Source organism: Lonchura striata, chromosome 2 (assembly GCF_050655825.1).
Source record: "Lonchura striata isolate lonStrDom1 chromosome 2, ASM5065582v1, whole genome shotgun sequence".
Taxonomy (NCBI): Eukaryota; Metazoa; Chordata; class Aves; order Passeriformes; family Estrildidae; genus Lonchura; species Lonchura striata.
The window spans coordinates 18,299,914-18,444,092 of NC_140704.1; the positions used below are offsets into that span (position 1 = coordinate 18,299,914).

Below are 144,179 nucleotides of genomic sequence, written 5' to 3' on the forward strand. Positions count from 1 at the left end.
TTGAGGAATTTGCTGGGGGGGAAAATGGTTTATATATTGTATATACTGCCCTCTAACCCCCCAGCTGAAGTAACAATGCACAGGAACAGTTCTGCAATTTCCCAGCTGATAAGACCTGATAAAGCGGGAGTTGAATCTCCAGAGAGACACTGGAAAATCTCAGTTACTCTAAAAAGCTGCACACAAACAACTCACAAAGTTGAACTGTAGGCCGTGTGAACCTAAAAAGGGTTAAAAGCCTTTTCTACAGAAAAAGGAAGAGGTTAGCCCTTAAAGACCATATAAGCTGCAAAACCTGGCAGTTGTGGCTTGTTAAACTGCTGGGAGGTGGAACTGGCAGCTGTGCTGCCGAAGTGGGGAAGTCGTAAAAGGGAAGCAGAGGGCCCCAGAGGGAGCAGGACAGTTGGGTTTTGCATTTCTCTGCCTTGGAGAATTGACTTTCTTCTAATGAAAATGGACACTGCTACTGCTGGGTGCTGATCATAGGGACACTTAGTTGGCTTGTTTATGGAGAGCCAAACAAGGTGAAAATCAGCTGTCCTGGCTTCCACTGTTTTTAGGATTGTGACTACAGGAGCTGCACCTGGCTGTACTAATTTCCCAAGCCTAGACTGAAGTGGGATGCTATTTTTTCACTCTTAAAAAAAACAACCAACCAAAAAAAAAAAAAAAAAAAAAAAAGGCATCACTTATGTTAGTTGCCTGATCTCAAATTTGAGCTGATAATCTCTTTGCAGGGCTTTGGTTTTGTACTATGCTTCCTGTTGAGGAACAAAAATAAACTGGTAGTGCTTAAAATGAAATGTCAGAATCCTTTTGGCTTAAAAAATTATTACATTTATCTTTGCAAATTAATTTTAACAATTTTGAATGTGAATTTTAAATTTTGTTCTATAGACCACTTGGAATCTTCTATAATGCTGTGAAATTCTGTGAATCCTGTAGCTCTTAATGGCACATCTGAAAAGTGCAGGCAATGCTTTCATGCATATGCATCCAGTAATCATTCCCCCATATAGATTGATTTGTTCTTCTGAATATGGAGCAATTAAGGAGTCTGCATTTTTATTTATCCTTTTCTGTTTTACAAATGAAGGAAAGTATTTCTCTTAAAAATATTTGGTCTGGTCTTTTTGTATTTAAAAAAAAAAAAGGTAATGGTTAATAATTTGACATCCTTGTAGATTTTGTGCTCTTGTAGCATATGAACTGATTTCAGACATTATTTATTTTCATCATGTCTTTAAGACATGTTCTTTTAAAAAAGTGGCAGCATTTCAGAACTACAGTGTAGATTTCAAGCAACCGAGCTTGGCTTGAAGTGACATGTGCCCAGACCAATTTATGGAGTAATGGAACAATTTATGAGTCTGCCTTAGCTGAAATTAGTTTCTATGGCAGTTGGCCCAGGGAAACTCTGTGAGCCTTCTGTTCTTTGCAGCTGCAGAAAATAATTGTAAAAGGGAATATTACCTTCCAGTAGCTAGGCAAAGCCTCACAAACTATGTGATATCCCTGTCCTTCAAACTGGAGACCCTACCTCACCAGCAGAGATGCTCTGGGTGACTAGTGGGAGAAAAAGCAAGTGATTCATATACTTTTTCATACTGAAATAAAATAACAAATGAGTCTTGTGTTTAAACAACTGTGATAAACAAAACTCTGTGGCAAGCACCAAAAAGAGCACACAGATTTTAGAAGCGAACTTGCTAAATCATGGTTAGTCCCAGGCCTTTCTTAAAACTGAAGGTGAGAGCTCATGCTCCTGTTTTAATTTATTCTAACTGTTGATGAAGTAAGTCAATGGCAGCCATTCATTAGCACAGTCTTGCTAGATTGTTTTCAATTCTTCTCTCTCCCTTGTCCACTAGCTTCCAGTTGGGAGTATCTTGCACCACAAAATGGGACAAAGCGGGAATTTTAGTACTAATGGCAGAACAAATGGAGCAGACTGGACAATGAAAAATAGTTTACCCCAAGCCTACTTTGTTATGTTTTACAAGCCTAGAAGCTCTTCCTTTTGGTCTCCATTGATGTTTCTACATGCACTCTGTTATATTAAAGATAGTAAACTACTTCATGAGAGGCAGAGTACATTCTGTGCTTGTGGAAAGATCCACTAATTCCACTGGTGGCATCACACCTCTTTAATAAGGTTTCCAAGCAATGTGAGTTTGCTCTGGTTGTGCTCTTTTATTCAGTCCTTGTGAAATGCAGAAGCTTTGCATTCAGTTATCAAGAAACGGGACATTCAAAGTCTCAAACACTTGTATATATTGAGGAGTGGATTTCTTTAAAGTTGAGTAGGAACTGCCAGTCAGGATTTTAAATGCACAGTAACCCAGAGAATTCATCTCCTCCTCCATTTTCCTAAGTGCTTTACATGAGAACTAGATCCTGACTAGATTTCTAAGATATAGCTATGGACTCACTGAAACTTCAAAAGAGGTTTTACTGTCACATCTTGGCCCTTCATTTTTTTCTTAGTGTCTGGACCATCATCACAACATTTATGTTAGTTTGTTCACCAGTGATGTGTGAAGTGAAACAAGCACTTTTGCCTGCAATGAAGAATGAATGCAGTTGTGGAGATACGTGATCCAAGAGATAGAATTATAGAGTCATTTAGGTTGAAAAATCCCTCTAAGAACTAGTCCATCTATTAACATAGCACTCCCAAGTCCATCACAAAACCAGGTTCCTAATGGAGATGTCTCTCCATGGGCATTACAGGCAACACAGTACCAGGTTTACTCTTAGCTCTGAAGTGTTTAAATACTGTTCCAGCAGGTCTTTCATCTCCCATTTCTGTATAGGTACCATGAATGCTGACTGCAACATATACTTATAATGTCATGCTGTAAAAAAATCTATTAATGGACTGAAATACAACTTCCATGTCATGACAGGCTGTATGAATAAAACTTACCTCACACCTGTACAAAACTGTCCCTAAGGCATAAGGGAACAAAGAAAAGACCTGGATTGTGTGCACACTCTCTCTGTAGAGAGACTGTCTCCAAGGCTTAGTTTACAATAAGGATTAGGGTACATTTAGAATTAGGGTCTGCATCTTCAGTTGGAATGGGTTTACAAAGGAGCTTCAGAGAAAAACAGCGCAGAGAGAATTTGGAAGGGAAAGTGTTTTGGTGTTGGCATTGGTGGGGTATCCTGGTCTAAGGCTCACCCTGTGGCCATGGTTAAGGCTGAGAAAGAGAAACCTATGGGGAAGGCTAGACAGTTGGAAGAGGCTAGAAAAGAGCTCTCAAAGTGAAAGGTGGGCTGCAAAGAGAAATTGGCTTCAAGAACTTCTTGTTCTGGGCAGTGGCTGAGGGTCATGTCTGAAGCTCAGCCTCTGAGATTAAAGTCAGGGTTAGGCTTGGGAGGGGGAGTCATTGAGCTTCTGCTGCAGTGGGACTGTGAAAGAATGGATAACTGGAAGAAGGAGAATTTTGTTCCCATAAGTTTTCTGTTTGACCTAGCCCAAGGTAAATTGTAGCCCAGGATTCAGCCTTAGGCTGGGTTTATTGATATGACTGGGTTGACCTTGGCTGGATATCAGTGCCCATCAAGTTACGCTATTACTCCCCTCCTGAACTGGACAGGGGGAGCCTCCTACCCAGGTTCAGCTTCACTGCCAATTTTATCTATCTTTTCCCCCAGTGGAGGAATGGGTGCCTGTGATCAGGTCATTACACACTGTCTTTACTGCTCCATTCTCCTTCTTCCTCCCTTGCTCCAGTGTGAGGTCCCTCCTACAGGAGACAGTTCTCCATGAACTTCTCCAACATGAGTCCTTCCCAAAGGCTGTAGTTCACAAACTGCTCTAGCATGGGCCATTTCCACAGGATGCAAGCCCTTCAGGAGCCGACTGCTCCAGCGTGGGTTGGCATCTTCTCACAGAGGCCACCCCTATAGCTCCCTGCACAACCAAAACCTTGCCTTGCAAATCCAGCAGAGGCTAGGGTTAAAATTAGGGTTAAAAGAAAGAGAGCCCAGAGTTGCACTGAGAGTTGAGTTAGAAAGGAGGTGGGCTGCAAAGAGAACTTGGCTGGGAGACTGTTTTGGCTTGGGAATTAAAAGAGGGGGTGACAGCATTTAATTATGTTTACATCAGGATTAGAGTTAAGGATGGGAGAAAGAGCCTAGAATTCCAGCAGAAGGAGAGTTAGAGAAGGGCTTTTAAGGGGAAGTCTAAGTTAAAGGAACTTGGCAGGGCTGCCTGGTCTGAGGCCCAGCCTACTCTTAAGGTTATTTTTGACAAGAGAGTGTAGTACCGCAGCCTTAAAACACCTGGGATGCAAGAAGAACTTTGTTGCAAGAACTTTTTGATATGACTGGTGCTCTGCAGTCCTGGTCTGAAGTCCATCATACAGCTTGTGTGAGGGTTAGGGCTGGTGCTAGGAGCCAAAGAGACCCTAGAGCTGCAGATGAAGGGAAGCTTGAGAGCAGCTGATAGTGAAAAGGTTGGGCCACAGGGATAACTTGCCTGCCAAAACTTGGTGGTGGAAGCAATGGCTGAGGGGCCTGGTCCAAGGCTCAACATAACTTCTAGGTGTAGGGTGAGGTTTGAGGTTATGTTTGACAGAAGGAAAGAGACAACAGCTGCAGCTGGCTCAGGGCTAGAAAGTGACTGTCCCAGGGAAGTGTAGGCTGCCAGAAGAACTTGGCAGCAAGAACTTCCTGGTGTGGGCACTAGCACCATATCCAAAGCCCAGCATATGGTTTGTTTGAGGCTTAACGTTAGAGCTATGAGACACAGAGGACCTGGAGTTGCAGCTGGAATGGAGGTACAAAGCAGATCTTAAAAACAAAAAAGGTGTGGTGTTGGAAAGGATGGATAAATATAATTATTCATAAATAATACAGCCAGGATGAGAACAGTCCTCCCAGCTAGCCGGACAATGCCCCTGCCTACGGATGGGTCCAGGGGTCAAGTGGACTGTTCCATCTCAGCCCCTAAAATGTATGGTTCACCTCGCATCTGTAATCCTCCCCTAAAACATCAAGTGCCTGTAACCCCATTGGCCCGAGCCTTGTTCCAGCCCACCTTGAAGCCCCCTAATAAGGGGTCTCCGAGGGGCCAGACCCTCTCTTGGAACTTCCCCTCCTCTTGGAACTTCCCCTCTCCTACAGCATCCTTTTGTCTCTCCCCTCCCCCATCCTCTCAAGCCTCGCCACGTGCTGGTCTGGCAGCTCGAGGCAGGACCTTTCTGCATCCCCAATAAACCTTGTAACCCAAGAGCAGCCTTCAGAGATGTCTCATCCTCATTCACCTAAACCGTCCTGGAGCTCAGCGCTCTCTACAGTGTGGGGTAGAGCAAATGTGGCAGAGAGAATATTTTATTGAGGGCACTGGTTGGGGGACCTGGTCTAAAGATCTGTGTTAGTGTTAAGGTGGGCATTTGGACAGAGAGAGCCTAGAGCTGCAGATGGAGGGAGCTTAAAAAGGGAACATGTCAAAGGAAAGAGTAGAACATGAGAAGAACGTGGCTGTGACAATCTTTTGGTGCGGGCAATGGCTGGGGACCCTGCATTGTGACTCAGCATAAAATGACATTTTCCCTCAGGTCATTGCTAGAACTGGGGGAGAGAGAGCCCTGGAGCTCCAGCAGATGGTGAGTTAAAAGAGGTTTGAAAGGGAGGTCTAGGCTGCAAGAAATGGACTGTGAAATTTTTTACTGTGGGCATTGGCAGGAGGGCCTCAGCCTCTGTTCTGTTTTAAGGGACAGGATTACAACTGAGGGAAAGACATCCCAAGAGAAGAGTAGACTGCAAATGTAATCAAGTTTTGTCTCTTCAAGTGACTTCTGAGTTCAGCTGCATCTGTCTCATGGATTCAGTGGAAAACCTGTGCCCACAGTGGTTCCTACAGGAAAGGCAAGTACAGGCAACCATCTTTGTTTGTGGCACTTAAAACTGAAGAGGATAAATCTTTGCCTCAGACTTTGTAATGTAAATAGCCCAGGCCCTTGAATTTTTAAAATTTTGCTGTAATTGTTATTGTCAACATCCTCTGTTCTTCTGATAAAACCACCTTCTTTAGTGAGAACTCATATTTGCAGAGAAGAGCTCCTTAGAATCTATGCCAATATGACAAGAAAGTCTTCTGGAAAAAAGAGCAACTTCCTTCTTCAACCTTCCCTATAAAAAATCTACTAAAATTTTAATTATTTATAAACCAAAATGCTTAACTATAGGGATTTGCTCTGGAAAGATGAAGAAAGACACATGTGTGGCAGATGTTAGTCATGTTGATGTGCGTAGCATTGCACAGTGCTCAGATGTCGTGTTCTAAGTGTAATGTAAGGGATAAAATGGGTACTGAACTCTTCCAAAAGTCTGACTTCAAATCTATATTTAGGCATCTAAGTGACCTGCTTTTATTCAAAGGTGCTGACGACTCAGTTGCTTCCATTGACTGCAGCAGAACATAAGGGATTTTTTTGTTGTTGAATCCATTTTCAAGAACAAAAATTACAGTTGAGTATCTCTGTAACTCCTAAGTAACTCTGCTGGGGGAAAAAAAAAAAAAAACAAAACAAAAAATGAGCAGAAAATTAAATACATCTCTGTTTTATCATACTCTCCATAATATGAAGACAAGGGACCATATAATAAATCCCAGTAACTGCTTCAATGCAGGAGGGAGATTAAACATTACTGCTTTAGATTCCAGCATGATAGATAACTTTGCTGTTGAGATCACAATGGCAAAAGAGAAATGGGGACGTGCAACACATTTTTAAATTTATGTAAGCTTGTGTTGGGGTCCCAGACTCAGGTATTGATCTTAGTTGCCCTGAACAGCCACACTGGGAACACATTCTGCCCAGGACCTCCACTTAAGCTCAGGGAGGGCACAGTTTAGGTCTCTGCCTGAGCTATGTTGTAGGTATACCTGTCTCCAGCTCTGTGTTTTGGTTATACCTTGGGCCTCTCTCGTAGGCAGCTTGCCTGCACCTCTGTTTCTGGCCCTGGATAGAACCTGTGCCTACGTTGTGCCTTCCTGGATGGACATGGTTCATCACCTCAGCTTCTCTGGGACTGCTGATGTGATGTATGCTCTTGCCAGCACCCTGCCCACCAAGTGTGGGCCCTGTGCATCCATGCCTTGTCACTGAGAGCACTGGTTGCAGTGGGATGACCCTCACTTGTGGTTTGTCCACCTCATGGAGCTGCCCTGCTCTTGCTTCTCCCTAAGGATCTGGTCACCTTGCTGAAGCATCAGATGATGAACAAAGCAAGATCTACAGCAGGCAGGTCAGTTTGTGTTATTCAGAAGCTGATGTATGACTTACTGTAAAGGCTCAGGAGATGTATGCTCTGTGTTACCCGTGGGTACTGGCCCCGAGCAGTGACAACAGATGTCATTGAGTTCCTCATCATACAGTGGAGCAAAACTTACGCGGTGTTCGATATTTCTGAGCTGGGCAGATGTGCCTTTACAGGATGTCACCTGTCACTGACCACATCCTCTGTGGCCATGGAGACGATCAAGAAACATTCTGCTGGGGGTGTAACAGCACAGCGAGGTCACAGCGGTGCAATAGTCTTGCAGGGGACCGAGCTTTCTGTATTTGCGGCACGTCGGCTGCAGGAACCGCTCTGCTCAGGGAGCCGAGCTGGGGCGGGAGCAGCAGGCACAGCCCTGCCGCAGAGATCCCTCTCATTCCTACAGATCGCTGGCAGAGGGAACTGGAATCACACAAGCTGTACGAAGTTACGGCGTGAGCCACCAGCTCGCTAAAGAGCAGGGCGATGGGAGGCTCGGTTCCTCAGAGGACTGGCGACGGCGTGAGGGCCAGAGGCCAGCGGCCGACAGCCCCTTTCCCGCGGGGCGGGGCGGGGCCCGCGCCCAGCTCCGCAGGCCCCGCTCCCTGAGGGGAGGGCGGCGCGGCGGCCCCCCCGCCTCGCTGCCCGCGGCCGCGCAGGCGCCGCGCGCGGGGAGCATGCGCAGCGGGGCGGCAGAGCCGGCGCTCCGCGGTTCCCGCGGGGGCGGGGCGGGCGCGCGGTGCGTGGCGGGCGGGCGGCGGCCGCTCCCCGCGGGGGGGGCGGGGCGGGGCCGCCGCGCCGAGCGGGGCCATTTCAGCCGCCAGGCCGGGATGCGCCCGGCGTCCCGCGGCTGCCCGCCCGCCGCCCGCTCGCCCGCGGGGCTGCGGCGCTGATCGCTCCTGCCCGCCCGCCGCTCTACCCCACGCCAGCCCCTTCCACCTCCGCCGCCGGCAGCGCCATGGCGGCCCCCAGCAGCATCGTGCCCGTCATGGCGAGTAAAACCAAGACCAAGAAAAAGCACTTCGTGGCGCAAAAAGTGAAGTTGTTCCGGGCTAGCGATCCGCTGCTCAGCGTCCTCATGTGGGGGGTCAACCACTCGGTAAGCGCCGCCGTTCGACCCACACGAGCCCGCCCGCCGCGCTGGGGCATCGCACCCGGGGGCTGCGGGGGCGCGGGCGGGACTGGGGCAGGCACGTGCCGCCGGGAGCCCCCGCCGGCTGCCGCCCCTCGCCCGGCGGGGCCGGGAGCGCCTTACCCCGGGAGCGTGGGGTGTGCGGCGCGGAGCGGCTGCAGCGCCCTGCCCGGGCGCGGACGATGCGCGGGGGCCGTGCGGGGCGCCTGCGGTAGCCCGTGTCCGCCCTTTGGCCCCGCGGTTCCGCTCGGCGGCAGCGGGCGGGAGGTGCCCGGGAGGGGACGGTGCTGCGAGCGGAGCCCGAGTAGCTCCGCTCCTGCCGCCGGCACCGCGCGGGCGTCGCATGGATGTGCTGCAGTTGGGAAAAATCCCGGTTATCAGTGGGAACTGGCCAAGTTCGTCCCGCGTCCGTGCTGTTCGCTTCGGCAAGTGTCCGCTGCCAGTGTGCGCGGGGGAGGGGAGGAGGAAGGGCTTGGTGTGGTAAGGCGGCAGAACTGCACCATTTGCGAAGTGCTCCATCACCCTGCGGGGACGGGCGGCCCGGGCTCCGGGAGAGCTCCCGGCCGGGCGCTGGTCTGCGTTAAAATTAGGAGTCTGGTAAAGGTGTCACATGGTTTGGGCATTACGGGGTTCAGGTCGCAGCTTTGCATCTTTAAATAGCCGCCATGGCAGGTTAAAAGTGTAGAGCCCAAAGATCGTCAGAAATCGGGTATCAGGGCAGTTGAGCAAAGAGCGTGTTCCCTTCTGCTGGCGGAGCGCAGCCTGTACGCCTGTGTCGGGTTTGCATGGGTTACGTCTGCTGCTGAGTAACGAGCCTGTAAGAATGTCAGTGTGCAATTTGAGATCAGACTACAAATTTTGAAACGGTCTCATGAAACCGACAGAGCAGCCTGTAGTATTTGCTCACTATTCCTTTTGTTTCCTACACATCCATAGCCCATGAATTTTTTACCTCTGTGGATGTTTCAGTAGTTTTTGCCCAAAGTCTGTGCATCAAGCCTGGGCTCTGTTAGACTGTGTTAAACAGCACAGTGCCTGAAGTAAGGATCATGGGGAAATGCTTTGGCTGTATGTACCAGACAGAGGAGAAGCTTCAGTGAAGTTGAACAGTCTGTTTAAGGTAGCACTGTGGGTCGGTAGGTAATGGTGACAAAGGATTTCAAGTTTTCAGTAGGTCAGTTGTGAGCAGTGACATCTATGTCATGAACTGATAAGACAGTAGTTATTTATCTACAAAGCAGAAATATCTTTAATTGTGGAAGTGCATGATATTCTGATTTGCCTGATTTGGGCTTAAATACCCACATTTCTTTTGCTCCTTTTGTAGTAGCCAGTGTTATAGAAAATTCTCAAACAGGCCTCTTTAATGAAAGAAAGCAAGCGAGTAATTACAGGGTGAGAGAGTTGTACTGAATGGCAGCGTGTGCTAGCTGTTCACTGTCTTCCTGAGGAGAGGGGGAGAAGATCACTGATGAAAGCAGAGATCTTCCTGTTGCAACAGCTCGTTGCTATGTGAGTTCACAGTGGAAATACCACTACTTTTAGAGGAAAGACCTCTTCACTACAGTAATAACCAAGTATATAGTGACAAATGCAACACCATATGTGATTCTCACCATCCTGCAGTCATGTGCTGTAGTGTGCTTAGCTGTTCTCAATAGAAAATGTAATAAAGTATGTTGGTTCATGCACAGAAGATGCGAAATTGTGAACTGAAGTCCTCTCTTTGGAGAGGTTCAAAAAAAAAAAACAACACCAGCAACACAACAGGCTCAGAGAAAAGAGGCTTTGCATTCACATGAAGGTGATGGTTGTAGGTGTGAATATCTGTTGTGTTCTGCAGATGGCATTCCATTTCCTTAGCCCACTGCAAAATGTAGTCATGAGTAATGCTTGGAGGCCCTGTGGAAGTGAAATCCCACTGAATGAGAGAGCATGGAAAAAAAAATTTAATTTGATGTGTCCAAATTAAACATCTCTTCCTGGCCAAGAATGCATCATTGAAGTGTTGCAGGCTTCTCTGTTAGATGCTTTTCCTGTCATTTTGTAATGCTTCATGTGGCAATGTCCACCAAATGAAAATAAGTGTGCAAGCATGGTTTAACTCTGTTATCACAAATAAGAGTTTCTCATGGGAGAAATACAAACTATGTGTATTAATTAAGAACAGGAGTTAGGAATCCTTAGGTTTCTTAGCAGAATAAACAGAAATCCATAAGCAAAAGCTAGACTAAGAACAGAGCATAGATTATAGTTCATGATGGGAGTCATTAAACTTAGAACACAGTAATTATCTGGAAAATTATATTTAAGACTGTCTGTAGTGCCTGTCAGTTAATGAGAGAATAGAAATATGAGTCTTACTAACTGTTTCTTGGGGAATAATATATATATATATATTGAAACAGTGAAGCTGAGATGCAGTTCCTATGTTTCTGACATTGCTGCATGTTTTGGAAGGAAACACTTGGTGAAGATAAAGGAAAAAGATTATTTTTCTGCAGGTGTATTCATTTTTTTAGTCTTAGGACTATACTTGATTGTTGAATATGGGAGGATTTTCAGAGTTTGAAATTGAATGTGAAAAAATTAAGAAAAAAACCTCAACAAACTGTTGTTTTAACTCTCCTGTCCTAGAAGGAAACATGACTCTAAAGGGAAAACCTAAACATTGGTGTCACAAAGCTGAGGGCTGACAGCAGAGGTGTGAGTTCTTAATGGGGGGGGAAATTTGCAGAGGCATGCCTGTTACCCAAGGTTCTTATCAATTACCCACACATTACAATGGTAAGCAACTTGCTGTTACTGTTTAGATAGAAGTAGAGGGGATACCTAATGCAAAGTCCTGTTTGGTAGTACAGTCAAATTCAGTAAACTTCAAAGGGCATGTGAGAGGAAAACATGAAACATTATCCAATGTCTTACGAAGCAATAAAAAATGTGTTCACATTCACAGCTGTAAATTCATTTATCAGTGTTCTGACACATTGCTGTAGAATGAAGCTTGCTGCTGAGTGAAAGGGAAAGCAACTGTGTCCCATTTTGTAGATCTGATTATAATACTGATGACTTGTAGCAGCAAAGACTAATTGTCAGTGCTTGGATCTTGCAGGCATCTGCATCATTAACAGTTGATTTTTATCTTTGTCTTTTACCCCAGTGTCAAAGATAATCTGGCTGTGCTACTGAAATAAATATTTAAACTCAGTGGTTAGTATGACTTAAAGGTATATTTTTAGCTAGCACCATAATTGTATTTAATTTACAAGTGATGTAAATAACATTCTTATACTGTCACTGCTGCTGGATTTCCAATAACTGTAGGAAGTAGGAGAGGAAAGGAGGGTGGCATATAACTTGTTTTCTGTGCCTAGAAATGAAAGCCACAGATTCTGTGTATTCTGCATCCTATAATCATCCCAGGCACATTGATGGTGAATGTGCTCTCACTAGAATTGGTTGCGTGCTTCCGTTAGGAGCTTGTTAGGAAAGCTGGGAATTTGTAGGCTTAGGTCCTTCAAAACATCATCCTAAAAGATGGCAGAAACTAATACAAGTGGGGTTTTTTGTAACTAATTTTGAGGTAAAGAACAGACTGCTGGAGAGCTTGCCTACTGTGTCAACCATTAAATGTATTTAGGAGATGAGCATGAATGCCTAATGAGTTCAGCATACTGTATAAGTTTAAAAAAACCCAACCAAAACCAAACAGCCCCCCCCCCCCGCCCCAGCCCCTGGAATCTGTAATCACCATCTGTTTCTTGGATGATTACAAGCTGATCCAAAAATTTAACAGTGCCCGACTTCTCAATGGCACTTGCTGCCTAATAAGCAAGTGTGGAGAAACAAGAATACATGGATAAAATTACTTCCCCCCCAGCACTTTGTGGAGTACATCAGAAGGAGTGTACTTTCTGTGGCTAAAGAATTCAACACACTCCAATGAACTCCATGACCTTCTTCAACTGCTCACATGAGGCACTGTGAGCTTGCTGCTACTGTTGCACTGTTCCTTGTATTCTTGCTTTATTTTTAACAGAAGTGGAGCAACACCAGGAAGGAATAATTGTAAAAAGAGCTGTGGGACTCTATCAGTGTACCTCTTGTGTTCTTTCACCTTAGAGTTAGAAACTGGGAGGAGGACAAAAAGCATGACAAGTAAATGCATCTTTCTCCCCCTCTCATGCAGTAAGATATATTTGATCACATTGAGTGCTTCTGTATCTGTAGAAAGATATAAATGTGTGTTCTAGTCAGTTTTAAGTTTGGGGGTTTTCATTGGTCTTTCTTGTTACAAACTTTCATCCAAATACATAAGTAGCTCACCTATTAACACCTGTCCTTATGTTTTACCTTTCCACTGGAGAGCTTGTTAGGTAAAGTGGAACCTCTTAGTTGTGGCATAAATAATTTTTCTTAGACCTGACTTACCTAGCATCTCTCCTAGGAACTTTCTGTCCTGACACATGGTAGGTACATGTAGGAAAATGACACTGAAAAGGTGTTACTGAATTTTTCTGTAGGAAGATGAAACCTAAATAATTGAAAACTAAGTGATGCAATCTGGAATACAAATTCCATGTTTATGATTAGCTTTCATTAAAGAAAGGGTGAGATTGGTTGACCAAAACAAGCCCACAGCACTTAGTACTAGTGGTGTGCCTTCAAAAGTTACAGGAATTGGTAACTTCTGTGTCCGTATTTTTAATATAGTCTCAAATGACAATGTGACTGGTGACTGAGGATATGGAACCATAATCAAGACTCATGCCACTGGCTGTCAGTACAACAGGTTGGTTGGGAACTGTCTTGGAGTGGGGAGAGCTACTCATCACTCATCAGGTGTGTTCTTACTATTTGTGTTTAATGCAAAACATCACTGCTGCAGCTATGTTATAAGTGACTTTTCAAAACTAAGGCAAAGTAAAAACTAAAGGTATTAAGCTTTTCAATCATGAGCTTGGAAAAAAAGAAATCTTTCGAACTGTTTCATGAAGGTGGTGTTATACTATGGAAGAAGGCTCTTTCTAAGAAGCCGGAAGAAACAATGTATTAAAAAGCATTGATTATATCAGAGCAGATAATTAAGCAATTAAAACTATTTTAAAATAGTCAGTTGGGCACTCAGCGCAGATGTTTCCATATAGAAGGAAGCAGAACAGGAAGAGCTATTTATTGAAAACTTGTTTCTTTTTTGAGTGTCAAGCTCTGTGTACTGCAGAAATTAATTTGATACTGCTTTTGCAACTGAGTGTGAGGACTAATAAAAATAAATTGTAAGTATTATGGTTAGGTTAAGGGTAGTAAACATGCCTGCATGAAATACAAATGGGAGTGATATCTCATGTCCTTCTGTAAACTATTGAAAGGGACACATATAGGGATGAGAGGGGAAGAGCTCTGACAGCAGTTTCAAAACTACTTTCTGTAGTTTCTTCCAATCTACAGTATAAGGTGCTGCAAAGGCTAGGGTCATTTTCTTTTCCTGTGGATTTTTGAAATTTAATTTCATTAACCCCAGCAGAAAGGGCTGGACAATGTTCCATGAAGCAAATAGGCAGTATGAATTGGTTTTGTTGGCTCAACTTAGCTATCTTATTGGAGTATCCTGCACCAGATGCCTTAAGAGTCTCTAGGGTATTATTTTTTAATTCCTTGCTCATTGAAGCAGACACTTGCCTGGTAGATGTTTGTTTTCCTCCTGTAGTTTCAGGGTGGCAAACTTTGTTTACAATAACTGACTCACCCCATTATTCAGTTCCTGTTCTACAGTCCTGTTTTCTGTTCTTCCTTGAAAACATCTTGTGCCTTAGGGATCTGTACATTAGCTATACATTGTGCAACCTCATGACAACTTTAGAGTAAGGTGAAACTACCGATTATTTACAGGTCTTCAGTGTAATCTCACCAAAACTAAGCATTTGGGAGCTATAGTCATTTTGGCTTATGGATATCTTGACATGAGAGGTTAGTCATCTTGGTTGCTAGCTATGAGGTTTTAAATATCCATACCCCAGTATGAATTCATTATTTTATATTTACTTCAAGGCATATTTCCATGTGTTTCCATTTCTTTTACTTGGTACTTACAATGTAATATCTAACACAAGTTCCGATTTCCCTTCCGCGTTTTCAGTATTGGTAACTCATGTATTTGCACTTAGCAAAATACAGTGTACTGTTGAAGTAGTCTAAGAAATGGCTGCCTTGCTATGGATGGTAATGAATGACAAACCTTGTTAGTTTTCATAGTCTGCATCCTGGTGCATGGTGAAATGAGTTAGCTTTGAGTTGTTGAGATAGTTACTTCTTGCATGTGGTTTGCTATGTGATCATCTGTCTTACAATCTTCCTGTTGAGCCTCTTAAGTTTTGTGTTGAGAGATTGCTTAATAAGGGTGTTGTGAAAATTGTTTGAAGTAGCTGAATGCTGTAGTGGTGGATCTCAAACTGAAAAGAAAATGTTAGCTTTATCTTCAAAGGATGGGGTTGAATAGTTTGCAGTAGAAGTACGTAATGGCCATACACCTCTTAGAGTACTTTATTTTCATCAGGCTTGGTGAACAGCTACCTTGTGTACTGAGGCAAGGTAATTAGTCTAATCCAGCTTTCATGTGCATTGTAAGTTCCCAAGGCAATCCTAATATTCTTAACACAACTGTGAGTATATGCATGATCCTTTTAGATTGTAAGACAAAACTGAAAAAAATCACATTCTCTTATGTGCCATTATTAGAAAGCCTGTGGAGCAACTTGGTGAGATTGAGACTTAAAGAACTACCTTTCCTGCTTGAGCTAACTGGTTTAGTCTCACTTTTCCTCATCTCCCTCCTGATGTCTTAGTCATATGCTGTCTCACAGCTCAGCTATACCTATGCTTGCATTTTATCAATCTCTGCCATTTGAGTCTTCCTGGTTAACAAGTATCTGGTGGTTTTCCTTATTAGCTATTGCTCAGCTCCAAAGTAATAATCTAGCAAAAATAATACATTTTGAGGAGTTTTTTAGATGGACCATAATTCATTGAAGTTCATGGTCCAGCTATGCAAACAGCGCTGCCAGCAAAAAGAATGTGGAGTTGATGCAAAAACAGAAGAGATGGAGGAAAATAACTTCCTTGTAAGGAAGTGCCAGTTTAAGCTAGTGTAAGGTAAGACAAAATACAACCTCCATAATACTGAAACCTGCTAAAACTGGGGCTGCTGGACTGGTTTCCATTTTCTCTTATACTGGTCTGATCCTATGGCAAGTTCATTTGGGGAGACACACTAACAGAAAAACAAATGCAGAAAAGTGAATGGGGTAGGAGTTGTATACCACAAAAGGCCATATTCATAAGTGTCAGTACCAGCTTACAAGAGGAATTGCAAACACTGCAGGGAGCATAAAAGGAAGAGTCTGATGTATGTATACTTAGAGGTGAGTTTTCATAGTAGCTTAAGGACAGTTGGAGGGAATAAGCTCTTTGACCACTGGTCTTCTATCTATAAGCTCAGTTTCATGTATAGTAACTTCAAGTTAAACTGTTGTCCACAGTAAAAAAAGACAGAGTAGAGAACTCTTACTGGATTCTGCACTTGTAATGAGGAGACCTTTCTTAACTATTTTGGTCTCTTGAAATAGTAGTGTATTTTGAAAAAGACAAAACTGTCTATATGGCACCCATTGGTTTCTGGTAATCTCTACAGTCTTGGTTTTTAGAACATAGTAAACCCTCTAATTTCATAACTTGCATATCCAGACACTGAATGTCTTCAGAAAAGTGGAAATGGTTTCCTGGGGGCTGGAGTTCTTGAGGTTGCTTTTAGAGGTAACTGCCAATATCTGGAAGAACTTCTAAGCAATAATAATTCTTGAGAATCCCACCTTTAAATAGTCTCCTGCAGCCTATCAGATATGTGACTGTAGCAGTCACTGACTTTTTTGTTTGGGGGAAGGGGTCTTTTGGGGTTTTATTGGAGAAGGAGGAAAATACTCAACTTGGTTAGCCAAAGACCAGTTTAAAGAGAGTGGCTTTATTAATAGTTTAACTGTACTGAACAGACATTGAGAAATATCTGATTAGCTTGTGGTGCCAAGCCTCAACAATCATGTTGCTTAGTGTTTTCTAGACCCTTTCTAGATCATGTGAGTAACAAAAGCATTTTTAGTACAGCAGATCAGTGTTGCTGGCTGTGCTTTTTATTTGTTCAATATGCTTTTCTCTCTCAGAAATGTAAGTTTTCTGTAGTTAATGTTTATTGGTGTTGTGGTGTGATGTGACCCTTGTGGGTTGGGTTCTGGGTGACTATAACAAAACTTTCTAGAGGAGCTAAAAGAGAAATAGTTGTTAAAGTTTGTGGTTGTTGGGGCCCTTTACAATGTGCAAATCTCATGTATTATGGTTTCCTGGAGCTGAGCAAAAGTTGGAAGATTGACATAACAAAAGCAAGGTTGCTAATCTCTCGCTTTGGTCTTCCTGACTTTTTGTATTTTGAGCTGAGCATAAAGCTAATTTTGGGAGAACAAGTTGCAAAATAACAAAAATTGAGAAAACATTAGAGTTGAGGAATGGAGTATCTATTTTTACTTCTGGAAGAGGAAGGACTTACTAACACATGCTGTCTCAGCTGGCTATTCAAAAGAACTGGTTTTCTCTCTGGGAAAGACAGCAATCTCGGACAAGCTGACTTTACTGGAAAGCGCATTCCAAGGCTCCTCAGTCACTGCAAACTTGCAGGTAGAGGGCTCAGAAATTACTCACTTAAACTGAAATGCAGTGTCGGATGCTTGACACCAGCTTCCTCTGCAGTGCCTTGGGGTTGATGCAAATTAGGGTGTCCCTGCTGCTCTCAATGACTGTTCCCCCTGCCCTTAGTAGCAGAGGGGAATTGAAAATAAATTGTCTTGTTTAATAATTCTTTCAGGTCTTAAGCAGAATTGTAAGATTAATGTGCTTTCAGTCTGACTCATGATTTGCTTTGCAGTGTGTGGTATGTTAACCAGCCTTCTCCTGTGATGACACAGTGGACAGGACTAAACAAGAAAAGCTTTCTGGATATTCCTCAAGCTTACAGAAGACAAGTGGTAAAAGTCATTTACAGAAACAAAACTGTAGTGCTTGTTAAAAAACCTGTGTACCTGTTTGCAGGCAAAAAGCACTGCATCCACTGATTTTGGAGCCTCTTGCCCATTCTGTTCCTGATATAGCAGCTTTTCCAGCCGTTATTTTGGGCTTCAGCTGATTCAACAATGCTGCTTTCTCTTTCTACCTATAGCTGCAGGCAGTTGTGGCTGGTTATTTCATTTGAGTGAGCAATGTCCTTCAGGCTGTGTTGGCTCAGGGATGTTAATAGGGTTCAGATGTCTGTGAGCTCACAGAATCCTCCACCCCCCTCTTGCTCCTCTGCTTGTTCTGTTGCAGTACATCAAAGCAAAACAGTATTGAAATATTGAGTATCTTGACTATTGCTAGTGCAGTATGCCTTTTTCTTGGTGTGAGTGTGGTGGATTTCTCTTCTCCACAATCTCTCCCACCTGTTGAGGTTTTTTCCACATGTTACAACAGTTACCTGGTGTTGGTATTGGTGCTTTTAATTCACTTTACTCTTCAGACTTTACATTTGTACTTGATGAATCTATCAGAAGTATATTGCAAGTTGCTCCTTGGAAGATGCCATTCCATAGAATACTTTTAATATTCCTGTCTTGTTGAGGACATCTCCCAAATTTTCATATTTAAGTCAAGTTTTTCATTTTCCAGTGAATGACTTGCTGAGGCTCCTGGCTGAACGTGACTTGCTTCACAATAAAAGATTAAGCACCTAAGAAGTTACTGGAAGAGCCTGGAAATGGTGGTTGCTCCTGTATGATGTACTGGTCACTTGAAAGATGAAAACTTATTGGGTTCTGATGGGTCTCTTTTACAATGAGCTGCTTCTTGCTCACTACTCTGGACCAATGTGCCTGAGGTCTTCACCCCATTATAAATGCCCTTCAAAATGTCGACTCTTTCCTGAAAAGCCTGTTTCTAACTGTTTTAGAGGAGAATGTGTGTAATGATTGGTCATTTGGGAGGGTGGCTTTCTATTGCTGAAGTTGCTAAGCCATCCTTGTAGTATTTGGCATTTAAAAATACTTGTTTTATCTATGTGCCTGAAGACTTACTAGGGTCATGAAAAGATTCTTGTTTGATTTTTGTCACAAGATAGAATACTGTTCTTGTGGCAACACAATGCTGAAAAGTTCAGAAATGAGAAACAGATGAGGGATATAGAAATATGTCTAGCTGGCAGACAGTAACTCAGTCACTGAAGTTGCTGTTGCTATGTGCATATGATTATCTCAATAGCAAGGCTAAAATTCACTTTAAAACTGCATTCATGGCTTAAGAGTTATCTATTTTTTTATTTACAAGGTGAATTTGATTTAAACCGTCATATTTTCATGTGTGTAACTTTATATAGTTGAGTTGACCAAGATGCCAGCTGGAACCAATGGCATAGACATCCTTGTATTCAGGTGGTGGAAAGTAACACCCGAAGTAATTGGCTTGCTTTAATTTGTGTTGCCATGGGACCCCTTTTGAATTGAAGACATCATCCAGGGGATCTGTGTCACATATAAGCACATAATAGATTTCAGGACTGCTTGTTTCTCAGTCAGACTTGTATTCTGACCAATAGAGGCTTTTTGATAAGCAAAACTGAAAGGAACTTGGATCATCTGTGTCTTGCTGATAGTCTTGAAATATATATAGCCTATTCCTCAAAAAAAAGTAACAAAAAAGTGGGGAGGTCTGAAATGTTCTGTATGCATTTGAACTGCTGATGAAAGGCTTTGAAAAGAGGTAATTTGGGACACCTTGATTTCTGACATGGGAAGCACTGTATTGAAATAATAAAAAATGTAGGCCTTCATTAAAGGAAGAACATAGATTTGGTTGTGTGGAGTTATCAAGATCAAATTGTATAGCTTGTAAAGATAAGTAGTTTGACTGCAAAGGTTTCCTTAATTTTTTTCACCTGCTATTGCAAACAAATAGTGATCTAAGCTGGCATGGATCATTTGGATGACGAAATTTAATACTGTGGCTCCAAGTAGGTGGAAGAAGCAACTGAGAGCCAAGATAGTAAAGCATGATCCTTGAGCTACATTTTCTTTACTACTTACTTACCTTTGCTTCACTAGCTGGCAAGCCCGAGCTCAGGATTGGTTTGTCGGTTTCACGCTTGCTGTGTTTTTTCCCTTACTTGAACGTAGGTTTTTCATAGGAGTTGCTGTGTAACCTTCCATGCTAGGCAGCTCTGCTGAGGGATACAAAGACTCATCTTTCTGGATACTATGGAGTGTATGTGGAGCCTTGCTCCATGCTTTTGATGCATCCTGCTTTTCCATACCATGCAATATGTAGTAATAGTAGTTGTCTAGGTAGTAGTGTTTTTCTCTCTCCTCAAGTGGCAAATACTCCTTGAGTATGTCAACTACTTAAAATGTAATTCTATTGGCTGTAACCATGTAGGGTACTTAGTTTGTGGAACTATCTCTGTTGTTGAAGTTTGTTTTGTCCAGGAATGCTAAACTTTGTTACAGCATAGTTGTTGATATAGTTATGCCATACAGTAATCTCTACAATTTGTGCTAGACTTCTTGACCACTCTTTAAAAAACATGCAGTTTTGTGAGTTTTTGGATATATCTAATATCTCAGAGCTTGAGGCAGGGTGTGCAAAAGGGACCAGACAAACCAGGAATGAAAATGTGCAGCTTTTGGATTCTTTGAACATAAAATAAACAGTGTGCAGTGAGTCATAGCACTGCTGCTACATAACTGAGGGGAGCTTGCAAGTTTTAAATTTTTTTTTAATGGACTGTCCAAAGGACTCGTATTGTTGAATTTTACTGTATCTTCCAGACAGATAAGCTGATTTCCTGCCTAATTAATTATTGCTTTCTGAAGTGTTTCCTAAAGCTTTGAGATCCTGTGCATTTACATGTATTTGCATAAGTAATGCACAAAGTGCTCAGGAGAATCTGGCTGGGGTTTCTGGTGTAGTTGGCAGCACTCACTGTTGCACAAGGTACCTGTTTCACAGCTCCCCAGGGAGCAGACAGCTTTGCAGCCTCCTTGGGAGGGCTATGGTAAATGGAACAGTGATAGAAGTGCAGACAAACAAATCCAGCCTGCAGCTCTGCCTTTGGGCCAGTCAAACTGGTGCAGGTTGTGGACACTGAAATCTGCTCTTAAAGCATCCAGAGTGACTGCTCAGAGAAAGGTACCCATGCTGTGGATGTCTAAAGTTTTGGAATGCTAATTGCAACCAAAAATTAGAATGAAATAAAAAATTGTGCACAATTACTTCAAAGCCAAATTAAATTAACCACTAATGAAAACTCCACAACATTGTTAGTCATCTTCAATTATCCAGGCCATGACTGCAGAATTGTTGCATGATTCTACAGTAACTATAAAATATATCCTGTGTTGGTATAAACATCTTCTACCTATGTGACACTTTCCTTGTCACTTATCTCCAGCAGAAACTGAAGACATTTAATCGTGTTAGTTCTCCATGATGATTTACTAATGAACTATTTAAATTATTTATTGGCTTCCTCCCTGCCCCCTTCCCAGGTGTACTTAAGGTCAGGAAGTATGAAATAACATGACACCAGTAATACTGCAGTGTAATACCTTCACTCCTGAAGATTTCCAAACATCTAAAAGCTGGCATTGTACCTTCACTCTCCACATGTAGAAGAGATGGGGTGTTTTGCAGACTAGAGGGGAATTTTGTTTGGGAATTTACATGGCTTTCAGTTGTCTTTCTCTGACTTCTGGCTAAGTTGTTACATAAAAGCATGGCTTCATTGTGAGTGTGGGCTTCCCTAAAACCTGTCCTTTCCATGGGTGAGCTCAGCTCAGCAGTGTGTGTCTGGTCAGTCGGATCAGCTGCTTGCCTGCTGAAAACTAACACTGTGTTGAGGGCAGGCAGGGGAGAGCAGAAAGGACAGGAATGGGATGCAAGCACTGCTGGGAACAGTGGGCAGGAGAGCACACTGGGAGTTGAGCTGTGTGATGCCTTGCTGCAGAGATAAGGCTAAGCCCTGATCTATGCCAGCTGTGAACTGCCATAGTTCACACAGTTCCTTTTGGAACTCTATTAGTTTCTCTCCCTGCAGGGAGGGTAGTGATTTTGAAACTTGGAAGGTTGTAATGGTGATCTTCGAGAGGAGGAGCAATAGATGGAAAAGTAAAATCTGTCAACTACTACTTGAAGTTACTGCTTTTACCAACAGTCTTACCCTAATAAGCCTCCTTATTCTTGAGCCTGTTGTCCTCAAACAACAGATACCAAGTCTATTACCACTTAATCAATGTTGTGCCTTCTGTGTTGAGAAAAGAAGCAGGAAAATCTGACAACTCCAATATTGCCAGTTTCAATATCAGTCTTTTAGGGGAAAATGTTTTTAGTTGTAAATCCAAATGGTAGGCAACTAAAATGCAAAGGAGATGAAAGTATAGTCTCTGGTATGTGATTTTGTAAAAATCCCTTTGGAATACAGATAGTCCATATCTATGGTAGCTTTTGGTATCTTGGAAGTGCTTCTGCTTGTCCCAGTGGGAGACACTGATACCAGTTTAGTCTATAGCTGAACCTAAAAATGAATATGTTGGACTTAGACCATCATAAAGACAGCATTCTGTCATTAATGTTGTGGGTTTTGGAGGAAGTGATAAGGAAACCTGAACAAACTGTTCTCCTGCCTCTTTGCCAAGAAAGGGGAAAGTTATTCTACTTCTTTCAGTTCTCTGAGACTCCTTCTTGGCATTATATGAGACTACTGAAAATCTTCAGAGAAATTATACCCATTTTCCATGCCTAGAGTCTCTTCCCTGCTATTTTTGAATGTACATCACTTATACCTCCATCACTGTGCCTCCTTCCAGTTGTGTCTCTAGCAAATCTTTCCCCTGAGGGACAATTTATGCTTACTCTGAATAACAATTTGCCAAATAGATAAAGCTGTATTTGCTTGCTTGCATCTATATGTCTTTAGGGACTCTGACTATATGCTCCTAGTAGGAGTCTTGGAAGGGATAACTTGTGGTTCATTTTCAGGTGTTGCTTCACTTTTATTTCCTTTCAGCAACAGTTGTTGTTGGTTTGGTCCCATTTTTTTTTTTCCCACTGTTTCCATATTGTACCTTTGGCCAAAGTGTTTTATAGAGAGGAGAAAATATTTTTAGGAAATGGAGTACTTTGATTCTGGTGGGATCTGACAATTACTGCTGTCACTGGAAAAGGGACAGGCAGAGCTGCCTGGTGGGATGCAGGAGCAATGAGTCTGTCCCCTTGTGATAGGAGCAAACTATTGGCTTTGGTGTTCTGCATCCCAGTTTTAACTTCACACATTGGGGGCACTTGTCGACTCCCACAGCAGTGCCACTCTGTAGGTGCCTTGGGTATAATATCTACATGGGCAAAAAAGTAAGAGAACTCTAATTGAGATTACATATGTTTTTGTGCAGCCACTGTGCACTGCCATATGTTTTACATGATACATCTGATAGTTAACTGGCTTACTAAAAAAGACCTTCAGCATCTATTGTTGGTCCAACATACTGTTTTAATTTGCCTTTATTCAGAGACTGACGGCTCCTCTCTGCTGCTTCAATAAGACATGCTTCAGATTCAAGTGGTTTCTCTCCTGAGTGACCTATTTGTATTTTCTCATGTGGTCTTTCTATTAGGCTGTGTCCCAGCAGTATGAATTGCAGCAGAGCAGCAGTGCTACCTGCTGCTTAAGGTACAGTGGCTTAAGGTACAGTGATAATTAGCTCTAATCAAGCCCTTCTCAGCTGTCTGTGGCTTCAATAAAAGGAGGCTGAGTTCCTACTGCTTAGTTTATGCTGGCTCTAGTATTTGTCTGATGATCCAGTAAATCAATTGAGCTCGCTAAAAGATCAGAGACTAATCTGGAAAAAAAATCTGTGTTTTGGGCTTTTATTTTGTTCTCATTTTTACTGGGTTCATAGGCTGAATCAACTTGCTTTCTGGTTGAAGGAGTTGTTGGTAGAGAGAGGAGAAGGAGGCAGGACTATTCCCTGTTGCCAAGTGGCAAATCATGTAATCCAGCTTAGCTGGAAAGCAAAAGGCTGGAAAAACCACAGCCTGAGCTGGTCTTGCTGCTGGCTACTGTCTGGCTAGGTCACCAGCTGAGCTCAACAAAAGACATGTTGAATGCCAGGGAGTGGGAGCTGGATCTGGCTGACAAGCTGGGCCACTCTACTGTGGGGCTACGTTGGAGAAGGCGATGAGCAGAGTGCTGCATTTTATTGTACAGTAGTCTTCTGAATTTGAAAGTTATTCTGGCAATGACTATTTTCCCTTTCTTATGCTGTTAGGTCTCCGTACATCAGACCTGATACCTGACAGTACTTAGATATTTGCACTGATGTGCTTTCAAAAGCAGCTTCTAGTCTGTGTGAGTTGTAATGTACATACTTTGTGCAAATATTCTAGCTCTTCCTTTAATGATGGCAGATCTTGGTGTAGGCTTGAGGAATTCAGATTTAACTCCACATACGACATGTGCATCAGATACTTCTAGAGTATTCTGGACCTGCAACTGAACAAATATTGTGCTTTGTGGAGAGTTTTCTGCTTATCTTTCTATCACTTTCTGTAAGAGTTTTTAGTCATCACTACCTGCCTTGTATTTTTTATTTCTTTTCATAACCTGGATGTTCTGGTATCTTACCTAAGTAAAATACTGTATCATATGAAGGTCATGAAAGAGAATTGTGACTGCATGGCAGATGTTCTTGGGATATATATTCACCTGATTTCTTGGACTGTGGCCAAACTGACCTCTCATTTTGATATTAAAGACTTTCAGGTATTGTTATTAGTTTTAAGACTTCCTCCTCTCAGTATTCTCTGCACAGCACTATTGTAAGAGCTGTGTATTAGTGCCTGCCATGACTAATGAGCAGTAGACTTGAATGAAGCTTTGGGGACAAGAATTTTGATGCTTGTCTGTAACATACTTGCATATAGCTCTGGTAAATGCTTAAAAGCTTTCATTTTTTGTCTCAATAGATTAAATTTAATACTTGAATTCAAATCTTAGATGCTACTTACAGTTTGTTGATGTTTGATGTCTCTAGTGCATTTTCTACAATTCATTTACGAAATGTACCAAACAGAGATGCAATTTAGGTGGCATTAAGTATGTCTGACTGTGTACATCTGTAGCATGCAAGTATACTGGTGGTGATGTAGCCAGCTACTTTTTATATGTGCCACAAAAGAAAATTGTAAATACTGCACCAAGAGTGGAGAATGGCATATTCGAGTAAATCCTTGTAATTTCAGGGGACTTAAAACACAATCAGTGGTCTTGGCTGATGGCCAAGGGCACAAGAGGCTGCTGGAACTCTTCCAGCTGTTAATGGAGTGTGGGTTCTGATTAAATTTACTGTGGCCACTGAGTCTTGGTCTGCTTGTCTCTGTATGTGTTAATGTACGCTTTTCTAACAATTAATATTTAAAATCTGTTTTAATACTCAAAAGCAGTTTTACCATGACATAGATATCTCCTTTATGTTAAGCACAATGAAGGCTGAAACACCAGGAGCCTGAGAGAAGCCCTATCATAAAAACTATCTGTTGTAAAAGCCTTGAAATATTTGTGCTGGCAGCCTTGCAGCCTCCCAAGGAACACTGCTGCATTAGTTATGTGAAATCCATTCTATAGTTGACATAATTAACTGATTACAAAAAATAAAATCTAATATAGTAGAATTGTGGTATGGTCAATGGGGTCTTTGACAAGACTTCAGGGTGGTAGTTTGGACATGAGCCTGCTGGATTGGCTGCTTTTCCATTTTACTATAGCTGAAAATGTTGCAAAGAAATGGACTCGTATGGCAATCTCTTGTACTTCCAGATATGACAGTGAAAGGAAGAATATATTAAAGTAAGATGGCTTTAGGATGAGGTTATTCTTTTAATTTGGAAGAAATTGGAAGTTTCTTAAACTTCAGACCCTAAAGAGGAAATTCATAAGAATTGCCAGGCTCATGCCAAAGGCAAGTTCAGTTCTGCAAGAGCACTCCTGTTAAAAGGCTACAAATGCTTTTTACATCAATACCACCAATAGTTTGAGACAAGGGGAAAGTAGATTATTACAGCATTTGTGCGAGTGCTGGCATGATCCTACAGAGTAGGTGGCTATATATTGGATGAGTTCAGCTCTCTACATAGAAGTGTGTTAGAATTTTTTTTTACCTTAGGAACTTTTTGGGTCAAGGCATCAATCTAATTGAAGTCAGCAGTAAAAGGTGAACTAATACTTTTCATGGAAAATATCTTAATGCAAGAACATAACTGCATTAGTCTACAAAAAAATGAATGGCTATGCCTCAATAAAATTATTAAAATAATTGTTGATGAGAAACCTTCAAGTAAGACTATCTGTAAGAGAATTGTGAATTTTTACAGATACAGTAATTCCCATGTGAATTACTTGAGAAACTTTTTAGGTTCTTGATTAGGTGATTTTTTTTCTTCCCAATTAACATATCATACTACTGTTATGTAACTGCAGTGATGTCAGATAGGCTTTAGTATATTTAAAATGCCTTTACCTTCAGTTTTGTTAAATTCTGTAATATTTGCAATGTTTTAGGGTGCCGTTACATGTGATATATTATAGAGGCCTATGAATTCTAAATAACTACTTTCTGGTAATGAAAAAAAATCTGATTTCTGGCTGCATTTGTTCTGTTCTTACTTTTGTTACTTATGCTGGTTAGCTTGTTGGAAGTCAACAGATGAAAGTCTATGTAGCAAGGCTTCAAAGCTCCTGCTAAACTTCCCAGAATTTGATGAAACTCCAGCAATACTTAATTGTGTTACATCTTTAAGCAAGACTCTTTTGTCTTCACTATACATTTTTTTCATGCTGAGGAGGTGAACCAAGACTCTGTAGTGAGGGGAGGCATTATATGCAGGGTAGCACCTTGGTTCTTACAAAAATGGGGATGGTTATTGTGTAGAGGAGCTATAAAAAATATTTTGAGACTAAGGCTAAATCTAAGGGAGGTGAAACTAGGGAGCTATGTTCTGTGCCTCACTGAAAAAATGTAGCCGAGTTGACTTGTTAGTTGCTATGATGTGGTGAGCATTAGATACACCTATTTCAGTGTGTTCAAAGCAGGTGTTCTGCTCTGAAGAAATACTCAATATTGGGAAGTGAAATGTGACTCTCAGTTGGATGTTAAATATGCCAAGTACTAAAATGTTGCTTTAAACACTGTGGTTTTAGAGAAAGATGGGAGAAATAATAATCCACATCTTGTCTTGTGAATAGATCAGGGTCCTGCCTTTGCAGTCTCGAGCTATAAGGTAAACTGTCCTGAAATGTATTAGTCTCATTCTGAACACCATCATTCTGGAAACTGATGAGAACTGATTCTATAGCTAATGCAAATTTAATGTTGTGGTGTAAATTATAGCTCTTCATAACTCTTTTCTATAAGAAGTGATGCACAGTCTACAGTCTGTGGGTGGGAAAATGAACAAAATTAAGTTGGAATGATATTGTTCAGTCTTGGTAGATCTTACAGACTTTTAACTGTTGTTCTTCAGCACAAATTTTGTTTTATAATTTGAATGTAATGTTATAGCTGCATATGAATTACTTATGTGGAAACTGGATTTATTCCAGTGCTAATATCTTGGAATAAGAGAATAAATAGGTGAACAAATAAAGTTCAGCTACCACTCTGTGTTGTAAACAAAATAAAAAAAAAGTGACAGAGATTTAGGAGAGCCATAAATCTAACTTTATAAAATACATGCTTCTTTGGATTTGGGTTTTTTTTTGTATTGTCCTTCCTGCCCTGGTTTGGTTTTGGTTTTTTAAGGGTGTTGGAGCCAAACTTGAGTCAATGGAAGTCTTTTGTAACATACACACCACATGTGATGTGGCCCAGCTGTTTTTATTACACACTTTTCAGCACACTGCACATTTCAAAGAAATGGTAGGTGAGAACAAACTAATTTGCATTTTTTAAGGAAGATTTTTTGTCTTTTGTACACCATCAAATATATATGTATCAGTCTATCTCGTTCAAAGAGATTGTATAAAAATAGGATAAAAAGCCTTCTTAAAAAGAAAGTAACCAGACGGCTCTTAAAATCTAGACCTCTGAAGGTTACCTAGGGCACAGTGAAGCAGGTGTAGGTATAACATGGAGATGGTCTGTGAAACAGAGTGCCAGCATGTGCCATCTAGCAGAATTGCAAGAGAGCAGAAGAAACTTGGGTAGCATGGAGGCAACTGCCTTCAAAACAAATAAACAAGAACAGAAGGAATGCTCAAATGTGTTAAAATCATGAGTCTAGTAATCTAATGTAGAAATGCACTGGGAAGTTTGTGGTTAACCAAAGGCATCAAAACTGATAATGATACTTTCTTCTTACAGATCGAAGGGTTCCACTGCCTGTAGGAATTGAGGATGAGTATGTAAATGAAGCATATGTAGTAGATACAGCTTTTGCAGGGAAATAAATTACTTGTGTCTTTGCTCAATGGTGAGGAAACAAAGTTTCAGTTTTGGAACTTTTCTTTGTGAGGGATTTCTCAGCTGGTGGGTCTAACATGGTGGAGGCAGGAGAAAAGTTTGTTGATGTAGCTGATAACATTATCAGCAGTGAAGTACAAGGACAGGGTGGTATTCACTCAGGTTCCAAATACTCAGATGAAATAGCTGAATGCTGATGTGTAAATTCTTGTATAAATCTATGGTGAAGCCAGTGCTATAGAGAATGGCAGGTGGGGTGCCAAAACTTAGGTAAGGGAGATTGTAGCACTTGTAAGGCTCTGATGCAAATGTCTGACACAGTTCAGTTAATAGTGTTATTTATGCAGCTGTCCACTACTTCTGTCCTTGTAGTCTCTGCCTTTTCTCTTAGTCAGTGTGCCTTTTGTAAGGAAACCTGTATTCTAATTTTATGGAGGCTGATGGAGGGTCATTAACCATGTAGATTAAAATGATTTAGGTGTCTCTAGTTTCTAAGTGAGTTTTGAGAGGGTCCCTCACTAGCTTTAAAGGGAGTTAATAGGCCGTAGCATAAGAAGGGATGGTCTTTGTGCTGATAAGTAATTCCTTAATTTGTAAAGAAAATAATGTGCAAGTAAATATTAGGCTGTATCAGTTGAGACTTTGCTGAATTACCTAAAAGCCCTGGTGACCAGTGGGGAAGAAAGCTTGTTGCTGATATCAAATTAATTGGGATAGTAAGGGTGAAGTACAGTTGAAAAGAACTACTGAAAAAGTAATATGACTAAATTTCTAGAGTCAGGAGAACAGGTAGCTGCATTGATGAGAACAGCCCCAGTTTTACATATCATGGTGGATACTAAACTGGCTGTAACTGTGCAGGAGCAAGGTCTTAGTACTGTTGTTATGTAGTAGGTGTTAAACAAGCAATTGTCAGTTACCAGAAGACAAATAAAAAGTAAAGTAGAAAAGGTTGCTGTGTTACTGTGTAAATCCAGTTTGTAAATCAGCATTTTGAATACTTTGTGCTGACTCCTCCTGCTAAAAGATACAGTAGAGTTTAAAGTTCAGTTCAGGGCATGAAGGATGATGAAAAATGCAGAACAGCTTTGGTGGAGATACTTGACTAAGCATCAGGAGTTGTCTGGAAGGAGATCTCAGGTCTCAGAAGTTCTGAGTTAAAGTGAGGACTGGGCAGGAAGTGATTTCTGTCTTTTTCCACAAAAGATGTAGAAGTCTGGTTCAAAAGCACCAAGTGGTTCTTCATGCAACAAATTTGAGACTTTAGAAGGTAAAAACTAACAATCCTTATTTGATCTTTGAGCACAAGTTGTTGTGATGTACTATAGACTTTCTGCCTGTGTTGGAAGAGAAGGACTGAATTTTAAACTATCAAGGTCATAGACATCTGTCAATGACAAGCTTTTGTTGCTCCTCCAGTTAAAAAAACAATGCATATTTTATGTTCATTCTTAAACATATTGTAGCACAGTAGAAACTTAACTGGATTCTAATGATTTTACTGTAGTGAATTTGAAACCAATTGAAAATAATTCTGCCTTTGTTTTTAATGTTTCTTTTGCTTACTGTAAAGCCTTTCTTAGCTAATTAGTTGAAGTTTGTGTTTTGTATTGTTATTAAAATCCAAAGAAAAATACTGTTGAGATGTGTTGCTTGTACAAGTTTACATGGGAATGCTCTTCTTATCAAGCTTAATGTTTTCTTCCTCAGTTTAAGCTGTGGGAGTTCAATGAATTTTGTTAGACACTAAATAAAAAGCTCATCACTGGGATCAAGCTAGCTGATAATCAAGACCTGTGTTTAGTCTTTGCTTCACCATCTACTCTTGGTGCTTTCAGTTGCACATCTGAATAATTGAACAGATGACCCTTCTAAAGGGACAGATGGAGGGAAAGCTCTGTTGAAGAGTTTATTACAAGAAGTAAATCTTGCCCTTGTCCTCAACATAACATGTCAGCTAAAATTAAAGATTGCTTCATTAAAGATTGCTTTCTTTATTTAAATCATGTAGCTGGCAGCTTGGTTAATTAGCTTTTTTAAACACAGGATTTTTAGAGTTGATGAGTTTCAGAACGTCACCTCCCTGCTGCATCATCCAGGAGCAGCAGTGCCTGCTTCCATGACCACTGGCTTCCTTTGGCATATATGTATTTGTGCTGTGTTAGTTTCACCACCTACCATTTTTTTACACGTAACTAAAATCTGGTTTTGCATGGAGTGATATCATTGTTTACTTTGTGTTGAGATATAAGAATAAGCTGTAACTTTAATTTTTTGTACAACTTTCAGGAGATGAATAAAATACAAAATTATGAGAAGTGACCTTTTATCAAAGTCTGAGGTTGCCGCTTGTTCTGTTTGAGTCTTAATGAAAAAATGTAATGATGAATTGAAATAAAGGAACTAGAATGAGTGGTCAGAGGTGAAAACTATGGAATCTCTTTACAGTGTCTAACAAGAACAGTAGAATTGCTTTGATGCTTTTACTTTGGCTTTAACAGGATCTGAGCAGTTACTAACATGGCTTTATGACAAAACATCAAAGCATTAAAGGAAATCAATTAATGACTACTTACCTACTTCTCTATGTGATGTGTAGTTAAAGGCTTTCTGTACAGTGTCCTCTCGTTAATGTGAAAAGGCTTTTTTATTATTCAGATTAATATTTTAATAAAATAAGGCTTTCATATGACAACTTGAAATTTAAATGCCTTGGATTCGTTATGTTCTGGTGGACTTGTAGTTTCTGGGTAGTTTGTGATCAGATTCATTTGCCCACTTATAAAGCAGATCTCATGTGCTCTGTAAGATTATAATTTAAATTGTTTAGACTGACCTACAGGAAAAGATTACTTGAAAAAGCTAGTAATTAATATAGCTGAAAGTTAGACCTAATTTGATATAAAATTTCTTAAATCTTGTTGATATGACTATATGCTGTATCAGTTATAAATAAGCTTCCATGTATTCTCAGTAGCCTGTCAATCTAATTCTTGTGCCTGAGAGAGGATAAAAATGTACCTAAGTTTTTCTCTATGTGATAGCTTCTCTGGTTTTTTATGTGTTTCTCAGTTATTATTTTATTTGGAATTTGAACAGTTGAATCTGCAAGCTCCTCAGCATCCGGCTTCAGGCATGTGGACAACATTGGTTCTGTTCCTTGATGAAGCAGCATCACAATATGTTATTGAAACATGCAAAACTGTTCTATTTCATGGTCCTGAAAAAATATTGTCTATATTGTTGACTTATAATCTGTAGTTTGATTTAAAGGGTATTTAGAGTATATGTTTTAGAGTCATTTGAGATATTTAGTGTTTTAAAAGGATGAAACTCTGATGACCCATGTCTTGAATCTTAATGCATATTCCAAGGCAGTTCTGGTTGTACACCTTTGCCTCACACAGGTCTGATGTGTTATGCTGCTAGCTGATAATGTTTCTACTCTTTGATGTAAATTGCTGTAAGGCTTCAAAGTATATAAAAGAACTTGGACTACAGTTCTAACTCCTATAGTTTACTTATATGCTGATGCATCTTGTTAGAGCCAGTAACATGAAGTCTTTATAAGTGTTCCCACACATAGAAGGTTGTTTTATTTTCTGTTTGTCTCTATCTCTTGTGTCTATGCGGAAAGAAAGAACAAGAAAGTAGTCATCTTTAAAAATAGATGTCTGGTCTCAAATTCTAGCAATACCTTTAGAAGGTGCTACGCTCTTAAAAATCTGGAAGGTTACCAATATCTGGTGGAAGTGATACCAGCTCCATTTTTCGGGTTAGGGACTCCTATCTTGTCAAACTTGGTCCAGTCATTACTATTATCCCTGAAAAGTGTATTGAACTCCTATGTTTGACTTAATTCTGCATTGAAGGAAGAACATTCTAGTGCAGGTTTACTTATCATAATCAAAAAAAGGGAGTAATTTGTGTGCAAGGTCTCATCTGATGCCTTCTCTAGAAGGAAGAAGGAACATGAGCTTAATTTTATTTAGCAGTGCTGGATTGAGTAGAATACATTCACTGAGTGGTGGCTAAAGCACATGGGAGAAGATACTGCAAGACTGATTCCCCAGCAGAACTGACCTCAATAAGGAGCAAGTATTTTTGTACTAAGGAAAAATATTGAGCTTAAAAGTGTAAATGTGTTTTAGTTTAAGGAAAAACAAGGCTATTCTTGCATTCTTCAGGATTCCATGTATGTCTTCAGCTATTTGTTACTGATAACTGTGTGCAGTGGGAATCTGGAGAGATACACCTGTTTCAAACTGTTGGGTGTTTAAAACATCTGTTGTAGTGAATGAGAGAGGTCAAATTACTCCTACGTTTAATTACATCAACAAATTTTTAGAAAAAAACTTCAAAACTAAGTTCCTCATACTAAAGCAAGTTATGTTCCTGTCTTTTGTGTCCCTGACACAAGTACAAAGACATGTGCAATTAGAAGGTTTAAGCCTTATGTTATGTCTGCAAATACTCTCAAATTTTTGATAAGTATCAAAATTGAGATTTTGTTGAATTAAAATTTCCCTATAACATTTTATAGCCTGAATTCATCAGTAATAGCTGTCAGTGCCCCCCAGAATGAAAAATAACTCTGCTTTGTCTGGAGGGGGAAAGCAAACAATAGAAACATCCAAAATAAAAGGAAATTTAAGAGATTTATAATATCTTGAAACTTCCTTAAAGTGCACAGAGTCAGAACCAGGTGAGCTGAGGTGCTGATGTAAAGAAGAACCTCTTCACTCCAAGGGTGGGCTCTGCCCTCCATGCCACAGACCTGTCAGCAGTGTGCCCATTCCATTTTCCAGATGAATGGTTTCTTTCAGTTTTTAGAGAGTGCATTAAATACATTTATAAACATCTAGGTTCCGGTGTTCATAATGTAGGGATTTTAAACATATGTCATGAGAAAATGCATTAAAAGGTCTCATCTAATCCATCCAGCAGAATGGTTGGGAAGCTCTTTTAAAGGAGACAAGCAACAAACCACCCACTGCTGCCTTTCCCCTGCCTTTCATTTCTTCCTCCCTCTTTTTACAAAAAAACCCAACTGCCCCCAATGCCATATTTCTAAAGGGAGATTTGGAGAAATCTGACTGATACCAGATGAAGCTGGAGAGGGGGTGAGATGTGACTCTTTTTTTCTTGCCAATATCCTTTCTTCTAAAATTACAACGCAGTATTGTTGTTTTGAGGGTCAGAATTAATCTGTTATATCCAGCTGATTATTGAATGCACCAGGCTAAGATAGGCAGAAGCTCAGGCTTTTTCCTGGTGGAGAGACTGAATTGTAAAAGATAAAGGAGGCTGTTTGAAAATGAAAAGACTGGTTTTTAAATAAGTGCTCCTTTAAAACTTAGAAGGAGATGGTCCCAGGGTGTAAATTCAGGTCATGTCTCCACTACCTACTAAGCAGTATCAACTGGTTAGCTCTGTCTGGAAAATGTGTAATGGGAAAAAATTACAAAAATTAAAATGCTTTCAGTGATTGTTTTTAGCCTCAAACTTCTGTAGGTTATATACGTGGGCTTCTTTCTGCAAACATGTGGACTAAACATTTTAACTTTACTCTTGTATAGAAACAGCCTGCAGTGATCCTGGAAACTGGAACTTTCTGATAACCTTTTATAAATTAGCAGAAGTTATTAACTTCAAATCAATGTTGCACCTTAATATTCAGTAGTAATAGATTTTTCTATGTAACTGGAGCAAGTAAGGATTTTATTTATAGTATATGAAGCTATTGTGGTTTTTTTCTTTAGATCTTTGGAGTAGTAGACACTTTTTTCTTGAAGGAAAAGAAAATACTGTCTTACTTTTTGAAGACAGTAACCCTTTTAAGCTCTTGTAACTATACCATTTTAGATACCTATCAAGAGATGAATTCACAAAACAGATGGAAGGGGTAAGTGCTCCTGGCAAAACAACAGTGGAATTAACTGCAGCAAACAATGGTTTTTGGTTTGCCCAGGATTTGCTGTGGGTATGTTTTGGGAGAAGGTGTATATTCAATTGATTGCCAGCTCTCCCAGGTCTTCTTACTAGCAATGGTCACCATCAACTTTAAAGTGTAGCAGTAGAGTCTGAGCTTTTAATATTAATGTTCTTTAACATGTAAATAATCTCATAAAATAATTTTGGAGTAGGAGAATGAAGACTGTGTGTAAAAGCATAAATATGGCTTATTTTCTCTAATGAATTTACAGTCTAATATGACACGCATTGACCATTACTGGAGATAAATACAGTAAGAACTGAAATTACAGAAAAATAGTGACTCCTCTGAGAAGGTGTACCATGGCTTCCTCATGGGACAACCCATGGTTTGACTGAAGCACAGTAAAAAAGCACTGTTATAAAATCAGATATCTAAGGCTTTATCTAGTTTCCAGTTAAATCAATAAGACTAACTGATCCTAATGGAGTTCTGTTTCTCACTCTGTCCATTTGCTGATGGCTTTGGGGACACAAGGGACTTGATTCTCCTCCCAACTCAATGTAAAAATTATTTCTGGCACTCCCTTCTCGTCCCAGATCTGACTCTGCTGCCAAATGGACTATCAGCAGCTTTGTCTGGACACAGTTTGGATGAAAAGCTAAGTGTGGTTTGGAGAATGTGTGTTGGCTTTAATTAAAGCAGAGAGGTGAAGGTACATCCCCTGTGGCTCCAGTCTCCCTTGGGAAGGTGGCCTTTCCTCCTCAAGCCTAGTACTCACCAGATCTCTCCACCTAGGCATGGGAATTTGTCCTAGTACTTCAGGAGGTGAAAGGTACAATTGAAGAATAACAATAATAGAAGAGCTTTTGTCTCGGGTTTTAAAAATAACCTTACAAGGAGGTGCCAATGCATCATCTTAATGCCTTTGCACCAATAAGTTACTCAGGCAAGCAGTCATCTCTTACACAATATGGTCAAAACTGCATTTTAAATAGGGTTTTTTGTGTTTAATCGGATCAATAGGCAATGATGTCAATCTTTTTGTAAAAGTGAAAGTGCCAGTAGTGCTACAGTAATTGAAATTTTAAAGTATTGTATGCTTTTTTCAAATTTTAAAGATCAGAATGCTAAACTGGAGTAAAAGCTCATGCACACCAAGCACCTTGATTCAAACTTCAGACTGCTAAAATTAGCTTTGTCTGGTAGAGGTCTATTTGTAGGTGTTGGAAGGGTTTATTTATTTTGACATTTTAAATTACCAAGCCAAATAAGTTTAGATTTTTTCCTTGCTCCATGTGTGAATAAAACTGAAGTATAACAGAGTGAAATATGCTGCCTCCAAAGTCTTCAAAGTGACTAGGTTGGGTAGAAAAGCACAGATAACCTGTAAAAAGCAGCTTTGCTAAAGCCACTAGTCAAGACTGTTCAGGCAGTTATAATGAGCTGGTTTCCATTTTAAAGCTATTTTTCAGTAAGCTGTGAAATTCTGAATTAAAAAGCTACTTTATGATAAACAATCATCAACTGCTATTTTCCAATACTCTGAAAAGCCAAGGAACTCTTTAGTTTCTGTGTTCCACAACTTTACATGTGTGCTTGCATATACCTGACTATTCAGTAAAACATAAAAAATAGAATTAATACGTGGAAAGTATATGTAGTTACTGGTAAATGAAAATAGTAGTTAAAGCTCAAGTATTCAGATTACTATGTATTATATAAATCAAGGGGTTTTTTACATGGGTGATTCATCCCTTCATGTTATACCCATTCTGTTTCATGCAACAGTAGTCTTCTGTTGTGAAACAGGCTCTTCCTTTGACCTCTTACTGTTTTATTACTGAACAACAAGCTTCAAGTCTACACGTGGTTAGTTGTGACATCCCAACCATGTTTTTCAGCTTCAGATAGTGCTAATATACTATTGGGCATTTACGTGCAGAATCAAAAGGAGAAAGAACAAGATGTGTTGTGTTTTGTGTCTTTTCTGAGCAAAACTAGACCAGAGAAAAGCCTGAAGATATCTTAGAGACTTAATCCTTTTGGCATGAACTCTGTGATCAGTTGAAAAAATTGTGGAATTGAAGCTTTGTAAAAGAGATGTTAAGATTGATCCAAATGCAGTATGAGTAGAAATGTGCATAGTAAGGGTCTTAGAAAACTGCAGAAAAAAGGGTTAATAATATGTTGATAACCAAGGTCATCATTCCTAGCTGTAAAATGTGAGGAATGTGCTGTTTTTGTTAAGACCAAAAGGATAAAAAGAAGGCCTTGAGAATGCTGCATCCTAGCACCAGGAAAACAGTTATGAAGGAGCATCATGCCCCATGTGCTCCCCATTCCTCTTAACTGGGAAGAAAAACCTGATAATGGACAGACAACCTGACCTAATGCTCACTGAGATTGAAGTTTGTGATTTTGAAATAAAGGCTACCCAATATTAATCAGTGACTCTTGAAGAATACAGGAAAAAAAAAGACCTAAAATTCATTTTTTTTGTCACCAGTTGGGAACCCCAAAAATTTCAAGACCAGTTGTTTTCCTTCTGTCAAAATTTGTGGTGGAAACAACATCTTGGTACTTTGGATTATGTGGGAGTGAGAGCAAGTGAAAACTGGAAGTGTGAAGGTGTAAAATCAACTCGCTGTTTTTTCCTTTTATTTTATCCTTCCTGTAGTCCTGTACAGGGCTGCATGGTGCAAATAATTCTCCTGCAATAGCTTTCTAGAAGATAAATATTTAACTTGCTGCTATTTTACTTTACTATTTTTGACCTCTGAAGATGTCGGGGAACTTGAAGTTTGTTGAAAATGGGTTAAAAGATCCCTGGACTTTGAAAAGCAATACAGTATCAGGTATCTTGACTTACAATCCAGCTTTCTGCAAAGAGGTAGGCAGATATACAGGAGGTTAGCTAAGAACTCTGTAGCCTTTATTATACAGAAAAAGGAAATAATCTTAAATTGGGATTCCTTGTCATGTTGATAGTATTTACCACAGGGAAGTGCTCTGCCATCCCTATCTAGGAATGGATTGTCCTAGTGCTCTTGGTGAATCTTCAGCATTTGTCTTGACAGTACATCTGATGAAAAACTGGGGCTAAGACTGAGGTTAAGAGCACCTAAGTTGCCTGCGTATGTTGGCTCTAAAAGATTTCTGGAGAACAATTTGCCATAAAACATTGGGGGGCTCTATGAGCTCTTGAAGTGGTGTCCTTCTGCCCTCATAGTTATGGCATTGCATGAAAGCAGTGAGGAATGCCAAGGGGCATAATAGAGATATGCCAGATGTACTGGCATGTGAAACTACCACATTAAACTGTGAACTAATTAAAGTGGATACAGGAACTTGCAAAACCTCCAACTCCAGAGGAAAAAAAAAAATGCTCTGATTTGCAGAGGAGAGGAGGTGGTTCTTGACAGACACTGAGCAAACACTGTCACTGTGGGTCAGCATTTATAAGACACTCCATGGCCAAATGTAAGGACAGGGGGAAAGGAAAGCTGCACCTCATTCTAGGAAACAGCCATTTTTTTCTTGCAGAAAGCAAAGGCTTAATAGTACTTATTATTTCTATGAAGCCAAAGATATTCATATTACTATGTAAGTGTATGAATAACTATACGTATGTAGTATACTTATAGTATAATACTATATATTATTATATAATTATATACTTATAATTATATTATATTATATATGCTTATATAATACTTATATTATTCTATAATAATTATACTTATATAGTATAATTAGTATATACTTATATAGTATAATTATTAGCTATGCTCATAAACCATATGAGCATAGCTAATTATTCATGGTTGAACATAGATAATTCTTACTTGTTTATCACCACCATGATCAAGTAATGAGAAGAATAAGGTAATCCAAAATTCTCTAACAAGACCATCAGCCATTGTTCTCCACAACCCAGTGAAAGTTTTACTTTTCTTCATGTTAATAATGCATTTTTATTAAAAAGTCTGAAAGACCACAGGGCTGGTTTATCAACCTGCATCAGGCTCAAACTGCTCCCTCAGTTCAAGGAGAATTCCCACTCTTGCAGTGGTTACCAGTTGGAGGTGTATGGACTGCAGGTAAATCAGCGTTTGTGCTTGTGCTGCAGGACCACTGCAACTCAGGTCCTTGTGCTGCTGCTCAAGCCAGAGTTTAGCCACTTAATCTCAGGGAAGGATCTGGTACAAACTGCTTAGTCTGGAGTGGGTCTGCTATCTTCACTTGCCATCAGTTGTACATCTCTAATCCACAAGCATTAGAACCTGAAAAGGTATTTCTGAATAGAAAGCATAATCTCTTACTTTCTCAGCCAAGTTTTACTGCAACTTCTTGTCTGTGCAGGATAGTTCTTATGATGGCTTCTGACTCCAAACTGACAAGACTGGATTGCAGGGGTGGGGGTGTTCTCTCTCTGTTGAAGAAGCCAGACTGTATCATGATTCTATTTAGGATTATAATCACTTTACACTGGAATTTACCATTTTGGACTGGAGGATTACAGTTCTGTCAGGCTGCTGTTAAGACATTTCAATCTAATTTTGTTACTGACTGTTCATAATTCATGCCTTTGAGCTATTAAAAGGAATTTGATCTTGACATTTTTCTTACTATTTCAATTAAAATTGCTGGACTTTTAAATGCATCATAAATAGCAACTGTAACAACTTTATCATGCTTATATTTTTGAATGTTTTTTACAAGTGACAAATGTTTAGAAATCATCTTTTTGTGACAGGAAAATTAGAAGAAATACAGCTTACAGACCAATACTTAAATATTTTTATGCATAAATTAGTCTAGATCTTTCAGTTGTCTCTATGTTGACTAAGAAAAGAGCAAAAACTGGCCATGCCTGGCGGTGTTTGTGCAGCCTCAGAGCACTTTGTGGCAATTAATGACACCATGTTCCTCCTGAGATGGGAATGGCTAGTACTGATCCTCCTACAATGAAAAAACATCCTTGTATAAAGAGGCAATTGATGATTTCATGAAAGAAATAAAACTGACAGTTTCTATTGAAGTCTCATTTAAAACCCTAAGTATTGAGGCCTGAGAGGAAACAATAGTGAGCCAGCTGTAGCATAACCTTTACTCAGTATGTTATTTGGTTTTTAGAATATAGGGCTGTGTTCACAAGTTTCTGTGGAAACATAAAAACATAGGGAATATGAAATTGAGAGTTTAATTACTTGTAGAGATTTGAATTCTAATGGAAATGGAATGGAATATCAGTTACTGCATGCTCAGAGAATTGGATACTTCAGGGTAACATGTTTCTGAAGTAAATAGCAGGGGCTCCTGCAGTAAGAGTTGACGCAGGTGTGACAATGTGTAGGGGATTTCAGTGGAAGATTCCAGGTTTGTGCTGTAGGGAATCTCACTCCCTCCTTGCTCCTTCAGACATCTCCAGAAAGAAAAGAATGAGCTGTTACCAGCCAAGAAACTTGCTGCTGAGGTTTTCCTTAATCAAATAGTCTTTACTCATATGATGTACCCTAGTGAGCAGGTCAGTTTACTGTCTTAGTAATGGGTTGCATTTATGCTCTCTAACCTAAATATCTGTTATAATTTAAAAATGGAATAAAGGGAATGTTAATTGTTCTAATATCTGGCTGTGACTACTTATGATTTGGGCAAATGATAAGGTGTTCTTAATTGGCTTTTTAAGCATCTTGGAGATAAAGGTGGTTAGTGAGTGCCTAAGAAAAACTTGCTGCCTAGCTCTCTTGGTATTAGAAACAGCACTCAGTTTCCACTTCTACTGTTTCCTTAGGGTTTAAAGACATTATTTAACTAAGTGGTATGTCTCAGAAATTGTTTTTTTGTCCTGATTTCTCCTTACTTATGAAGTTTTATCAGTGAAGTGTTTAATAGTTTTTGTGTGAAATCGGGAGAAGAAAAAATCAGTATGTTAATATTTTTTTGAAGTTTTGCTGACAAAAAAATAATGCATGTTGAAAAAGGGTGTAAATGACAAAGGATATGGTTCTCCTTTCCAGCAGTAGATGTTTTAGGAGTGAATTTGCTTTCTGGAGAAAAACTTCATTCAGTAGTGGTTGTCTCTGTTTCAGCAGGAGGTGTTCATTGTTTGCGATTTGATTACACCTTCCTCACATTATGATACAGCTGAGATAGCATGGTGTTTATAATTCACTGCAGCTAGACCTCAGGAGTCTCAAGCCTCTTGGTTTCTTGTTGCTATGGCTACTCTTCCATACACTTGTATCACAGTCTGTGAAAGTTGGTTTCTTCATATGATACAAGTAACTAGTAAAGAGATTTCCATAGTTATTTGGTTGCAGAACATGAGTGAAGATTCCAAGGACAAAAGGTGGAATACTGGAGCGTGTGAATGCTGCTGTAGGCTGTTACTGAGCTGTAAACTTTCAAAGAAAAATAGACAAGGCTTCTGTAGCATTCTACGTTATTCCATGGAAGTGTTTGGAGCATGTGATGGATTGATCAAGGACCAGAGCAAACAAAATAGACCTCTGTTTTTATGGGCTGAAGGATGTATCAAAAATAACAAATTCAGTAGTATCAATGAAAAAATCATACACAAGCACCGTCTTACTATGAAATATAAAGTCACTCCTGTTGCGGTATTTTTCTTCTTTAAATTACATGCACCCTTGTCAAAGAAGCATCTACAGCTGATCTGACAACAACTGGTTAGCAATTAAATGGACCCTTTGATTTCTGCCATGCTGTCAGCTGATGATGGTTGGCTTGAAACAGAACAGAGATTCTTGTGGTACTGTGTGATCTCTACAGCTCAGGATTGTGCAGAAGGGAAGAAAAATGCTCCTTTTCATTCTGGCATTGTACAGTAGCTGATCAGAGTGGCATAGTCTGCTTCTCTTAGCCCACACTCATCTCTGATGCTTTAAAAAAAAGTCACTGCATCTTTAAGGGAACTTCTGGATACTGTCACTGTCCTTGTCATTATTCACTTTCTTCTTGTACCAAGGCAATCTGTAAGAGATTGGCAAGGCAGGTGGCTGTGGTCCTGACTGTTCCAAAACAGTCCCAGCAGCTTGCAGTGCTCGGTGGTGTGGGAGTTCATCTCCCAAAACTGCCCTCATCCACAGCCTCACAGGAGCTGCACAGGCCAGGCATTTTCTTTGTCCTCGCTACTGTAGGAGGAAAAGGGATCTGGTCTGTAGTCAGCCTAGTGGTTTGGAAAATGGCGTTTTCACCTCGGAACTAAAACCAGATCGGTCAGACCAATGGCCCATACCTGGAGCAGCAGCTGCTGCCCTGAGGTGTTGTGCTCGCTGGGAACTCGACCAAAGAGGTGGGACTGGGGGGAGCTCTGCAAAGCCTGGGGTACCAAACTGCAGTGGTGATGGGGCTTCAGGAAGGAATAAAGGAATTTCCTCCCTGTAGAAGAAATTATTCATGTAATGAACAGTCAGCTTCTTATATTTGGTGTGTCTAATTTCATTACCAAACAGAAAGTGTGTGAGGGAGTTATAGGTTTCTATTATATTTAACACTTATTTGGTAAGACAGGACAAAAACCAGATCTACAGTGTTTTTTATATTGCCTGCTCAAAATTTCATCAACTGCACTTCAAAATCAATGTATTAAAATCTATATGATAGAGATTTCTAAATGTTTGTTTTCCTATTTATCAGGCACTGGGTTGAAAGTGTGCACTGAGTAAAATATAGCCAGACTACAGACCTGCCCTACTTCTCTAATCCTAACCTCTGCAAGGACAGAGGAAGAAGAGTTTGTGGTGTGACTTTACTATTCCTATTTCAGATATATCTTTGTTACTTTGAAGTCTTTGGGATAATTAGCAATGCTTGGCACTTGTTCCTTTTTAAGGAAAAGTCCTTAAATCTTTAGTTCGATCAGAGTACGTGTTTTGCTGCAGCACCCTGTAGTTCTCAAAAAGCACAGCAGGGATGCATGAAAGTCAGGAGTTGGCAGAGTGTGTGCCAGTGTGCTCCAGTAGACTTGCAGAGGTGAGCTTCTTACCTTCTTCTCTAGCAATTCTGGGGAAAAAAATGCTGGTCTTGAATTCATGCTAGCTTATTCATTGATCTTCAGGTAATGTAATGTGATTTGTGTACATAAGAAACTCCTGTTGAAAAGTCAAAACAGGACTGAATTGAGGCAAATAGTCCACTCTAAGGTTCTAACATCTGTACTGAAAAATATTTATCATGAGAGCAAAATTGTTGTGTAGCTTCAAGTTCTTGAGTTGGAGGGAGTGTTACTGTTTATTTAATGTGCTAAAATAATGAAATAACAATAGTTAAAGGCAGACTCAACCCTTCTATTTCTGTCGTAGTTCTTTTTTGCTTTGAGGTTTAGCCATCAGTGTAAATAGCATTCAAGACCTCTCCTTGCTTGGTTAGGGATTTTAATGCTGTTACAGATACTCAAGGTGGTCTTTCTTGGACTAATTTGTTGCTAGTGCATGAGCAGCACAGAGTGCTGTGCTTCCCAGAAGTGCAAACTTTATAGCTTCAGGGATGGGTTTTGTGCCCTGGGTAAGGCTCTGAGTGGGCAAGGTTTCACTCTTGTGCAGTTGGGGCTTATTTAAATATATACCTGTGTGAGTTCCTATTGCCCCTGTGTACACCTAGGTAAAATTTCAGATCTGATGAGGTTGAAATTACTTACATGTGCATTCTCAGCTTTACCACTTGCTTCCTTAAGTGTTGCTGGAGGAAATTTGAAAAACTTGCCTTTCCAAAGGAAACTTTTTCCAAATCTTGAAGATGTGCTTTGGATTGATCTATTGGATCTGAGTCACCTGTGGGGCTTTCAATGCATGTTTATACTGTCAAGCTGGGGCATGGTATTTTTAAACTAATTTTTAAATTTCCAGAAAGATGAGTGCTGTAATCAAATACATAATTTCTCATGAGAATCCCTGATTTAATTGGCTTTTTTCAGGGAAGTAGTGGTAGCTTTCTACTAGGGAGTGCAGTTTCACGCTGTTTGGTGTTAAAGCTCCAAACAGGCAGTGAGACATAACTGTTTAACAAAATGTGATTTTTCTTAATACTAATAATTTATTATGGCTGTATGTATGTAGTACAATGGGAGTTACTACATGAGTTAATATCAACCAATAAGTATGGTGGTTCATAAGGATTTTTGTTGTTCAAGTAAGCAGAAATTATCTAAAGAGGTAAAGCAAAAATTGAATGAACTGCAAGCACTGAATACCCCTGTTTAAGCAGGCTGTAGGTTACTATGAACAGTATTTTTTATTGTGGGCTTGAATGGTTTTTTGTAGTTTTTTTTTTTAACCCTGGGGAAAAGCATCTCTTGGCTTGGTTAACTGAAGATACCTTGGAATACTCAGATGCTAGAACCTACTGCTACTTAACAATATAGGATAATATGAGAATTAGTTTTATTAATTCAGTCTTTGAATGCCTGGAAAGCTCAGGAGACTTCTGGAGCTTCAGAATATATACTATGTCATTTGCTTATTTATATCTGTGGTCCAGCAATTTAGACTGCCACAGTCATGCCCCATTGATCTCCTGGCAATGTCCCCTTCAGTCTGAGGCAAGACACGAGTTGTTTAGATCCAGCTGATAACCTGACACAAATGAATAGAAAGCCTTGATATGGACTGAAGGACTGCCATGGGGTCATACTGGGCACTGCTCAGGATGAAATACTGTACAACAGTAAAGTATTTTGCTTAATTTGCTTCTTGCTGTCGTGCTGTGTCACCCCATCCCAGTGTCTCTTGCTGGCTGTGGCAGTGACGTGGTGCAGTGATGAGCCATCTCAGCCAGTTAACCGCTAAAGGGAAGAGGAGGAATCACAGTAGCTGTTCCTGTGGCTCAGCAAAGGGGATAGGCACAAGGGTGGGATGCACTAGGTCATCAGGCTCTTTGTAGCTCCCCACCAAAAAACTGCTTTGACATTAGGATTCATATGAAAAGTGGTTTTCAGGAAAAAAGAAAATACCATTTTGAGGGCTTTTTGCCATTTCTTCTTACTGAGGCTTTACAATTTTTGTTCAGCTTATAGAAATGTGGTTAAATTTTAATTCAGGAAGCAGCTGATTTAGCTCTTCCTTGCAATAACAAGATCTGGGTCAGAAAAGACTGGAACAAGAATATCAGTGATGAACTTGCAGTGCTTTACATACAATGCAGAATTTCCATTTTACCTATATTACTGTTCTGTCTTTTGTTTCCCTTCCAAATCACTCTGTATGAAAGGCCAGGTAGCCTTCTGTTGGTTTGTTTATTTTGGAAACATGCACAACTACAAAGATAGTTGGGCAGGTGATGTGCCCAGAACAACTTGTAGTTCCAAAAATAGCTGGTTTAGGTTGAGCGTCATGCTGATACCTTGGGAGTTGCCTGGATTCTCTTTTTTTTTTTTTTTTTTTTTGTTTCTTCCTTCCTGCTACTGAGTTTCTCTCTCCTTCATTTAGTTTCCTTCTACACAGCTCTTGGCTCTTCTTCCTCTTACCCACTGATACTGACAGAATATTTCCATTAAGCTACTGTAGTTCCAATTCTGCAGCCTAGCCCTCATTCTCTTGCATATGGGGAAGAGAGACACTTGAGTGTGTGATTCACCTTTTTATTTCAGTGGTTTTATGAGGCTGCTCCACAGACATCATTGTAGATGTTTTTGATCTGCAACCTTTGGGATAGAAAGTCAAGCAGCAGCTTATAACATGTCTGTGTACGGTGTCAGGAGACACCAGCTTGCTACACTGGCTGAGACATGGCTGTGCTTATGTCAAAGTCAGAAACACTGAAGGTCTCTTTAGCACTGCTTATCTGTCTAAACACTTAAGATTCCTGTCAAAGGCACTTCAAGTGTCTTGTCTTTAAGGTAGCTGTCCTACCTTGGATGTTCCATACAGTATCAATTTGTCTTGAAACTGATTATTGCCATCAGCATCTATTCTGTTGTGCAGACAATGGTGGCTTTTTTTTCCCTCTTCTAGATAAAAGTGTTTTGTTCTTTCTGTTCTTTCTTTCCTGCTATGAAACTAGTTTAATCTGTTATGGGCTCTTTTGATTACTGATGATTCAGCAGAAAACGAAGAGATTATTTTGGAAGAGACCCTGACATACGTTTATGAAAGACACCATTGAGATGAGTCCCTGCTCCTGACTGCTGAAAGTGCTTGCAAGGAATCTTTCTTGTGACTGTAAACTTCTACACACTTTTACTAATAACTGCTTGACTTGATTATGTCTGCAGCTACAGATTTCACACCTGGTCTAAGGCTTCTTGTAGAGCACACTTTGAGGGAGGGAGAGAAGGAAATGACGATGTTTGTATTTAAATGCTGCTTTGCCCAAAGGCAGAGATCTTCACTGGAGCTGTAACGCTGGGAGGTGAATGGCTACTGTGAGCAGAGCATTCTCCTGGGCTTGTTCTGGTCCTCCCAAAAAACAAATCCATCCTATAATGAGTTAATTATTTACATTGCATGTAGAAACTGGATTTATGACTTTCATTGTTGTTGCAGTCTTTCTGATAAGGCAGATTACTGCTTCTGGAGGTTGAGTGAGTTTTGATTTTTCTAGAAAAAGAAAAAGTAGATATTTTTAGCACAAGCTTTCCAAGTTGCTGTACATCACCACATTGCTAAATGGGTCCTCACCAATGTGGCAGAAGGTTTTTCCCTCTGTGCACTCGGGATAAAGGTGTGTTGCTTTTTGATCTAAGAGTTGATCTAAGGCCTGTCATCTCTCTTCTAAAGCATAGTTAAGCACCTCCAGTTCATTAACCATTTCTCAATGCTTTGTTTTAATTTGGGCAATGAACTGAGAAGAGCATAGTTTGTCCTTGAATTGCAGCACTCTTGCTTTTTAGTAACTTAGATTTCATAACTAAAAATCTCACAAAATCAAAGATGATGTAATTATAGATTAAATAGTGTACCCAGGATTTTATTTGTAAGGTGTTTAGGAGTCTTTCACAGTTGAAAGTATGGGCAAGCTAGTGCATGAAATAGGAAGATTCCACATGGACATTACATATGGTAATGGTTATATACTAATCAAAAATTAGACTCACTCTGCATGAGGTGGGAAGTCTGGCCTGGTTAAGAGTTCAGAAATGAGTAAATAATTTTTGGTGGTATAAGTGTGTTTGCTAGTTGCTCTTTCTAGTCAAGGATTATTTTAACTAATGACTTCCCCCCCCCCCCTTTTCCTACCTGTACTTTTATTAAAAAACAGTTTATAATATGTAGCTAATTGCAAAATACAACTTTAAAACATCAGAAAAATATTCAGGAAACATAATATACTTATTTAAAAAGAGAACAGATCTCAAGCTAGTTACAGTGTAAATGATGGATAATTCAGACTTGGAGCCAGGAAAATATTTTCTGTCAATAACACTGCATATTTCATGTGGAAATGTGTTGACAAGACACATGCTTATTTATAAGTCTCATCAAATCAAGTTTAGGAAACCAAAACTAAGGCTTTGTATTTTTTTTCTTCCTTCCTTCTCCCTCCTTAGCCTGTGGTTAGCATTAGTGATAGTTCAGAGCACTTGCAGAGGTCTGGCTCTTGCAAAAAGAGCAGCTGCTCACGGGCCTTCTGCTTGTTCTGTGCCTCGTTTGGGTTTCTTTCTCCTAGCACCTTTGCACGTCCCCCTGGCTGTTTGCTTGTGTGTATTTATATTCTCTGCAAGGTAAAATGTATTTTGCATGAGAATCAACAGTCTTTATCCTTGGTCTTCAAAAGTTGTTCATACTACATAATAGTTCCCAGTAAGTAGGTGCTTTGCAAATATTTGAATAGCAGAGCAGCAAAGGAATGATGAATGAAATCAATCCTCCATGCCCCTATAGTAGCAGATGTCTAGAGCTAAACTAGTCACCCTCAACTCCACTGGGAATTAAAGCACCTCTTTCCTGCACTAGGGTCATTATATCTTAGTTCCTGTTTTAAATACTTGACCATGGCAAGATTGTTCTGGACCAAGTTTGTTGTTGACTTGGTTGCTATCATGATATGGCCCAGCTGCACTTACCAACTTGTGCTTCAACTCCTGTTGTTTCCATTGTCAGTTGAATTCTGTTTAATTAGTAGTTGCAGAATTAATTACTTACAGATTAAATGAGTGCACTGAATCTTTAAGCAACCTACAGTTAAATCCTTCAATCAATGTAATTTATATCTGGGGAAGACCAAAGTTTGTTGAAGGAGGATAGAGGAAGGAAAGTGAAGCAAGTGAGAAATTATGTAGGTGTTTGCTGTATTTCGTGTACAGGAGTTGTTAAAAGATGATTTTGGTTGGATGGGATGAAGCAGAGAGGAGGTTAAGAGGCTGTTAGCAACTTGGTATGAACTCTTGAGGTGCTCTTGGTCACTGTATAGCTGTGATTTATATTCGTGGATGGGAAGTGTCTCATAGCAACTGAAAAAGCAACCAATCTGACAGGTAAGTAGATGCTAGTGAAGTGTCTTGGGGGGTGGTTTGGGAGCAGAATATTTATTTATTTGGGTTTTTTTTTAGTAAAAGCACACAACTAAACTCCTTTGGAAGTGCCTACACTGTAGCTAGTAAAGGCCAGATTTGCTTTTGGCTTTACTGCTTGCCCGAAGGCATAAAGGTAAGCAGAGCACTTAAGCATACTGTTAAAAAGCACTTTGTGGCCAAATTCAGCCTCTTATTCAAATACATTAGTAGCAGAAGGAAAGAAGGCAATCTGTAATTCTTATTAAGGTAAAAAGCAAGTTGCATAAACTTCTTTGTTGAAACAATTTATTAAATGTTTTGAATATTATTTTCCTCTTTATTGCACCAAATGCTTTCCCTATACTTTTAAACTGTTAACAATGAATGGCTCTTTTAAGAATAAATTGCAGTTATATTTTCCCCTAGGTTCTATAAAGCAACACATTTGCAGTAATTTGTGACCTCAGGAACATCTTTCCTTTAAACAGCCTCTTCTCAAAAAATCTACTACAAGAAAAAATACTAAAATGACTAATTGTATAAAGGTGGGATACATGCTATTAAAGAGCCACATAAGCATTTCAATAATTTTACTACAAATGTATTTCTTATCTCTGATTGGAGCCTTAAGTCCTCTGCATGTTTTGCTTCCTCCAGAGCACTTGTTAAAACAGAGCTGAAATATCTGATGTGAGATGGTGTCAGGAGCTGGAAGAGAGATTATTACAGTGACACTGGTTTTAAAAATTGTTCCTGTTTTTTTCAAAAACAAAGAAAATGTGTAGCTGGTGACAGTTTGTGAGTTAGCACTTCTGAAAGGGAAATAGGACAATAGTTGTTTTCATATCACATTCTCTCCAGCATTTGCTTTATCAGGAGATTCTTTAAATAGCAAAATTCATGCTTTCTGAAGTTAGTTGTTCCTGTTTTATGTCACTGACCTTTCTTACTTTTAGGCTGTAAGAGCTGTATATTTTACAGGAAACATGGCTTGTATAGTACCAATAGCAATAGTAAATTCATCATTTAATGCCAATTTATGTCCATTGTGGATTTCTATTTTGACTGTAATTTAGAGACATTTCAGCAACAATTAATGTGACCTCAGTTTGAAAGCTCTGACTTAGACCTTATCTGCAGAGATTAATTTTTCATGTTCAAATCTCAATAGAAACAATTGTCTAGCTAATTCTTGGGAGCACAGACCTTCCAAAATTGAACAGAAGTCAGTGGGAGCTGTTTCTGTTGTGCTCTCCTGAAAACCAGGTGAGAAGTACTCTAAAGTGGGTGCCCAAAAATCTGTGTAGTGCTGGGTGCAAAAGACCCAGGTGCACCAGCCATCCTTTCAAAGGGAATTGGTTTCTCACAAGCATAGTTGATAGTCAAGAACTGTTTTGTGTTTTCGATTTGTTTGTGAAACTGCACTCCTTCCAAAACAGTTTGTACTGATGTCTCCAGCTCAGTGAGATGAAGTAAGCTATGCTGGCAGAGGTGCAATTTTTTTTGCTGGCATAAATTAGGCCTACTTTGTGGTTTACTAGTGACACTGTCAAGTGCAGAGCTAGTTATAACTGCATTGCAACCTGAATAAAACTAATTTCCAGATAGTAAACCAAAATGAAATGTAAAAATACCGTATTCTGTATGTATGTTTTATGTGTGCTAACACTTCAAAAGAATTAACTCAAATGCCTTCCTGGTTTGGTACTAGTCCTTAATTCCAATTTACTGTCGAGTAAATGGGGCTCTTGTGGGATTCATCTGAGTTAGTTGTATTCTCTTTGACGTGTTTTATTTCATTAAGACAACACTGAGAAACAAAACCTCTGATTCTTCAGAGAGAGGTAATTACCTTGATTGTTTGTGAATACGTATACATTAATTCCTCTAGAGCCCTTTTGCACTGCAGGTAGTTCTCAGGAGCCCTTGTGTTGGAGGAAATGGAGGAGCTTTTCTCTTAGGCTGTGGGCAGACATACATAAATACTTGTGCTTGCTTTTAGATCTTTCAGTCCTGGGTTGGGTAAGCATAACCACTGCTGTGGTTAGAGAGATCACAGTACGACAGCATCTGTTTATCCATCATTCAGTATTTGAAAAGATTAGTACAAGGCTATTCTTAGCACTGGCAGATAGATGGTATGTTATTTTAGAATGTGTATTTATTTAGTGTTTTCTTTAATGGTATCTGTGTTAGTATTTGAGGTCACTTGAACTAGCCAGGGCTGTATGAGCCATTTTTATCCCATTGAATTTACACATTGTGGTCCAAAACATTTTTTTTACCTCTTTTTTTAATTTTTTTTTTTTCTGGTGTTTTTTTTTTCCCTCTGGATTATGACCCTATAAAAACAACATATTCCTTGCATTGTGCCAAGTGCAGCTCTGAAAATCTGCTTTACTTGATTTGTCTTGCTAGACAGTAGAGGTGGGAGGGAGACAATACAGGGAGCCTGAAGACAGGAAGATGTCCTTACAGTGCTGGCAGCCTTCCTGTATTTGAAGCCTGCAAAGATGTCTTCAGTCTAAGGGAAACAGAGATGAGAATTGGAAAGATTGGCTTCCTACCCAAAAGTTCAGCAGAACGTTTTGGCTTCACTGCTGTTTGAATTCAAGTTTTCGAGTTTGTGATATAAAGTTTGACTGATGAAGCTTTTAACATAACTGCTTCTGTGAGCCTAGACAGAGGTAGTGTGTGTTGCTATTTGTTGCTTCAAATTTTAAAAAGAAAAATTTAACATGAAATTTGTAGAACTTCATAATCATTAGAGTTAATGGGTTTTTCTCTGTTATCTGGCTGTCAAAAAAAGGATATATTTGTCTTGTTTGACAAATACACAAAGTTTTTTATAAGGCTTCTTTTATATTGAGACAGTAAATTTACCTGGGAAAGATGTAGATATTGAAAACTTGCCATACAGACTTGAATTAAAGAAGAACAATATTTTAAGATAAAAAGAAACCTAATGTTTTTCTTCTAAATGATGCATATTTTTTCAGTCTTGTTGATGCTTAGGCGTGGCAGTTCTTGGCCAAGAATTGAGGATTATTCTATTTTCTTGATGACTGCTTAGCAATTGTACATTTTCTTGCTGTGAGTAAATGAAATTGTTTACTTGGGCGTTAGAGAAATCCATTCAGGTTCTAAAAGGTAGCATGAGAGAAAGCATGTCAAACAAGGGTCTGCTTTAGTGACTCTGAGACAGCAGACTAGTGAATTCTAAAGCAGAAGTTCAAATGAGGCTTAAATTGATAAGCAACTAATTAGTATTGATATGTAACTGATTTTAATTCTGTTTTGTGTTTGTATTTAATGAAGTCAGTACTAAGTAGGAAGGTCCACTGCATGCCAGTCTCCTCTGAAGATTGTTGACAGTGGGCTGGCAGACAAGAGTCTGTTCTTTGAGAGATCCTTTTTTAAATCCTCTTTGTCAAGCTCCATCTGATAAATTGCAAAGCAATGCACTAAACCAGCATTCTTTTTCCTAAGTTAAATAAAACAGCCTTAAATATCCTGGATACACAAACTGGAAAATAAGTTAATCAAACCAAGTTTTATACTTGATATTGTAGTATTTTTTTTTCAACAAAGGAAGTATTATCTGAAGACTATAATCAGTTCAACTCACAAACATGCTTTAAGATTTCAAAACTAGATCTCATCTTCCAGAACAATTTTTAATTAGGGGACCAGAAAAGGAAAACAAGGGGGTTTTTGGGTTTTTTTAGCCCCAATTGGTTTTTCAACTCTGAAAGATGTATCTGTTCAACTTTGTTAGCAGAAGTGAAGAAAATACTGTCTGCACCTGAAAAACAAGTTTGTTACCCAAAGTTAGTTTTGCAGTTCAGCAAACTCAGTGTTTTTTAAGTACTTAGACATTGGCAGCAAAATCAAATGTCAGAATAGGTTTGTGTGCAGGAGGTTCAGTCATTAGGTTCATTTTTCATTTTGTCATATGTCTTAAAATGTTTTGAAGTTAAAATTTCATTTACCTTTTAAAGTACATTTTTGGATGAATTTTTCTTCACTGTGTAATAATCACGTCTCAGACTGCAAGCAGTGCTCCCAGCTTGAGGGGCTTTAGCTCATAGTCCAAACACTTTAGCCTTAGGAATTGCAGAAGGAAACATTTCTCTGCTGCTTCCACTTCCCTGCAGCCTTGCAGTGAGCAGATTTGGCAAGTCATTCAAATGAACAAAAATCTTTTGGGCAGGTTTAGTTTTGGTTCTAGCTCTGTTTTGTCACACAGCTGACCACACACCCAGGCATGTCAGAAGGGGGAAAATTTTGGTGCAAAAGCAGAAAAAAATGGGGCAGATCTGAAGTGTTACTTTTGCGGTGATGGTGGCAACACTGACTTGTTTGAAGGGTATGCCTTTGTATGTTTTTCTGAGAACACCTGTGGCTCACTGAGCCTGTTTTCTTCTCAAAAGCTTTCTTGTAACTAGACAGAGGTGATACTTCTAGATTTCCTGTAAAGTGCCCCAGTATTAACTGCTCATTTCAGTCAAATTTGTACAAAATTGTAAGTGTTTCCATATATAATGGTGGGACATCAAATACCTGAAATAAAAGCATGAGTTTACAAGCTTGAAGTGGACACTTTTAATCCGTCCTGGGTTTTGTATGTTACCTGGTGGATTAAAAGTGACAAGCAGGATCCTTAACTTGCTGCATGGGAACTTCCCTCTGACTCTTCATGGCTTGGAGGGCCAACACATCACACCTGACCCTGAAGCCCTTCACTTTGCTGCTGCTGTAGGAATCAGTGTCTGTGTTGTCATTAGTGCAGATTACTGTTATGTCTCATTTTACTGTGTATTTTGCAAAGTATAGCAGCTTGCGGTCTCAGTTTTCTTGAGAAAAATGGCAGTGGCTCTTACTGTGAGTTTCTCTTTTAAAAAAAAAAACTTTTTTTTTCAGATCTTTAAATGAAAACTAAGGGCAGTATTTCCTTTCCTAACACTGTTTTTCAGAAAATATTTCTTAGACTGAAAATGGGAAAATGAGTATGTTTGCACAGAGGAACGTGGAGGGCATGGGGGTGCACATTCCAGATTGCCTGTGCTGGTGCAGTGATGCAAAGCAGCTGTGAGTCAAGTTAACTGGCCCTTGTGCTGTGCAGGCAGCCTGCCCCTGCATCTGGTCCCAAAAATATTGTTTGCTTTGATACCCTGTGGCTTCAACTCTTCAAAAATGCAATGTTGTACTCACTGTGGTTGCATAATTTGGAACTCTTAATTTTGTTGCTTTTTTTATTATTATTTGCATTGGGGAATTTGCTGTGTTCAGATTAGCATTAATGGTTGAAAATAAATGTTGGCAGATCAGGGCTTTTTTATTATTTGTGTGTATATGTAAAATATGTGTGTATATTAAATTCTTGCTTAAGGGATAAATTAAATCATTAAATGTTTTTAATTTGGATTTTCACATATGGAAATAATCAAAAAGCTAGATTTTCTTTCTCATACTGTTCATTAGCAATACATAACCTAAGTCAAATGTTAGTGATGAGAGAGTTTCTGTGGGGTGGTTCTGCTCTCTGAGTTGTGGAAATGTGATTCCTGGGTTCAGGAGAGGAAATGAGTGGCAGCTGATCAAATACTGTCACCAACCACCTCATCATGGGAAATGATTTTTGACTGGATTTGGAGCAGTTTTACCATGGCTAGCATAATAGAAACTGCTGCGGAAAACTTTGTGGCATTACAGTTTGGTTCTGTCTTTAGGGTTGAAGCGATGTTTTGTTGTTTTTGTGCTTACTGAATGACAAAGTTTTGTAATTTCTGTTTGATCTCCCTTCAGAGGCACTGTGGCATTGGTGCATGTTCAGATTAACAGCACTAAAACCACTGGGGTTGCTTTTTATTTATGGGCTATAAAAAGTAGAAAGCGGATTTATGTCTTTGCCTATTGAACGTGTCCTATTGTCCTCCTAAGCTTATGGAAATCCTCTGATAGCAAAATTCTGACCTGTAAACAGAGGAAAAAGGTTGCACAATTATATTATGTTGCTTTAAAAAATTATATTTTATTTCATATCAAGGGATAAAGAAGATGCTTACCTTGAGTTGTATAATTATCTCAACTCCCAATTTAACTGAACTAGGAGGGTGACAGGACTTGGGAGACTATGAGCCCCTGGTGGCTCTGCTACACTGGCCCCTCACACCCCTCTTCTTCTGCAGGGCTGGGAAGGCTTTCTGGAGTTTTGAAATAATGTGCAGCAATTTAAATACTTGGTCTTCAGCAAAATGACCATTACAGTTGTTATATCTGGGCAGTTAATATCTCATAAGTAATGATAACTAATTAATGACATTTTGTATGTAATATTACTGCCAAAATAAATTTAGATTCTGTAAGGAAAAAGGATATCCCGAGCAGTAGCAAAACCCAGCTCATTATAGCCACACCTGGATACTGGTCTTTCCCAAACACTGGAAGAGCAGCAAGTAAACTCATTGCTTCAGTAGCCAGAAGCTGCAGAGTCTATATCCAAACAAGTGTGTATTCTAATGTCTGTGAGAAGGAGAGATTAATGCAGATTTAGAAACTATATACATGAGAAGTCAGTGACCACCGTGGTGGACAGCAGAGTGCTAAAACAATCTCTAAACAATCCCAGATGTCTGTTCTGAGCTTGCTATTCAGCTTGGGCTGTCTTTGGGTTTCCTTGGGACTTTAAGGCCTTTAATGTCTTCTTCCAGACGTCATGGTGTCTTGACCAGCAAGAGCTTCTGCTTTTCCTCTGAGAGCATTTTCATAAATGAATCCTATACAGTGGCTTTGTGCAGCAAAACTGCCTGGGTGGCATCCTATTATGGAGTGATTGAGATAACTTAAAAAATCATTGGCAAGGGTATCAGCAAAAGCCAGATTTAATATTAAGTGATGACAGCATGACAAAAGTTCATTGTCAAGATTCACTCTACTAGTTACAGGACAGTTAAGGGACAGCAAGGAAAAACAAGCAACAGCAAAACCAAATAAAATCCAGGTAATCAAAACAGAAATGAACTGTGCACTGTCTAGGGATGTATGTGTTAAGGGCAGTGAGGGCGAGATAAAAAGGAACATGGCCTAAAACATCATTTAACAGCACTCAGACTTAACAATACTTATACCTTTTACCTTAAACTAAATAATTTAATGAAGGAAAAACACTTAATTTATACCTATCTTAACTTATACCTTAAACTTAATTTATGACTTAACCATGACAATTTAACAGAGGAATAACACTGCATTTAGCATTTAACCTAACTTTATAACTTTGAAGCTATGCTTAGCAACTCAGCAAAAGAACAGCACTGAGCAGTATTTAAGTAAGGTTAAATCATGTGTCACAAGCTTACTTACAGGCCTACCTCACTTCAATATTCAAGGTATTTAAACATCTAAGAAAGCAGCATTCCTCTCAGGTTTGCTGTAGCATATGCAATGTGCATGTACACTGACATGAAGAGTCAGTGCAGGCAAGGCATCTGTGAGAGATTCCCCTTGGAAGTCAGTGAGAGACTGAATGCCCTGCATCTCCTGTTGGGTGAAGGGTTGAGCCTGGAGGAATGGAGGCACGAGTCCAGGACTCATTGTTCAGCGACCCTCCAAGTTTGGCAAACCTTGAGGGTTTTCTGGCTCTGAGAGGCCCCAGACAGAGGGAGGTCACTGGTCAGAGCCCACTGCAGCCTAGAAGAGCTCAAAGGACTCATTTTGGACCACTGTTTATAGGGTTGCAAGAGGGTGGGCTTTAGTCACAAGTGTTTTATCCTGGCCACTGTTTGGGTCAGCACTTTCTTTGAAAGTGTAAGAACAGGAACTATATGCCATTCAGGCAAGAAAAAATTTCCAAGGCTATTCATAAGGGAAACAGGAGCTTGTTAGCTATTCCTGGGAGCAGATAGTCTTTCTGATAAGCTTAAGAGGAGCTTGAGCCCAGGTGCTGTTTTCAAGGCTGAGACCTAATGAGCATTTCTCAGATTGCAGTGCAGCCTGAAAAGGGTATGGAGGGGAATGCACCTCCACAAATCCTGATACCTGGAAAGTGGATAACCCTCACAGGTGACTGCAGACCTGTTAGCCCAACCTCAGGCATTACACTACTTTGAAATAAAAGACTGTATGGTAAATGCAAAAGGAATGCAGTGCAATAGCCGAGATGAATGGAGGGGTTTCTCTAAACCAAGGAAATGCAATTCTTACCCATTGGACCTCTAGGACAATATTTTGTATGGTGCTTACATGTAAAGTTATTACTTCTCCTGAAGGATAGGAGATTTAGGTTGAGGCTAAAAAAGGTTCATTTGGCTGCAGGCTAAGATGTGCTGGCAGAGCAAGTTCTGTCCCTTGTGCTCTCCAGTTTGTTCTGTTGGTCCATGTTACCGAGTGCAACTGCTGCACTGCCGTACAGAGCACAGAAATACGGGTGGTGTGACCTTTGTGTACTTCAGTATCACTCTTGGTCAGTTAATTAACTTGTAAAATTAGATTTATATAATGCAAATGCTCTAGCCTTCACCTAATGCATAGTCAGAAATGGCCAGAAGGAATAATATTTTAATGTCGTCTCTTCACAAGTCAACAGTTTTCTAAATAACATATTTGTGAGATTGGAATATATGACAGCACACTAAACTCCCTTAACTGGTCTTCTTCAGTACTGTTGCTACTACTACTAATAATGTGAAATGCATTATCTTCATTATACCAGCATAAAAATAGGCAAAAAATTGGCTGTTCTACATTTGTTATAACTTGTGAAAAATAATGAGGCCCATCTGATGCCTTAAATTGTTGCTTCATGGCATTTGTTCTGCATACTTCCCAGGTTGTTTTTCTTAGGCAGGATGCTCTTAAAGCCTTTTTCTTCATTAAACAGCCAAGTGTTATAGGTGAAATGGTTCCTTAGGTTTCTTTTCCCATTATACTTTGCCTTTCTGTGCTGAAGAGAATTTTTTTCTATTGATTTTCATTTTTCAGTGATAGCGTTTAGGTAAGGCTACAGCATTTCCTTGTTTCTTCAACTTTTATGTTTAATTTGGAATATTATGTTTAATGAACTGATTTTTCCTATTCAGAAATATTATGCATGAAAAATGTAATTTTAAAAGCTGTTATGAGATGACCATTATTTAATAGACTCATTTAGGTTTGTTTGCTGGTTGGTTGGCAAGTTTGTTTTTTCTCCAAACCTTAGTAACATGATCCATGAAATATAAGTGTAATTTTATTTCATTGTGATCAGAATTGTTGAATTCTTCTAGAATCCACAATAAATAGATAATTTAGAGACTTAGCAGAACATCTGTCTGTGAGGTGTACATTTTACTTTGTATATAGAATTGAACTTGTCTTCTTAAAACCTTTCCCTATATCATAATAAATGCCTGGTGCCTCCTAATGTCTTCCTTTTTTCAGTCATTCTTTTATGAAGCTTTTAGGACAAAGCCAAGTGAACAAAGTGTTTATCTGTTGCCAGATAAGCGTTTTGTTTTTTAATTAGAAAAATACAGACCAGATGGCTATCAGACCTTGTGACAAGTGTGTGTATTTTGAATCACTATTCCAAACAATAACTGAGGATGCTCATTGATATGAAAGATTGTCGAAGTGCATCAACCTCCCAGCACAAATTAAAGTTTCAAGAGGACAACTTTATTTTTGCTCAAAAAAGAGAGTGGTTTTTTATCAGATTTGTGGCAAATAGCTTGCAAATTGTTGTCTGAGCTGTGTCCCTTGTCTTGTTGTCTTCTTAACAACTGCATTTGCAAACAAGGATGAGCTCATGTCTAATGTGTGCCTCACAACTCATCCAAATACGAAGAGCTTATAGTCCTTTACAATTTTCTTTTGGAGTGAAATAGGACTTTATTTTTGTGTGCCCTTTGCTACTAGAAGTGTTTAGCTTGTCAAAAATCTCCAGTAATTTTTCTATTATTCTATTTCCCATTTCATTCATGGGTATTAATGTATTTGTACATATTATGGCATTTGACCTAGCTTTTAGGAGAATAAGGGATTATCATGACAAACATTATATCTGATTTGCTTAATTTATTTTTGGCCTTTGATTATTTGGCACGTTATGAAGTGGTAATTTTTGCACTCATTGAAATGTGTAAGGAGATTCATGGGAACTTTAGCCAAATATGTAGAAATGTGACTTAATGCTTGTCTGACAGTATACAGCAGTTGTTCTGGGTATTCTAAACTGTGCAAATGTCCAAGAGACTTGAAAGACTTAAAAGCTTGCAACCAAAATAGTTGGGAAGGAAATGCAATTTAAGTGCTTTTGTTATAGGTTCTTTAAACCCTGTCACTCCAAACTCTGAACAGGAGTGATAACCAAGCTATAAAACCCTTTGTCTAGAGTTTTGGACCCTGATACTCCATATTTGCAAATGAACATGAATGCTTTTTGGAAACCATTTCTTTGCTGTTTTAGGACAGTGTTTGGGACAATATCCTGTCCAGAGCTTTCTTGAGTATGTCACAATATCCTGTTTTCCACATGGATACGTGTACTGGACCTTCCCTGCCCAAACAGATCCTTTTCCTGTGGAAAACAGCAGCCAAGAAGTCTCATGAAAATATCTGGGGTCTGCTGTGAAATTTATTTCAGTTTGTTAATTCAATTCAAAGGCAGACCATAAGACTTCACAAAGGTCTTGCTACTCTTTTTGATAAAATGTGATAGCTGTTATTGAGGTGTTAGTTTCTTAGTATTGCTAAATATGATGTATATTTAATACTCCTGCAGTATTAAACATATTCTGTGGCTAATACTTTAGACAAAATATACGTTGAGGCAGTTTGGAATGCTCTTGGTTCAGTTTGGCCTACTTTTCTAGTATTTAATTACTGAATTTTATTGAAAGCCAGGAATCTAATGGTAGGCATCACCTAAACTGTAAAAAACACAAAGCTGCTCTGGTAATTACTGGTAGATGTTTTGAGACATGTAAAATTTAGATTCTTTTATGTAGCTGCCTATTACCTGGTAGGAAGGTGGTTTATGTTTGTTTGATTTTGAGGTTTTTTAACATTTTAGTTTAGTTTGTTTTTCTGTTCATATACCTTAAATTGCAAAGGTTGTAAAGATTCAGAAAAAGTGAAATGCTTTGCCCTCTGTTTTTCTTAGTCATATAATTGCATTAATTTCTGGACTTGATTCTGAATCGGTAACTGGAAATTCCTTATATAGAAGTTTTCTATACCCTTTCAAGTCTAACAAATTGCAGAATTAAAAAAAAAATGCCTGGATAGGTTTTACCTTGCAGGGTAGCAGGGGGAGGTAGGGGAAAGAGATGAATTTTTGTGTGATTGAAATGATGAAAACCTAATTTAAAACATATTAAGAAGTATTTTGCTGAACTGATTTATTTCTCTGCAGCAGAACTTAACTTAACCTTTTATTTCTCTTGCAAGAATGGGTTTGAGTGTAATTTGAACTGTCAAATGACATTTATCAAATGATGGTTTTGCCCTGCAACAGGCAAATGTCTTCCACAAAATTGATTAGCTGCTGACCTCATCCACCCTTTTCAGACCCTTCAAGGTAGATTTCAAAGAGTTGTAAAATAATCACTTCACTTTCAGTTTATACTTCAGCACAAGGCGTTTACTGTCCTGGTAGCAATGCCACAGTGTGTTCCACATCTGGGAAGGAGAGGATGTAAATGCCTGCCTATAGCTTTGCCTGTCACCACTTGGCCTAGTTCTTTAACCTAAACCTCTACTCCTTACAAAATAGGAACAGCTTTGGAGAGGGCTTTTTACAGGACAATAGAATGAATAAGAAGAAACTTCATCTTGTAGGTGCCTGCTCTAGTGATCAGGAAAATGTTCTGTTTGGTAAGACTTGCAGGGTGTTCAATAGTATCAAGCAGGTGCTGGAAGAATGAGAAATAATAGTCCCCTAAATGTGAAATTTTATACTCCAAAGAGTTTCCTCTGTTGTGTTCTTGTTCTGCAACCCCATTTTGTAAGACCAATCCACAAAAAAAGCCTGTAGGCTTGCTTTCATAAGCATTAACCTACCAGTAAATGAATTAACTGTGCCATTGAGGAAGTCTGTGGCCTCTTCAAAATGGTGGCTTTGTGTCTGAACCAAAAATATGGTTTGATATTTCTGTGCAAGTTTCTTTGCCAAAGTAGAAGCTGTGATGCAGAAAGTAAAACCCTGAACATAAAAATCTCAGAACTGCTGGTGGTGTTAAAAGTTCAATTCTATTTTTATATCCAAATAATTTCTTTCTTCCGAAGTCTCTCTACCACTCCCACTTCTTCCAAAATCAGTGTTTAAAAATACATAAATTTGTGAAAAATGCACTTGACTTTTTCCTAGAGTAACAAACCAGTTGTAGCTTGTTTGTCTCAACAGATCAGACTGTTGTGAATTAGCTTTCAGTACAGAAAGAGAGCTGGGAGATAAACAGCTGAAAAGAAGTAGCACTTCTACAACTCCTGCCACATCCAGCATCAGGAGCAGCAGGGATTTTCCTGTGTGAGAAACTGCCAAGATCAGTAACTGCAATTGAGATGTTTTATCAGGCTGTTTCATGTGAAAGCACCTCATCCCTGCATAGTTTCAGCAAGTCTGGCAGGCTGATATGTTAAAATAAAAGGAAACTGTGTCTATGCTGTATGCTAAACATGCAACATTCAATAAAAAAAAAATTGGAGCATGAAGGACTTAAAAAGGAAGAGAATTTCAAAAGAAACTAGGCATTTCTAAGTAGTCTGAGTGTGATTTGTGGTCTTCTTGGGATTAAATTTTGGATATTGTGCATGGCTTTATCAGGTTTTTTATGGTTTGGTTTTTTTTTTTGGTTGGTTGATTGCTTGATTTGGGATTTTAAATGAGTAATACCAGCTGTAATATGTTACGCAGGTTTCTTGCTGTAGTATTGTAACAATAAGCATCAGCTTGTATCTATTGGAAAACAGGATTATTGTTCTGACTCTTCTAGCTAAACATGCAATACATGCTGTAAATTGCCTTTATTATATGCAGTTTAAATATCTCATTGTCTACTTTGCATACAAGCAATTTATTGCTGCTTATGTTCTGACAGAATGAAAACTAATGCTTAATTATGCATTGCCCTAGTAATGTGGTGTTTAGGGTGAATGTATCTGAATTAAATAAGGGCCATTAATAATGCCTAACAATTTATGATATAGTCGTTGCTTGATTTCAAATTGTATAAATTAGAGAAGCTTATTTGAAATGTCACCAGTATAAGATGGCTTTGTGGGAACACCTCTCTGTGTGCTAATTTCAAAATCATTACCAGCTGAGTCTTACTATTTATTCAATGTCCAGTAGGCTTTTATTATTCCCTTATTTGCAGTTTAATTACAACCTCTGTTATCCTGACAGTGTGAATTCAATGCTAAACCTGCAGGAGCAAAATGAGTTGCAATCAGTCGTTTTTTGCTTGAAAACTTCTTTTTCCTTTGGCCTTCTCTCATCTCCCATGGCCAAGCCACCACTCTGAGCCACAATTTTTTGTATGCGCATTTGAAGGGGCAATGCCAGTTTAAAGCTTTTAACATTCTTCTATCCTAAAGCTTGTAAGTTGTCAGGAGATGTTTCCAAGTCTCATAACCACCTGTGTTTATACTAATATCACAAAAGATACTGAATTAATGACTTAAAGGGGGGTTTCTGGGTCACTTGTTAATATCATGTGTGCATGAATTTACAAATGTTGTTAATACACATGAGGTATTTATACATAATATACATGGCTACTATGCAACTAAAATTTTAGTCATTCATATTTAAAGCAATACATTCTCTAAGGCTATTTTATTGGATTTGAATTCATCAAAGATACAGCAAGCATTGTCCATTTCAAAAAAAGACAAACTGCACCAAATTTTGCATTGGCAACAATAATTCAAGGCAATTAAAGGATATAGGTTGCAGGACTAAAAGAATCTTCCTTTTCAATATGACTCATATGCATTTATTATAGAGATACTGTACACGTGGTTTCTCTGAAGTAATTGCAATTAAATGAATGTTTGATCCTGAATACTCAGTCCTCTGACCAGTGAGCTCTCTTTGCCTCATTTATGCTTTGCAATTATCTCTTGTTTATCTCAATTTCTTGGGAAATTTTTTCTTGATTATGATTCTGTTGCACTCAAAAGCACTCCTTAGAGGAAAACGGGTATTTCTTATGTAAGTATTACAGCTATTGTAACAGTTTCTATTGTAATTTGGAATACTGAACTTTTTTCCTCACATGCACATCTCATTTGCTATTGCTAGAGGAGCTAACTGTATTTAATTGGTAACATGAAGAGATGGACATAATACTGGTCAAAGGTATCACATGCATCTTAACACATTTTCTGTTGTACTTAACTTTCAAACACAGAAAAAGAAGCAAAATATTCGAGACAAGTTGGAAGACTCAAAATGTTTTCTTTGCATTTCATATTTAGTGTCTTTCAGATGTGACCATTGCTTCACACAGTGATGAAGTAGAGAATTGATCCCTCTGACCTTTCCCTTTTCTTTTAGCTTTTCAAGAGCTGTTTGGGGGGGTTGTTTTGGATATTGTTTCTTCTCCCTCCCCCCCCACAATGTGGTTCCGGTTTCCACCAAGATCTAATGACACTGGGTTTCCATCCTCTCTTGTGCACATTTTCCAGTCTGGCCTCATCAAATCTATCCAAAAATGTCCTATTGCAGAGACAACCAGTCCTTATACTTGAAAGGTTTCAAATAATTAATGGTCTGTGCTGCTGGGATATGCTGTTACTCAGCTGGTGTGCTTTACCAGAGGTCACTTCTACTGCGTGTTCATCACCTGCTTTTTTATTTTCCTACTCTACTGGAGAGAAATTCCCAAAAATATTAGAGAAATTACTTTTACTTACCTTAGATTTGGATGAATCTTAAAAAAAAGCAACCAACCAAAAAACCCCAAACCAAAACAAAAAGCACCCTGAAAAATTCATCCCTCCATAAAAAAACAAAACCATCAAACCTGCTGACTGAGGAATGGGGAGAGTGTACATTCATATCTTGTAGGGAACTTAGGAGAAGTATTTTGAAATTTTTTTTTCTTAAAATCAAAGAATCCCCAAAGTATGCATATACAAAGGCTTTTTCATTCATCTGTATAGGTGATGCTTGTAAGGCCTACAGGCACAAATAAAACTATGGCATTACATAGCATGAATTTAAATATCCACAGCATGAAAGCTAATCTATAGATGTATGCAGAGAAACTTCATATCAGCAAATTAAGAAAAGCAAGTACACATAACAATTTGATCAATGCAGTTTTGATAATTTAAAATGCAATTTTGCAAGCAAACTTTGTTGTAGATAGTTGAAGATGTTTGAATTCAGCATTTATTGCAGTATTTAGCAGAAGGTGTTCTTGGGATCGTTTTTGTCTGTAGTGTATATGCACGTACATCTCTGCTATTTTTCGTTCAAGTGTGAAATTTGTTGTGTGATCTGGCAATCTGAAAGAGATGGTAATTCTGTAAAACAAATTCGGAATTTCATATCTCTGCGTAATATATCTACGTGTCCCTAGTTTTATTTGTACAGCAGCTAGACTGGTTCTGCACACTCATGAGCTGCCTTGTGACTTTAGGGGGAGATTGATGTACAGAGGTATCAACTTCAGTAAAGAGCACGTATGTTTGATGTAGTGATTTTTCAATCAGCGTTTTGTTATTTTATGTTGTATTTAATGAGGTGTCATCATGATTTATTAGGCTTGTACAGCTGTGTTTTCAAAAATGTATTGCAATTTCTTCTGTCTCTCCCTTTGGTGAGTGTTAAGACGAGTTTTCACTTTGAGCTCATCCCCAACATCTTTTTCTTTCCTTTCTCTGCTCTGCTTCTGTCAAGAACTTTTCAGGCCTTTCCAAAGAAGTATTCTTTGCACTTTTCATGTGGGCTGCAAGATCTGAATGACAAAAATGAGACATAGCAGGGAACATTACTGGGGCTTTAAAGTATTGAAAGGTAAGGAGACTGCCTGACCTTCCTGACAGAAGGAAGGTTTCTTTCTTCTGCTTAAGAACTAGAGGAGAGCTAGAGGAGTCTTCACTCTTCTGTTTTGCTCAACTTCAGCTCTTCTAAGGTCATGCTTGCAGGGAGTGCATTTTTTTTCTCCAGTATTTTTAAACTATAGCTGTTGCAGTGAAGGTTTCTCCAAAAGCCTCTCTTGAGCAGGGTAGCATTTACAAGCAATTAACATCTTCCTAGTTGGAAAACACTGGTGGATAAGTAGTGCTAGGGAGCAGAGGAGCCACACCTGTGTTGATACATCATCCCCAGTGTACATTCCCATTTTTATGAAGTGGGGCTTCCCTCTAAACCCTGTAGAAAACTGCTGAGAAAAAAATATGCTCTGTATGAGCAAAAAGACTTAGCTGAGCAAATTGAGATGCATGACCAGGGTGTAGAGTGCCATAAAAACATGGATAAAACATGAGAATGTCATGAGTATTTGGTGACTGTTGTTGTAATGGGTATCTCATTTCTGGTTTGGAAGGGTCCATTGCAAGCTTAACAATTCTGTCTTGTATTTATCATGTTCTAGTTAAACTTAAGTCAAGTAAGGGTAGATTTATACATGAAATACTAAAAACATGCCTACAAACCAGAGCATAGAAAAGTTGTCCACATTTTATAATAAAGATGTGGTCACAAGTAAAGTAAGTGGAAAAATCCTAATCTGGAGAATACTGACAATGTTAATTTTAAAGCTAGAAAGAGTATGTGGTCCACATAAATGTAAGAAAATAAGGAAAACCTTAGGACTTACATGCACCTCTATTTCTAAGCAAAAATGTGTCTGTTTAAATGGTTTGTCCAATTTTAACAATAAAAGAAATGGCTGAATACTGCAACTTAGAAAATCTCATCTGAGTTTTGCACTACTGTAAGAAACAAACTTCTGCTTATTGAACTGAAAATATGTATGTTCATATGCATGCAAAATGTCAGTTTTCTACCAAAAGTTCAAGACACAGGCATATAAGATTTCTTCATAAGCTGCAGGGGTAAATAGTCATTGGAAATAAAGAAGTTGAATTATCTTTGGAAAGCCTAGCTTAACTGACAAAACAAGAAAAATTAGTTGGTATAGGAGAGTATTTTGCTGGCATTGTCATTGACCTTCCATAAAAAGTACACTCCAGGTGTGCTTTAAAACACTTTTTTATTTCTGAAACAAGTCTAAATATAGAATGCTGTTTCTTCTCTTCCAAAGCGTCACTCTTGAGATTGCATTTCATCTGGAAAGAATAACACACACTGCTTTTACATTCTTCTATTACCTGTTTTCACTCCTGGGATATATACACAGGAAATAGTAGACTTTCAGAATTAAGACGTCTATGTAGCATCTTTGCAAAGACATCAGCAACTAAATATATTCTGTTTTCTCTAGATCAATGAACTGAGCCATGTTCAAATCCCTGTTATGTTGATGCCAGATGATTTCAAAGCCTACTCAAAGATAAAGGTGGATAATCACCTTTTCAACAAGTAAGTACAAGTAACAGTTTTGTGTAGAAGTGGATAGTGGTAGTGGTATTTTTTATGAAGTACTGTGAACTCTGTTATTTTTCAGTGCATGGAACTGAAGTTTTGATGATTAAGTTAATCCTGAGATAAACATAACCGTCTGTGCTGTTCTAAAAAGCAACAGCAAAGGCTGCTGGGTAGAACTTTTTCCACCATATGGTTTGTTATTACCTTATGAGTATATTAGATTCTGAAGGTGATCCTTTCTTGGTGTGATTATTTGTAAGCATTTATTTGTGCATTTCTAAAAATATAACTTAATGTGCTCTTTATTAACTGTAGTATTTGAATAAGAATGAGAATCTAAAACCTGTATCAAATGTGACTAATGTTCAGCTTTTTATTTTCCATAATGCAAAATCATACCCATCATATAAAAGCTTCAAAAGCATTATGGTAATTTAATGTAATATCTATTGTCTCTTAAAAATAAAATGTCTCATGAGCAGTATGTACAGATATATTAATATTGGTTTGTGTATAACCTGAATTTATTCAAGAATATATGTAGAAAAGAAAAATTCTGCTACTTTGAGTCTTCAGCTCTGTGACAAAGGTAAAAATAACTTTTCTGTTGTATAAGTCTAAAATGAACACTAGGATATTAAAACTAGTTCTGTATTGAACAAGTCAAATTTTCTTAAAGCTTTATCACTTAGTACTTTTTGATGTCACAGATGGTATAGTAATACTTGTATAATCCAATCTAAGATTTCACCTTTGAAGTAAGTTTTGAGCAGTGGGAAAGCATTCTTTTCTTTTTTTGAGTCCATGTTTCAGAATTGTCAAAATACAGTTTGTGTTCATTTTGTCATTGTTGTAGTTCCTTAGCTACAACATAATGATGTTATAGTAAGCTAATAAACATTCATTAAATGTTGTGAAGAAAAACAAGATAACCCAATCTCAGTGAAAAAAAAAAGCAGTAGAAGAGAAATGGTAAGAGGATTGTTACCCGAGCTTTCTATGAACAGCTTTGAGGCAAAATTCTCAAGTTGCTTATTATATATGCATGATAATGAAGTTCAATTGGTTTTATCTTCTTTCAGAGAAAACATGCCAAGTCATTTCAAATTTAAAGAATATTGTCCAATGGTTTTCCGCAATCTGAGAGAGAGATTTGGAATTGATGATCAAGACTTTCAGGTAAGCTCACTTTGAAAAAGCTGAGAGTGGCAAAACGCACATTTCTGTTTAACCTTTCAGCCTGCCCCAGTTTCCTTCTGGCTCCTGCCCTTCTGCCATCTTTAGTCCTCTGTGTTCCTCATTAGAGTGCCTCTATATAAGCCACATTTATTGAAGCTGCAGGGTAGTACCTCTTGCAATAAGGAAAAATAATGTTTGGACACTTATGGAAAGAAATTCTCTATTCAGCTGAGTCGCTTAGATAACAGTTGCATCAGAGTTCTTTCTATGAAATGTGGCTTCTGAAATGACTGCAGCCTTTTTTTTTTTTCTTTCCTCATGCTTTTTTTGGTTACAAGAGAGTGACCTATGGCCTGCCAGCTTCATCCTGCTTCATCATGTCTCATTTTCCTGTTCTTAAGAGGATCTGGAAACAAATTGCTTGTGTAAAGTAGATACAACAAACCAAGAAATTGCTCCAGATTTGGCAGGGCTGTTCCATGCAGTCAGAGTTTCTTTCTGCCTTTGCAAAATAAGGTCCCTGAACTCTGCTTCAACCTGATTTGCCAATTCTGAGAATTCCCTTTTCCATTAAGAGTTCCCAATACACAGCATTTCAGTCACAGGGATAATTCCTTCTGCAGTCATGCTACAAGATGTCCTGTCCAAAAGAATGCTTGCTATGTAACCCATTAAGGCTTCCTCTCATACTTTTTTGCTTTTTTAAACTTATTTTGATGTGAACTGGAGTTATGTCGCTAAAATATATTAAGAGAAATTTTAAGAAATTATTTTAAATAGCTAAACAATGATGCAAAATGCATTTGTACAATAACACGCTCATTCTTGCCAATGGAGCAAGCGGAATGTTGCAGCCAAAGTCTATATCTGAGTCTTTCAACAATCCTTTTTACCAATTTGACCTTTTCAGGATCAAACAACATATTAGAAACAGGGGTGTAGACAGAGATTAGGTTATGAATCTCAGTATACAGCCACTGTAACCTTGCTAAGACACTTTGCCAGTCAGTAGAGAAGAGGATTGTTGGTTGTTTTGGAGCTGTCATGATTGTGTTCCATGATGTTTCATTAACCTATTTATGAAGAACTGTTTAAAAGGAAATGCACTGAGATAATCAAATTGCATTCCTGGTTCAGTTCTGCTGTTGGACCAAGGAGGATCCTATTGCTTGAGAAACTACTTGATCCCTTTATATGAAGATTTCATTTTTGTTGATAAAGAAGGAAGACGTATGATTGCTTTTAAAATTGTGATGCCAATTCATGCTTGCTATCTTTAGAACATGGGCTTTTGATATTACTAGACAGTGGAAGGTAGAGTTCAGTAAATGTTAGATGACTTAAGATGCTATAGTGAGTTATAACTGGCAAACTTAGCATAATAAAAAATGCTGCATTCCACAGCGCTGTGAAATGTTTCCATCTGCACTGCTGTTCTGCAAGAGAAATTCCTGTTGTAACTATGTTATACTACTGTTTGATTTATTCATTATAACAATGATAAAATGGCATTAAGTAACTGTCACTGGATAAACTGTCTGTATTTTCATATTAAAACCAAAAATACTACTTTGTAGCTATGTGTTTGATAATGTAGCAAATCAACAATCCAAAATAAGAACATGTAACTGTATCCTGGGTTTTGATACAACAAAATTGTGAAGTACAAAAAGAATATCATGTTTTTTAGTATTTAAAGCATATTTAGTGAAAATCAGAAAATGGTTAATAGTAATTTTAACCTAAGGGAAGACAATGTCTGCCTTCATTATTGCTTTTTTCCTCTGCCCAAGCAATTTATCACTCTGAATTCTTATTCTACTGGAATAATCTGAATAAAAAGGAAATAAATTAAATGCTCAAAGTATGAATGTATTTTGAATTCACTTTCAAAATTAAATTATTTTTACTACACATAAAATTTGTCTCCTCACATGTTAGTTAAGAATTATACCTATTAAAAGTAGAAGTTGTTTTCATTTTAATGTTGCAGTCTGTGATTTAAAAAGGGAATCTAATAAATATACCTTTTTTTCAGATAAAGGTTATCTTCAACTATGTTATTCCAATTATTATTGGTTAAAATGATTGTCTTATACTCAGAATCAAACCTGAAATTGAAAAATTATTTGCAGTGTAGAAATAAGGGAAAGCTTATGGAAGAAATATCAAGTTACTTTCTCTGATGGTCTTTCTTATATATTTTCAGGAAGGGAGTCCTAGTCAACTGTGAACAATGTCATTCCCATTATTGAGCCAGAAAGGATTAGTTTAGATAAATAAACCAATTACCTTGTTCATTAGTCAGACACATCAGTCACAGTCTCAAAGAACATTAATTTTAAATGCCTTTGTTTTCAGAATGTTCTGCTGATATCCTTGATGAGTTGTTCCAGAGGGCAAATAGTCTTTCCTTATGAGTAAGCACTAAAAAAAACAAAACCTACTTCATGAAAAAAATTGGTAGCATATGCTCTGAATAGTGGGCTATACTAATTTTAATCCTTTACATTGTGTTTCTAATTTTGTAGTTATTTTGTGGACTGCTTAACAAATAGACTTAGTTCACATGTGAAATAACGAATATGTGGAACTGGTCTTGCAGAGGTTTCCTTATGTCTCTGAAGAGAGATTTAAATTTCACAAAGTACACAGCTTTTTCCTACAAGTAACCTTGACTTAGGAGTCAGAGGAATACCTTAAATTGTATATTGTTCATGCCTTACAGGAAGCCATTTCTAGTAATGGCAGTTAGAGTTCCTGGAATGAACTCCCTTCCTTCACATGACACAAACCAACTCCCTTTTTAGAGATGTTTTTGGTAATCTGTCCTGCATCTGTCTATATTTTGTAGCTAGTTGGGCATCTCCAAGAAACATTTAGTACTGAACTGGGATTGAAGCTTTGTGGAGATACATGTGCAGTTGCTAATACAGTACGGACTTTTTTGGGCTTCATGCTTTATAATGGATAGCAGTGTAGAAAATACAGTATGAAGTTAGTGAAACCTTGAGGTTCATTCAAAGTTTGCCTATACAAACTTGTTATGATAAATTAAGTCTTTAATCTAGGTTAAGAAACTTTGTTCTTGTATTAAAAAAATTCTAAACCAGTTACTGCATTACATTAAAAACTGATCTGGATGTTTTTTCTTAAAGGGGGAACACAACTGATGATCAGTCAGTATGAATCGAAATTGCATTTGAATTATGGAAAAACTTTAAAACCATTTTAACCACTTAAAAAGACTATAAATTATCAAAGGGAAAGAGACTATTGTTTTGCTTTGTTCTGTTGGATGTTACAAGTATGTATGGATCGCTGATTGAAGATTACTTTGTAAAGTGTCAAAGTAATTCCAAAAGACAGAACATTAAGTAATGACAGACATTGCCTTGATAGGGTAAATTATGTATTTTTGTTAGTATTTTCTTGTTTAATTGAAAAAGAATTCTTCTAATATTCATGGGTGACTACTTGAGAGCATTAACTGTTTCTAGTAGAAAATAAAAAAAATTAATAGAAAACAGATATTGTAAAGTCCCTCACTAAGCTAATTGTAATTTCTGCATTCCCACTCAATTGTAGACAGTGTAAAGGTTTTTCTATAGAAAGATTTCTTCTCTCTCTACAAACCCCCCCATCCCATTCCCCCTCTACCCAATTAATGGGATAGCTGTTTTTCTTCAGGGTTGCTTCTCAAGCATACTTTATCTTAGAAGATCCAAGAGTGGAGTTCTGTTAGAAGAATTAGAGGGTTAGCTTCTTGTAAACTGAAAAATTATGAGAGATTAACAGGCAGGCAGCTCAGCTAACAACCCCCAACAATCTGTAGAAAAATAGGATCTACTACTGTTACAAATACTTCTGCTGCTGTTGCTCTGGGAAGGGAAACTTTATTTACTGTGCTCCAACACATCTGTTCTTGCTTAAAGTTATTGCCGAATCCTACATCTGGATTCTGCTAAGCAAAAGAGGATGACTGGGTTCTTGCCCAGTAAAGTACAATTGCTCATACCAGAGGGCACCAATGTCCCAGTGTACATTATGAGCCTTCTACTGAGGATGAGGGAGAGCACAACTGACTTCCTTTCAAATTATAGTACTTGGTGTAGTAGGAGACAGGCTCAGATCTGACTTTTCATGTCTGCAGGAGCAGTTTGTAGAGATTCTCTGTACAGGACAAATAATTCATAAAGAACTTTTAGCAGATGGTTCTGTAAGTTCTTTTTAATGTACCTATACTTGATGTTTTTCTAAGCACTTTTCCATATAAAAACTTGAAATCTAACTGAGAATTCCTGCTTTTAAGCAATTTCCCTAATTACAAACCATATGAACTTGTATCTTTGACTTCTGATAAAGCTGTTAAGGAGACTTCAATGTCTCACAGAGCTTTCTATGCAGAAGGATTTGTAGTCTAGACTCATAACAAGGCATCAGGAAAACAATGCAAATTCTAGGCTTGTTTTTTAGATGTCAGCCTTCAATATAATTTTCTTTTAAGGTATCTAAACTTCAGATCACCAAAATTCTTATCAATCTCTAAATATTGTTGTTCATTTTACATGACTTATACAGCCCCAAGACATCATCTTAACAACTTAAAAAGTACTTTGCAATCCAACATTTCTTCAGATAACAAGTAGTAATAAGAGCTCTCAGCTGGTGCTTCTGCACTAAAATTTATACTTTCATTTTTTGGCCCTTGGTTTGGAAAAGAATGAGCCACCTTCAGTATCAAACTACAGACAGCAAGGTCAGCAACAGCTATGTTAGAAGTTGGAGCTTATTCCTAAAACACTCTCTTCAATTAGTTCTTGCTTTGATGGTTTTTAATGAATTATCTTGTAAAGAAAATACCAGTGCAAGTCAATTTATTTAACATGGTAAGTCTGTCAGTGCTTGAAAAGTTCCTGGGCTTGTCTGTCAGGTAAGATTCCTATAGCAGAGTGTACAGTTTGTAGATTCCAAGTGGACATTGACACCAAGACATTCAGAACTGCTGACATCTTGTTTGACATGAGTATAGACAGTGGTTTTAGTAAAGTGTTGAACCAGCTGTAGTAACAAAACCTGTGCTGTTTGTAGTCTTTCCAGCACATAAAAAGTGAAGTTTTCAGTCTAAATCTAATCCTCTAAGATTTAGTGCCTTAAGTGTAAGCCCAAATAATATTTTTGTGATGGTGAGAATTAATCTTAGTACATATGGCAACAGAAATTCTGACTTGTGGTTTCTCTGTTTTCCCTAGAAAACATTTAATTTGCCTTGCATTTTGCTGTTGCTTGCCTAAAAGGAGTATTATTAACAACTGGGCATTCAAAATGGAAAATAGTAATTTAGCATGTGCTAGCAACATCAAAAGAACAAACTGATAAGTACTCCCGAGTTCTTAGAGATATTCAAAGGAAGGCATTAAGCCAAGCTTTGCAGGGCTAAAGGGGAAAGGCTCCCAGAAAAAGAGCCCTAGCTCTTTCCAAAGCAAGTGCATGCTGTAAACTGACAGCTCTATGGTCTCAATAGGACAGCTTGATTTAGGAAAGACCTCATGTTTTATTCGTAAACTTTTATTCAACGAAGTCAAGGAACCCATAACCTTTCTCCTGGAAGGATAGCTCAACGTAAAAAATAAGTTGTTTGTGTTCCTCTGTCAAAGTTTTTTCCGGCAGTCCCTGCGCGGCCCCGGGCGGTGTCAGGCCCGGCTGGGCTGGCGAGCGGCGCCTCAGGAGCATCGTCTGCCCCAAGGGTGCCAGAGCTGCTCGGGTAACTCCGCACGCCGAGAGGAGGGGAAGGGATGGGAGAGGACACCTGTATGCCAGCCCAAAGAGGCCTTCATTTCCCCAGGTGGGGCAGGAAAGGGGCCCTCTGGGTGGTGCAGTGACAAATGCCAAAGAAATCAAAGATTACAGCAGCTTGAATAGGGGGTGGGCGGACAGGGGTGCAAACCTGTCTGCCCAATGGGGATAAACCAGAGAGGGACACAACAACCTCTGATAATGTAGCAGGGGTGGGCACAAGGTCAGGGGACAAAGAGAAAAGCTAAACTGGAGTGATTGATACAGAACTTTCTGGAAGAAACTGGAGGTGGTTACAGGATTAACAGCAAAAGGGTATAAAAAACACGGATTGATGGAACCAAATTAGGAGAAAACAGGGATAGGTGAGAAGACAGACATATAATTGGGGAGCCAAGGGTGGGAACTTTTGGGGTAAATAGCTTGGATCAAACCAGCTGTGAGGGGACAAATGGGGGAGCATAAGGCTAAGTAACATTGATAGAACCAACTGACTAAATCAGCCCATACCACAACAGTTTTTCACATCTTTCTCCATAGTAATCACTCCCTGATTACAATTTCTTTATAAATGTTTATAGGTGTTTGGAGTGTGTGCATCCACATTTTAGCAAGATCATAGAAGTACCTGTATTTCTGATGGGTGCAGCACAGGACCAGTGGTGGCCTGTTTTCATCTTTTGGGGTCCCATAGCATTCACCATAGGCCTTTTGAGAGCCATGCTTATGAGCTGACAAGAAATCATCATGCAGATTTGTCCATATATCTGGCAAATGCAGGGGAGGTTATACCCTCTGAATGTGCTTGTAGCATGTTGCTGGTAGGTCAGGTATGCTTTTCTCCATGTCAGACTCCTTATAGACCTTCCAGTGTCAGAGATCAGTGGTGCCTGCTTCTGCAACAGGGTTTCCAGATAATGGAACCTACTTAATGGCAAGAACATTATCACCATGCAAAATAGACCCAAAAGTCATCCCTACCTGTCCCTCTATAACCACCCAGACATCTCTGGATTTGGTGCTTCTGCTTTTATAAAAAAACCCAGTGCTTTGCCTTTCTTTCCTCTACAAGTCACTGATAAAACGTTGTCCTGAAAATCATCTCAGGACTTGGGCTACTTGTTTCAAATTACAGCAAATAACCTTGGAGCATCTATGTCAGTTGTATGACACATTCTCTCTGATGTCCTTCTTAATCAGTAATCCTGGTCTAATTTCCTTATCCATGATTTCTGAAGTCTTGAAAAAAAAGGTTGGGGGAAGCTTCAGGTTTGTCTTGTTGGGAAGCTGTGCAAGGGCCAGAGAGCAGCACTGCACTTCTACTGCAGATGAACAGCCAGAATAGTGTGTACATCATTCTCCAACAGCCATGAGCCACTGTCAGGCTTCTCCACTGACCTGTGATTTCAGTCATCGCAGAGCATCATCTGTGCACTTGCTTTTGCCTATTTGTTCATGCAAAGCTTGCCCAGAGGCACTCTTACATAGTCTGGGATGTGATCTGATTTGTCTTTAGGGTACGTTGAGCTTGTAAAGCTCATTTTAGTTTTCCACAGCTTTTGGATGAGATCACAGCACCAGAAACCGTTGTTTGCCTTTGTCCAGACATCATGAAATAGGGAAGATTTAAATCAATGAGAAGCTGTTAAGCCAGTCACTTTGAAAGATTACTGTTTTCTAAAGCTCTCCATGCTTTACCACCAGAATTTTCCTATTGCCCTTTTTCTTTTTCTTAGGAAAAGGTCTGACTCAGTGGCAATTTTTATTAGGATCCCTTTTTAAATTAGTTACACAGAGTATTTGTATTACATCCAACACATAGTTCATGTGTTCAAAGTTTCTAAAATACAATCTTGTCTGCTAAAGTAGCAGTTAGAAAACAATGACATTTACATTAGGCGTGCAAGAGATTAGAATGAGCTAATTAAATTGACCTTTAAATCTCTCCACCCTCTTGGAGACTGGGGCTAATCCTTGGCTTCCCACTGTGGAGATAAAAATTCATGCTGTGAACATTTTAAGCAAAGTGGGCAGAGAAGAAGAGCCTCACCAGCAGTTTGTCTTTGAAGAGGGGAGCAGTGCTTTGCCAGTTATAAATATAGCTTGCAGTTATGATGTGAGATGGGGGACAAGTTCTTCCTGTACTTCAGTGGCTTTGCTCCATGTGTTTTCTTCACAAAAATAGTTTCAATTAGATAAAATAGCTCCAAACAAGCTTAAATTGTTACTCTTAGAAATAGTCAAAGCCTCTCTGGAAATTGCCTTTTTTTTTTTTTTAATATCTACTATTGGTATAACTAATGTAAGTCATATAATTATTGTTATTTAATTACAGTAGTTTGCTATTTTTATTGACCAATGTGTAAGGTAACAATTGACTTCCACAGGATAAAGCATTAGATAGTGTTTTAGCTGGCTTCTAAGGATGCTTGAGAATGCTTCTTACAAACTATTTGCTATGATATTTTGTGTCTTAGATTTTTAAAATGCTAATTATTGCAGAGCTTTATAATAAAAAACCCAAAAATTATATAAATAATGGGTAATTAAATAACAGTCAAAATTAAATTGTCAACAAACAATTGACATTTCATGTAGTAAAATCTTGCAGAGGATGCAAAATCTGTTCAAATGTTGAAGCAGAATAAAGTCAAAGATTTTGTACAAAACCCATTTTGATGACCTGGCATTCTAAGCCTGTCCAGATATGGTGAGATGAATACTTATATGATTAAAAAAGGAGTGCAGAACTACAGAGATGAGGGCTTTGTTCAGGGAGGTGGTAGCTCTTAAAATGAACAAGAGGTCAAAGAGGACAAGAATTTTGCACTAGGGGGACTTCAGACTAGGAGTAACTGCACCCTAGGGTGTTTAAATTAGAAGGCATAAAAAGAAGTTCTGGAAGAGTTCTAACTTCTTTTTGACATCTGTTTGTTTTATACCTGAAGCTAATACTATATATAGTTTTGATGCTAGTAGTCTTTAAAAAAGGAAGTTGAAATTTGGATGTAGGAACAAATAGCGAAAAAATGTCAAAGGAATTTAAGGACATAGAGAATGTCATTTGGTTGGGAGTGACAGAGTCTGACCTGCTGCATTTGCAAATATTAGAGTTAAGAAGTAAGTAGTACATGAGTAAATTTGCAGAAAAAGGTACTTCAGAAAAAAAAAAAATACAAATGACCAAAGAAGGAAGTAGTTAAAATTCAAAATTAAACTCACCTTTCCAGCAACACAAATGGCTAAATACTAGAAAAACTGTTGTGGCAGATCTTGGCCTTTTGAAGATAGAAGTCAGGACTGCCTTTCTGGAAGTCAGGACTGCCTTTCTGGAACTTACCTAATCCAAAAGTAGAGATAGGAAGTGCTGGATGAAATGAAATAGCTTCTGATGGAGGCAGTTTGGTTGGATTCTAGTTTATGAAATTTTGTGGAAATCTCCAGAAGAAGCTCCTGTGAATGTCAAAGAACTGTGGATCAGGTCCTAAAAGCATCTATGGAAAAATACCTTTTTCCTTACCTGATACATATTTGTTGTAGGAAATAAAACTCTGTGCAGATTTCTGAGAGTTTGGGAAAGAGGAGAGCGTGTGGGTCCATAGTGAAATTAGACAACTTTTCAGGTAATTTGCTAAAGAATATGCTGTTCTTGGGTGAAATTATGATTTAGGTCTGCTGATTAACTTTTTCTCAAGAATTCTCTGGGAAGTTAAGTACTAGTAATGGTGTGGCTTTTGGTAATTTATCTGTAAAGCTTTTTTTTTTTTTTTTTTTTACTTTATTATTTTATTAGAAATTAATTCTGTGTATGGGACAAATTCTTTGTGATTTGTAGCTTCTCAGCACCGAAGATGAAATTAATATTTCTAGTTGCCTGCCTGCTAGTTAGTGCAGTATGGGTGATTTTTTTTTTAATATTCATTTATGTAAGAGCGCTTAAGCTTCCAGACAGTGACTTGTCAGAGGGGAACTACTTGGGAAAGAGGAGAGTATATGGAGAAATAAATTCATCTAGTATCTGTGAGCTTGGCATGTTAAATGTGTCTTCAGTTATATAAGTAATTACACAAGTAATTTAGTGTAGTCTTGGAGTGACCTCATGAAAGTATTCACACTTTAAAAGTACAAAACCTTTTCTTTCTCCTGAGACCAAAAAACCAGCAGGCACAAGATTAAAACTTCACAAATGAGAAGTGAATGGGGAATTGGCAGAACATGCACACTTGGAGCAGGAGACTTGCAGTGAGTTGCTAAGTGAAGCTGTTAAGTGGAACAGGGTATGTGTGGCTGACAGATGCTTTAATTGTGCCAGAGATCCAAGGCACACCGTGGAAGAGTTGGAGAAGGCTGGGAAAATCTGAAGGGTACAGGGCAGTCTGACCCTTACTTCTTTGAATTTTGAGCTCACTAATGCTATTGTATAAGCAGCTGATTTTTATTAACTTAAAAGAGGTTAATGCCTCCAACGTTGTACAGCTAGAGACATGCTATGCTGGCTCCTGGCACAGTAAGGAGGGAGCTGTGTCATAGCAGTAAGTGATGGTAAAAAGGTTGTTACAGCATCCAACCTGTGTCTCTTGGAGGGTAAGAGCTGGGCATTTTTTGTCTCCATCTGAAGGATATCCTCCCTGTTCTGGCTTTGTGGCTCATAGATCTGTCTGTGCTAAGTGAGGAGTGGTTCATTTCCCCTCTGTTCATATTCCACTTAGACTTCCCCTAATTAAGAAGCAGAGCCAGAGGGAATTCAATCTGGTATTTGCCATGATCTCTCTCTCTGTGTCTCTCCTTTCCCCCTCCCTAAACCCCGTTTATATTTTCCTTTTGGAAAAGGGAGATGCTTAGGTTTAATCATTTATTTCCTCCCTAGTCCACTAGAGGTGCCTCACTTAAGATGGAGATATTTCTGCCGAGGACCCCAGTGGGTCTTTCTTAACTGAGTTTCCTGCTGGATTCAAGCAGAGGAAAAGGCCTACAACTGCTCTCTTTAGACAGGTTCAATCAGCTTTGCTTCCAAAGAATTTGTGCACAGATGTCTACAGTGCAACTTATCTTTCTTACTTTTCGTACAAGTCATCACTGAAATTTATCTGTGTGTTCTGGCAAAAGCTGTCTGGATCCTAGAAGCTACCATTTATATCTCAAAACTGGATTCAACAGTAAGAGAAGAATCTATACAATGTGACCAATAGCTGTCTGAACAACAGGTCAATACAGCTCAAATAAATGTGTCTTTTTAGTCTGTCTAATGAGCATGACTGCATAACTTTCTTATTATTGTCTGCCTTAAGATTAAAGTTCTTAAAAAGTTGACTTAAAAACTTGCACAAGATAACCCCAGAATAAGTTAAACTTGTTAACTTATCAGGATATATCTAAAGTCTAAGTCAAAAGTGAAAACTGATACCACATGTGGTGTTTCTGATATTGCTTACTAGTTACAGGTCTTCTAATGTCTGTGCTTCAAAGTGGCTTAAGTGCAGACCTTCTTGGCCATTTAGTGTCTTAACTTACAAAAGAAACATTTTCTAATGAAGAATGTCTTCAATTCCAAGACATGTACTATTAACTTAGTTAATATTAGTTAGTGTTTGTATTGTTTTAATGTTTGTAGTGTTAATATTAGTATTTGGCTCAGTGAGATGCCTGAACAGTCTGAGTCCAACAGGTAAGCTAGCTTCACCTACATCAAAAGGGAGAAATTTTAGTGGATTTAAAAAGCCATATAGATTCCTCTTTGATGACTCTAAAATCTCCTAGTTTGATCCTTTCAGTGAAGTTGTTTCTTGATCTTGCTTGATAATGATGATTTGCGAGTGAAGCCAATCCTTATCTCTCTACTTAAAGATTTGTTGTTATCATCACCAGGCAACAGTAGATGTGTTTTACTGAAGACTGATTTCTATCTATAAACAAGTATAACTAGTATAGTTGAGAGACAGGGTATTTTGCAAGGTACCTGGAAGGTTTACTTTAGAAGGAATTTGAATTTTTCTCTATTCACAGAAGGGAGAATTAACCATTGCAAATAAAATCTACTGACAAAACTCAACTATGTATTAACACAAGAAAGTGGCAATTTCTAGTAATGTGCACAATATGATATTATTAGATTTATTTTTTTGCTTTTTAAACCACACTTATTTAACAAACTTGGGCAAGTATCAAAAGAAAATACAGAAAATAGTAATATTAAATGTTCCATGTGCTTTTACAGTTCAAAGTGACTACATTGGGTATCTGAAAAGTGCATTGTATTGAGAGAGCTATTGCAAGAGTGGAGAGTTAGTAAAAATAAAGTCACAAAGACTTTAATTAAAGGTTTAAGTAGAGATTGTTTTTTATTTAAACATGTTTAATGTTTAAACATTTGCTCTTAATTTATTAGTAGAGGAAAAGTATTGTAGAGAGGGAACTTGTGTTATCTATGCATGTATGGAAAGATGCTGCTTAGCATAGAGTTGGTTGGTTTATTCTGACAAATTAATATGCATGTGGTAAAATGATAGCTATGTGCATTCTTAATTAATCTTGATATAGAATAACTACTAATAAAATAACCATCTACTAAAAATAAATCCATCGCTATTTGTAACCCATTAAAACATTAAGAAAAAGTGCAGCTAAATAATTATCCAGAGATATATTTTCTTGTTAGCGACATTTTTGGTATGATATTTGTATTTGCAAACAGATTTTTATTATAGTTAGCAATCAGGCAGAATAAATTTTAATTAGGGGAAGAAAAAGCTACTGCTGGAAAAACAGGGATCTGTTTAGATGAAGGCAACCTCAGGCCATTTCCTCTTGTCCTTTTGCTTACTACCTGGGAGTACTGCCTGGGAGAAGAGACCGTCTCCCACCTGGCTGCAACCTTCTTTCAGGCAGTTGCAGAGAGTGATAAGGTCGCCCTTGAGCCTTCTTTTCTCCAGGCTAAGCATCCCCAGCTCCCTCAGCTGGCTCCTCATCAGACTTGTGCTCCAGACCCTTCCCCAGCTCCATTTCCCTTCTCTGCACTCTCTCCAGCACCTCAATGTCCTTCCTGAATTGAGGGGCCCAGAACTGAACCCAGGATTTAAGGTGTGGCCTCAGCAGTCCTGAGTAGAGGGTTATGGTCACTGCCCTGGTGCTGCTGGCCACACTGTTGCTGGTCCAGGCCAGGATGCCATTGGCCTCTTGGCCACCTGGGCACTCTCTGGCTCATGTTCAGCTGCTGCTGACCAGCACCCCCGGGACCTTTTCCTCCAGGCATCTTTGGTGCCACTCTGCCCCAGCCTGTAGCTGGAGGGGCTGTTGTGACCCAGGGGCAGGAGCAGGCCCAGGCACTTGGCCTTGCTGAAGCTCAGAGCTCTGGGTCTCCCCATCCCTGCAGCCTGTCCAGATCCCCCTGCAGAGCCTTCAGCAGCTCAACACTCCCACCCAGCCCGGTGTGTCTGCAGACTGACTGAGGGTGCCCTGGATCCCCTCACGTGGGTCACTGAGAAAGATTAAACAGAGCTGGTGGCAGCCCTGAGCCCTGGGGAGCTCTGCTGGATGTGATTCCATTCACCAACACCCTCTGGGCCCGGCCATGCCAACAGTTTCCTACGCATCCAACAGAGCACCCGGGTCAGCCATGGGCAGCCAGTTCCTGCAGGAGATGCTGTGGGAAACGGTGCCAGAGGCTTTCCTGGGGTCCAGGTAGGGACATCCACAGCCTTTCACCCATCCACTAAATGGATCATCTTATCATAGAAAGGAGATCAGGTCAGTCAAGCAGGACCTGTACATGCCGTGTGATGGCACTCAAGAGGATCTACTCCATGACCTTCCTTGGCACCAAGGGCAGACTGACAGACCGTACAGATCCTGGATCTTCCTTCTGGGTCTGACAGACCCTGGATCTTCCTTCTGGGTGCCATCTTATAGATGGGCATCGCATTTTCTAGTGTCCAGTCAACTAGCATCTCTATTATACCAAGTACAACCCAGGCTTGTATTTCACTCAAATATGAAAATCTTTCCAGAAAGGATATTAAAATTTCAAGAGTACTTGAAACTTTGAGTTCATGTACTTCACATTTTCCTTCTCGTGCTTCAGATGTTCAGTAGCCAACTAGCCAATACCCTCTTTTGCAGCTTTTTATAGCTAAACAACTTAAATCTCCTGCCAGGTTAATTGCTTTCAAGGTTTATATTATATGGATTACAGTCTGAAGACCAGAGTTCTGTGGGAAAAATACATTCAGAATACTGTGGTTACTGCTTTATTGCAACAGTTAACCTCAGAATAATGTACCCTTTTCTGCTGGGAACAATAACACGTAATTACTTAGTAGCCTTTATTATTGCTGAATTATAGCTGAATAACTTATCAGTAGTTTAATTCATTACATACACTAATGGATACCCATGCATTCACTTATTTTTTAAATTAAAAATAATTATTACATTACATCATATTTTCAATTTGTGATGAAGGCAACTGAATTTGTACTTATTTTTTTATTTTATCTTCTATTATCAGCTCTTCATCTGAACTTTTAAATATAGGCCTGGAAACAAAACCAATTTCTGACTGTAGAACACAAAGGGTTTCTACCGCTACCTCCACAATTCAATTTGAAAATTAATGGAGTACTGGTATCAAGTGTAGCATTAAGAAAATGTAATCCGTTTATAATACTTGTTTCCTTAAATAGACCTCGGCACATTAAAACTTTACAGTGATGGAGTGGTGGGAAATCAATTTCAACAGTAAAAATCCGAAAAGAGACAGAGAAAACTGTTGTAATACTTGAAGTCTCTACTATCTTCAATACTGTATGAGGTGATGGTGTATCAGGACTTATATTTGTTAAAATTGACTGTCCAAAAGCCAGTGTAGAGAAGAAACTGCAGTATCTCCAGCAGTGTCCCTAAAGCTCTCTTCTGATTAGTCTAGAAAAAATGTTGATTTATAAACCTTAAAGAAGCACCCACATCCTTTCATTCATTACTGAGTAGAGAGGATAATAGAGAAAGATGTCACTTTTTATCATAGACATCAGTAATTATTCTGGTTCATTGTGCAAGCCTAGAAATATATAGAAAGAAGTGCAAAAGATTTATTTCTCCTACATGTCATAATTAAGGTTTTCATTCTAATAAGCCCTTGTAGAGCTGTGTGCTTTTAGGTGATTTACTGTTATTTCTGCTACTCCTGAGTATTTCTGTTGAACTAAGTAACCTTGTGGGAAAATGGTTTTATTTTATGTTAAATTGATTTCAGAAAGCACCCCACAGTTGGGATAAATTAAACAATGCCTGAAGGCCTATTGAAATCAATGGATCTCCAAAATACAGAGACATAATTGTATGTGTTCAAGTGTCTTCTTAAACTGGGGGCTATAGTTACCCTAATTTCTTGGTTGAGGTTATTACTTCTTAATAAATTACTGACCGTCTGTCGCAGGGGTTGAATCTGCATGTCCAGCTCCTGCTGAAGTCCATAGAGCGTGTAAACAGATTTACCAATGGTTAAAACCTCTAAGTAAAACATAGGTCCTGTAAAAATAAGATTGTGTGGGTTTGGTATCTGAATGTGGTAGGTGAAGTGTATTGGTAATTACTCTCTCAGAGCATCATTGTTCTTCTACTGCAAATCTGTTTTGTGACCTAGTTCATGGTGCCTTACCACACCACACAAACATTCATTCTGTAACTGTTGGAGCTGAACTTTTGCTGTTTAAGAATCTACAATCTTTGTATATATATATATACAATTTTATTTAAATTATCTTTGAAAGTAAAATGGCTTTTTACCTAGCAGGAAGAGCATAATGCTATATGAATGTGGAAAGAAGGGAGAGATATTTCAATTTAACAAGAGCTGTTTCTGCAGCAATGTACAATGAGGAAGGATAGCAGGTGCTGGGGTTTTCTGCTAGGAGTAGGGACATACCAGATGATTGCTGCAAGTTTGTTTCATAAACACAGAAGTGTTCCAGCAGTCTAACATTAACTTGTTTAACCTTTTCAGAGTATGTCGGTACTTACGGAAATTCACAAGGGGTCCAAAACATCATTGTTTTCTTATGGCTGTGTTGCTGCTATTACTGCTTTTTTTGTTGTTGTTTAGTGCAATTCAAGTATATAACAATTGGCATAAATTCTTACTGGTAAAGAAGGACGTTTCCAGGCAAAAAAGTTGTTATACTTAGTCTGTTTTTTTCTTGGTTTTGTTTTTATAAGTGCAAAGAAATCTAACCTAATACCACTTAATCTCTGAAAAAAGCAGAAGGCTTCTCTTGCTTCTGTTGAAGCACCAGTAATTTTAAACTTCACTCTAAAAATAGTCCTTAATCTCTATTCTAAATGCTCTACAGTCATTAATTTTCTCCTCTTAAGACAGTATGGAGGTAGGCTTATTCTACGAAAGGAGGTATTGTACAATATTATTTGCTTAACTCTAGCTATGAAATCACTGGAGTAGCTCTGGTACTAGAACTCAAATATAACTGTGATCTTAGTTATGTACCAGATCACACTGTCTCAAGAGCTATGCTATGTTTAAGTGAAACTATAACTATGATGAATTGTTTCTTTATAATTATTGTGGTGTAATGCAGTGTTCCTTCTGGATTTTTAATTACTCTGTGTTTTCTTCCTCAAAGCTGATAATGTATGTGTACCAATGTCCAGTAAATTCTCATTCAACATTGAGGATGTGTTTTGAACCATTGATTAGCAATACCTTCCTCCTCAAACATGCTTTTCTTCCCAATATTTTTGAAGTGTTTTCTTATTATAATGTAGTCTGTGAATACGTGCTTTTCAGAATTCAGCTTGGTGCAGATATATTGAAAAATATTTTTCAATAAGTGTAAATTGTTTATATGTGCTCTAAATAAGTGACATACTTTTGTCTGACTTGATGCTTTTTGATCAATTGACAGAATTCATTGACAAGAAGTGCACCCCTTGCCAATGATTCCCAAGCACGCAGTGGTGCCCGCTTTCATACGTCTTACGACAAAAGATATATCATCAAAACTATAACAAGTGAAGATGTAGCAGAAATGCACAACATACTGAAGAAGTACCATCAGGTAATAAATGAACTCTGCCAAGCTGTGGGAGGTCTTCTGAGATATCAGAATGCCTATCTTTTTTAGAGGCTTAAAAGTTTTAATAATTATGGAAAAAGAGTCACTTCAAGCTTTTTCCCTTTTGCATCACCAATTTACTGTATGTCTGTAATTCACAAGGATGGACTTATCTAAATATCTACACTAGCGTTTCATAAAAAAGACTTGCCTACATGATAGAGGTAACTTGGAGGCTATGAGGTCCTTTGTCTTTCTAAAAAGGTGGCCTTTCTTTTGGCTAGTGGACTCCCAGGCTTGAAGATATTTTATTATGGACTTGCTTGAAGAAGTCTGTGTACATGTGTATGAATGCTGCAGGTGACTTTCTCTTTCTAGTCTGGTTTGTGAATGTTCTGTGTTTCAGAACAGATTTCAAAGATTTTAAGTTGTATTATATAAGAAATTAAGAATGGATATGATTAATGTAAAAATCCTACTATTAAAAAAATGTGTTCTGATAATGTGAATTTTCATACACAACTCTAAAGTTAAAAGTGAACAGCAGATCAGCCTTGATAGCTGCCATACTGTGCTGGTGCATAGTTTGTGTGGCTGGCACAGAGGGGAGCAGAACCTGGGAATTACAAAAAGCTTTAACAAAATCAGTGCTAATTTTCTTAGCCCCACATCTGTTTGAATACGTTCTAAAGCTACAGAAGTCAGAAAAGCCTCTAAAAATCACCTAAAATATGCTGCGCAATAGGAAGGGGTTTTTGTCCCTCTTTCAACTTTCCTTCTCCTTTCTGTGGATTGGAATTCCATGTAAAGACTTAAGGACATTTAGGGTTGGGCTTTTTTATTGTTTAGGTCGTTTATTTGTTGTTGTGCAATGTTCTTGTTTGTAGTAGTTGTTTTTTTTTAATACATTAATTTTTATCTAATTGTATTTTGGGGGTTATTTCTATGTGAGTTTTCTAACTTAGAAGTTTAGTTTTGATCTGAAAGTGTTTGATCTGTGAAGCTGTACAGCAGAATTAATGTTTCAGTCTGTTTCATATTTGGCATTAGAAGCGAGTATTAATGATACAGATTTTGAGACTTAATTCAGCTGAAAAATCATTTTGCTTTTCAAAACAGTAATTTTCAAGAGTATCAATGAAGACAGTGCTAACATTAATGAATTTAATAATTTGGAATCTTTTTCATTAATGCTTTCCAACATCAGGCTTCATATTAGGCTAGGTTACAAGGAATAATGATCTGAAATTTATCTCTACCAGGGACCTAATTTCACTTTATGCTGGTAAATCTTTCGTATAAAATAGCTCTCAAAGATGCATCCAAGAGATTCATAAAGATAGAACTTGTATTTCTTTTCGTCTCAGAAGTTGAAAGCACTGTACAAAACTAAGTACAGAAGCATTCAAGTACAAAGACAGTTTAATAATTGGATTTTTTTTATTTAAGTAAATTCATTTCAGTATCTTCAGCAATGTGCTGAACAAGATCTAAATTAAATCCACTAGCTCTAATGACAGCTGACACCGTGTCCTCTGTGCTGCTGCCAGAAGTTGAATGCTTGGGATCACTCAATACAGCAGTTTGTCCTCCCATTTCTCTATATGTTTTTCAGGCATGCAAAGCTTATCTTCACTTGCTTTTCAAAGTCTAGCAAACCCATTGTCCTGGTGGAAAGGTATTAATTATTCCCTTGACCAAGTTGTCCCACACAAATTGGCCTTTGCCAAATTGTCCTACACAGTTTGGCCTTCTGCTAGCAAACAGTGCAGTGCCAGATACTATCCACTGGCACTTGAGCTCACTGTGGTTTTGATTTGGGCCAGCTTATTGTCTCCCTAATAATTCTGGGCAAGAATAAAGGTGTTAATTAAGATATTCCTACTTAGGAGTTTGAATATAAGCATCCTGTTTTTTTAAAGGGGAGGTTAATAACTTGGATGTGAGTTATTCTATTCCGGCTGGATCTGATGCCTAAGGACACTCCAAGGCCTGTCTATTTCACTGGTGTGGATACAACTTTATGGTTCTGTAGAATGGCACCCTTGCAGTAACTTAAGATTTTTCAGATGCTGTCCTGGTACTCTTGCAGAAATTTTTGTCAATAAGACAAGTTCTCATTACTTCTGTTTTATTTTGGCATACTCTCTTCTGCCGACAGAGGAATTGTCAAGCTCCCTCTGTTGATTTTCATCTTTTAGTGTCCAGTAGCTTTCTTACTTGTTAATAATTGTACACTAGAGTGCTAAATATGGGATTTTTAGGGAGAAATCTGCTTGTTAGCTCTTCTCCAGTTTCAGTTCTCTGATTGTCAGCAGCACTCACCACATACGTTAAAATTCCTGGCCGAGCTGTGTTTCACAGCCGAGTGTGATTTGGAGTGGTTGGATGTTCCAGTGGCACGCCCCTGCAGCATACCCTGTGCCAGTCTGCCCTGAGAGCAGAGCTGTATTTGAAGGGTTCAGCCTTCTGAGAAGGGGAGTGTGTACACCCAATTGCATAGTACAGGGATCATCCTGGAAAGGACAGCCTTTTTCAGGTGCATGAAGTGTTGGGAGGTGATTTGTGTGAATTTTAGGATTCTTCTCTCTTTTTCCCCCAAAGGAGCTTAAGTTAGATCATCTGTCCATTAAAAACTGTGTCTTGTTAACCATTATCTTGCACCCTCTTGCAAATGCCCAAGAAAGCAGTAAATATCTTACATTACTTCTCACTTAAGTATGAGTGAAATTCATGCCATTTATGACAGACAATTTCTTTCAGGTTTTGTTTTTTCTCCTCTACAAATTCATTCCATGTTCCTTTCCTAGTTTGAAACTTTGAATGAGTTTCATTTAAACCATAATATTTACTCACCTGTTCCCTTATTAATGCTAATAGCACAAGGCTGATAGAATCTAGACCTTGAAAGCACCTCTGCTCTTGCTTAGGGACCAAACAAGCCTTATCAAATATTTTCCAAGACTGCTTGAACTCCTTAATAATAAATACCAGAGGAGACATCTATCTTGAAATAAAGAATGACAGAGAGGGAACCATCACAAGGCAGAAGTATGAGATTTCTTTTGTCCTTCATTTACCAAAACAGTTTTGATCTCGGCATTTGCAAAAAACCTGTTGTTTCCTTGCACCTTTTTGAACTACAGAGCTACCAATGAGGCATCTGGGAGTTTGTGTGGTAGGTAATGTAGCAACAGCAGCTTTTCCCATGAACGTCCAAAATCTGATTCCAAATATTACGGTTTTTTCTGGGAAGTCACCAAAGGGTTAGATACAGACATGTACACTGCCATTGGCAAGTAGAAATGAAAGTTATTTTGTCAGCTGGACATCACGGACACATATAGTTCACAAGCCCATGCAGTTCCATTAGTCCTTCCTCTCTCCATCTGTCTGAAGGTGTAATAACCTGTCTGTTCTTTGGAGCTCAGAGGAACTGAGGTTGTAATTACACAGTCTGTATATGTAGGAGTTTACAAAAGGAGCGGGAAAAGTTCATAGCCTGTAGACACTTGTAAGTTTAAAAATCCCAAATCTAGATTGATGTTTTTTAAATCATCAAAGATCTTATCAAAGATAAATTTGAAGCCCAGGGCTATATGCTAGAAATGTGTAAATAACTGAAAGTGAACTGGGCTTGAAGGAGTGTTAGGAAAAGTTTTAGAAACAACATATATGTGTATATATAGTGATTCCAACCTAAAATTATTGAATTGTAAATAATCTTTACAATTGTAAATTATACTTGCTATTCAAAATCATGAATTTTAAAAATAATGAGTTTCTAAAATCATTTCCCCTATGATGCCTCTTTTTTAAGTGACAGTCAGGCCCACAACCTCACACAGATGGTGAACACTTCAGTCTAAATACTGACACGTTCTGTCAACTCATCAGATTAGTCTGACACTTTTAGTATTGAGTAGAAACACTAGAGATAATTATTTTCTTTTCCAAAGTTAAAAGAAAAAAAAAAAAACTGAGCAAAACAAACCATTAAGCAAACAGAAGCAATTATACTTTTCATCATGTTTAAAGCAGCAAAGCGTCCTGTGTTTTATGCTGAGACTATTAAAGACCATCCTGCATGGATCAGCCTTCTATCTAGATTTGAAAGCCAAAATGGCCTAGAGCTAGGTTTTGAACTGTTAGGGTAAATACAAATATATGGCATGCTAGGTTCTTATGCTGTGACTAGCCATTCTAGCCAGTTTCCAACTACAGTATTGGTTTTTGGTACGTAATTTGAAATACTGCTTTTTTTCACATTCCTTGATAATTTGCAGTCAATTTGGACTGCTTGTGTTATTGGTATGTTGTCAGTTATGACTAGAACTCTTCTCACCACTCTTCAGTGTTGTTCAGCTGAATGTTTATCATTTACTTATCAAATGCAGTAGAACCATTGGTATGCTCAAATGCGTCAGACTTTCAATATTGGGAAAACTGCTGCTATAGGGGCTCATAGATGTAGTTGGACCATTTAAAATTGTGCAAGTTAATTAAGCATGTTTATATTAAATAGTATTTGAGAATAAAATAAAATATTAATTGGAAATACCTCCAAAATTAGTGCAATTGTGTTTTAAACCTAGCCTCCTCACCCCAAGAACATGGACCAGAAAAATGGATTTAAAACCTACTGCTACCTTTGGCATTGTTAAGGAAGAGTTCAGCATAATCATCTGTGATAAGTGTGTTGTCAGAATTTCAGCCTGTGTTTAAGGAATGGGTAATACCCTGCTTCCTCCTTAAGGAAAACTTTCTATTTCATCATATATTCAAGTTTTCATATATTTTTTAAATATATATTGTCCTGTGCAAAAAGTTTATGAATTTATACAAAAATATAAAATATGTATTGTAGAAATTACTGTATTTGTAGCTATTTTCCAAAGTACAAATGTTATTTTCAAGGGCAGAAATCAGTAACAGTTGAATAAAATTCTGAAAGCAGATTTTGTAGTATCTGAAATGTCAGAATCAAGACATTCTGCCCTTTCCAGTGACATTAACTTGCTTTAAATCTTAAATTGTTGTAAAAGAGGAGTCCTTTGTTCTTTGAGAACAGATGATGGGCAGGTTAGAAATTTTTAAAAATAAAGCCATTTTAATGTCTCTAGTAAACCAACACCTTTTAAACACTGTCTTTTTCATTAAAATTACTTCAGAAAGGATGACTTCTCATTGCTGACGCCCAAATTACTTCAGTAAAGAGAAGCCATCTCAAAGCAGGTGAACAGGAAAGAATTGTTAGCATACAAACCTTCCAGCATAAAGCTACTAAAAGGGCCTGAGTGCAGGTCCCTTTTAGGTTTTCTATAGGCAGCTGTCCCTCCTGAAGGCACAGTTCTCTTCCCTGCACAGGTAATTGTATGCAGAACTGACACCTATTGCACTGCCTGTTTGTCTCCCTGGCAACCAGCAGAAATAGAGGAGAGTGGTAAAGGAGAGGGGGATTGCCCATTTACCAGACACAGCAAACAGTGGAGTGATGGGGAAGTGAATGGGAAGAAAAGAAAGAATAGAATTAGCAAAAAAGGAAAAATTACAGACATAATAAAAGACAAAAGAAAAGCAGAAAAATACTACCTTAGCTGCTGGAGGGGAGAAAAATGTGAAAGGATCAGGAAAGCAAATTAAAAGGAGGAAAATGTAGGCAATAAAGTGAAAATGGGAGAAATTGCACCAGTGACAGATTTCAGGGCTACACAGGAATCAAGCAACAGCAGCAGATTGTTGTGTGGAATGTAGGAGAAAAAATCATAAATAGATAAATATTGAACTACAGAAACATTATAGTAGACTACAAACAATTTTGTCAAAGAATTGATGAAAACATAGACTGGAGAATAGCCCAGAAAATAAAGTGGGGACTAGGTGCCCAGGCATTTGCACTGGCATGGATGGGCTTGTTAAGCTGGTGAGTTGCTGAAGCAGAGCTGCATTAAAGTTTGTATCATCCTCCCTCCATCTCAGTACTTGGCCAGGTGATCAGTGGCTTCCTCCCAACCCCCATCTCTGCTTTTGCTACGTGAGTTTCATTCATATGTATCGCAAAAAAAGAAAAAGGTAAAAAGGCAGAGCAAGGCAGTATAATGTAATGTTATTTAAACATAAACATGAATGAAGAAGGATGTAATGGTGTCCCTGACTCTGTATGCCCTCAGATAGTAAGAGGTGAAGATTTCTGGGAGGTTTGCAAAGAAATGCAGTTGAAAAAAGTCTTTCAGCAGTTTCATGTGAGAATCCCGAGGCAGCACAGAACACAGCTTCTGCTCTATGCTAAGATAACTGACTTGTAAAGCAGCTTTGATCTGAAAAAACAGGAGAGGCAGAAAAGGGAGACATGAGATGTATGTGTTCTCATGCAAACAGTCTGTGTTTCACCTGCATCCAACAGGCCCACTCTTCCTATAGAAGAGGTGAGCCGAAAAATGGGAAACTCACTAGGGTGGTTGTCAGATGGAATTGCAGAGGGCTGATATGCAAAGGGACCACAAAGACTAGAATTGCAACAAAAAAATAAACACATTGAAAGTCTTGAAAGACATTTCATAGGTAAATACACAAAATGGCAGAATGTTCGTGGCTGAACTGGTTTTGTTGAGGCCTGGGTTTCACCAGGCAGGTGTTTTTGATTGGTTTTTATATATATAAGTTACTGATGTTGTGCACAGCATTTTTCAGGAGAGATCAATCCACACAGTGGGTCAGCTGTAGCAATATGAGGTATGATGTTCCTGGTAACAGATCTGCAGCCTAGATTATCACATGTGGTGCTAACATTGAGATTACACTGCACTTAGAAGTAAAAATAAGCTGTTTGAAGAAAACAGCTTTATATGTGCCTTGAAAATCTAACTTTCTGGTGTATGCTTTAATTTGGCTAATTAATCCTTGCAACATATCACATAAGTACCCAATGCATAATATTCTGTGAAATTATTATGGTACAGGAAAATGGCAATAAATGGAATATTTATAACTCTGAACAAGTTCTCAGTCTTTTTTGGTGGGAGTGATTCCACACGTCAGTGCTTGTACACAAAATACAAATGCTTGTACACAAAATTGGTGAAGGGTATTTCTTACTGCAGACAAAAGGATATAAAAAAATAAGTTGAGCACAAAAATTACTATCAATGTCTTGTCCTGCACAATGTCCTGTGTAACTTGCTATTCAGTTTCTTTAGTGGAAGTATCCTGGTGAATGTCACTTGTCACATAATTCTGCTTGAATTATCAAATGCTTGTCTTAATGATTATACCAAAATTTGTGAAAATAATATATAAAGGGGTAACAGAGAATGAGCATGTTGTGTATTTCTGAATTAATGTTTGCCAAATAGGGCTGTGAGAAATAGGAATGCTGACTTTTCACATAGAACGAAGATAGATATAATTCAGGATTTAATCTGCACTGATGTCAAATCATTCCACAGATGTTCTCCAAGTGGAGAAGGAGAAATGGTAGAAACAGAAATTTTATTCTGTATTCTTCCAGAAAGAGCCAAGAGTAGTATAACTTCTTTGCCAATAAGTGGTATGCATTATGTTACCTTTTTATGTATCTGATACCTTAATAGCATTGCCATAGGGAAGCAAGAAGCTAATTAGATCATAAGGTTTTATTCTTACTAAGGAGTCTTGAAGCTGTATTTATGCAAAAATTAATGAGAATATAGGCTCATAAAGAATTTCTTACTAATTTTCAACTTGAAGCATGGGGTTCAAGAGAGCTCAGAAATTTCCTGATTTGAAATGTGCTGCACAGCTGATAAAAGGTGTCAATGTGCTGATATTACTTTACTGTGTTAATAATAATACTGTCCTCGTGCTGTGCACAAACATGAAAATCATCTGAATTAACAAAAAAAAAGATGGGGTGTTTATTACAACACTCATTTTAAAAATATTTTGTTGCTGCATATAAAGACTTGTAAATGTATTAGCTGAGTATTGCAGTTTTATTTAGCAAGTCTGCTTAGTAGAATTGTTTTAATGTTCTTTTTAGAAAAAAATTAAAGGAGTGAAGGTCTTTTTCTTTCACTGAAATTTAGCAGTCCTGTTAAGCATGTACTGGCTTATTTTCTAGGCTCACTTTTTTTCCAGCTGTGAGTGGGAAACTTCAGGAAATCATTCCTAAAAAGCACCTTGAGGTGACTAAATTGCTACTTCCTTTATATCAAGATGGACAAATTGAAAATCTGCCAACCACAGTCACCAGTGCAAGTCCTGCTGGACTCCCACCCAAACAGATGACACGTTTTGCCTCCTCTCTGATGCAGATATGGGGGATTGATAGTTTCAAAGGTAGGAAGTTCTAGACCAACCTTGTAGATGCTGAAAGCAAGTGGCATTCCTCCCTCTTTCCTTTGTCTCCCCATCAGGATAAGAAATACTGTCATAGGAAACACTGAAATAATTTCAGAGGCTTTTCTTTCAATTGCAGTAGCATGAGTGTCCACAGTCAGCAGCAAATGGGAAACAACTGTGCAGTACCTGGTCTGCTTTGAGAGAGTCTCTTACAAGTCTGGGAGAGCACAGCCATGTCCCTTTTTATCAAGAGGACCAATACTAGCAGAGCTTCTCATGTCTTGTGTTGCATGCTGGTAACACTGCCCTTTCAGAAGTCTTTGTTTGCACACTAAGGTAATGAAACAACAGTGCTAGCAAATGGCAAACCCAAATCTACAAACAAGACTGAAGTAACTCTCACTAGTGGCCTTTTTGTCCTCGTTGCATAGTACAGAGCAGTTTGCAAGGGGGTTGTATACTGCTGACCAAGTAATTAATTTTATGATGTTACAGTGGGTATGGTGCTCATGCTCTGGTAATGGCATTGCCATTTTACAGATGGGTACGCTTGGGACAGAAAAGTTAAAATTGGAGTGTTAGCAGCAGCTGGGGTTGAAGAGATAGTTTAAGTGTCAGTGGCAGTCACAGCTGAGAGGAAGGGCAGGGCTTTACTAGTCTGGTACTCAAGATGCCTAGCTGGCATTCCTTTACATGGCACAAACTTTCTGTATGATTTCAGGTAGAGGTTCTGACTCTCAGATGCCCATATGGAAAATTTGAACAATAGTATTTATTTTCATTCAAATTCTGCAGTTAAAAGCCATAAAATTAGGAATGGCTGGGTCTGTTAAAGACTTGAGGAGCTAGAAATTCTGTGACACTAAATTCTCATTGGAAGCTAGATTCATTTTCAGCTTGTAGAACATAATCATCTTAAAGTAGAAGTCAGTTAATGAATGTTTCTACAGGAACAACCCTTCTTACTTTCTCTAAAGCTTTAAAAAAGTATTTACCTTTAGAATATATGCCGAGTACTTAACGTTTCTAAAAAAATAGTCAATGTATTTTTGCTACTATGGATTAATACTTTTATGATTGGATCTTTAACGGAAATGGTGGTCAAAATAGGTTGTGTATCCTGTAATGTGTTATGACTATTTTGTGATGTTGTTAACAGCCCTATGACTCTGAAAATCCTCCAAACTGAGAACTTCAACTTAAAACTTCTGTTTTTTAAATACAGAAATCCTCTCAGGTGCATACTGATCGATTGTTGTGCACTGCTCACGACTGACCTTGCTTTTGTGGCCTTTTACTGCCAAACTTCTATTTGTGTTTTGAGGCATACAATCATACTCCTTTCCTAAGATTCTGATTTGTATTCACTAAGTCTCTGCAGCACCTTAAGCTAATTTGCCTATTAATAAGCAGTTGGAACTTAAAAGTGCTTTGCTGTGAAGTGGTAAAACTACATGCAGACTTTGTTCTACGCTTGAGGGCTTGAACCTCCAGTACAGCTCCAGGGCAGAAAGCAGAATTACTGCTCAAAATGTGCCAACAAGATTTAACAGGGCTCATGAGTCAGTCAAAATTGGGTTCAATTGACAGTCAACAATTTCTGTATTTGTTGTTAATTTCCTTTGTTTCTTGTGAATAGGATTGTTTTCAGGAGTCTTAAGTCAGTTTTTATTTTGCCAATTAAAAGGTCTGTCTGTGATATGTGCAGATTCCAGTATAAAGTTAGTGACAAGAATTCTTTTTAATCTGCTCTGCTAATTTTAAGCAGAGGAGCCCAAAATTGCAAAATCTCCAGGGTTTGAAGAGCTTTGTTTTACAGTATTTGTTACCAAAGACTATCTGCCTTTGTTAAACAAACTAAATGGCTTACTCAGTTAACTTTAAATTCTTCTAAAATCTGTGTTTCTAATAACTGGGTCACTTCAGCACAAAAGAACAGCAGCTTCAGTATGCAATTAATGTTTAAGAGCTGACTGTTAGTTAGATTCCATGTTTTCTTTTTGGGCCTTGGGTTTTTACGTTTTCTCCAAGTTCCTGTTTGAGACTTGGTACTAACAGAAAGAAGAGACATGGCTTTCTGGTTTGCATCATTGTAGCTTAACTTTTCCTTGGTTCCACAAAATATATAAGTGAATGTTTCTGAGTAGGATTAATGTAGTACGGGCAGTTTTATTCTGGGAGTAAAAATTCATCCTTCAATAGTTCTCATCATCAATGTGTGTCTGCTTTTTCTTCTTCCTCCAGTAGTCTTTCTAATAGAACAATAACTTGTAAGGCAAGTGATTAGGAAAAAAAAGGTTGCAGGTGGCAAATGTTTTCAAGGTTAATAACCCATTTGTAATGGAACATGGTGACCTTAAGGAAATATAAGAATTCATAAATAAAAAAATACAGGGAATTTGCACTTCATTGCTCAGCTCTGTTGACCCCCGAAATGCAACTACCACATAGGAACTAACAGAAAGTTGGTGATAATAAATAATATGGTGACAACACCATAAAAGTTCATCATCATAAACAAATAGTGAGAATCGGGAAACATACAATTTAAATATAGTCAGGGACAACACAGTACGGATTATAGCAGTGTGATGTTCAAAAATATACTTGGGTTTTGACATAACTACCAAATACATGCTGTCTGCTTAGGTTTGCTTTTTGTGTTAACATAAAAGTTAAAATGTCTGTCCAATACAGTCTCCTCTTTCTAGGAGACTGTGGAAATTCAGAGTTATAAGTTAAGCAGTTCAGTATTTTAATTTTTACATACTGGCCTAAAAGAAGAATTACTTCCTCCTGAGAGGGTTCGTTTCTGCATAATTCTTTGAAGGTTTGTCACCACACAAATATTCAGGAAAAAAATTATTGTTTTTTGGTATTCTATATCTAAAATCTAAATATATATTTATGTAATATATGTCAATGCTAATTTCTGCTTTTTCATTTTGCAGTTTATTGTGGAGTGTCATGGGAATACACTTCTTCCCCAGTTTTTGGGCATGTACCGGCTTACTGTTGATGGAGTTGAAGTATATATGGTTGTTACAAGAAATGTGTTCAGCCATCGTTTATCTGTTTATAGAAAATATGATTTAAAGGTGAGAAATAACTGCTGATTAAGTAGCTGACAGAGTAGCTGAAAATCTTTGTTATAAATGTTAGATTATGCTGATGCTTGAATATTGCTCAGTATTTTAATTAATTTTAAATTGTGTTATGCAACAGCCAGCATATTTCATTCTACACCTAGGTTTAGCAAAACTAAAGGGTGGTTTTATAGACATTATAGAAATGTGTCTGTTTTGTGCATTTTTAAGTGCAGCAATTTAGCCAGGTATGTTTGCTAAATGCTGCTAGTGGTTAAAGGTAAACCCCTTCACACTAGTACAATAATAATTCTGCTTCTTACAAGTTTTTATCATCATTATGGAAAGCCACAGTAGATTATGCAGACGGCATTTATAAAACAACTAAATAGCATCATTTAAACCAACAAATGTTGCTAACAAAGTACATTACTATGACAAAAGCTTAATAATTTAACTGATATTTTAAAAATAATTCAAGTGAAAAGGAGAAGAGTCTTTGAAAAACCAAGATATCTGCTTTTATCATAAGATCTGTTTTAGTTTTGATTCAGAAGCTTTATCTGCTCATTCTAATTTTGACCGTAGTTAGTATACAGGGCTTACAACAAATACCCAAAATGTAGTCTTAGTCTTTCTACCCAAGGGATGATATTTTAATTTCCTCTATAAAGTATCCTCTTAGAAACCTACTTCTTTCTAATACATTTAATTTCTATGTGCTGAACTACTAAGTGCATCTGCAAGCTTGTTTTAAGATGTTCATTTATCATTCTGTATTAGGAGATTTGTAATGTTATGTAGTGCACCATCCTTTCCTACGGTCAAGTCTCCTTAGCAATTGCTTAGATAGTTGACTGAACTTGATTTCTAAGAACTGATTTCCAGATTGTCAACAATTTACTTGCTGATATTCAGTATTACTGGCAGCAGTTGTTACCAGAGAAGGTTTGTTTTTTTTAATTTGAGAGAACTGTGATTTAGAGCATCATAATGTACAGATGCATTAAAAAGGGCATGAAAGCACAACAGAAAGAAACTGTAATTATATACATTATGTTCTTAGCATTGGTGTCAACAGCTCTTTGTGTTATTTACCTCTGTGGATGCTTCTGTAGTCTTTTCTGTTCGTCCAGCTGGACAGCATGGCTTTAACTTCTCATGCAATTCAAATTTAACATCAATATCATATTCCTCAAAACAAACTCCTTCACTGAAGATATTTATAGTGACACTGAATTTATTATAAATTACTTGAATTTATTATAAATTACTTTTTCTTTATATTCTTTGCTATGTCATCTGCAGTTGTGGATTCAGAGTCCTTTTTGTACATGAATATTTTTGACACCAGCTTAGAACTCACTTTGTAGCACAAGTCTCTACCTCTGTAGATACAAGAAAAAAGACCACAAATCAGCATAGGATTTCAAGGGTATTTTTTTGGCCATGGATGCATTTTGTTAAAATTATTTCAATGTCATTTTTTACCAAATGTTAAATTTTACATCCTCCCTAAATTTTACTGATGTGACTCTTTTTTTCTTTTCCTTCAGTTTGGTTTTCAGTTGATCTCTTTTCTGACCTAATAATCTGTTGGAGCACAGAATATAATACAAAATGTGTCTCCTGAGTAAAATGAAATGTTACACTTTTACCAGGCTTTATTATCAGTTAAGAATCATTACATGAAATCCCTTCTTCTGGGCCATACATAATAACTAAGACATACTGTCCCATGTATCTTTTCTGTCCATCGCTTCTGAGTTTTCTAAGTTTCTTTCTGTAAACAGAATAAAACATGCTATAAAAGGGTCTGGTTTGGGATCCTCACATCTTTAAACTAGTAGGACTCCACTCCAGCAGTTCTTTACACAATGCACACCCTTTAATAAACAGCAGAGCTAATCTACCCATCTTTCCATGTCCAGTTACCATATTTATAGTTACTATTTCTTGCTGTGCTGTTACGTGATATACACATGCTGGGTATTTAAAGGTGTGGTCCCACTCCAAGAAATTTTTAAGGAAATATATAGAGTCTTTTTTTTTGTCAGCTCCAGGTTATTCAGAAAGCACCATATTGCTCACTAGTTTTAGACTAAAAAATAATTTTAAAAGAAAATCCAAATTGTCTTTGGCAAACACTGTAAGTCTTGTGATTCCACAGTTGGTCTCTTCTTTTTACTCCATGTTGCTGTGAGACGTATTGTTCTTGTTTGTACTTTATGATCTTTTAAATACTTTTTGTATTTATATTGTGTGACATCTTTTTCAAATGTGTAATACAAATGTTCAGTTATACAGAATAGGCTGTTCCATATCCGTGCAGCTAAATTGGCACCAAAAAATAAAAAATATGAGAAGTCTGCCAAGCAAACTAAACTTCCAGCAATGATATACACAAAATGAGGATGAGAGATGAGGAAAAGCTCCAGTAATTAGGAGGACAATAGAAGTAGAGCATTTGAGTATTTAATCCATCCTTCTTCTCTCATGATGCATCTTCACATGATAGCAGTAGTTCAGCAGTCCTGCACATTCTACCTACTGGATCACCTTTCTTTAAAACATTTGTCAAGTTCAAAAGGATACAGTTCATCCACTTTTTGACCTGTTATCATAACATTTTCAAATTAGTTTCTGACATATGCACATTTTTAGATCCATTTTTTCTGTTTCAGGGCTCTACTGTGGCTCGAGAAGCCAGTGACAAAGAAAAGGTATGGTGCATTTCTGTTTATTTTTCAATTAATTAACCTTCTAGCTAGACTCAGAACAAACATAACTAATGCTGTTCTGACCCTTTCCTCTTTTTTCTGCCATATTCTTCCCTCTTGAGTTCTACCTTATCCCTCCTTTATCTGTCCTCTATTTCCTGCAGACCTTTGAATATTGGTTTGCAAAGGTGTTGTAATTTCAGAGGTAAGTGAGCCAATCCTTTACCTCCTCCTTTCCTTTTCTCTTAGTTTCTTCAGGGCCTGCCCTGTGCTAGGAAAATATCATAAATTTGTTCCCTTCTCTCTCATCTACTTTCTCTTCCTTTTAATATTGAGATTTATGAATACTCCATGTCAGTTAAAGGAATTATGTGATGGGGCACCACTTCTAAACTGAGTGCGAGGATGAACCAAACCTTGAATTAAGAGAACCCTTGGGTATGTGAAGTTCATACAATTGAGCAGGTGACTGACAGACTTAGATGTACATGTAATGAGAGACAGTTTCCCTCAAATTCTGGGCTGAAACTGCTCTAAAGAGAAATAGATTGCTTTATTTTTTCTTCACCTCCAACTTCAGTTCTTTTGGAAAATTTAATGTTCTCAGTTTTTCTTTGTGGTTTTAGCAAAATAGCCAGATGGCATTTTAGGAGAGGTTTCTCTGGAGATTCTACAGATAATTGGAAGTGTAACATAGTCTCCATCATGTAAGACTTCTTAGATCTCAAATTTGGACAAGGTCTAACAATCCATGGCCTTTGTTTTCTTAATTTGTCCAAGCACATTCCTCCTGAATTAGCATGAGATCGTCCAGGAGTTCACTTAAGAGACTTCATTTTCTGTTGTTCCCTAATTCCATTCAGATCATTTATTTTTCTCCTAAGCAGTAGTTGTACCATACCTACCTCTCTGAGTCTTCTACAGATCACATAACTGCACTAAATGAGTAAGGGACATGCAGTAGCTGTCAATTCTCACTGTATGAAAAACTCTGCCAGGTTTTTCCACCTTTCCCAAGGCATGATGGAACACTAAAATTCTTCTTAGCATTAGGCAATACCACAGCCCCACCTGCAAGCTTCAGTTACCATTGCCAGCAATAGCTATCTTCTGCTGTACCAGGCCCTCAAGATCATGTCTTGAATGGTCTCCTTTCTTTCTTTCATCATCTGTTTTTGTTCTTGTTTAGTGGCAACTGTAGTGTTTTTAATGTGCAGGGAGTAACCCTTCGTTGTCTTACAAGCAATACCTAAAGTCATTGAAAACCTCTGCTGTACTATTAAAACAATCTGATAGAAAGGATGAGGACAAGTTGTTTGGATGGGACTGCTTTAGGTTGCAACATTAATGCTTGGACTAGTAACAAAAATTATAAATATTATATGCAGTCAGCTCTACAGGAGCTGATGCTATACAGATGTTTAACAAAGTAGTTTTGAGCAATTTCTGGAATATGCCTTGTAATAATAAATAGATTAGTACTAGTACACATATATTGTAGTTAATACGTTGAGTGAGAACCTTAAAGAAACAGTGCCTTAATTTTGCTCCTGTGTAAGTTCATGGCAGAATTACTATTGAACTTGATTATAGATAAATTGAAACAAATTTGTGTAGTTTTATATAACTGCATAGAACAATTGTTCTGTAAATTTAATGTGAAATCATAACTTCCATAAGGCAGATAACCACAATTCTTATCAACTTCACATCTAGAACTTTCCCTTTGATTTTGAGTACTTCTCTGAAAATAAATGCATAAAAGCCTCGTCCCCCTAATTCTTATCCTGGTGTTTTCATGGTTTGATTTCTTGGGGCTGGAACTGCACAAAGGCTATTGATGTTGTAAGCAGACAGTCTGAAGCTTCTGAAACAGCTTTCTGTGACTTGTCATTCCCCTCGAACCCCGGTGCAATGTAGCAGGGCAGTGACAAACTTGCATCCAGAAAAAAGATTTCTAAGAAAGGAAATTATTAGGTAGGCTTCTACATTTATAGAGGGAACAACATTTTACACTTTGAGACTCTTTGAGATTCAAATAAGGGAAATTTAGTATTTTGCGTATTGCATGGGTTTTAAGTTTTGGAGTCTGCTGTTTGATTTGAAAGGGCCAGAATACATTTTGCTTGTGGATTGCAGATGTTCAGAAGATTTGTCATCACTATGATCTGAATCTCCTGCAGTAGGCATGACAACAGATTTATTCATGTAGACTACTCAAATCTAACACAGAACTTTTAGGTTTAGATTAGAAGAGTGTTGTATATTTAAATGAGGAGACAAGGAAAGTTTGGTTCTGAAACTTTGAGCAGTGCTGAAGAGCTGCTGTCATGAGAGGTATCTCTGCACATGTGCCACTGATTTCAGGACCTGAGGACTCTCTTGACCTGAAGAAGTAAATGATCCATTATTCCTGACTGGCAGCTGGAGCCCTGTAGCGTGGTTTTTTACTTCTGTTTTCTCTTAAGTAGATGTCAGTGTTTCAAACTTTTTGTTGTCATCTGTGAGAATCTCAAATCCATCTTGAGCTTTGAAAATAACTGGAAAGATTTTACTTGCAAGGTGGGGGGGGATGTATTTTAGCAAATTCTCTAAAGAGATTTTTTGGCATCTCCATCCATTTCCAGAAGAAACTGCCCTGAGGGATTAAACAAAACCAGACAATCTGAAAACCTGTGCTGGTGTAGTAAATTATTAGCTAATTTTTAGCCAGATGCAAGCTAAATCATCAATTTATTAATATTATCTAGAAATGACATTAATATTAATAAATTTCACTTAGTGGCAGTATAATTACTTATTATACTATGGCACACACGTGAGAGTAATAAAAGAAGCTTTTAGTACAAAAATGTATGGGTAAATTGTCTGGCAATGGCTAGTTTTTAAGTGGGCTTTTAAGTAATTAATAATGAGTTTCAAATGACAACATTCAAGTAATCAATTGGTTTTCAGAACATCAAGCATAATATTTTCTCTTAAAGCTGCAGAAGAGCAAGGTCTTTCAGTCACATTCTGTAAATTATAGATAAATTACTTTGTAAAGGCAAATTTGATGAAGTTTATCTTGAATCTTCTTCCTATCAAACTAAAAGTTATTTCTTCAGTTAGTAGAGACGAATATGCAAAAAGATTTAATGGATAAAAAATCTGAGAAAACAGTGTAGTTCTACTTTAGCTTGGTAGTGTAAAAGAGGAATTACTATTCAAACATTTTTTTAAATCAGTTTTTTTGGATGAAAAGTTGCCTGATTGATTGTTTGCTGTTTACCTTCTGTTTGACTGTGTTCAGCTGTTTAATATCCTAACATATGGATGAGCAGTTCCAAAACTGTCATTTCAATATTTTGTGATAATCAGTGCAGAAACAAGCACCAATCTTTTAAATTTCACCTAAACACACAATTCCTTTCATTTTTGTTACAAATTATACTTTTTGTAATAAAGACATCACTTTCTTGGCAACATGTATCATAACGTACAGATGCCTTGGATTTTAAAAGAACATTATGTTTCAACAGTTGTCAAATTCTGACAGCTGCTCCTTTTTACTTTTTGGGCTTTACTAGTCTTTTTTACATTTTTATTATTTTAATAGTGGACATCTTCTATTCATTCTTTGGACAGTTTTGCCCTCTCAAGTGAAATGAGGATAATGCAGAACTCCCCTGGTGGTCTAGCTGCTCACAATTACGCCATACTTGCAGTACAACATCAAATTAGCAGTAACAGCTGAGTCTACTTCTTCTGATAAAAGAATCTAAGCTCTTGCTTCTGAGTGAGCAGTGCAGAAAGAAATTTGAAAAAGAAAAATAAGTCCTAGCTGAACTGGTGCCCACCACATTTCATCTTTCTCAAACAATTTGAGAGATTAGCACAGGTTTTTAAATCAATCTAAAACTGGTTGCATTCCCACCTCTATAGTATGTGTTGTTTCATAAATCATCATTCATAAGTGCAGTAAAATTATAGTCAATACAATTGAATAAAGGATTTTCTATTCAAGTTTCTTTTGGAAAAAAGATTGCCATAGCTGACAGCTATGTTAGATTTAATTAAATTGTATGCAAAATACATAGCTATGAGAACTAGATTGGAAGTTGTCACTAATCGTTAGCTTTGTGTTTATATATTACAACATATAGTAATTAACTGATTTCTGAGAGGAAAGTATAACCTGAGGAAGAAGGGCTTTAGTAGAGGAGCATAGGAACAAGATCACTCAGTCTTGACTCTGGTTCTTTTTTACTTTTGGTGTCACAATGTAAAACATTATCCAAGGTAGATCATTCCAAAATCTAAGCTATTTTTTTCTGTTGTTTTAGAATTACTAATGCCAGAACATTTTTTGTACTTATCTTTTATTAGTGATTTCAGTCCACTTCATGTGCTGATCTTGTGAAGTGTCTGACATTTATCTGTGAAATTAATCTAAACATTGCAATGTACAGAGATTATAGCTTTCAAAACATCACACTCCAAAGACAGGGAAAGACATTCAGGGGTTTGATTTCAGCATTTAGCTTTCTCATGACACCAACCTCACTACAGTTTTTCAAAACAAATCACTAATTAGCCTTTGTTTGGTTTTGAGGGGTGGGGGTGTTTTGGTTTGTTTTGGTTTTGGAGTCTGCTTTTAATTTGTTAAAGGAATTTTAAAAGTAACAGGGGAATTTTGTGTTGCATTGTATATGTTGCATGTTCATTTTGCAGCAGGAAGACATTAATGCTGGGGATAATTCTGGATGCATTTCCTTGAGCATTGAAAAGACAGTTTCTATTTTGGTACAAGCCTGAGTACTTAACCCTTCTACAGCATCCTGCACAATTCTTTTTTTTACTACTGACTAAAGTCATTCCAATTTTTCCCCTCAAACACTATTTTGGGGTTACAGCTCTATTTCTATTGCCTTTTACAGATATATGATGTCAAGTTAAGCTGCAGAATCTTTGTATAGGAACCCCTGTTTAGGGCAAGGCAATTTGTACAACAAAAGTTTGGACCCAGCTCACAGAACGATTGGAGGCAAGAAACTGCATAATTCTAAAGGAAGCTATTCTTCCCTCTTGTAGATCTAGTGACTCCAGAGTTTTGATTCAATTCAAAATTACCTGTTCGAAATTATTGCAAACTATATTTAGTATTATAGCCCTTTTTTCCCCAAACACTGCCTTCCAGTACTTAAAAAAATCAAGGTATATGTGGGCCATTTGCTGTTAAAAAATATCCAGGGTGTGGACCTTCAATCTTGGCAGATGTTTTACATGATTTTCAAAAGTTATGAGTTGTAAGCCAAATTTTTCCATGATTAGCTGTGTGAATAATGTGACTTGTGGCTAGTTCCAGAGAAAAAATAAGGCTGCTATGCAACATTTCTCCTAAAACCTAAATCTTGTCATTGTTAGATAATTAGAAATTGCTGCCAAGTCATGAGGACAATTAGTCTTTCTTCCTTTTTCAGTCACTTATTTGGAAACTTACCTGACCTACAGCTGTTTTAGCAAGCTGCTTCCAAAATGCCAGCATTAATGTTAGCTATGACCATTAATTTGATGTCATGATGCATACAAAATCCCTTTGGGGGTAACAAAATTGCTAATATTCATTTCAACTCATTAGGATAGGATGCTGAATTGAGATGTCCTAAGAAGTATACAAAAGCTGTTACCATGTTCATCTAGAAAATAAAACTTCCCCTGGTTCTTACATTCCAAGTTTTTTTTAATTCAAAACAGTATCAGCTCTTACACTATACTTTTATTTTGAATGAGGCTTTACACATTCCGTCATCTTAGTTACTAAGAAATCTTTATTGATTTTTTTAGCCTTTCAAAGGCAGTGAAATCTTCCTGCCATTAAAATTCTCTGTGACCATGGCAAACCTTGGAATGCAAACCTGAAGTGTGCTGATAACATGCTTTTTTAATAAATAGATGTTATATATTTGTAAAATCTGTTGTGCCTTTCTTGCATATTTAAGTAGGAGATTAAAAACAGTGGAGGTGGTTCAGAAAGAAAATCTATTATTAATTTAATGGAAGTAGTTAGATGCTCATCTCCTGTGCAGCTCTTAAAATATTTAGTTCTTTAATGACAGTAATATGTTCATTATAATGAATTACATTCTAGGAGAATCATTTTCCAACAACGATTTTGCTTCATTGGAAATATTTGAGACATCATAAAAAATTAACTATATCAATTATTTCATTAAAGCAAAGCTTCAATTTTTTTTCAATCAGATAATGTTCTAAACTGCCACAATGTGATTCTATTTGTGTTTATTTCAGCATGTAAGAAATGAACATAGTGGGATTTTTCAACATGAATGAATGTGTTATTAATTTGGCATAACTACAAGAGCCCCTCCTAGCTGAATATTTCATAGGTTTTGATTCTTAGATTCACAAATCAATTTTAAGACAAATTTCAATTAAAGTACTACTAGAATCACTTCTACCAATGGCTGTCATTAGTAATATGTAGGACTACAACAGTATCCTAGGGCTATTCAGCTTCAAATAAATAGGGAGAATAATATTGCCTACTACAAAAAGAAAAAAAAATAAAATAAAATAAAAAGAAAAAAAAGCTTTGTCTAGTAACATCTAGAAAGAAGAGGGAAGAGAATAGGCTGGGAGGCTGGGAGGCATCATGCAAATAATGTAGTGAGGGCAGCCACTGGGATAGAGCTTTTTAGCTTCAGTTGCTTTTAACTTACATGGTTCTACACTTGCCAGGTCTTTACAACTATGGGTATTTGGGTGAATAAAAATTACCTCAGATAAATATTGTCAGAGGGATGATGGTGGACTGGGGGAACCTGCATACAAGGCAGTGAAGAGTGGCTTTGTAGGAGTGCTGACTCGCTGCCCAGAATGTCCTTGGGAGTGCCCCTTGGGGATTGTGATGACAGGCAAGAACTGCAGCAGTGTCAGCTTTGCTAGCCCGTTTCTGTTAGAAACAGGTTAGGGACAAGGTTAAAGTGAAGTATGGCACTTGCAGAGCTGGTTTTCCAGTGCTAGCATCTTCCAAAGAAGACAAAGCTTGTAATTTTAGTTTATTTTTACCACCAGAGGACTGTCCTCGGTGGGAGGCAGCTTCCCCTCACAGCCCTGCCGGTGTCACTGGGGCTGTGCTCTGCGGGAAGCCTGCGGCAGAGCCTAGAGGCAAACAAGCATCTCAGCATCTTAACCACAAGCACATCCTCCCTCTGTGCTCACCCTCCTGCTTTAAACAGCACTAATGGGGGGGGGAGGGGGTTCTGTGTTAATGGGTTTGTTTCACTTTAACCTCTGCCTAATTTAATCAATAACTTGGATATACTAGGTGGAAAAATAATCTGGGGATTTTTTTTTTTAAGTCATTTTGGGCTAAAAATGAAGGAAGCTTGGTTTCCTGCATTCTTTTCATTATTGCTTCATCTTAAATTATTTCATCCAAATCGCCTCTCCATTCTTAAGCATCCCACACACTGGATTCCATCCTCCAGTGTTGGCAACATCCCTGGATCCACAGTCCCGCCTCTGTGGAATTAGCCCTGTCCATGGGACACTCTGCTCAATTAAGTATGGTAATCTCTACAGCTGTTAGCCTGGAAAGCTTATCTGATGTTACCCCTGCTTGTTTTCGTCCTAAACCTCTTACTGAGTAGTCCAGAAAGAAAATCAATACATACTGTGCAGTCATATTGTGGTAAACAATTCATTGTGAGCTTCAAAAAGTGTCCAGCAATGTTTTTGAGTAAAGCAGGAGAGCACTGCTGAACGACTCCTCCTTGGAAGCGGAGTCTGGGACGGATGAATGCTTATAGCTCCATCTCAGCTGCTTGGGTGTTTGCTTATTTTTTTTAATATAAATAGATTATTGCTATTAGAGGGTATTTTAATGTATCAGAATGTTCTAGATGCTAGACAATAATAATTCAGAGCAGCCAGACTATGACATTATTTTTTTCAAACATCCTAGGTATCAGGATGCCATGGATTTATTAATTGATTTGTAATTGTTATGATGTTACAATGTAACTGTTGCAATTTTGCATGTGGTTTTGAGCAGTTATTGGAAGAAAAGGATCACTTTTCTAAACAAAAGTAGCATTGTGGGATCTCAAGGAATTGGCAAATTTCAGATCCAAAAAATTAATTTAGACAGTTGAAGAGCTGAGTATTTTGGCTACCCCAGTGCACACAGGCCAATGAAAGAAAAAGAACTTTTGGCCATTGTGAAGATCTATGAGGGCCTTTGGGAGTCTGCTGTGGTGCTCACATTTTAATGCTTTCCAAGATACACGTATTGGAGTAGAGGAAAGAAGCTCTCAGGTTCTTTTCCTTGCTGTGTCATAGGAAGAAAATAAACTTTATGAAAAATGCCATCTCCAGTAAGATTATAAGCAATGTCTGACTACTTAAACTTATGGAGGATGTTCCTGTAGGCTGATGTTAGCTGCCTTTTATTCCTAGCAGAAGGACTTTCAGATTAAGGGGAAATTATTTTATTCAGGGTACTCATTAGTTCTTGGCCATTGACTGTTCATAGGAATTGAAGCACTGGTTGTTCTGTAACATTTTCTTTGTAAAGGAAACCTGTTCTTCCATACTATTGATTAAAAGTAGGGCAGAGAGAAAGGCTGTTCATTGCTCTTAATGGGCCAATTTTTTAATTTTGGAGGAGTTAGTATTACTTCCAGCTTGCTTGACCAAATGTCCTGAAGGAACTGCTCTTTTGTTTATCAGTTTGCTAGGGCTTTTTGAGTAAACTTCCAGTCACTGCCCATTGAAAACAGACCCCATTTGAGGTGTTGCAAATCACTTCATGAGGGAGTTGAAGATGAAGGTAATCAAGTTGCTCCAACATCAAGAATATTAATTTAATTACATATTGAAGAGGCAGTGGTCTTCTCTGGCATTTGCTACTTTTAAGCAGAATTTCATGACTCAATATTCATTTGATGCTTTCCAATGATTATTTGGTATTAGGCACTTGAAAACATTCTCAGTAGTTGTGCAAATGCAATCCTGTCTAGCATCCTCTGTCGGACCTGATGCAGGCCCTTTGTTATCAGGGTTAGATTGTTTTAACTTCACTTACTGCCAGTCGCTTTGAGAAGTGACATCTTGGAAGAAGCTCGATGCAAATCAGTGTTCAGTGCAAATCTGGTACTGAGTGGAGATTTTGTCCTTGGTGCATTTGCTGCCAAGTTAACACATACCTTTTAGGCTGTTTCCAGGAGGGGTAAGGTGAGCAAAGAGCTCTGTGGGTGCAGTTATGGAGGGCTGTGTGCCATGGAGGAGAGGCAGCTCAGGGGTGCCTTCTCAGGCACAGGGCCAACAGCTTCACCACACTCCTCTTTACAATCCTGCTCTTACAGGAATTTTGGTTTGTTTTAGGCCAAAGAGCTGCCGACGTTCAAAGACAATGATTTTATTAATGATGGCCAAAAGATTCATATTGATGAGAATAACAAAAAGATGTTCCTTGAGAAACTCAAGAAAGATGTTGAGGTAAGAATGTGCATGTTCAGTTACAAGTGATTAAAATGTGTGGCAAATTATGGATATCCCAGGAAATCATACCTGTAATTCATTAATAAAAGCTCTTGTTTATAAAACTGTAAACACTGACTGTTTTAAATGAAACACAATTTAAACTTTCAGGAGTTGATCACTGCTTTGCTGATGTGATAAATGGCTTGCTGCCATAGCTGGTTGCCATACATTGTTCCTGCCTTGATGATGTGATGTTAAAATGATGGTACTGCTTAGTACTTAAATGCTTTACAAGCCTAGTGCTTCCAAATGCCCCTGAGAGAGAGGTGAGTATTGTAGCTGTATTTTACAGGTGGAGGTCCACCAGAGCTAAGGCCAAATAAGAACTGTAGTCCATAACAGAGATGGGGCATCTCCCCTGCTCACAGCTGTTCAGGCCCTCTTTGTTTCATATTAGAAATCCAGTTTTAAATCATTCATATCACAACAGTAGAGTACTTCAGCAATCTAAATACAGCAATTGGATTCTCATTATCTTAATGTAGTCTTTCATATAAATTTGTACTTTACTTGGCTGAATATAGTATATACTTGAAAGAAAAGTGTTAATGTATGAATTTAATTAAATATTTTTACTGGTTTTGTTCATATAATAAATATCAGACTAACTTGTTCACACAACTTGCCTTTAGTTTGCATAATTTAAAATATTTTTCCTAAACACAGTATTTTGCAGCTTTATACTCAAAAACTAAAATCTGTTTTCAAGTAAAAAGGCAGATTTGGAAGAGACTTTGTAGCAAAATGTGTCTGTGACTTAATAAGACTTTCAGCGATTTATATCAAAAGAGCTCTGTGAATTGACTTTCCAAATTCTTCAGGTTTTATCTCATTAGCTGTACATAACAAAATACTGTTACTTTAGAATTTACCCAGTAATTTGCTTCTGAGGAAATTCTGAGGAAATCATAATAACAATGGAAAATTTATGGTGGTGAGGACGATGAAAACATAAATACTTTGTGAAATATCAGTGTGTGTTTATTTTATACTTAAAATATTGTGCTCTACTGATGTCACAGCTCTAGAGATAAATTTTTTTGAGTTAAAATTTTATGCTCTTTTAACATGTACTGCTGTTGCTGACTACTGCTTTTACAGCAAGTAGGTTGCAGATAATATCTTGAGTGTGTGGAAGAAATGTGTAAGATACTTTCTTACCCTGAAAAGTAGATTGTGTATGATCTATATCATTTACCATACTGGGAATATAATGGCAGATTCCAGATAATTACTTGAGAGGTTGCTTTTATGGGTTTGAAGTTTATACAGAGAAATGTTTAATATCCATGTAAACCACTAGTGTGAAGCGATCTGGCTCCTGATTTTGACAATGGCAAGCTATTCTTTAACCTTGTTTTTCTTTTGTTGGTTCTTTTTGCTCTTATTAGGTAACTGATGGACACACTTTGTAACCAATGTGTAAAAGCTCACATTGCACTACAATGAAAATAAATGCACAACACTTAGTATATTATTATCTTACCAGACAGTATTTATAGTTAAACATATCATGAAGTACTAGTCTGAACTATATAGCTTTATATCTGTTCTTGGGTTTTGTTAAGCTTTGTTTCTATATTTCTTTCTTAATCAAGTCCTATGTCCCCTTCCTGTGTTCAAACACAAGTTATTATTGCTCTTTTGATGTTTCTTTGTCTATTTTCCCATCTCCTTATTCCATTGCGGGTATCCTGAGAAAAACTACTAATTTTTTTCCATTTAAAATCAGATTTTTTTTCCTTATGCTGATCTCCCTAAACCTTCTTGTTGTTAGCAGCAGCACACTTTTTTCCAAGAGCCATTCTCTTCTAATTTGTAGCTCACTGTTTTTTTCCCAAGTCTCCATTCTCTTTCATTCTGTTCTGTATTATTATTGGTAGATTTTTTTTTCCCTTTGTATTTACCAAGTAGTGAATAATGTGCCTGGAGTTCTTCCACCTATTGCCTGCCTTTGGCCAGTCTCATTTGTTTGTCTTGTATATTGTTGTGCATCATCTCTTCAAACTTAGATCCCTTCCAGTCTTGTGAGAGTCTATTGTTTTATCATGTTGAAATAAATTATACTGAAATTATTAAAAAGCAGATTATTCTTCTTAAAATCTCCTCTCAATCTCACAATAATTCTTCTAGCACTTGCATTTACAGTTATGTCCAGCTCATCTCTTTTCTCAGAATCAGATTTTGACAAACTGGAGTTTCTCATTACCTAGTATTTTATCTTTTTCATCCCAATAACTCTCTCTGTGCCAAAGTCTAGCTCAAATGCCTTCTTCCCTGGTCTGGTCTAACTTCCTTTTTATAAACACTTAACGTTTCTAAAAACTGAAGCAATTTTTATTTTCAGCCACTTTCTCTGCATACCACAAGCATGGGTTTCACAAGTTTGAAATCACAGTATTGGTTTTAATCTGCAGCACAGCTCTGTCCTGCCTATCCTTGACCCCCTTGAGCTGTTTATCCCATTTTCCTGCTTTTATACCTTCATTATTTCCATATTCCTCTTTCTGCCTTATCCTGTTCTCCTCAACTAAAATAACTCTGTCTGTACATCTTCCAATTTCCTAAAATCTTCCATCCTTATTCTTTATTCAAAACCACCCTTTCATTCACATACGTGTTTTACTTTTGTGATGTAAATCATGAGGCTGTCACTGTGAAGAGAATACAACATTATTTCATGTCTTCAGGGTGTAAAACTTCACAGCTTTCCACTGCAAGAATATTTGAACATTTTTTCATGATTCTTTAACAAGACTTAAAAGGGATTGAGAGGGTGAGTTCAGCACCAGATCATAGCATGCTCTACACCTGATAGCACAGAGGCTGCTTTGGTCACTGAGCAGTGACAGAGCAGTCCCCACCTCAAGTGCTGTGTGTGGTCTTGGGCACCACAGCATAAGGAAGCTGTCCAAAGGAGGGCACAGAGGATGGTGCCGCAGCAGGAAGCCTGAAGAGTTCAAGAAGCATTTGGTTGATATTCTCAGGCACATGGTGTGACTCTTGGGAGTGTTTCTGTACAGCAGGGCCAAGAGTTGCACTTGATGATCCTTGGGGGTCACTTCCAACTCAGGCTATTCTATGAATCTAATTTGTGTCGGCTTGCAAGCACACTGCTCGTCACTACTCACAGATTTTTTTCCCAAAAGGCTTTTGGAAGAGTGGGCTACAGAATAAGTTTCAAGTAATTTGTGTGCTGCTAATACATTTTAGTAAAATTAGGTATTTGTTTGCCAGCTTTATCATTTAATCTTACCTTTTGCTCTCTCAGAAGTGCCTTAGAAATTTTTCTCAACTGGTGATACCTTTTTGTAAGAGGAGCTTATGTTTTTCAGCAATATTGACAGACTGCTTATTATCGCTTTCTAGTTCCTTGCTCAGTTAAAACTCATGGACTACAGCTTGCTGGTTGGAATTCATGATGTTGAAAGAGCTGAACAGGAAGAAATAGAGTGTGAAGAGAATGATGGAGAAGAAGAAGGTGAAAGTGATGGGACCCACCCCATTGGAACCCCTCCAGACAGTCCAGGAAATACATTGAACAGCTCACTGCCTTTGGCTCCAGGGGAATTTGATCCAGCTATTGATGTTTATGGAATAAAATCCCATGAAAGTAAGCAGTAAGAAATGTTTTTATGTTAAAGTGGTTCAATTCTTGCATCAGAATTCTGAAACCCTCACAACCATGTAAAGGTAAATATAAACTGAAAAACAGAAGTTTGCTCTCTGGAAAAGGAAATTTGCTCTTTGGCAGCAGAAAGGAGAAGATTTCTATAATGCTTAGCTATTCTTGTTCACCAGTTCTTCAGCAGTTAATTCATGGGGTTTTCATCCTTTTCAGGAAGTCTAGTATCTATAATTGGTCTTTTCAGGCTGATAACACTGTTAAACACAGTCTAAAAAGAATGAGAAAAGCAGCATTCCAAGTTATATTTCAATTTTTGGTTGCTTTTTGAAAATTCATGCATTCATACCCGATTTCTGTGTTGTAGCTAAGAAAGTCATCATAAGGAGCATGTAAGAAGCCTGAAACTGAGTTTAATGTTGGTGTGTAAAATTAAGTGTAACTGGGTACCTGTGTCTATTCAATACAGGGAAGTTACCTTTTCTTTTTGTTTATAAATACTGACATGGAAAAATGCATGGTTTTATTCATAAAGAAAATATGATCTTAAGTGCATCAAAGGAAGTTTATGTTAGATATCAGGAAAAAGTTCTTCACTGAAAGTTTTATTGGACACTGGAATCATCTGCCTAGGGACGTGGTGGAGTTACCATCCCTGGACATGTTTTAAAAAAAGACTGGATGTTGCACTCAGTGCCATGTTTCAGTTGATGAGGAGGTGTTAGGTCATAGGTTGGGCTTGATCTCAAAGGTCTTTTCAAGCCTACTTCATTCTTTAATTCTCTTTGTTGACTCAGAAGCATTACCTTTCATATCAAGCTTCATAGTGTTTCCACGAAGATGAAATCCACATTACCTTAACTGAGCAATAATTCCTATTTCTGTATGCTAGTTTTTTATTGTACAGTCATTTAGAGGATTTTGCATTATATATGAGTGCAGTTAAACTCTGAATTAAGGACAGCTTGAGCTTGTGTTTTTTACACATCTTGATTATGACTGACGCTGACCTGTCTTAGCTGCTGATTGAGTCATACCAAGTCTCCTTTGTTAGAAGGAGGACTCGTTGTTAGGATGTGTCAGAAGTCCTTACTGCCCTGCTTGCTGTTGGCAGATGCTCCCAGGAAGGAGGTGTACTTCATGGCCATTATTGACATTCTTACTCATTATGATGCAAAAAAGAAAGCTGCCCATGCTGCAAAGACAGTAAAGCATGGGGTAAGTATCTGGGTTGGTTTCTTCCTCTTACTCCGTTTATATTCATGCATTTTTGTGTAGTGCCCTGATACTGGACAGTTCAGTAAAGCTAGGGAAAGGGGAAATAAATCAGAACTTTCTTCAATTCTTTTCAAGTTTAATGTTCAATAAAAATTTATGGAGTAGCTGCTACACATTACATACTGAGAGTGGAACTCCTTTTTCAGCTGTGTGCACAGCTTTCTCACCCACAAAGAACTCTAGTGAGATGCTTTTTAAGACTTTGTCCTAAATTTGTGAGATGCACCTTATTCTTGCTAACAAAGCTGTTCACCACTCTATGAAAGCTGTCTTGAATCCAATTTCAGATGCAGGGCCCTAATGATGGTTTCATTGTTTGGTTCAGCCTGCTGAAAGTTAGTTCTTCAGCATATCACATGGCTCACCCTAGAAGACTTCTTCAGAAAAAAAGTACAATTTACAAAATTAGGCATAAAAATAGCATTTACATATTAAATACTCAGAGGTTGTTCAGGGAAGGCTTCTTCTTGATTGTCATTATTTAATTTTGACTGAAATTGCTGCTGAGCAGTAGACACTAAAGAACCGTGGTGAAACAGCCCAGTCTTCCAGATTAATGACTTATGTCTACTGTTATCACTCCTGTGGTGATTTAATGTTCAAATTTCATAAACTTCTTAAAAAGAGCATATTCATTCATGAGGCTTAAATCCCTCCTGTGTCTAAGTAGCTGAAGGGTCAGGGCATTGTGAGAAATTTTAGGCAAAGGGCTCTGGGCTTTTTAGTTACAGTAGAGAATGATGTGACCTGCAAAGGCCTATAGGAGGTATTTTTTTGTCTCTCTAAAGCAATGCTCTCATTACTCTCTGCTTTCTGGGCAGCTGAAAGTTGATGCAGACCATATGCAGCCATTATCTGGCAGTTATTACTGAACGTTGAAAATAGCAGACTTTAAAAGCTCACACTTCTGGCTTAAATAACAGATAGAAATATGTTGTGTGTAACAGCTATGATTATTGAAGCTGATTGTGATTAGAATTTATTACAGAACATTAATTTCATACATTCATTTTATTTCTCTGTCTCCATTCTGAGCCACATGATACTGAAGTTCGTTCATTAATTGTATGCATGCAATTGTCCTCTTTTCTAAACAGGAAAAATAGAAATAAAAATGTGGGTAAGGCTCTGAAAAACTCAAGTAAAGATATGAATGAAATCATTACTTCATTGAAATAACAATCCTTGGTTTTAATCTGCAGCACAGCTCTGTCCTGCCTATCCTTGACCCCCTTGAGTTTATTCAGTGAGTCCAGATTTAAATGCATAAATGTTGAAAAAGTGTTACTTTTGCCATGTATTTCAAACCAGGCTATGTAGCATTCAGGTAACATACATGTTACACAACTGTTGACATGCCAGATATAAGTATGGCAATTCAGTCTTCTCTGTATGAAGGCACTGCTGCTCTAGAGACCAGAATCTGCTGGTGAATCAGTAGGTAGCATGGCTAATGTGCTGTAAAAATTCATATAGAAGACTGAAGTACAATGAAAATAAGAGAATCATAGAAAGTAAAAAGAAAATTTTTCAGAAATGGAAGATAGCTGTCACAGGAGTGAGTACTGATTATCAGTGTCCCTCTGTGAAGCCTAAAAAGGCACCAGTAAGATTCTGCTTGAGGGCCACAATTTACAGTTTGAGTTTCTAGTCTCTGGTTCTGAAAACTGCACATGAAATTTATTAACATCCTCAATGCCAAAAGCATCAAATAAAACCCTGGTTCTTCCTTCTTTCTTCTCTTGTCCCAATTCTCTTTATAGGCCGGTGCAGAAATTTCAACTGTTAATCCAGAACAGTATTCAAAGCGCTTCTTGGACTTTATTGCCAACATCTTGACGTAACCTATCATGTTACATAGGACAGACATGAGACCTGGGGACAGCAGCAGTGGCTACAAGTGTAGGGAAAAAAAGGAACTCAAGAGAAGCACTCATCTTACAGAAAGCAACCCCTTTGTTTACATCTGCTGGCAAAGATGACTGAAGTGGGGTGGAGTACTCGCTTTAACAGCTGCCTGATATTCCCAGCATAGTTCTAGCTATTTCTGACTCTTTTGTGTGTGCAAAAAAAAAAAAAAAAAGAAAAATTAAAATAATTTAAATAAATAGAACAGCTTACTCAGAGTGCACTGTGACAGTAATACTCTGATGCTACCAGCTGAAATGGAATAAATGAGCAAAGAGGTGTGGGGTGGGGGTGGGGAAGAGTAAATGCATGTTAAATCTACAATATTGATATCAAATTGTAAACTGTGGATCAGTTTATATTTTGAAAAAGATACATGACAGTATTCTTCATGATGATGATGGCGATAATAATGAAGACCTTACTGCGAATGTTACACTTACACCCTGCACACTGGCACTCCTTAAAAACAGCTGCAACAGCCCTTGTGCCGGAGGCTTTTCCCATTTGGTTCCTAGCAGTTGGGTTTTCTCCTTTTCTTTCCTCCCTCTCCTGTTTTTTGTCTTCTTTTTCAGCACATTGCATCAGGAAGTTCAGCCTCTCAGGCATCTGAGAGCTGGCATCTCTTACCTAACAAAGAGCTAACATAATTCATGCTATGTGTACATTTTTGCTATAGTAAACTTACGTTAAGGGAAAACTGCTTATTTCTTTTTGTTACCTGAGGTTTTCATTTGTTTTATATTCTGCAATATAGGAACTAATAATGTTACAAGTGTAAAAGTAGCTTATCTGAAGAAGCGCATGGTTTTGGGCAATAGTAGCTCCATCTTCTACCCATCCTGAAAGATGTGCACACTGATAGAAATTCCATTCCCTTGTAATTTACTGGGAATTTGAAGTTTAAATTGCTTATGTTGTACTGTTGAAATAGCGGTATTTTATTATAGATTATCCCTTGAAAAATGAACCCTGAATTTTACTGTTTACATTATTAGGAAAGCAGGGATATTTCTGAATTTCAGAGCCGTGTACAATATAAGACTTTTGAGTTTACATGTAAAGTTATTTTGCAGTACAAATGAAGTAATGTTTGTCATCTTCCAAGAGGTAATATGCAGTAGTGTACTAAAGTGAATGTCTCTCTCACCTCCATGTGGACTCTTTTACAATAAAATGCAAAAGGATATTTTGGAGGGAATTTTCCCAAGGTTGTCTTTCAGCATCAAAATGACCTGTCCTACCATTTATTCAATTTTGATTGTATAGTACATTGCCTGAAACTGTGCTGATCATGTTTAACTTGTTTAAAATTTTTAAACACTGTATTCCTTCTCCTCTTGTATTTTTCCCTGAAAGACTCCATGCTTGAAAGAGACAAATTTACATATGCTTAAAAGTTTATCTACTTATACACTGTGCTAAAGCTGTGCCTTTGAAATTTCTTTATTGAAATTGTTAGATTTTGTAGGCAACATAAGAGAAGTCAAACCTCCCTCTCATCATTTCTAACTGGGATCAGGAGTGCCAGCATGCCTTCTCCATAACCAGTGTCAGTGCTGCTCAGCCTGCAACTGTGCATAACCTGTGTTGTGGTTCACTTCAGAGGAGCCCCTGCAACAGCAACCCCTTAAATACACTTTCAGCGGCCAAAGGCAATACTGTCCCTGTTGCTGTGTACTAATTTTTCTTCCTTTCCCCAACCTTTCCCACAGGGTTTTTGTTACATTTGACTTAGTGATGTCTGCAGCACTGTAATGTATGTGTATACTTTTGTATTGTATGTATTTAAATAAGTTGGTACTGTGGCTTGATTTTTTTTTTTTTTGTCCTCTCCCTAAACACCCTGATTGTCTACGTTCTCACCCAAGTTTCGTTTTCTGAAGCTTCTGAAGGTATGAGGCCACAGGGAGACCCTGGAATAAAAATAAGGTACTCAGAGTACGTATTTAATTGCGGCTAACGAGTGTACGTTTTTAGACCATTTTAGATATTTGCAGCAAAGCATTCTTTTTGTATGTGTAGCATTTTTGTCACTCACTCTTGTTCATAAACTGTTTATTTGGACAGGGCAAGGAAGACACATTATTATGTATGTTAGTGCTTAGATTACACTCCAAACATGAGCAAGGCTTTATAAAATAAAGCACTTTGATGACTCACTAGGTAAATCCTTTGTTCTTGTGTTTCACCTGTGGTTTTGATTGCTTACAGATGAATTTGGATGTTAAATGCCTGTATCACAAAGGAAAGAAGTAAGACAAAATTTAAACTTGAGATTTTTCACTAGATTTTAACATGCTTCTTACATGCTTACTTTAAGGGGCTTGAAACATTTAGTCTCTGGGGTTTTGGGCCAAGATTGGCTCTAAGAGTAAATACTGAGGTGTAATTGGCAAATCTGTGGACTAAATCCTAGTATTAATAACAAAACATCAAGATCATCCACAATAGTTAATTGATAGAAGGATTGGCAGAACTTTGCTGGCTGTGATTTTATGCTAAACCAATTATTTTAAAAGTATTTGGGAATAAGTCCAAACTTTCGTGGGAAGGAGGGAGGGATTTCTGTTCTAGAATTTCAAGACTTTGATTGTCGGGGCTTTCAGTGCATGATACAACCTGTGCTACATATTGTGGGCAAATGGCAGAAAAGTGTCTTTTTGTCTTTGTTCTGACTTAACGTTTAATTATTTTAATACATTTGTAACATTCTGGTTTTTTCAGTTTATTTCACAGATGTAGGAAAACAATATTTTCAGCAGTATTTGGTGTAAAATATATGACTGAATTAATGATAAAGTAGATATGCCCCAATGACAAGGTGGCTGAGGAACTATTCTCTTAAAAGTAGGTGAAATAGAGACTGGAGAGATTCAGCTTCTTAATTACTCATTTAATAATGTCTCTAGTAATCCAAGGTTGCACTTCACACAGCTTCTCCAGCTGCTGAGAGTTTAGTGTGAACATGGTACTCAAGGAATGCTGCTCAAATTACGTGGATCATTAGCAATGGTGGGCAGCAGGCAGCTGCAGGACCCTGTCTTTAGCAGAAGTGTGTACATGGCAATGTGTAAGAAAAGGTTATCTTTCCTGAAGGTAGTGATGATATTCCGTGTAGGAGATCCAGCTGGCTTATCCATGCAAGGACTGTAACAAAATAAATAAATTAAAAATTCTTGGAAACAATAATTTGCTATGTCAACTATATAACCTAAATTTATAATCTGAATTTCCAGCTCCCTCCCTTTTGCAACTAGTATTTCTTTTCCAAAGTAATACTAGTCCCTATATCAAGTGGGACTGTTGCATTCTGATACAAAGCCTGCCTTTATCCATGTCTGCTCTCTATATGTGCTGTCCATTTGGTTTCTCTCAAACTCATCTATTTAATAGGGGAAAAAATACAAAAATAGAGAGCAGTTAACTTAAAGGAGAAATCTGTTTCATCTCTGTCTGTCCTGATTTCTCTGTGTCAGGAGCTGTTTATGGCAATCAGCATATCCCTTACAATGCCAAGTGACAAAAGCCTTGTGTGTGAGACAGTTGATTTATTAAAACTGTTAAAAAACAGGTCTAGAGAGGACTTGAAGAGGTAATTATTGTTTGTCCTCGAGCAGTTCAGCTGTAAATAAACATTGGTGAAAATAGGGTTAATCTTTTCCAGGGAGCTACTTCCATGACTTCCCTGTGCTCTCTCTTCCCATGCCTCACTAGTTCTATCATTACAAAGATTGTTTTTCTAAAATCTTACCTGACTACATTACTATCCTTTAAGCTCATTAATATTTTTTCTCTCTACAGTGGACTCTAAGAACAGTTTATTCTCTTCCTCTTCCAGTTTCTCTTAATGTGATCTTGCCTCTATGTACTGAACAATGTAAATATTAGCTTTTGCACATTTTAAATTAAATATTCGCTCTCTTATGTAACAAAATTATCAAAATGGTTTGAGCAAAGCAGAATGGCCTATTCCATTTTCTGTAATGACTAATTAAAAAAAAAAAAGTTAAAATAGTGATTTTTGAATTTCTGTTTTGAGAATTTCTTAGCCATTCATTTACCATCTACTAAAACAATTGTCATAATTGCTGTTTGCACAAAGTGCAGTTTCAAAATGAGCACAGCTAATCCTTGGCTGTAGTTGTTGCTATAACTGTAATAAAATACTGCTTTTCTCTTTTCCCAAACTAAACAATACCATGATCTTAGCTGTTCTCATCCTATTCCCTTTTCACAGCTTCCTGTCTCATCTCTGTTAGTGATAATCAAATAAAATAATTATTTGGCCATAAGTATTAAGATACAAAAAATACTTCTTGCAAGGTGGCATAAATTCATTCTTACCCAGTACTCTGAATATTTGTAGGCATTTTAGTTATTGCCCAATACGGTTTGAGTTCATAAAAAGCTTTTACTTTGTTCCAACTCTATCTGATTAATTCATAGTGACTCATTTTATTTAGCAATGTGTAGCCTACTGGAATCAATGGTGTTTGTGTAGAAACCTTGTGTTTTGAAGAGGTTTAGCACTTCCACATAAGCCTGGAAGGTAATTTAACTCACTACATTTCTGCTATTTCACCTTGCCCAAGGCCAAAGCACTCTACTTCCTTTTCCGTTTTATCCATTTTTAAGTGGCTGCATAAAGCTATTTTGTTACAGGAATATCTCAGTCACTCTAATGTTTAGAGTGCATGTGTTGTACCAAGGCAGAGAGAAGGGCTTCAGTGCCTGGGCTGACAACAATTCTGGTTTGTCTTCCATCACCTGCAGATAACAGGGTCATGTTTGATTCCGTTTAAGAGAAGGTCCTGTGTTCCCAAGATGTGCTTGTTTATCCCAGCACCTTGGATTTGAGTGATACAAAAGAATCCTTTCTGCCAAATAGGTCTGATTAATTAGTGCCTACTTCAACCAGGCATGTAATGCTAAATTGAACTTTACACTCTGGGTCAGGTCCCTGTCTTCTTTAACACTGTAGAATTGCATAACAAAACAAGTAAGTCTTAGATAGAAATTTATTTGTACATCAGCTGCACCAAACACTTCATATTTTAGATGTTAAAATATCAAATTGTACTGTGCAATGATGATCAGCTCTTCATAGGGTAGACTGGAAAGAATCTGCTTTTAGTTAAGCAGTGATATGCATGCTTGCCTGCTTAGTACTGCTCTGCTGCTTCAGTCAGTAAAAGATCTGTGTGGAAGGAATTGCAGTGTTTGATCTGATTACACTGTGAAGTGCTCTGGAGCTGAAGTTTTCAAGTCATGTTTCACATGCCATAGGCTGCAGCATCTCTGTGCTGGGCTGCTCTTTCACCCCAGGATGCAGGAGAGTGGGGTGGCACTGAATCAGTTGAAAGAGAGAAAGCTGAGTGCATTTGTGGCCTTGAAACTGGACCCAGTAGTACAATGATGTTTTTGGAGGTCCTGGTCCGGAGGCAGAAAAACGTGTTTTCTGTACAACGGCTTCATGAGAGGAAAGTCCTGCTCATCAAACCTCATTTTCTTTTGTGACAAGGTAACCCAACTGGCTGATCAAGAGGAGCCAGTTGATGTAATGAGATTTTTGGATCTCAGTAAAGCTTTCAGTGCTGTCTCTCACAGAGTCCTTCTGCTATGTCCAGCTCACAGCTGGATAAACACATCATGTGATGGGTGAGCAGCTGGCTCATGGGTCAGGCACAAAGGGTTACAGTGAATGGAGTGACATCAGTCTGGTGACCTGTCACTAGTGGAGTTCCACAGGTTGCAGTAACAAGGGTTTAGGCTAAGAGGAGAGCACAAACCAAGAAACCTTTTCTGAAGTGGCAAGGAAGAGACAGTACTGAGGCTAGTAAGGAAATAAAGCTGAGAATAAGAAACAAAACACAAAGAAGCACCACTGGGTTTGGCATTATCTGCTTCTGCCCTGGGGTCAGGGAGGACAGTCCCTTATGGGAGCAGAGAAAAATCTCAGACCATAAAGATTATGATGCAGAAGGAAAGGTATAAATTTATATGTTGACAACACCATAAAAGCATTTTGCAATAATTACCTTCTCACCCGAAATAATGGGAACAGTGCTATGGTGTCAGATTGGAAGTAAAGTGAATTAGAGAGAACTGCTCAGCCTAGAGAGCAGATGATAGCAACCCTAAAAAAACACCTAGACCTGCAGCATGTTTAAAAGCAATGCAGTAAAACATTCAAGGAGATACATAATTAAACTGCTGGATTTGGGTCATATGATATGCTGATAAAGAAAAGACTGAGCAGGAAGATAGCTGCATGGAACATTTCCATCATCAAAATAAGCTCTTTCTGTGACCCAAACCAGTCTGTGGAAATGCTTTGTTTGGATGGGATGTTCTTTGGACAGAAACATTTCCCCATGCCCTGTGTAACCTGTATCCCCACGTTTTAACTCAGCCTCTTCATCAGACACAGTCCCTACAAACACTTTGTGGCTTTGTTCGGAGTCGTCTGGACTAACACAATTGTTTTCATGGGCACGTTTGGGCAAGGGAGAGCTGATAGAGGAGAGGAGCAGTGTCTTCAGATGAGAAGATGGGTTTGAAAAGTCTGTCATTGTCTTAAGGTCCACTGGGAAGCAGCTCTTCCTTCTCAAGTATTGGGAGGTAGCTTTGAACCTTCAGTTCAGTCTTTAAGTTAGCAAACAGGGCTCTGACTTGCCTGCTTGGGGAAGGTGCATCATGTGTTTGTCAATTCACTGGAGGATGCTGCAGTGGAAGAGCAAATCACAGGCCATACCCTAAAAGTCACCCAGTCTGATACATACATAGCAGTTGAAAGCTCATGCTTTAAATGTATGGTTATTCTGAAGAATTAGAATACAAATGTTTTAAATTAAAAATGCTTTCCCAAAATGGGGTTCTGTCCTTAAAAACCTGCAGAGAAGAGATGCTGTCATATTTTTTTGTGCTGGTGAATGGGGCTCATTATCCAGACCCTCTCCAAAGGTACAGTGGGCCACTGAGCAACTAACTGCATTTGCTAGCAAGAGTATTACTGAAACAGCATTTGTTGGATTCTTGACAAACATGGCTTCACAGAAGAGAAAGAATTCACAGAGCTGTTGTTACTAGTCAAATTCCATTACATGCTCAAAGTAAAAAAATAAGCTTTTTCAAACAAAGAAACAAAGCAGATTGCACCCTAGTAAGGACAAGTATACATCCATAATTTAGAGCAAGAGGGTGGGAAACATTACAGTGAACCGTGGCTGACTACAGATACCCAGAAGGTGAAGGCTGAAGATGATCTTCAAACAGCCAAGCTTTATGCTGTTAAATGCTTTATAGATCAAAATTATCAGCTTGAATTAATCCATGCTTTATGGGCAGATAGTGTGAAAAATGCAGCTGGGACATAATAGGATCAGAGTTACCGAAGTCAGGGAGTAAATGAGTTGCACAAGCTGTGAGTAGAACAGAAACCCTGCTGCGACCCTGCTCAGGGAGAATTGTGCTTGCTGGAGCTCATGGGCACCAGGGCAGGTGGTGCAAGGCAGCCACAACCCACATAAATACAGGCTGTGTCTGGGAGAAAGGAGTGGTTGGAAAGAAGGTCCATGTACTCAAACTTGTGATGTTTCTAAGCATACATATTGTCATTACATAGGGCAACTAAAGAAGGGAGATTGAATAAGAGAGTTAAGGGACTTGCCAGCTCGTAGAAACATAATTTCACAGCCAAGCATAACCAGAGGGCTACATTTCACAGTTTATCCTGAAGATAAAAGGTGGAAAAGTTCAGATAGTTCAAAGAAACCAGGCAAGGATCACATACTAACATATTTCCAGACCTTTTCAGGATTCTTTGACCTATGTTTGTGTTTAGTTCTTTCATATAATAGAGATATTGCCATGAATTATCAGCTAGGAAATTAGTTCTAGATGTTAACAGCCATACTGTTTCTAATTCTAATTGTTGCTTTTTGCTAAACAAAGTAATTTTAAACAGACCTCCTATGTGGCTTAATGTGGTTTTTAAGCAAACTGCTCTCAAAAACTTCTTTAGCCCCTTCTTGTTTATTCCACAAATCAAAATGTTACCTTCCAGACTAATTCACAGTCTGGAGTGCAGTACTCTGGTTTTTAATCAGAATAATAGAAAATGATCTCATCAACTTCCTTTGCACTGTCTCCACTGTCCACTGCAGTCACAATCAGGTCTGGCTTTAGCCATGCATTTCCTATAGCAAAGATTTACCATGGCAAAAAGCAAGTTGTACTACTTCTGAAGTTCACTTTGTCAAGCACATGTTGTTCCTTCAAGCCATTATTCACTTTGGAACACGTTCAACACATCAAAAGAAATCCAGAGGCGTTTGAAATATTTTCTAACTTACAAATAACTTGAATTGGAAGTTATAACCTGATCCAAAGCCCAGGAAAGTCTCTGTCTAAATTCAATAGTTATTGAACCAGGTTCTTCAAGCATAACCTTTTCATCATCCATGACTCACACAAATTAGTCCCTGTGAAACTAAAAGGTGTTGCTGTTTTAACTGTGCCAGCATAAACTTGTAATTCCAGTCTTTCTTACCATGGATCTAGATCCATCTTGGTAAAAGTACCTATGTTGTTAGCCCATATCCCAGTATTTCCTTACAATGCTTGTTGGAGTTATTCTGCTTTGTACCAGCATAAGACGTATGATAGTTCTTGTACTGTACTAAAAGCTTTACAGCATAACTGCAGCTTTAAAAGAAGAGTTAAACTTCTCTCCAAAACATTTACTGAGTATAACTATATTAAGTATAATGACTTAGCAAGACAGATGTTTGAGCAGACCTTCTCCTGAACAGAATCTTCAGGCCTGTTTGCCTAATGCTCTTGTAGTACTTAACAGCCAGCTCAAACATCCTTTCAACTGTCAAATAAATTCCCACAGACCAGATGAGAGCAGAACAAATCCAGCTCCAGCACACACACAGAGTATGTGCTAGTTTTCCTACAGTGTAATTAGTACCATGCAGCTTCTCTGTGCAACAGAACTCTCTGCCCTAAGCAAGGGAAGGGAAAGCAAGCTCACACTCTGTTAGACCTTCTCGATTCCAAAGGATACTTAAAGACATAATTTAAAACACAAGCATGACCATTTCAACTCTAAGTTGACTGAAATGGGGTAGTAAGATGATGCTTTTCAGCTTTTATTGCTGCAAAACCTTCCATGAGGAGTAAGACATGACAGAAGCTTTGTTTACAGCCAGACACAAAAGCTTTAATGAAATAAAAACATGGAAGCAATATGTCTTTCACAAATATATAATACAAACGAATTTTTCTCAAAATCTTTTCAATACTACTCATTCTTGATTGAGAAAGAAATACCACAAAATCAACTCAAAATAGTTTTATTGGAAAAAACCATTGGAGAGCAGTTTAAGTCCTAACAATGCACACATCAGTTTGCACCACTGAAGAACCTATTCACCTGTAATGTAGACCTTTGTCAAAGTACTTCTCCTCCAAGTTCCATTACTGCAAGATATGGAGGAGCTTGCCCAGGTGTTCTGCTGACTTTCCTGCTGTCTTGCTCTGATAAAGATGGAAAAAGTACCAGCAGACTAATAATTACTGTTATATTTATGAAAATAAGTTGGAATAAGAATCTTAACAATTGTAAGCATCAAACTGTTTCACTCACCAAGTTTCATCATGCAAATGAACAAAGAAGGTGGGAGGGGAGCAGAAGAGAAATGAAGGGTGACAGCTGTTAATGTACTTGGATGTCACACACCAATGGATGTTGTTAAAGAGCAGAATGGTGTCAATTCCCATTTTTGCAGCTATGGCACACCCCTTTATTCATGCAACACATGATACGCAATTATCCAGCAGAGGTCATGGAAGTCAGCTATCCCTTTCATCTCATTCACATCAATTAGAGAAATATGCCAAGGTTCATTGAGATTTTTTATTTTGTTTTGATTTGGTTTTGGGTTTTTTGGTTGGTTTTTTTTTTTACTTTTTGTGGCAGTTGAGGGACTGATCCTTGACTCCAGAAATTCATAGCCTACTATCATGTCCTCAGGGCGAGAGGGTGGGGGCTGCAAACAGGAAGAAATCTGCAGCTGTTCTGGTTAAAAAGTGAAAAAAAAAAATACATACCTTTAATGTAATGTGCCAAGGAAAGGTTACTAAAGATGCCCTGGAAGTCACTCTAGAGAGAAGCAATAAGGGCAAAGAAAAAGGATGTTCATGGCCTGATTTGATTTTAAGGCAGCAATTTCACCACCCACAATCAGCTGTTTGTAGGGTAGAAGCACCAATTGTGCTTATTCTGGGACAGCTACCAACTATTGTGCCCTGAAAATCCATCTGCAGCAACGATATTAGCTGTGAGTGCATATTTCCCCACGTGGTGACATTCCTTCTGCCCTCTGGCTTTTGTTTGGGCTTTAACCTTGTGACCAGTGCAAATCTGTCTGCACTAATGCAACACACAGGAGCAGCCAGAAGCCGTTGTGTGGCAGGAAAACGGTGACGTTTCTGTGGCAGAAGCGTGGTGGGATGGCTCACACGGCTGAAGAGCTGCAGTGGATGGGTATAAACTCTTCAGGATGGATAGGCAAGGAAGGAGAGAAGGTGGGGAAGCCCTGTGCATTAGGGACAGTTTTGATTGTCTGAAGTTTAATGATGGTACCAGTGGGATTGAATCTTTATGGTTGAGAACCTGGCAGATACCATGATGGGAGTGTTACAGACCTCCCAGCCAGGGTGAAGAGGCAGATGAAAAATTCCATAAGCAACTGGGAGAAGTCCTGCAATTGCTAGTCATGGTACTCCTGGTACTTCTATCTAAAATGTGGGAGTTGGTCTCTATTCCCAAGTAACAGGACAAGAAGAAATGTCCTGAAGTTGCAGCAGGGGAGATTTAAGTATTGGCTAATAGGAAGATGATCTTCACCGAGAGCATTATCAAGCACTGGAAAGGGCTGCCTAGTGCTGGAGTCCTGTTACACCCCCCTACAGAAGGCAAGGGCAACCCAGGTTCTTGTTACTACATCCCATGGGGCAGGTTAGAGTGGAACAACACAGAAGGCTTGGCATTGGTGAACACACAAATACAGAGTTCATTGTAGAACAATTTGGTTGCAGAGGAAAGCAGGTATGTAGCCATTTTGGTTATTATTATCTGCAGTAATAGAACAACATAAAAGCATTGCAATATGAAAGTACAACATCATCATCCAAGGACATGCACAAGGGAAAAGAAAGAGAGAAACGACAAAAGCATCAAGCACAAAATAGAGAGAAGGGACCAGAGTGAAAAGCTCACCACCCACAGGCCCTGCAACAAGATTTGGCTGCTTGTAGTCTTGGTCACAGACTGGATCCATCAAGTGGAGGACGAAGTCCCAAAGAAGTGGTGGGGAATAATCTCTGGGGCACGTCATCTATTGGATTTATATCCAGTCAGAACACCCAGGGACCTCCCCTGGGGCAGGGAGATTGATGCAATAGCTGATCAAGGGACTCTTGGGAGCCCTTGACACCTTCTAAGAGCGCAGCTGCCCATCACATTGGGGCAGTTGAGTCAATTGTGGCCCATCAGCAGAGACCAACAGCCTCAGGCCACAGCCCGTGTAGCCTCACAGCCCAGTGGGTTGTGCGGGGAGGACAATTTAGCGTGCTGAGAGGCACCTCCACCTCCACAGGATCCTCTCCTGTCTCACTCATAGCCCCTCATTCTTTCACTCTGTGTCTTACCAGGTCAGAGGTTTAGCCATTACACACCCAAAAGCTCACCTCTATCTGAGCAAAGCCACCTTACACACTCCACAAATGGGGGAGTGTTTTGAGCCATTATCACTTAACAGTTCAGGTTTTCACAACTCCCCATCCCTAGGGGTATTTAAATGATGGTAGAGGTGGCACTTAGAGATGGTTTAGTAATGGGTTAATGGTTGGACTCAATGATGTAAAGGGTCTTTTCCAACCTAAACAATTCTATGATTACATTATTTTCTTCAGTTTTTTGTTAGGAATCCCTCATCAAATCCTCTCCTGTCCTGTGCTGGGCAGCTTTCCCTAGCTACTTCTCCAAGATGCTTTTTGTGCAATATGTGTATTTCCACATATACAACAACATTCTGGATATACATAAGCATTTGGAGGACTGCATGGGATCCAAGAATTTTTTTGGCATGTAAGTTGTAGTGTAATGTTCAAAACCATAAATACACATGTGCATAAAAGTGAACAACTTTGGATCTATAAAGTTAACAATTTCTTTTCAAGCTTCCTTCTTGTATTGCTGGGCTTGACTGTAAAACAGAGTCCCTGAATGAAAACATGCTGCATTAGATCCTCCTGTGCCATTTTAGGTTATCAACTCATCAAGAGAGAAATCCTCTTAAAATTAAAAATAGCCTCCAGCTTCATGACTAGGCAGCAAAGTTATTCCCAATGAGATTTAAAAAAAAATCAATTCTTCATCTGATTCATTGAAAGAGGCAAAGCACACTTTGCTTTCTTGGATGCATACCTGTATTTGTTTCCCTGAAATGCTTCATCTCAGGAACTCCACATGCTCCACTCCATCTCTGCCTCATATGCAGCTTATGGGGAAACAATGCAAAGCCATAAGGAAAGGAGCCTCACCTGGTTTTTGTTTTGGTTTTTTGGTTTGTTTTTTATTCTGGCCTTACACAGCCCTCTTAGGAGTACAACAAACCTAAGACAAGGCTGAAATCTCCCTGATTGTCAGAAGGCACTGACCAGCTCTACAGCAATCTGTGCTGGACTGCCTTAGCCCAGGTTTTCCCAAACAAGGCCATTTTCCAGCTACTTGTCATTTGGAAATGAAATGCATTTCCTGAAGATTTGTCCAGGTCAGCTTGTGATAGGGCCAAGGGTGATGGCTTTAATCTAAAGAGGAAACGTTTAGGAGTAAAAAATACTTTTTTTACAATGAGGGAGGTGAACATGCCATCTATATAAGTTGAGGGTGTCCCATCCCTGGAAATGTTCAAAGCCAGGCCAGAGGGAACTCTGAGCAGCCTGGTCTAGTGAAAGGTGACCCGGCCCATGACAGCAGGGTTGGACTGGCTGGTCTTCAAAGGTCCCTCCAAGCCAAGGCTCCTGTGATTCTGGCTGCACATTCACACGCCACAGGTCTCACACTGCCTGGAAGCTTCAGATCTGCTATGAACAGCCTGCACAACTGATTCACACATTCACAGTCAGCCCAAAATACTTCCCAAGTGCTAAATTTATTGCACATTTACAATGAATCCAACACTTCCCAGAAGCTTCAGGCTCACTGCACAGGCTGAGCAGAGTAGAAGTGTAGCAGTTTCTGTCTGGAACACCCCAGCACGTGGGGATTGGGGTGGCACAGCCGCCTTCACTCCGTGGATTAAATGAACGCGGCACGGCATGGCTGATGGTGCCAGACCTGAGACACAAGGACACCAATGGAAAAAATAATCCTCTTCCACAGTGAAATATGAAGCAAATCCAAGAACTCCTCCCTCCACTCCTCTAGATGCTGTACAGGAATGTGCATCGACTGAAATCCCTTACCACTTGCAGCTGCAGTTTGACTTCTAGCAGCAAGCAATCACAGAATCTTCTGGGTTGGAGGGACCCATCAGGATCATCAAGTCCAGCTCCTGGCTCTGCACAGAACCATCCCAAGAGTCACCCCTAGTACCAGAGAGCATTGTCCAAATGCTTCTTGAACTCTGTCAGGCTTGGTGCTGTGACCACCTCCCTGGGGACCATGTTCTAGTGCCCAGCCACCCTCCAGTGGAAGAACCTTTTCCTACTTATCCAGCCTAAACTTCCCCTGACACATCTACATGTCATTAATCCATGAATCCACTGTCCTGCATCATGCTTCTGTTGGTATTTTGGCTGCCTTTCCAGGGGAAAGATTCTTGCTGGCTGGCGTAAAACCATCAGAATTATGTACAGTTGTTTAATTATAGGTGTTTCTTGCACTTGTTTATCCAGAATTAGATACTACCATTATAAAAACAATTATGTAAGGACTTCTATGTTAATATAATTGTCCTGTTAATATAATGTTTATTACTAAACCTACCTCTTAGCTTTCCACTTCTGCAGTTACACAAAATCCATTTTGAAGGTCTACTCTTAAGAGTATCATCATAAATGGAGCATGTTAGTGAAGCAGCTTACAATTTCAGTTTAAAAGAAATACAAATAAAGCAATAAGTTTCTTTGCATAACAGGTGCTGAAATTCCTAACACCTGGAAAACAAAAAGACTCAATCACTAGGCTACAAAGTCTCTTTACTAAGTCTATATAGATATGCAATACTGTGCTGAATTTCTAAAGCTTCAGTGTAGTAGTTTATCAAACATGCTCTTTCCCCTCTTTGTATATAAAACAGGATATTTCAGTAGTATATGGACTGAATGATACCTCAATTATTTTCAAAAAGGTGTGCTTCAATATATCACTTGCAATAGTAAGTAGATTTTGAAGCTGTCTGGCAATTACTTTTCTTAAAGCCTTGGTTTTGTGAAAATGGAATAAAACTAGTGTAAAAGCTGAACTACGACTCAATATTGCACTGCTTGTCCTGTAAGAAAAATAATTTCCAATCTGCATCATCTAAAGAAATGCCTTTCAGACTACCATGGTGTTTCATTTTTTTTCCTCAGAATTTCTGTTATTGGGGGAAAATAGAATACAGAGGCAAAAATGTTTTCATTGACTCCCACAAGTCTTTTATTAGACACAAGAGACAAAGAAAACATGTAACACCTGGAAGTCTGATGGTAAGAGGAAACAGGAATTATTTTTATCTATTTCCCCTCTACACCTCCACTACATTTCTTCAGCCCCTCAGTAAGTCATATGTCATCTTGGGAAGATATTCTTTTTTCCTCCAAACTCCCTCTGACAATGAATTAATTCGCCAGTTCATTTCTGGAGCTTGGTGTTTTTCTTTCACATTTAACCTTTTTAGAGAAGTATTTCACCTTTTTGCCCAAAGTAATATGTTCACACACACACACACACCCCTTTGGTTTTTAATTCATCATTAAAATGGTATTCTGTGCTTCAAACAGGTTAATCTCAAGTGTGCACCACAGACATTACCTCATCTGTGCAGCATATGCAGCTCAGTACATGCAGTCTCCTTTATGTGACAATCTCTTCAAGATTGCAAATTATCATTTCTCTATCAGAAACATGAAAGCATTTTTCACAATATGAAGAGAATCATGGCACATAAAAACACCATCAAAACTTGCATTGTCTTTAGAAGACAATGTGGGGTAAAAACAACCTACATGCTCCTGTTCACATGAAGTCAACAGTGGTATCTTTTGATTTTATAAAGAAATTCAGAAGTTTTTTTATGTTTGCAGTTTATTTTTAGCTCTGTAAAAATGTTAAAGGCTGCAAACTTTTCTATGTCCTAGCTATAGAGACTTCATTATTCGAGAAAGGATAACAACAATTAAAAAAAAAAAGGCAGCTTATGCACACAGCAGTTATGCAGTTGTGCAAACTTAGCTGTTTTGTCCAATACCAGTACAGTCAAACTTGCATTGAAGAAATATTTTTAGTGTTTTTTATGCATTTTGGCACAGATTATTTATGACCCAGGATAGCCAGAAAATTATTTCCATAAGCAGCTTGCTTTTCTTCTTTCTTTTCATCATTTTTCCTCTAAATGCTGAATCTCACCATAGCCCATATGTAGACTCCTTTACAAGTTCTGCTAGTGATATTTTTGTTACTGTATGTAATTTGTGGCTAGCTAAATTGCATGTATTTAGCTTTGATAATTTTAAGCATTTACCGTTCAATCCTATTCATGTTGATAATATTCTACTGGACTTCCAAAAAGAACAGAACAATTCCCTCAAAAACAAGTATTGTGTAGCCTGCCTAGAGCTGAATCTATTATGCTTTCCTACATGTCATATTATTTAAAGGAAGCTACATAAAGGGTACATTTTCTTTTCTATTTTTGAGAAATAAAAACCCTGATACACTTGCAACACTCATACATGATTTAGTTATCTAGAAAACAGACGCACACTAAATAAAAATATCTCCAAACCCACATATATAATACCACAAAATCTTCTGATCTAACCAATGAGTTTGCATTTAGACTCCACATCTCCACTAACACCACAGTTGCATCTGGGCCATTATGTTTAATAGCCCTCAGTGGACCCACCCCTCCCTTTAATGCTTTTGGCCTCCACAAGTGTTGCATGTATTCTCATGCTGTTCTCTCACTGCAGCCCTAGGAGCCTGAATTAGCTGCGCTGGCAGAAACATCCAGGAGGCTTGAATATTGTGTTTAGAGGATTAAAGTGGTCAATACCCCAGAGCAGAGTAAAAGATTCTTCCTCCTCCTCCAACAAAAAATAAAATGGAAGGAAGAACTACCACAAAAAAAAAAAAAATTAAAAGAGGATTCTGTCTTTAGAACTCACTTTTTGATAAGTTTAAATATAAATTGGAAAAAAGTCTGCAGAAAAAAAAACCTGCATTTTCTCATCTCATTGATTCTACTTTTTCCTTCACACTGTTCCTAAAAAATTCCAAAGACAACAAGGAACTGACCCTAAGGTTGGTTTCCATCAAATGTCTTCTATGATGCTTTTAAGTTTGACTAGATTTAAACAGCATATAATATACAGCACCAAACCTCAAGGAAAGAAAGAAATTTCTACATTAAACACAGATAATGGCTAAATTACTTATTAGGAGACATGAACTGCATCCCTGATAGTAAAAGATAAATTGCTCAGTATTTGCAGGGCTATGCATTAACAAAATCAGTGGAAGGGTACAAAATACAAAAAAAATGTTTGTTTAAATAATAAAATTAGCTGAGAAAGGAGACTGGTTATGTATAAGTCATAGAATTCATTAAATCTCACATTTCACTGAGGACAAAGAGAGGTTGAGGGAGAGAAAGTACTGAGCTGTGGGGATGTTAAAGAAACACCTCTCCCAACAAATACCAGGGAATGAAAATAAAATTGCACCACTACATTTCCAACATAAAACTGCTCCTTAACTCTATTCCTCAGCCTGAGAGAAGATGAATAACACAAGAATTTTCTGTCAAGCCTGTTCAGATGCACAGATACCATCTGCACAAACTCAGCAAACAGACACGAGCACAACAGAAACATGCAAGCAATTGTAACCAAGTCACAAATTCTGCACAGTATAAAATATTTATCATTGCCACAGGTGGTGTAACAGTTTGCTGTACAGATGCTCACAAACCTGCCTATTAAACCTATGAAAGGAGCAGGTTTCCCAGCTTTACCTGGACTCAGAGCAGTGACTGAAACACAGCACCCTTAGGTAGAGTCCCCAGAACCTCTTCCCTTTGCATATTTGTCCTTTGCCAATGCTTTTGTAAAACAGACAACTGTTTGTGGACACCAGTGTTACTAGAAGGTTGATAAGATCTGAAAGAGATCTAAAACTTGTGGCTGTGAATATTGCAACTGGAGCTGGCATCAAAGTAATTTCTCTGTCTGTCCCTTTTCCAGAGCCTCAAACTTGCACGGTGCACAGTCCCACACCCAGAACAAAGTCAGGTATGCTGGGGAATACTTCGGAGCACCTACTTAAAAGCAGAAAGGCCAGATCTGATTGCAAAGACCCCAGAGTACTAAATCAACCAACAACCAGAGCTCCAGCCCAGACTCAAGTCTCCAGATGCTCTTCCTCTTTTCATTTCCTCTCTGAATTGCTCTCTAACATCTGTGTTTCCTTTTAAATACCATGCTACAATCCAAACCATTTGTAAAATATGTCAGTTTATACCAGAGCAGAGTGCTACTAGATAAATACAGGGGTTATGTGGAAGTATACACAGAAAATATGGCAGAGCAAATGTCCAGAATGAAGCTTCTCCTGTCCATGGTCCCCTCAGGCAGGGTGTCCCAGCTCTCACACACATAACATATCTCTAGTCACTGTCTGCCTCGATGGTTGCAGTTTCTTCTTTTCCCACCTTCAGCGCTAAGGCAGCCCAGAGAGCAACACACGTGCCGAGGAAACGACGTTTCTAAGAGCCATTCAGTCAGGCCATTTGCTTCAAATCCAGTCCCCTCACCTTCCAATTCATTCGCAGAGCAAATGAGTTTTCAATTGCATGTTTACATAGTGCTGAGCCCTTGGAAGGCAGAAGTGACAAGAAAGACAACGACCAGGGCCTGTCTTGACCACGTAACAATTCTAAAACCCAGGCGGAGACGCACGAAGTCGCGGAGGAACGGCACAAAAGCCTGCTGTTCCTGCCTATAGCAATATCTGCTCCTACTCCCACCTCATTAATTGCTAGTTTTCCTGATTATAGAAACGGCTTTTTCTGCTGCTGAAATGTATGGCGCTGTGCCATTTGCATATGCAAACTGACAAACGAACAATGAACCAGTTGCACAGCTCCTTAGAGAGCAACAATGTAGAGGATTTACGACATGTATAAGGCAACAGGCAGGGAGGGAGAGCGGGGAGACGAGCACACAAAACCGCTCCTGATGTTCTTTCTGTTTTTCTGATAAATAATCTTGCAGGCAGCCTATTGAAACAGAATATTTAGCACTTTCGTGGATTTCTGACACTGGATTTGGGAAAATAACAGAACTAAAGACCTGTTGCATATCTGTTTATCAGATTTTAATACATGATCGTTGATTACATGCACACTGTTCAGCCAGTGTGCTGAACAGGTCTTTATGTTATTCCATGCAGACAAGAGAGTGTTAATTTAACAAACAGAAACCCAGCATTCTGTTTTCTTCCTGTTATTAAAAGTGTAATCCAAGACTTTATTTGTATATGATATTGAAACTCTACTATCCTAAAGGAATTAATCATTTCCTTATGGACATTAATCACTGGATATAATGTATTATTTCTCTAATTTTGCATTATTTTTCTCCTGTATTAGATGTGAGACACTGTTATTAATCCCATTTTACGGACCAGGAATGGGAGACAGTTTAGGGGGAAAAATTAATTTTGTGATGCCTGTAACCTATTTTCAAAGCACTGGACATTATATAAGACTTCATCGATTTAAAGAACAGGTGTCACCATGCCAACTCCACCTCTGAGTGTCTTGCATTCCCACAGGTCTTATTTCACAAACATGAAAAGAGTGGTTGCCTGGAAAATATTTGGCTTATATAATAATCTGATGAGGAAAATGTAGACCCCTGCAGGGGCAGAGATAGGCTGCTATTCTCCAGACCATCACTTGGCTGCCTTAATCATTAAACAATGGTTATATCAACTTTGTGGCAAATTAAGAAATTTTATTGAAGGCAAAGCCCTCAAGAAGCAGCAATTGCATCTGATGGATGGATGATGAACCACGTGGCTCAACACTTGGGCTGACACCCTTGGGTTCATCACATACACATCTGTCACTTGAGGTAAGGAAGCAGCTGGCAACAGGAGCAGGTTGTTACATCTGCATGGACCAGCACTGGAAGGGAGCAAAAGGCACAACTCACCAGAAAACGTCTCAGCTATCTTATGATTGCAAAAGAAAGGCAAGATTTAGAAACCATAGATCCCATCCCTGCTTTAATCAACACAGACCCCCAGTCTTTCTCCTTGGGATTGACCCCTTTCTGCCCCGTCCTCTACTCTGCATTTCAGGCCCACCCACAGCCCTTGCACCTACAGCAAGCTTCTGAGCTCAAACTCTGCTTGGACACCCCTGGTTCCCTTAAAAGTACAGAAAATGACAAATTGTACCCCCTTATTTTAAAACACAGGGAAATGGCTCAGAAGTTGTGGACTGTTTTGCCTGGCATCAGTGGACAGCTGAGTAGAAAGCAGAAGGAGGCCGTGCCAGCACAGTGGGATCTCTTCCAGCTGTCTGACTCAGAACCACACAACAGGTGATACTTTATCTGATTATAAAAAGGCACATATAGATTAAAAACAATCTTAATGAAGAATACCAAAATGTAAGGTATCATTTAATGAGAAAATATTTGAAAGGGCCTCTCCTGGGAGAACCTCCTGAGTGTAGTTCTCAATTTTTTTGTCTATTCATCAATGGTCTACTCAATCTCAAGAGCTTGGTCAGTAGAGCTTGTGCATGGCACTAAAACTAAAGTCTGCAGAAAGAAGCGACCACGTTATTCTTATGTGCTCTCACAAATGGACACAGCCTCACAGGAAATTTCAGAAAAGTCTAATGGAAATCAGAAATGCAAGGGGTGCTGGAAGGACAGAAGACTACTTTGAAAATCAGTTTCTCAGAGGGAAGCTGAAAATGCCATCCAGAGCACAAGCCTGTGGCATAAGGTGCAAATGGAAATATTGAGTGAAAGGAATTGATTTTGCTACAGTACAATTCACTCCCAAGACCACTACTATGTGCAATCCTGATGCCCACTTTTTTAAATGTCTCGGTTTCCTTATAGACAGCAGTACAAAAGTGATAAAAATTTGGAAAACAAGTTATAAAAGTGTGAGCCAAGGAACAATTGCATGCCTAAGTTGGGCTGGATAGCTGTTGTTCTTCCTGACCCTGGAACTAGATTTCCACCCAACTCTTTTATGGACACTGGCCAGACCTGTATGTTTTGCAGCCTCCCATGAAGCCAGATATTATTTTCTTCAAGTATTACATTTAAGCTTTCTGCTATTAAGTACAGGAGTCACAAAAGAAGGATTTCCCCATGGACACAGATGCATTAATTTGGCTTCTGATCTTAGGAAAAATACGGATGTCTTTTTTAACTTCGTTTCCTAAGGAAACCGAGACGCAAAGGCACCATGTGTCTCTGTATGTGTCTGATCCAGTTCCCATCCAGATTCTCTGGCCAGCTTTAACCAAATTTAACAGGGAGGTACAGATTGCTTTGAGCTACCAAGTTCCTATACATCTTCAGAGGCGCAGAAGTTAGGGTAGAAAAGGACTAAGTACCCCACACAAGGGAAAGTGGAAGCACAGACACCAAGGTAACAGTCACTAATTGAGACACCATGTGAATATTTACTCACAGCAAAGTTCCATTAGGAACTCGGGATCAATCATAAAACACAAATCTGTAGGAAGTGCTGGAAGGGGTGAAGGCAGATGGGCAGAATTATTTGTTCTGGTTCCCGTCAGAAATAGCAGAGCTTAGCCCCAGATGCTGAAAGGTGCTGACAGATCAGAAGTCAAGGGAGGGGAAGAAAGCTGCCCCTCGGAGACGTGCCTGGCACGACTGCTCCAGCACAGCCAGGGCAGAGCTGGCCAGGTCCAGGCAAGGTGGTGCTGCCACATCAGAGGGGAGAAACTGTGGGGAAGGTTCATCTTCCCTGCAGCTGAGCCACACTTCATCTGCAGGAATCCCCTGCCTGTATCTTCTCTGATCAGCTCCCTTTCATCACAGGAACCTGCTGAGCTGAAAAATGGATTATAAGTAACTCAGTGTATGAAAAGTACTCAGCAGATTCTTCTCCATTGGACTCCTTTCCTAATTCCACCTGTGAAAGTAGTTGGCAGGTTCTTTTCTGCTTGATTCCTTTACTAGCTAAAAATGCAGTCACCTAAATATAGGTAAAACCTCTACCAACTTAAATGAATCCTTCTGCTGTTAAATATATGCAGAAGTACTAGATAATTTTTTTTTTACTAGGAGAATATATGGTCCAACCCATTGTACTGTTTTGAACAGTGTATTTTAGATAATGCTTAATAAACTTCCTTAATTAACTGGCTTAAGTGTAGTAAAGGATCTGAATAAATCCTAATGCTATATTTTGACTGGTATCAGATAAAAACAAAATTAGGAAACAACTAAAATCAATAATTACTAATTAGTCTATAATCATTATTAAATAATATTAATACTTTCATTGAAAATTTATTAACTACAACAAATTCTAATAAATTGTTAACAGTGGTTCCTGGAAGCTCAGGAAACACAAGTTCCCCAATAATTTTTTCTTTTCCTCTGTTTTCACAAAGATAAAATTTACATAAGGGAAAGCAATCCTTATATTGTTTTTAAAATTTGTTAGTAGTTTTCTCTTGTTTAACTGCTTTTTTCCTAGATATAATTTGAAAAAAAGGCTGTAATTTTTGTTCTGATTCCTTGAGACAAATATTAGAGGGGAAAATTTTACAAAATCTAACATTATTTGAAGAGCAAGTGCTCAAGCAATATCAAACTCCTTATGTACCCAGCTATATTTCACAGAGATGACACACAGAGCAAAAAATATTTCCAGAGCTACTTTATCAGTTCTAAGACCACAGAACAGTCATTTCACGTATACATATTTAATATTATAGGATGTTTTTATATAAATAGAATGTTTTTGCTCAGATAGCTATGACATTTTCAGCTCCGTAAAGAGCTCCGTATCTTATAGGCAAAATCTTTTTGGTTTAACTGTAGGAAAAACAATTACTAAAGCTATGAACTTTAACACTGCTATAATCTGACAGTATTTCTAAAATAGACCTGTGTCACAGTAAGAATATTTTCCTTTAAATATCTTAGGTGGAAATATCCTCCAGGGGAATAACTAGGACAAACATGTTTATGATTATTCAGCACTGTAGTTTGCTGAACCAGTGATGTCAACTATACAAAGCATTTCTGCAGAGGAAAAAAAAGCCACAAGATACCGTTTCAATGGCCCTATGTCTCTACATTGAAAGCAAATGCCTCATCCTGCTGACCCAGAACAGGTGAGAGGGATCTGTGCCTCACAGCTGCTTACATGAAAAATACACCAAAAGTCACAGTGAATGTATTCAGCTTCCAGACTAATGTATTTCGAAGATAAAACAATTTGTCCATTAGTAGAAGCATGCTGTTAGCAAGAATTCTTTTCTATTCAGTGCTTTTTAACATCTTCGAAAAGGTGAGGCAAACCTATTCCCTTCAATTCTCAGGGCGTTCAGCGCATCCTCCTGAAGCGGGTCCCTTCTGCGGCAGGAGCGGCGCTTTTGTGCAGGGTGACCCGGCCGCGGCCCCGGCGGGACCGGGGCTCCTTGTCGGGCCCGGCGCTGGCCTGGCTTCACAGCACCTGCACCGGGGCTGATCAGAGCCGGGGCTGCATTCTCTGCCTCCCGCAGCCCCATCTCAGCTCGTCCTTAGGGCAGGCGAGTTAACAGCATCCAATTATCCCGGCCCTCTAGTAATGACACTGTGCCCCCTGCAGTTTCCATGGGATACGGTGCCTCTCCTGCCTGCCTCTCCCGAGCTGCGGGGCACGAGCCTTGCTTCCCGAAATCGCTGCTTTTTCGGCACAAAGGAAATCTGTGTCGAGACTATGTAAGCGCAGCTAGCAAGGGCCGGATCCTGGCAAGGAGCGCACCGTGAGGGCTTGGGCAAAGAGGAGCTCTGCAGCTCATGAACCGCGTTTTTTTACTGCGAAGGTACTCGGCGGAAATTCTTCAACGGCGCAAAAATACATTTTCCAGAAAAGCGTCCTCTTTCCTCTAGAAGCTCGCCCTCACATCCTCCTCCGTTACCAAGCGGGCCAGAGACGTCTGAGAGCCATTTCCATGCTGTCAGAGCGACTTCAGAGGCAGCAGCGCTCCTCCGGCATCCCTCCTGCTGCGCTGGTGCCCCTCGGGTTGGGATGCTGCCCCGGGCAAAGCTCAGGCTGAGAGCGAGGGCAGTAATTCCTGCACGGTGGCCTTTCCAACCAAAGCTGCTAATTAATAACTGCAAATTCACAGGTGGTATGTTACTGGCTCCATTTTCCTGCACACGGTTCAGCACAAGTTCACAGAAATCCTGTATTATTAATATTGCAAACAATGTTGTTAACACTGTTGCAAAAAATATACAAAGAAATAAAATATATAGCAGATGTTAACTGCAGAATTACTGAGAACTAACAGTAACTATAGAGAAGCTTCACTGACTATTTCTGTTTCTAAAGGCCTCCAATTTAATTTAAAACTTCCCTTCCAAACAAACTATGGTTTCTGTTACATAAATAAAACACTTCTCTGGCTCAAGCTCAGGCAGCATGTTGACCCATTTACACCATCTTGGTTTCCTGCTCATAGGTGGTAATTATCACATCTGTGTTTGTTTCTAAAATTGGAACTTAAAACACAACTCAGTTTACCTCAAACAGGGCCAGTATCTGCAGGCTCAAGGAAAGAGCTTTCTGTAACACTTAGGACTCACTGTACTTAGGACTCACCAAATCTCCACTGACCTGGGCTGAATTTAAGGAGGCAAAGGAATGCAATTTTTTTTACCCCATGGGAAATACTAGCACTCATGAGTCACAGGGAAATTCCCATTGACTTCAACAGGGCCAGAACAGGGTCACCTCTGCCACTGTAAACCACTTCAGCAAGTAGAATTTTTGCAGGAGGCAAATAACAGGCCACAGACTGAAAAATATCACAGTGCAACATTATTTTCAGATTTACAGAGCAGTTAACATGTTTGGTGACTTTCAAAGGACCTTTTCATTTTAAAGCAATTTAGCTGCTCAACAACAACAAAGTGTGAAGCACACAGTTCTTCACTACCATGTGGTTGCCTTAATATGGGAGCTGCTGTAGTTATGTTCCAGTGGGGACTCTCCAGCCTCTCACTTTGCCACCAGTTTCTCTGTGGTGCTGTCTCTGGCCCTCCCACCTTGCCAGCTCATTTTGTTAGAAATACTAATGTATTTGCACTACATCACTGTGAGGCAAGGTGGCATTATTCTCTTAGCTGTATATGCAAGACATAAAAAATTAAAGCAGAAATGTCAGATCTTTTGAATGGTTTTCTTTAGGGAGCAATAAGGGCTGGTTGCTCCCCTGGGGCCAGCAGGGCAGGGGCAGGGGCTGACAGCCACAGACTGGGCCAAGGGCAGGGTCAGGAATGTCCCAGGTGGGGCACAGTGAGACATGTCAGTGCCTTGAGTTTTAGATCTCCAAACTGGAAACCCTCAGAGCTGAGTCTTGAGACACCTTCATGTTTTGTAGTACTTCATGGACTCACAGCATAGCCCTCAACAACTTAAACAAAACCTTTTCTCAAATCAGGTCTCCTTCACCTCAGGTCTCAGCTGCTCTTTGAGGACCAGAGCTAAGCACAGCACAGAACAGCCACGTCAGAAAATTTTTGTGACAGGGCCAGCCCAGGTGACAGATGAGTTGTCACGTCTGAGGCAAAGCTGCTGCCTGTGGGTTTCCCCTCAGGAAAAGCATTGCCTGCTCCTACTGCCTGCCCAACACTGCAGCCCATGCCAGGGAAGGACAAAAACACAATTTGGACTCACTTGCAGGGCAGGAGGCATCTTCTCCATTAAATGAGAGAGTCTTGCAGCAAAGATAAGGTAAAAATCTCAAAATATAAGTGGGCCAGAAGCCCTTTTATAGTAAGGCCACATTAAATTGCAGAGAAAATCTTCATCCTGTTATTTCCTACTTTTGAGTGCTCCATTCTATGTACTTTTTCTTTTGACTTCTGTGAAATTCTTACTCAGAAAAAACCTTCCACTGAGAACACTACACATCACAAAAAGTAAACTTTTTGCTGAATATAATTCCATCTAACCAGCACTCCATCACACGGCTTGGGAAATCAGAAGCTGCAGGTGAGCCCTATGTGGCCTGTGCTAATGAAGACCCAGTGTGGGGATGTGCCTAGGAAAGGGAGGTGCACAATTTCCCAGTAGAATTCTGAGTTATTAGAATTGGGGGGAAACATATCTTAAGTCTTCATCACCACTCAAACAGCTCTGTAAGTCCAGCACAGCAGGCTGCACAAGGACAGCAATGAATAAACTAGAAATAAGAGGGGAAGAACTCCTTACACCACCTTGCCACCAAAGGTGAGATCACAACCAGAGCCAGCAGCATCTCTCCTGTCTGGGCAGCAACCCCATTGTGCTCACATGGCTCTTGTACTTAATGCTGTACTAGATCATTCCCTGAGCACCAATTTAAAAACTTGTGGTTTTTAGCAGTTTTCTGAAAGTTTGATGCCATGTTTCCATATAAAGTATTAGTTCCCATTCTTTCAGCTTGGAAGGCAGGATTTAAGACTCACAAACAGTAGCACTAGCAGACCACATGCAAGTGGACAACTTCAGCGTCTGTCATAAAGGCTGCTTATATATTTTGTATGAGAATTACTGTAGGAAGTGCATAAAACTCACAGGGGACAGAGATCCAAGCTCCCTTTGTCCTGGCAGAAGGCCCTCAGCATGGACTTTGGGTTCCCTTGTTGTCTGTCTTGCTGGCCCAACAAATCTGGTATTCCTTTCAGTGGAGCACCCCAGCTTCACACAGAATGATGCACGTGCTTGGTCAGGAACAGTGCCCTCAGCTACCACTGCACTCGGGAGAAAGACAAAGCTTATCTCATGAGCCTGAAGAAGGCCCCAGACCCCGGGTGCCCTGGGAAGGGCTGCAGGCCGCAGGAGCGGCGCTCTGCCCGCTGCTCAGAGGGCTGGTTGGGCGAGAGGCACGGCTGGAGCATCGTACCCGCACACCCTGGCGCTGCCCTGCGCCTCCGGGAGCCTCACCTTTGCCTCAGCGACACGGTGCCAGGCCACTCAAGGGATCTGCGTGGAGACCGACACATTTCTCACTCCCAAAAGACGTTGGGAAAAGCAGGAGTCTGGGCAGCACCTGCAGACGGCAGCCCCCACGCTGGCACTGGAAGCTGGTTCCGCACCCAGCTGAGGAGCTGGCGCTGCCCCAGCCCGTCCTGCCCGGCTCGGAGACCCCACCCCAGGCCCCTCCGGCCCCGAACAAAGGGCCGGGGCGAGCAGGGGGAGCGCTCGGCTCTCCGAAGGGGGATTTCGCGGCGGCCGGTGCCGGAACGGGGAGGCAGCCGCGGCTGCCGGTGCGGAGCGGCGCTCCCGCATCGCCCCCGGTGCTGGACGGCGCTGCCGCGGCCGGCAGACGCTCCGAGGCTCCCCGAGGGCTGCTCCGCTCCGCCGGACCCCTTCCTGGGGCCGAGCCGTTCTCCGGGAGCTGGGACGGGGGCGGCTTCTCCCGGCCGTGGGGCTTCATGAGCAGCGGCACAGCATATGGTTTACATGTTGCACTACTGCATACAAGGACTAACATTCAGCCCAGGGATTCACTTGACATAAAAAAAAAGCCCTAATTACAATAATTTAGAGGTGCCTGAATGACAGCAGGCTCAATTTTTGGTTGAATTTGCAATTAAGGGGAGATAATTATGCCTCGCACTAGCGCAGAGTATTAATATTTATGGTTGGAGCCAGAGGCTCCTGTGGCTGAGAGGATGCGGCGGAGCAAAGGTTGAAGCCCCGCGGTACCGGCGAAGGGAAAGTTCGGAGCCCCATAAACTAGGGAGACGGCGGCTGCTTCCATCGTGCCGATGGAATCCAGACCCCGCCAGAGCAGGCAAAGATTTATACACATCCTTTTATATATATTTATATCGCCTGAGATACGGATACTTCCTCTATAAAGCTTTTATCTTTCAGCAGGCACCTCCTTCACCTACTTCGGTTTTACTCACTATCCGTCCCGGGGGCTTTCCATGCCTCATTAACAGATTGGTGACTAAATGAGTAGAATTAATTTTTAAAACCCTTTAATTTACTTTATTAATTACACACATGCGCCCTTGCCTACCCTGTGTGTCCGGCTCACTCGGCCCTGTTTCGGGGAACCGGTCACGCCAGGGTGAGAGGGGATTAAATGGGGAAAGAAAGGTGTCTGCAACCTCCCCAGCGCGCCTCTTGTGCCCCAGCGCCAGGCATTGGCCGCCCCCCGCCCCCGCCGCCGGCTCGCCAGGGACCGGGCATCGCCCGCCAGCGCCTTTTAAAGACAGTTCACCATTCATTTAGCGGCGCCTTCGCCGCTGCCGGGCTCAGCACAACAAAGGCGAGAGCCTGGCGCGGGGGCGGGGGCGCTTCTCCGGCAATTTCGGCCGCCTGATTTCGGGGAGAGAAAAAGGGAAAGGCTGTTAAAATTAGCGGGAGCGCCCTGGAGCCCCCTCCCCCTTCCCGCAAGCCGCGGCTGCGGGTGCCGGGCGCGGAGCGGAGCCGCGGGGCGACCGGCGCCGGTCCCATGGCAACCGGGCGGCCGAGCCCGCGCGGGCGGGAGCGCTCCGCGCATCTCCGCTCCGCGCATCCCCGCTCCGCGCATCTCCGCTCCGCGCATCCCCGCTCCGCGCATCCCCGCTCCGCGCAGCCCCGCTCCGCTCCGCGCATCCCCGCTCCGCGCATCCCCGCTCCGCGCATCTCCGCTCCGCGCAGCCCCGCTCCGCTCCGCGCATCCCCGCTCCGCTCCGCGCGGCCCCGCTCCGCGCGGCCCCGCTCCGCGCGGCCCCGCTCCGCGGCTGCGGAGCCGCCCCGGCGGGACTGGGCGCGGTGCAGCCGCGGTGCAGCGCTCCTGGCGCGGCTGGTCCCGTCCGAGCCGGGGCTCCAAGCCCCGCGGGGCCGCGTCCGCTCCGCACGGGCCGCGTCCCTGCGCGATCGGCTCACGCGGGTGCGGGAAAGACTCAAACGCAAATGGGCCCCTGTATCTATATATGTCAAATTCCTGTTACCGCCAGGAATGGCTCATGTATCTTTCTCCAGGACAACCCCCACCAATTAAAGTGGAATATTGGGAGTCAGCAGCCATAATTTGTTTGGTTTTCCGTCTCTGAGGACTGCCACTTGCTCGCAGTACAGCCTCCAAACAGCTACACTCCCAGCTCTCAGCTCTCATGACAGTAAATTAAACCATGTTTATTCATGCTTATTCTTTTAAAAATATTTTTAAATCCTGGCATATTTTATAATTATATTGAAATTCTATTTGTGGTTTATTTTAATGAACTAGAAATAAGAAAGTGTAGAGAGAAGTATAGCTCTGAATAGTTACACAATTTACAGTGGATGTCAGAGGTGTATTATACCAGTCACCATTGCCTTTATACAGCTTCTATCCCTTTGTATGCCTCGTCATTTACTGACTAAGCTGCTGTTTGCAACGAGGGGAAAAAAAAGGAGGAAAAAAAGAAAAAAAAATGTGGATCAGATTTTTTGGGTTTGAAAGATGAGTATATGTACTTTTGTACGCACAGACAACCACGCAATACATTGTCTTGCTAGCAGAGCTGGCTGTGCCATTCAAACTGTTTTTGCCAATAGGATGATTTATTAATGGAGTTTGCATGACATTTCCCTGCTCTGCCTGCAGAAAGGCACCACAGCATCACTGAAAACTCATCAGCGCTGCATGGAGAAAACAAGAGGGTGCTGAAACTAGAGCTTGATGGAAGAGAGGAATGTAACTGGAGAGACTTAAAGCATCTTCCAGTGAGGACAAATCCTGCCCCCAGATTTACACATTTTTAAGCACTCCAGTCCAAAGGACTAACAAGAAACCTTTGCAGCTTTTAAGCCTGAGACACTGTGGGATTTAAGTGATTCAGTGACTTTGTACCTGTCTTTCTACACAGAATTTAGGATGAATTTTATCCATGGCTAATCCCATTGACTTCAAAGGAAATGGCTGCATAAGTGAAGTGGTTGATGTTTACTTAAGTGAGATCTTAAATATGTTTTTAAAAATGAAACAGCTTTGTCATTTAGTTTCTGAAGTTATTGCTGCTTTGATTCTATTTCTCAGAAAGTTCAGTTTTTCATTTCTCTGTAACTGAGTATTTCTCAGCAAGTCCTCAATTTTTTGTGCCAGCAGAAAGGTTTAATATTGTTCAGAACATAGGAAAAATGATATATGGTATAATCTTTATCCAATCTGAACTAAATCAGGGAGACCCATGGACAAAACATATGTTGTTTGTTTTGGCTTTTAAAAACACAAGTTAAATATGGAGAAAACAGCATGGTGAGATTTTAATCGGTGCAATAATATTTGAAACCATGGAAAGAGTAGATATTTAAATCTGTTCTTGTCTGGTTTTCCTTTTCACTTATAATTTCAGGGAAATCTCTTATTGTAACTTCATCCTCAACTTATGCTCCTCGAGACAATTTCTTTTACAGTAATTCAGATTCCCACTCCTGGTAGCTGGATTAAGTCAACTCTTTGATGTCTTTTCTCTTCTGATAAGTTCAAAGTTTCCCGTTTTTCCAAGGTCCTCATATGTTAGTTGATTTGTTTATTATTGGTGATTCATTGCAGTGTCATTCTCATCACTCCCAGTCAGCACCTTTTCCCAAAATAGCTATGAATTTCAAAAAGTCAAACCTGCCACCTTGTTGAAACCAAATAGCAACCAAGTGAGTGACCAAGGGGGCTGCCCACTGAGTAATATAGTCTCCAGGTTTGCCCATAGGTAAATAGATAGTGTAGGAATGTAACATCTTTTGGAATAACATCCTGGAAACTCAAAATTCCTAAGTGCAAGAGACAAAAAGCTGGTGCCATTATCTTGTAATGTAATTAAAATCACAAATCTACAGGTTAAAAAACCCAAGCAAACAAACCCAAACCTCTTTCCCTCTAGAGAGGAACATCTTTCACCATCTATGGATTACCATTTTTTTAAGACAAGTGAGCAAAAAGATAAATCAAGCTGCATCATTTATCTGATGAATGCTATCTTCATATAAGGACCTGTTTGGTCTTTATCTTTTAAGCAGAGAGTGACTTCAATTGCAGTTAATATAAAGATTTATTAACTTGAGAAGTAAATATTGACCAAGGTGAAGCCAAGGTCAATGTTTACCTAGAGGACTAATAAATCTTTGCATTTACTTAAATATGGAAGCTGATGGGCCATATTTTGCTCTCAAATCAGTATCTACCCTAAATTAGCCCTACCAAGGTACCTT

General features: G+C 38.9%; 1 protein-coding gene across 4 annotated transcripts; it reads left to right on the plus strand.

The window, feature by feature from the left end:
* Window positions 1-8,056: 8,056 nt before the first annotated feature.
* Window positions 8,057-115,611, plus strand: PIP4K2A (phosphatidylinositol-5-phosphate 4-kinase type 2 alpha). Of its 4 annotated transcripts, none has more exons than XM_021530384.4 (10): window positions 8,057-8,374; window positions 64,814-64,911; window positions 66,000-66,096; window positions 82,806-82,958; window positions 94,226-94,372; window positions 97,045-97,083; window positions 106,471-106,584; window positions 109,999-110,242; window positions 111,369-111,472; window positions 113,296-115,611. In XM_021530384.4, exons 1-10 carry the CDS (start codon window positions 8,234-8,236, stop codon window positions 113,374-113,376), a joined length of 1,218 nt encoding a protein of 405 aa, XP_021386059.1. In that variant the 5' UTR covers window positions 8,057-8,233; the 3' UTR covers window positions 113,377-115,611. The 4 variants fall into 4 exon arrangements, with proteins under 4 accessions (XP_021386059.1, XP_077644632.1, XP_085421595.1 ...); XM_085565457.1 differs by lacking the exon at window positions 8,057-8,374 and adding an exon at window positions 8,682-8,832; XM_077788506.2 differs by lacking the exon at window positions 106,471-106,584.
* The last annotated feature ends 28,568 nt before the right edge of the window (window positions 115,612-144,179 follow it).

Coding starts and splice junctions, on each gene's coding strand:
- PIP4K2A (XM_021530384.4), top strand. CDS start 8,234: ATGGCGGCCCCCAGCAGCATCGTGCCCGTCATGGCGAGTAAAACCAAG. Junction 8,375..64,813: donor TGTGGGGGGTCAACCACTCG/GTAAGCGCCGCC, acceptor TGTTTTCTCTAG/ATCAATGAACTGAGCCATGT. Junction 94,373..97,044: donor ATAGAAAATATGATTTAAAG/GTGAGAAATAAC, acceptor TTTCTGTTTCAG/GGCTCTACTGTGGCTCGAGA.